This window comes from Rattus norvegicus, chromosome 1, assembly GCF_036323735.1.
Source record: "Rattus norvegicus strain BN/NHsdMcwi chromosome 1, GRCr8, whole genome shotgun sequence".
Taxonomy (NCBI): Eukaryota; Metazoa; Chordata; class Mammalia; order Rodentia; family Muridae; genus Rattus; species Rattus norvegicus.
This window is the reverse complement of record NC_086019.1, coordinates 219,768,892-219,913,070: the sequence shown is the minus strand read 5'-3', so window position 1 is coordinate 219,913,070 and position 144,179 is coordinate 219,768,892. Positions and strand designations below refer to the sequence as shown.

The following is a 144,179-nucleotide window of genomic DNA, read 5'->3' as shown; positions in this document are numbered from 1 at the left end:
AAGGCAAATAAATAAATATATGAATAATAATATTGTAATTATTCTTTTTATTTCACTTTCATTTGTAATCATTCTGAAACATATTTAAGAAATTAACGTAGAAAATCATTTCAGTGTTTATTTGAAATTAATAAAAAAATAATGAGCATTGGTATGGCATTTTCACCTTTGTTCTTGTAGGTTCACTTCCCTTGGGCCATTATTTTATCCCCTTAAACCACTTACTTCTGACACTATTCCCTCATCCAAAAATCCTACTTCCTCAGAAAATAGTTTCCTTCTTTAATACCCACGAAGTTTGCCACTATACTTCAGTGCTTTCGAATAATTTCTGCCAACAAGAGATTGATTTGTGCTTTCAATTACACATGATAACAAGAAATTTCAAAATATCTCCTAAAATGGAAATTTGTAAAGCTAATGAACCTATCCCAGTTGACATCATATACATGTAAATAAGTATGAATATAAAAAGACACAAACACACACACACACACACACACACACACACACACACACACACACACAGGACACTTCTCTTACCACCTTCAGCTGATCTGTGAATCCTGAATAATACAAGTCAGTGTTCGTTACCCCACCCATCTCCCCTGCTTAGTAGATCTTCTGGAACAAGTCAAGATGCTCTGTGCAGCCTGCTAGCCCAGACAGATCCTCATTATTCCTCCACTTCTCTGCCCACCTTCATCAGACCTGCACCTACAGAACTATACAGACTACAGATTCTGAACCACACAGACCTGCAGATCTTGAACCATACAGCCCAAAGGCACCCATAAAGGACCTGCTACATCAGCACCACCAAGGTCAACAACTCTCTCATTACCTACTACAAGAATATCCAGGAATCAAAGCCATCCAGATGGCTAAAGGCCCTCAAAATAACACAATCAACAAAAGCGAATGCAAAACAAAAACTTCAGAGCACAGCTATTCTACTAGAGTGAGCCCTGAATATTCTAACATAGCAGAGAAAATGACCTTACATCCAGTCTTATAAAGAAGACATATGTCTTTTAAAAGATATGAATAGATCTCTTAAGGAGATACAGGAAAATACAATCAAACACATAAAGGTATTTTTTAAAAGAAAAAAATAAATCCCCTAAAGATAAATAGGAAAATATAAGTAAACAGGTGAAATAAATTAATAAAACTGTGCAATTACTGGAAGAAGAACTAGAATAAATAAAGAAAGAAAACAGAAACAAAGAATCCTGAAGATGGAAAACCAAGGGAAGAGAACAGGAACAATAGTAGCAAACATCACTAATAGAATACAGGAGATGGAAGAGAGACTCTCAGGCATAGATGATACCTTAGAAAAAATTGATATTTCAATCAAAGAAAATATTAAAACTAAAAACTTTTTGATGCAAAACATCCAGCAAATCTGGCATGCCATGAAAATACCTAACCTAAAAATAGCAGAAACAGAAAAAGTTGAAGAGTCCCAGTTCCACAGCCCAGACAATATTTTCATCAAAATCATAGAATGCTTTCCCAAACCTAAAGAAAAGCGATACCTATAAACAAAGAAGAAACTTGGAAACAACCAATTATATTGGACCAGGAAAAAATCTTACCACCACAGATTAAATAAAACACAAAATATAGAAAACAACAACAAGAAAGAATATTAAAAGCAGTAAGAAGTAAAGGGAATTTACAAAGGCAGACATATCAATATTATACTTGTTTCTCAAAAAAAGATTTTAAAATCTAGGTCTGGAAATATATGTTTCAAATCTTAAAAATATAGGTGTCAACATAGAGTACTATATCGAGCAAAACTCTCACTCACCATAGATGGAGAAAATAAGATATTTTGAGACAAATCCAAATTCAAGAAATCTCTATCCACAAATGCAGCCCTACAGAAAATGCTAGAGGAAAGCATCAACCCAAGTAGGATAATTATATCCAAGAAAATAGAGGAAATAAGTAACCATACCAGGAAAAATAAGAGAACATACACACACACACACACACACACACACACACACACACACAAACAGAAGGGGGAGTTATACCCCCCAATATCAAAATAACAAGATATTTCAATCACTGGTCATTAATATCTCAACATCATGGATTAATGCTGTACTTCAACAACAGCAAACCAGAAAGTATAAAGAATCATGGAAATTGAATAACTTTCTACTCAATGATCTCTGGTTCAAGGAAGAAATAAAGATATTATATAATTTCTAGAATAAAATGAGTATGCAGGCACAACACATGATCATCTCATTAGATTCTGTGAAAACATTTGACAAAATTGAACACCCCTTCATGATAAAAGTCTTGGAAAGATCAGGAATTCAAGACAACTAAACATAATAAAAGCAATATAGAGCAAACCAGTAGCCAAGATCAAACTAAAAAGAACTTGAAGAAATCCTACTAAAATCAAGGAATAGACAAAGATGTGTACTTTCTCCCTACTTATTCAATAAAGTGCTTGAAGTCCTAGCCAGAGCAAATTATACAACAAAAGGAGGTCATACAGATACAAATTGGAAAGAAAGAGGTCAAAATATCACTATTTGCAGATGCTATATTAGTATATTTAAGCAACACTGAAAATTCCACCAGAGGACTCCTAAACCTCATAAAAAACTTCAACCAGGTGGCTGAATATAAAATTAACTCAAACAAATCAATAGCCTTCCTCTACTACAAGGATAAACAGGCTGACAAAGATATAAGGGGAATGACAACATTCACAATAGTCAAAAATGGCATAAAATACATTGGCGTGACTCTAACCAAGCAAGTGTAAAATCTGTAAGACAGGAACTTCAAATATCTGAAGAAGGAAATCAAGGAAGATCTTAGAAGATAGAAAGATCTGCCATGCTCATGGATTGGCAGGATTAATATAGTATAATTGGCCATCTGTCAAAAAGCAATCTTCAAATTCAATGCAATCTCCATCAAAATTTCAACTTAATTCCTCATAGAGTTAGAAAGAGCAGTGGGCAAATTTACGTGGAATAACAAAAAACCCAGGATAGCAAAAACTAGTCTCAACAATAAAGATCTTCCAGGGGAATCACCATGCCTAACTTCAAGCTGTATTACAGAGCAATACTGATTAAAAAAAACTGTATGATATTGGTACAAATACAGGCTGGGAGATTAATGTAATAGAAGTGAAGACCAGGAAATGAACCCACACACCTATGGTCACTTGATCTTTGACACAGCCAGTGAAAAATGGCAACATTTTCAACAAATGGTGCTGGTTCAACTGGAGTCCATCATGTACAAAAATGCAAATTGATTCATTCTCATCTCCTTATACAATGCTCAAGTCCAAGTGGATCAAGGAACTCCACATAAAACCAGATACACTGAAACTAATAGAAAAGAAAGTAGGAAAAAGGCATGGGAGAAAAGTTCCTGAACAGAACCCCAATGACTTAAGCTCTGAAATCAAGGATCAACAAATGGGACCTCATAAAACTGCAAAGCTTCTGTAAGGCAAATGACACTTTCATTGGGACAAAACAGCAACAAACAGATTGGAAAAAGATCTGTGCCAATTATACATCTGATAGAGGGCTAATATCCAATATATACAAAGAACTCAAGAAGCTAGGCTCCAGAGAATCAAATACCACTATTAAAAATGACATACAGAGTTAAACAAAGAGTTCTCAATTGAGGAATATCAAATGGCTTAGAAACACCTAAAGAAAGTTGCAATATCCTCCTTCATCAGAGAAATGAAAATCAAAGCAACCCTGAGATTCTACCTCATACCAGTAAGAAATTCAGATCAAAATTTCAGGTGACAGCAGATGATGGAGAGGGTGTGGGTAAAGGGTAACACTACTCCATTGTTTGTGGGATTGCAAGCTGGTACAATCACTCTGAAAGTATGCCTTGTGGTTTCTCAGAAAATTGGATATTGTCCTTCCTGAGGATCCAGCTATACCACTCCTGGGCATATACCAATACGATGTTCCAAAATATAAAAAGAATGCATACTCCACTATGTTCCTAGAAGCCTTATTTATAATCGTGGCAAGCTGGAAAGAACACAGATGTCCTTCAAGATAAGAATGGATACCAAAAATTGGTATATTTACACAATGGACTACTACTCAACTATTAAAAACAATGACTTCAAGAACTTCTTAGGTGTTAGGCTTTTATATGCCCATATATCCCTCAGCTTCAAGTGTCTGTACCCATCCTCTCTCCCTCCATGCCTTCTTCAACCATCTGATTCTTCTTTTTATCATCCTTACCTGTCCCTAGTCCAACATAAAATCTATGCTGTTTCTCCATCGTATGGACATCCATGCATACTCCCCAGATTCTTTCTTGTTACATAGCCTCTCTGAGATTGTGGATTTAATCATGGCTATTCTTTACTTACCAGGTCATATGAGTACTTACCATGTTTGTCTTTCTGGGTCTGGTGTATTTCACTAAGAATGTTATTTCTAGTTCCATCCATTTGCCTAAAAATCACATGATATAATTTTTAACAGTTGTATAGTGCCTGCTGTCTAAATGTATCACATTTTCTTTATTCACTCTTCAATTGAGGCGCATCGAGGTTGTTTCTTGTGTCTGATTATTATGAATAAAGCCATTATAAATGCAGTTAAGTAATGCCCTCTCCTGTGATACAACACAGATGCTTTGGTTATATGCCCAAGAGAGGAATATAGTAAATTTTTGAAGAGCTGTCATATGATTTCCACAGTGCCCATACAAGTTTGCAATCCTGCCATCAATTGAGTGTTCCCTCTTCTCCATATCATTGAGAAAATGAATGGCTACTTGTGTTATCAATCTTAGTCATTCAAACATGTGGAAGATGGCATAGCAAAACTGTTTTATTTGCCTTCCTTGAATGTTGAACATTCATGAAAATATTTTTCATCAATTTGAGTGTCAACTATTGAGAATTATCTGTTTACAGCTAAACCCCATTATATTGGATTGTTTGGTCTGTTAAAATTAAGGGTTTTGTTTCTTGTTTTGTTTATTTGTTTGTTTTATTTTGTTTTGTTTGTATGCTTACCTTTATGTATTCACTTTAAATCCCACTAGCTACGCTCCTTCCAGCCACCTGTTCCACCACCCAGCTCCCCATCCCCTTCTCCTTTGAGTTGGTGAGGGTTCCCCTAAGTATCCACCTATGGTGGCACAAATCTTTATAGGGCTAGGTGCAACCTCTCCCACTAAGGCCAGACAAAGAAGTCCATCTAAAATAACATATACCACAGACAGGCAACAGTTTTTGGGATAGTTCCTGTTCCATTTGTTTGGGAACCACATGAACACCAAACTACTCAAAATAATTGCTGTGATTTTATTATCATCTTAGAAATTCTCCCTTGTAATGATTAGATTTTATGAGTAAAGAAATTATTGAAAACACTTCACATATATGATAAATAAACTATTTTCACTGAAATATATGTGAAGGTTAAAGAAAGTAAGAGGTAAGAACTATTTTTTTTTGCTATTTTATTTATTTACATGTCAAATTTTGTCCCCTTTCCTGGATTCCCCTCTGCAAACTCCCCATTCAGCCCCCATTCAATCCCCTTCGTCTTTGCCTCTAAGGGTACACACACACACACACACACACACACACACACACACACACATACACACACACACTCCTGCCTCCTCACTTCTGTAAAGTCCCCAAAACATTGGAGCATTAAGCCTCCATAGGACCACAGGACCAATAGACTCCTATTGATACCAGAAAAGGCAGTCTTCCGTTAAATCTGTAGCTAGAGCCATAGACTCAGATGAGTATACTCACCGGTTGGTGGTTTATTCCCTGAGAGCTCTAGGGGTTCTGGATTAGTTATTATTTTTCTTCTAACTATGGGGTTGCAATAACTTTCACCTTCTTCAGTCTTACCTCTAATTCTTCCATTTGGGGCCCAAGGGATCAGTCTGAAGGTTGGCTGTGAGTATCTGCATCTGTATTCATCAGGTGTTGGGAGCACCTCTAACAGGACAGCTATACCAGATTCCTGTCAGCAATCACCTCATGCTATTAGCAATACTGTCTGGGTTTGATGTCTGCAAATGGGATAGATCTCTATTAGGGTTTTTTGTGGAAGGACTTTGCTTCCACCTCTGCTCCATTTTTGTCACTGTTTCCTTTAGACAGGAAAAAGTCATGGTTAAAAATTTTGAGATGTGTAGTTGGCCCCATCCCTCAACAACTGGGTCTCATGCCGATCTACTGGATCTGTTCTCTACAGGTTATATACCCCTCTTTTGGGAATTTCAGGTAATGCCATCTCCATTGTCTTCTGGGATCTTCTTGCTTCCCTGGAGTCTGGGTCTTGAAGTTTCCCTTGTTCCCCACCCTCCCCTACTACATATTTAAATTCAATTTCCTAACTGTCTGGACTTCTCTCCTGCCTCTTCCCATGAACCTGCTCCCCTTTCCCTCACCCTCCTCTCTCATTCCTAGGTGCCTCCCTCCCTCTAGTTCCTCTGATCATTTTGTTCCTCTTTCTAAGTAGTACTGAAGCATCCACACTTTGGTCTTTCTTGTTCTAAAGCTTTAGATAGTCTGTGAGTTGTATCATGGATGTTCTGAGCTCTTGGACTAATATCCACTTATCAGTCAGTACATACTACGTATGTCCTTTTGAGTCTGGGCTACGAAACTCTGGATGATAATTTCTAGTTCCAACCATTTACCTGCAATTTTCATGAAGTCATTGTTTTAATAGCTAAGTTATGCTACATAGTGTACATGCATCCCATTTCTGTATCCATTTTTTTCCATTTAAAGACATCTGGGTTGTTTCTACCTTCTAGCTATTATAAATAAGGCTTCTATGAATGTTATGTCCTTGTTATACGTTGGAGCATTTTTGGGTTATATGGCCAGTAGGGGTATAGCTGACTCTTCCAGGAGAACTATTACTTTATTTCCAAGGAACTGCAAGACTAATTTCCAAAGTGGTTTTAACAGCATGCAATTTCATCAGCAGTTGAAGAGTGTTTCTCATTCTCCACACCTGGCCAACACCTGATATTATCTGGGATTTTTGTTTGGCTGGTTGGTTGGTTGGTTGGTTTGGCTTGGTTTTGGTTTGGTTTTGCTTGTTTGTTTGTTTTTATCTTTGCCCTTCTGACTGGTGTGAGATGGAATCTCAGGGTCATTTAGATTTGCATTTCCCTGGTGTATCAACATGTTGAACTTTTCTCTTGTTATTAGATATCTTATATATTTACATTTCATATGATATCTCCTTTCCAGGTTTCCACCCATGCAAACATCATATCCCATTCTTTCTCCTTCTGATACCATGACAGTGCTCTACCACCCACCCACCCAATCATACCTCACTGCTCTGGAATTCCTCTATACTGGAAATAAAGCCTTCATAGGACCAAACATCTCTTCTACCATTGATACCAGACAAGGCCATCTCCTGGTACAAATGCATTTGGAGCAATGGGTCATGCATGTGCACTTTTAGGTTGGTGGTTTAGTCCCTCGGAGCTCTGGAGGGTCTGGTTGTTTGATATTATTGTTCTTCCTAGGGGTTGCAAACCCCTTCAGCTCCTTTTGTCCTTTCTCTAACATTTCCATTGGGGTGCCCGTGCTCAGTCCAATGGTTGGTAGAGAACTACTGCATCTTTATTTGTCAGGTTCTGGGAGAGCCTATCAGGAAACAGTTATATCAGGCTCCTGTCAGCTATTATTTCATGACATTTGCAACAGTGTCTGAGTTTGGTGTCTGTATTTGGGATGGATCCCCAGGTGGGGCAATCTCTGGGTGGCCTTTCCTTCAGTCTCTGCTCCATGCTTTGTCACCCTACTTCCTTGAGAAAGGAACAATTCTGCATTAAAATTTGGGGGATGAGTGGGTGTTCCCAATCCCTAATCTTGCCTAAACTCTGGATATGGTCTTTACAGGCTCTCCTTTCCCTTGGTTGGGCATTTCACCTCACCACATCCCCATTGGGTGATAGGAAACTGTTGCTTTCCTGCCATCTGGTACTTGCTGGTACCTCTAGTTTCCTATTGTTACATACCTCTGTTCAAATCCTTGACCCTATGTATATCATCCTTATCTCCTCCAATACCTGATTCTGTCCCTCTTTATCTTCTCCTCCTCATCTCTTCCTCCCAAGACTCTCCCACCCTCTACCTCCTGGAATTATTTCGTTCCCACTCATAAGAAGAACTGAAGCATCCACACTTTGGTCTTCCTTCTTCTTAAACTTCATGTGGTCTGTATATTGTATCTTGGGTATTTCAAGCTTTTGAGCTAATATCCACTTTTTAGTGAGTACATACCGGGTGTGGGTTTTTTTTTCTTGTTTGTTGTTTGCTTGCTATTTTTTTTTGGGGGGGGTGGGCTCCCTCACTCAAGAAGTTATTTTCTAGTTCCATCCATTTGCCTCAGAATTTCATGTAATCTTTGTTTAATAGGTGAGTAGTACTCCTTTGCACAAATGTACCTGTACATTCTGTATCCATTTCTTCTGTTGAAGGACATCTGAGTACTTTCCAGCTTTTGACTATTATAAATAAGGCTTCTAGGAACATAGTGCAATATGTGTCCTTGATATATGTTAGAACATTTTTTGGGTATATGCCCAGCAGTGGTATAGCTGGTTCCTCAGGGAGTACTATGTTCAGTTTTCTGAGGAACAACCAGACTGATTCCAAGAATGGGTGTACCAGCTTGCAATCCCACCAGCAATGGAGGGGGGTTACCTTTTCACCACATCCTCACCATCATCTGCTGTTGCCTGGGTTATTGATCTCAGCCATTATTATTGGTGTAAGGTAGAATCTCAGGGTTTTTGATTTCCATTTCCCTGATGACTAAAGATGTTGAATATTTATTTAAGTGCCTCTCAGGCATTCAGTATTCCTCAATTGAGAATTATTTGTCTCTCTGGAGTCTAACTTATTGAGTTCTTTGTATATATTGGATATTATCCTTTTATCAGATGTAGTTTTGTTAAAAATATTTTCTCAATCTGTTGATTGCTCTTTTTTCCTATTGCCTTGTAGTCATTAGATTCCTAATTTGAGAATTCTTTGCTTAGCTTTGTACACTATTTGTAATAGAGCTATTTGGTACTCTGGAATCTTGAGTTCTTTGTACATAATAAATATTGTCCTATCAGGTGTAAGGTTGGTAAAGATCTTTTACCAATCTGTAAGTTGCCATTTTGTCCTATTAACAGTGTCCTTTGTCTTAAAGATTATTTTCAATATCATGATGTCCCATTCATCAATGCTTGATCATAGAAGCTGAATCATTGTTCTTCTTTTGAGGAAAACTTCCTTTGTGCTGATGAGTTCCAGTCTTTTTCCCACTTTCTTTTCTATTCAATTCAGTTTATCTTTTTTTATGTGGAGGTCATTGATCCACTTGGACTTGAGCTTTGTACAAGGACATAAAAATGGATCAATTTGCATTTGTCTACACGTCAGCAGCCTCTTTAATAAGCACCATTTGTTGAAAATGATATCTTTTTTTTCCCAATGGGAGAATGTGGTTTATTTGCCAAAGATCAGATGACCATAGGTATATGGGATCATTTCTGGGTATTCAATTCTCTTCCATTGATCCACCAGTCTTTCTTTGCACCAATACCATGCTGTTTTGTCACTATTTCTTTGAAGTAGTGCTTGATATCAGGGATAGTGATTCACCCAGAAGTTAATTTATTGTTAGCGATAATTTTCTCTATCCTGGGTTTTTGTTATTCAAGATAAAGTTGAGAATTTCTCTGCTTATGTTTCTGATGAATTGAGTTTGAACTTATCATGGGGATTGCATTGAATTTGTAGATTGCTTTTGATAAAATGGCTACTTTTTCTATGTTATTCCTGCTGATCCATGAGCATGGGAGATTTTTTTCCATCTTCTAAGATCTTCTTTGATTTATTGAACTATTAGCTATTCTGATTCTAATTCTAATTAGGTATGCATTTTTCTGTCTTAGGAAACATCAGATATTAAATATACAAACAAACCACATTTAGAATGTCAGCGTAGACCTAAAATATAATTGAATATATAAGGGATATATAAGAAAAATGAATTATTGCTGAGGATTACAAATAGTGTAGAAATGAAATATTCCTAAATGTTTTTTCTCTTCAAAAGTATATACATTCTTTAGTTTTAAAATATACTCTTATCCTCCTTGTTCCTCAGAATGTACACCACAGTCTTCAGCATGATGAAAAACATAATGTATAACCAGATGCAATCTTGTCTGTGTCAGTTGAATAACTGGAGCTGAGCTGCAAATACAAAGAGATGACAATTCCTAGAAAATAGGTATTGTAGTGAAGTGGGAGGCACAGGTAGAAATAGCCTTGTCATGTCCATCAACTGTGTACATTCTTAGGAGAGTAATAAAACTAAATATGTAAGATATCAACACGGCTATGATATCCAAAGGATATGAAAACTTACTACATATCAAGAATTAGCACATCAATATGCACATCAGAGCAAAAGGGAACCATGACTCCTGGAATATCAAAAAATATATGATGGATCACACTGTGCTCACAGAGAGAGTGAATACAACTCTAGTGTAGGTGGAAGCATTTAAAAGTCCTAAAGCATAGCAGCTTATGAACAGCCATATGCACACCCCTGTTGTCATGATGGTGGCATACATAGCATTTGTGTGCCTTTGAGACTAACAACTAATTTTCTACACTGTCAAAGACAATGAAACAGAAAACCTGAGTAGCACAGCAATTGTAGGACATGACATTGTTTCAAGTAAAAAGCTCAGCAATCACTTTTGGTGTAACATTTGAATATAGTTAAGGTTCAAAAAGAGACAGGTTAGATTAAAATAAAAGTTCATTGGAGGTGTAAAGCTGAGAGTACAGAAAAATCAACAGGATCATCCCTCAGTTTTCCCACCAGGATGATAATGTATATCAGAAGATAGTTATAATGAGGGGAAGGTGTAGGACTGGCACATTGGTGAATCCTATCAGGAATGTTTTACTTCTGTCTTGTTCTCTATCCAGGTTACTGGAGATCATTGGATGTTCTGGGACCATGAGAACAAGAAAAGGTGATTGAAAAGAGTATAGAAACCACTGAGTTAAGATTTGCAATTTGAGCTTACTCAAAGAAAGCCAGGCAGGCAGCATACACTAGCTAAGGCCTCCAACACATTTACAGTAGAAGACGCCCAGGTCTGGATTCAGTCAGAGAAGATGCACCTGACCATCAAGAGACTTGAGGTTCCAGGAAGTTTAGAGGTCATGTGGGGTGGGTGGGGTGAGGACTGCTTATCTTGAGGTTCTATCTCTCCTAGGGGCTCTTGGCTACTCTGCTGGCCTGTAAGCAGCTCAAGCACACTTCCCTGCCATTCTTCCCTGATTTCACTCAGTGTTTTCCTGAGATGTTGACACCACGCCTGTCATTACATCCAAATTCCCAATGCTTCCCTCTACCACACACTCTCTTGAACTCAATTAAGTCACCACATGAAAGAACACAGCACAAGATAACCTCTGTCAAATTGATAGGATATAATTTGTCAGAGCTGACCCAGTCCCACAGCTCTCTGTATTTAAATCCCATAGGGGAGAGAGCTAGACTCTAAAACCTGTGATTCTAAGAGCTCAGTATAGAGCACCACTTCTGCTCACATTCCTCGCCCAAGAGAAACTGACATAGAGCCTCTAGAATCATGAACCTAAGAGTAGTCAGGGACAGGATCTTTCCAGTCTCTGTCTGCACCCAGAGCTGAAAGGCAGTCTCCAGGAGCTCTGATACACCTGTGCGCAGAGGTAAGACAATCACTTGTGTTTTGAGGGACCTGCCTGGAGCCCCCAGGACGCAGGAACCCAAGAGCACTCTGGGGCAAAATCCTTCCAGTTTCTGCCTGTGCTCTGAGCTTACAAGGTGACACAACCCTCTGTACCAAGAACCCACAGGAAGAGAGCTGCTCTCCAGGAGTGCTGACACATAAGCTTACAGGAGGGTCAAGCCACTGTCAGAGACAGCAAGACCAGCTAACACCAGGGAGAATCAGATGGCTAGATGCTAAGGCAAGGACATAAGTAACAGAAGCCAGGGCTAGGCGGCATCATCAGAACCAAGTCCCCCAAACACAGCAAGCCATGGATATCCCAAAACATTGGAAAAGAAAAAAAATTGATTTAAAATCAGATCTCAGGATGATGACAGAAGACTTTAAGAAGGACATGAATAACTTTCGTAAAGAAATACAGTACAACACAGGTCAACAAGTAGAAGCAGTTAAAGAGGAAACACAAAAGTCCCTTAAAGAATTATATGAAAACACCACCAAACAGGTGAAGGAATTGTACAAAACCATCTAGGATCTAAAAGTGGAAATAGAAACAATAAAGAAATCACAAAGGGAGACAACCCTGAAGATAGAAATTCTAGGAAACAGAACAGGCAACATAGACCCATGCATCACCTACAGAATACAAGAGCTAGAGGACACAATATCATGGGCAGAAGATACCATAGAAAAAATTGACACAACTGTCAAAGAAAATGTAAAACACAAAAAGTCCCTCACCCAAAACATCCAGGAAATCCACGACACAATGAGAGGATCAAACCTACGGATAATAGGTATAGAAGAGAACAAAGATTCCCAGCTTTAAAGGCCAGTAAATATCTTCAAAAATTATAGAAGAAAACTTCCCTAATCTAAAGAAAGAGATGCCCATCCTCACAATTCCACTAATAATAAACCTCATAAACAACTTCAGCAAAATAGTTGAGTTTAAAATTAATTCAAACAGATCATTGGCCTTCCTCTCCTCAAAGGATAAACTGTCTGAGAGAAAAATTAGGGAAATGACACCTTTCACAATAGTCACAAATAAAATAAAATACCTCGTTGTGACTAACCATGCAAGTGAAAGATCTGTGTGACAAGAAGTTCAAGTCTCTGAAGAAAGAAATTGAAGATCTCAGAAGATGGAAACACCTCCCCTGCTTATGTGTGGGGAGCTGACTTGCCTGAGACCCCAACATTGAGCTAATTAGGACAGACAAATTACATATGAAAGTTAATCTAAAGCACAAGCTCAGTGGAAAAAGACCCAATGTCCTAGCTAAGCTTACGGAAGTGCTGATACAAATCTGGTGGTCAGTGTTGCTTAGTAACAGGCTTCTCAAGTGGAGGCTTGTGACCTTTTCTTGGGAGCTAGCCTCCTACAGACCTAAGGCTTGTGACTTTTGCAAAGAGCCAGCTTCCTACAGAGCCCTACAGACTTAGAGCTTTTGACTTTTTCTGAGAACCAATTTCCTACAGACCCAGGGCTTGTTACCTTTGCTAGGAGCCAGCTTCTTACCTGACCTAGGCCAACATTCTGTAGGTGTTAGCCACTTACCTTATTGGCTAGTACATCAAGGTCTCCCGACCCCCTGAGGATTTCCTCCTCCCCTAGCCTTGTTATAATATAACCAAAGCTTGCAAGAATTAAAATTGTCACCTTGATCAGACTCTTGTCTTGGCATACTTCTTCATGTCTTTTGTTCCCTATTCTCTTCCAGATACCTTTTAGACCCTCATTGACTATACTGCAGATTGGGACAACTGGCACCCAACATGGGGCTGTTTGGGGGGTCTCCTGGTAGGGAACATTATCCCTCATGTACAGACAGGCCTGTCTTGCTTCTTCCTCAGAGCCTTTGCCCCCACCCCCTCTGGCTTCCATGGGCAGCCCAACCTCGGTTTAGCCACTTGGTGTGTTTCTCTTCAGATAACACAGATCTCACTGGTGAATGACAGGACAAGCATTCTACAGTCACCTTTTGTGACAGGACTCCATTCTCTTCCAGGCACCCTCTGCACTGTCCTGCAGGATGGGACACTCAAGAGTTGGCATGATTAATATAGTAAAAATGGTCTTTTTGCCAAAAGCAATCTACAGATTCAATGCAATCCCCATCAAATTTCCAACTCAATTGTTCATAGAGATAGGAATTCAATTTGTAAATTCATCTGGAATAACAAATATCCTAGAATAGTTGAAACTATCTCAACAATAACAGAACTTCTAGGGGAATGACCATACCTGACCTCAAGCTATATTACAGAGAAATGGTGATAAAAAACTGTATGGTATTGGTACAAAAACAGGAAGGTGGATCAATGGAATATAATTGGAGACCCAGAAATGAACCGACATACCTATGGTCATTTGATCTTTGACAAAGGAACTAAAACCATCCAGTGGAAAAAATATAGCATTTTCAACACATGGTTCTGGTTCAACTGTCAGTTAGCATATAGAAGAATGCAAATCAACCAATTATTATCATCCTAGACAAAGCTTAAGTCCAAGTGAATAAAGGACCTACACATAAAACCAGATACACTCAAAGTAAAAAAAGAAAAAGTAGGGAAGAGCCTCAAACACATGGGCATTGGAGAAAATTGCGTGAACAAAACACCAAGGCTTATTCTCCAAGATCATGAATCAACAAATGGGACCTCATAAAACTGCAAAGCTTCTGTAAGGCAAAGGACATTGATTGTCATTAGGAAAAAAACAGCAACCAAATGATTAGAAAAATATCTTTACCAATCCTGATAGAGGACTTATAGCTAATATGTACAAAGAACTCAAGAAGTTAGACTCCAAGATCCAAATATCCCTATTAAAAATAGGATACAGAGCTACACAAAGAATTCTCAGCTGAGGAATATCAAAAGGGTGAGAAGTACCTAAAGAAATGTTTGGGGTTGGGGATTTAGCTCAGTGGTAGAGCGCTTGCCTAGCAAGCACAAGGCCCTGAGTTCAGTCCCCAGCTCTGGAAAAAAGAAAAGAAAAGAAAAGAAAAAAAAGAAATGTTGAACTCCCTTAGTCATGAGGGAAATGCAAATAAAACAGCCCTGAGATTCCACCTTACATAAATCAGAATGCCTAAGATCAAAATCTCAGGTGACAACAGATGCTGCAGAAGATGTGGAAAAAAAGTAATACTCCTCCATTGTTGGTGGGATTGCAAGTTGGTACAATACTTCTGGAAATCATTCTGGACATTCATCAGAAATTTGGACATTGTACTAACTGAGGACCCAGATATTCCTCTCCTGGGCATATTCCCAAATGAATCTCTGACATACAACAAAGATATGTGCTCCACTATGTTCATAGCAGCCTTATTTATAATAGTCAGATACTGGAAACAACCTAGGTGTCCTTCAACAATGGAATGGATACAGAAAATGTTTTGCATCTGCACAATGGAGTACTACCCAGCTATCAAGAATAATAACTTGATTAAATTTATAGGCAAATGGATAGGACTAGAAAATATCATTCTGAGTGATTTACAGATAAATGAAATTATCTAAATTAGTGAGGAATCATGAGATTTTTTTTACTTTTTATAAATGTTTATAAATTATAATTGTCAAGTTTGCTCCTTGACAATCTTACTGTGTTATGCTATGTCTTTTATGCTCTCATCCCAATCTTAAATGTCTGCATTTTAACTGACCTCCACCCATGATGTTGGGAATTCATAACCAGGACTACATATATAGCCTGAGGTTTTCAACTATTCTGTATTACCTGGTGGACTCAATAGCATGTACACAACTGAAGGATGTGATTGTGTCTCAACCATAGTCTGGCAATGGCTAACAGTTCAAGGATGTGGAGAGCTCGGTGAGCCCCTCCTCTTGGCATAATTGACTTTGACAGGCCTAGTTCAACACAAGCAAGTCCAAAGAAGCAGAAGTTTCTGAAAAATCATAATTTCAATGGCTGTGTCATTCTCCCAGCACTTTTAACAGCCTTAAGTGTCTGTATTCATCACCATTCATACCAAAAAGGAAAGTCTCTGAATAAGGCTAGGAGTAGAATTTTTCTATGGTTAAAGCTGAGGTATAGTGTTTTTCTTCTTATGTAACATAAATATTCAGAAAGTAGTTTGGTACCATGTCAATTTAGATAAAAACATTAGTAGTATGTGTACCTACCCAGCCATATCTCAGGATATAAGATTTCCTCAACCACAATACTTTTTTTTACTGGAAGTACTGGCTTTATCTTCCATCTTGTAGACTAGACCTCAAATCAAGAGGACTGCTGGTTGCTCTCATAATGAGTCCATATTGCCTGTGAGATTAGTATTATAGTTCACAATAAGTTATGTATTTCATATAAGGTTCACAGCTGGATAAGATCATTGAAAACTTTTTTTCTCACAACAGCATTTCTAACACCTTCTGGCACCTTCTGGGACTGCAAAAGTTTAGGTAAGTGATAGGTTCTTTCTACCTTGCAATATATTTTAAGACTACCTTCAGCTATACAAATTATCAACTATTTAAACTGGGTAACAGAAGAATGACAAAAATCTGTATTGTTTTGACTGCCTCCACAGACTCTTACCAACAACTCATAAGACAACATTCCAAAAATCAGTAGTGTGATTTTTGTAACTCAAAACCTTTTAGTATTTTACTATTTAGTATCATAGGATATTTACAGTCTTATGCATCTTACTTTTGCATTATATGCTCTCACTGGCTTATAAAGAAAAAGGTTTTGTTATAAGAACAATTTTTATATTGTTGTTAGGAATTGTGTTAAGTTTAGTAAATTTGAAGTTTTAGGTTCACTTCTAATAGCCATAAATTAATAAGCAGTAAATAGTTATAGATTTTTTTTCAGTACCAGGGTCTGACAGCAGGTACTTTCCATTGGTTTGGCTGGGGAGCTTGGGAATACCTCATCTACATGTGGGAAGTATAGGTCAGGGTCTGATAGTAGGTATTTCCTATTGGCTTCACCTGAGAGCTTGGAAATGCCTTATCTACATGCCAGAGGGCATTGTCCTGCTTCTACATGATTGATGGCCACAAGCCTCTCTACAGGGGTGTGGAGGGCCTGTATCTATGGGAGAGTGTCTGGCCTCTTGGGAGTTTAGGGAAATGACTCCTGTTCTTTTAGTGTCACTGAAGTTTCAATCTTGTCTCAACTCGGAACCAGGATACCTTTCATATCCTGCTATCCCTCACAGTCCTAATAGATACACATACAAAATTTTCCAGCACATAAGTCTCAGAATACATTGCTGAAGAGAATGTGAAATCACTGTAAGAACCAGAGTATCAGGGAGTTTGCTATGACACTCTGGCTCCTAGTAAAATCAGAAAATATACCAATAATTCCGATCAACATGATTGGCCAATGGATATGCCAAAGTGAAGAGAGAAAAACCCATAAGGCCTCAAGGCTAAACAAAGTTCTATAGCAACTGCAAAAAGCTGAAAGAGAAGTAGATTTCCAAAAACACAAAAACAAAAACAAAAAAAACAAAAACAAACAAACAAAAACCAAAAACATAACAATTAGAAACTCTGGTTATATTTCAGAATATATATGCATAAAGATGCACGCGTATACTAGGAATAACAATTAGTGATAAAGAAGGCTATAAATTTGATAGTGAGGAAGGGTATATTTGAGAATTTAGATGGAGGAAAACCGAGGGATAAATGTTGCAATTATTGTATACTATCTAAAAGAAAAACCACAAAAGAATTCTAAAAATAGTATACATTTTCAAGTGACCTTATAAAAAGTATTTTATTTATTTACATTTCTGTAGGGAGCGGCACATATAGATAAAAGATGGCGCTGACATCTGGTGGTCGTTTGTGGTTAACACCCACAAAGCACATGTCCTTGGCATTTCTCTGGCAGCTTCAGGCTGGAGTGATATTCATGCTAATGAGGTATTTCATGCTCCACCAATCCCTAGAGGACAAGTATATAGCCATAGCCTGTCTTGTATATAAGGCTAGTGCCTTTGTTCCTCGGGGTCCCCTGTATCAAGAATGAGGTGTTCCTGCAATAAAGGCTGTTGAGAGGAATCCAGTGGTGTTGCGTCTTCCTTGCTGGATGAGGTGGGCATTGCAACTGGTGGACATGTACGGAGACCTGTGGACATCCCTCATGGATTCAGAATTCTTCAGCTTCAGGATGGCAAGATCGGTAAGTTCCCAGAAGGGGCAATAAAGCTCCTGGATAAGGGACTATAAAGCTCCCGGGTAAAGGGACTATAAAATTCCCTAATAGGGACAATAAGGCTCTCTGGAGTAAGCAGAGACGATGAAAGCCTTGGTTTAGAGGCAAAAAGGTTTGTGGAACACAGCAATGTTGTTTTCCCCAATTGATCCTCTGTGGGTTGGACTAGCACTTTTGCCTTTTACCCTTTTTGTGTGGTGGTGTTGTTACTGTTTGAATTACCACCGTCCAGGACACAAGTGCATTTGCTGGGAAGAGCCCACTAATGATGAGCTACAAGACGGTGTGTAAATAAACATGCCACCTCGCCCTGCTCGTAAATTGATCGTAAATAAGCTCGTAAAGCATGGGAAACTCACACTCCACTCCACTCCTGTCAGCTCTTCAGGAGCTTCTTGGTCAGTGTAAGCTTAAAATCGAAAAGAAAACCCTGTTGAGTTTTCTTGTTGAATGTGATCGTTGTGCTCCATGGTTTATAGTGTCAGGATCTCTTACTTTAAGAGCATGGGACAAGTTAGGAAAAGATCTGGATATGGAAACAACAGAGGGCAAGCTTAAACCAGGGACAAAGCCGCTTTGGTGAATGGTCCGTGCCTGCTTAGAAGATAAATGATGTGAAGAAGCTGTTAGGACAGGTCACAAAATCCTTATAGAGCAACAAGAAACTATGTCAGAGGGAGAGAACGTTTTGAAGGAAAGAAATAAAAGAAAGGGAGAAAAGGGAGTAAAAGAAAAGACAGAAAAAAACAAGGAGAGGATAGAGAAAGACAAGAGTAATAGTCTGGACCTAGAGACAAAGAAAATATATCCCTCTTTAAAGGCATTGACCTTGGGAATGTCTAGTAACTCAGAGCTTAGTGAGAATAATTTGGCAGACCTTGAGGAAGAAACCGCTCATAAATAAAAGTTCCCCAGATAAGGACTCCAGCTATGGAGCAAGTGTAGTGAGTAGGAAATTTAATTTTATGGACCCCGCTCTCATGGCGGTGTGTTGGTTGATAGCCAACATTATTTTTTTGAAGCATAGTGTTTTATCTGTGCTCGTGCTCGCAGCCCACACAGTAGTGGGGAGCGAATCTAGCTGCAGATCCCTGGCAGTGAGCATGGGGACTTCTCAGTCTCACCCAATTTTTCTGGCTCTTCAAGAGCTGTTTGAAAGAAAAAGGCTTAAGATGAAAAGAAGCACTATTGAGAGATTTCTTAGTGAGTGCGATGCCATTGCACCTTGGTTCACTGTCTCTGGGAATCTCACGGTGGACAGCTTGGATAAGCTGGGGAAGGATTTAGATTTTGCTTGGGAGCAAGGAATCTTAAAGGTGGAGTTTCAGCCAGTATGGCACTTAGTGCGTAGCTGCCTAGAAGATCAGAAATGCTGTCAGCAGGCTATAAAAAAGGGACAGGCTGTGTTAGAAATGCTGCAGGAGGAATGATCTGAAAAGACTGAGAGTGAGGCAGGGAAGACTCTAAGGAAAACAAGAACAAGAAAGGAATTTATCCATACCTCAAAGAACAAGATCAGAGCAAAAAAAAAATTCCAGTTGCTGGCTTTAGTGGCCTGACCTTCAACACTTGCTCACACAAGGAGAGTGTTCATTAAGACAAGTTCTTTAAGGGAGCCTGCCTTATCTGCTGGCCTTATTCCAAGAGAGGAGTTGATCTCCAACATTAAGTTACCTTTTCCATTGCTCATCATTAACATGGAGAGTGCCTTTGATTCTATCCCCTCAGCAGCCAGTTCCTGCCTCTATGGTCAAAATGCCCCAGGCTTGGGGACACGGGAGCCCCTGAAGTAGTTTCAGAAAAAGTTTATAACAGACTGTGAGTAACTTTGTTTTGCCAGACAGAACAGGCTTTACTCTAAGATGATAAGAGGAGAAAGTCTTGGCACCAGCTCTTCAGCTTACTCCAATTAGAGGCTGTGACCAAGGTCAAGATTAATGTTTTCTTTTCCATGGCCTTTTAGCCCACTGAGACAGTTTTGATAAAGGGCTGCTACTGAGGTCCTGAAATTCCCAGGTGAACTGGTTACAATGCTTTTGTCAGCCACTTACGAAAAGATCATTTAAAAAACATTAAATGACTTTCAAAAATTACTAGGAAGCATAAATTGGATTTGACCCTATATTAAAATGCCCAATGTAGATTTACAACCACTCTATGAGATCCTGAAAGGGGATTCTCAGCTTACTTCACCCCGTGCTTTAACCAAGGAAGCATGATTATCCTTAAGGAAAGTAGAAGAAAGACTGGAAAAGGCAATGCTAAGAAGGTACAAGGAAAAGGAGGATCTTTTTTTGTGTATACTGAGAACCTTTCGTCAGCCTACAGGAATGCTATGGCAACAAGGACAACTTCTGTGGATTTATCCTCATATTTTTCCTAATAAGAACCTTGAACATTACCCTTCTGCCATTGCACAGCTTGCTATGTTAGGTGTAAAATCTTGCATTCAGCATTTTGGTATTGTACCCAAGAAATTTATTATACCTTACACTACAGCTCAGATGGAAACATTGTGTGCCCTGATAGATGATTGGGCCATATTACGCTATAGTTTTGATGGAGAGTTTGACAATCATTATCCTAAGGATCCTTCGTTACAATTTTTTACTGAACATCCAGTGATTTTTCCTAAGGTCACTGCCTCAGAGCCTTTGTCTGGAGCATTAGATATTTATACAGATGGCTCCAAAAGAGGTGTAGGTGCCTATATGGTTGATTCTCAAGAACCAGTATTAATTCAATGCAGTCCAGGCACCCCCCAAATTACAGAATGTAAAATTGTATTGGAAGTTTTTAAAAGATTTCATGATTCTTTTAATTTAATTTCTGATTCTGCTGATGTAGTTAATGCTGTGCACTCACTTGAAATTGCAGGGCCAATTAGGTCAACTAGTACTGTATGTCAAATTCTTTTAGAATTACAAAAATTGATTTGGGCCAGAAAAAATAAATTTTTCCTACAACATATTCAAGCTCATACTAATTTGCCTGGTCCCATGGCCAGCAATAACGCCCTGGTGGATGCTAGTACTCGTAGAGAGTTTATTTTTCATGCAGCTCCGGTTGATCTCACTAGAGAATTTCATCAAAAGCTTCATGTTCCTGCCTTCACTCTTCAACAAAAATTTAAAATCTCTAGAGCTACAGCTCGTGATGTGGTATTACGTTGCCAGAATTGTGTTCAATTTCACCACCCTCCTGAGGTGGGAATTAACCCTCATGCTCTGATTCCGCTAAAACTTTGGCAGATGAATGTTACACACATATCTCACTTTGGAAATTTAAAATATGCTCATGTTTCTGTTGATACCGGTATTATATACACTACTCTGATGACTGGTGAAAAGGCTCATAATGCCATTAGTCATTGCTTAGAGGCGTGGGCAGCCTCGGAAAAGACTGATACTCTCAAGACAGACAATGGGCCTGACTACACTGCAAAGTGCTTTCAGGCATTTTGCCAAACAATGCAGCTCAAGCATACTACTGGATTACCATACAATCCCCAAGGTCAAGGAATTGTGGAAAGAGCACATCCTACCTTAAAAGAGCTTATACAAAAACAAAAAGAGGGGATTGCCAGTGGCCAAACACCAAAAGAACAACTTTCTTTAGCTTTATTTACTCTAAATTTCTTAATTTTGGATGTGCATGGCCGCTCTGCTGCGGATCACCATGCTGCTACTAAACCTATGACTAATGTAGAAGTAAAGTGGAAGGATGTTTTAACTGGTGAATGGCGTGGCCCAGATCCCATAATTTCGAGATCTAGGGGAGCTGTTTGTGTTTTTTCACAGAATCAAGACAATCCAATTTGGGTGCCTGAACGTTTGACTCGCAAACTACCTCCTGCTACTCCTGACAATGGAACTACACACTCTATTATTGCTGGAATGATAATCAGCAATGAATTAATGAATCAGGTTGATTCACTCAACCTGTGGGCTGTTGCCAGATCCTGGCCAGTACTTATGCCAGTTAATAACAATTCTACTGTCTTGCCAACCTTTTTCTCCACCTCCTGTTTGCGTGATGTTCCTTGTATGGTGCCTAATGGAGAATTGCCCCAACGGTATACTGCCACTAATCTTTCTTTATTACATACATTATGTTTTACTCTTTTTTTTTTATTAACTTGAGTATTTCTTATATACATTTCGAGTGTTATTCCCTTTCCCAGTTTCCAGGCAAACATCCCCCTCCCCCCTCCCCTTTCTTATCGGTGTTCCCTTCCCCACCCTCCCCCCATTGTCCCCCTCCCCCCAACAGTCTAGTTCACTGGGGGTTCAGTCTTAGCAGGACCCAGGGCATCCCCTTCCACTGGTGCTCTTACTAGGATATTCATTGCTACCTATGAGGTCAGAGTCCAGGGTCAGTCCATGTATAGTCTTTAGGTAGTGGCTTAGTCCCTGGAAGCTCTGGTTGCTTGGCATTGTTGTTCATATGGGGACTCGAGCCCCTTCAAGCTCTTCCAGTTCTTTCTCTGATTCCTTCAACGGGGGTTCTATTCGCAGTTCAGTGGTTTGCTGCTGGCATTCGCCTCTATATTTGCTGTATTCTGGCTGTGTCTCTCAGGAGCGATCTACATCCGGCTCCTGTCGGTCTGCACTTCTTTGCTTCATCCATCTTGTCTAATTGGGTGGCTGTATATGTATGGGCCACATGTGGGGCAGGCTCTGAATGGGTGTTCCTTCAGTCTCTGTTTTAATCTTTGCCTCTCCCTTCCCTGCCAAGGGTATTCTTTTTCCTCATTTAAAGAAGGAGTGAAGCATTCACATTTTGATCATCCGTCTTGAGTTTCGTTTGTTCTAGGGATCTAGGGTAATTCAAGCATTTGGGCTAATAGCCACTTATCAATGAGTGCATACCATGTATGTCTTTCTGTGATTGGGTTAGCTCACTAAGGATGATATTTTCCAGTTCCAACCAATTGCCTACGAATTTCATAAACTCGTTGTTTTTGATAGCTGAGTAATATTCCATTGCGTAGATGTACCACATTTTCTGTATCCATTCCTCTGTTGAAGGGCATCTGGGTTCTTTCCATTTTCTGGCTATTATAAATAAGGCTGCGATGAACATAGTGGAGCACGTGTCTCTTTTATATGTTGAGGCATCTTTTGGGGATATGCCCAAGAGAGGTATAGCTGGATCCTCAGGCAGTTCAATGTCCAATTTTCTGAGGAACCTCCAGACTGATTTCCAGAATGGTTTTACCAGTCTGCAATCCCACCAACAATGGAGGAGTGTTCCTCTTTCTCCACATCCTCGCCAGCATCTGCTGTCACCTGAGTTTTTGATCTTAGCCAATCGCACTGGTGTGAGGTGAAATATCAGGGTTGTTTTGATTTGCATTTCCCTTATGACTAAAGATGTTGAACATTTCTTTAGGTGTTTCTCAGCCATTCGGCATTCCTCAGCTGTGAATTCTTTGTTTACCTCTGAACCCCATTTTTTAATAGGGTTATTTGTTTCCCTGCGGTCTAACTTCTTGAGTTCTTTGTATATTTTGGATATAAGGCCTCTATCTGTTGTAGGATTGGTAAAGATCTTTTCCCAATCTGTTGGTTGCCGTTTTGTCCTAACCACAGTTTGCCTTACAGAAGCTTTGCAGTTTTATGAGATCCCATTTGTCGATTCTTGATCTTAGAGCATGAGCCATTGGTGTTTTGTTCAGGAAATTTTTTCCAGTGCCCATGTGTTCCAGATGCTTCCCTAGTTTTTCTTCTATTAGTTTGAGTGTGTCTGGTTTGATGTGGAGGTCCTTGATCCACTTGGACTTAAGCTTTGTACAGGGTGATAAGCATGCATCGATCTGCATTCTTCTACATGTTGCCCTCCAGTTGAACCAGCACCATTTGCTGAAAATGCTATCTTTTTTCCATTGGATGGTTTTGGCTCCTTTGTCAAAAATCAAGTGACCATAGGTGTGTGGGTTCATTTCTGGGTCTTCAATTCTATTCCATTGGTCTATCTGTCTGTCTCTGTACCAATACCATGCAGTTTTTATCACTATTGCTCTGTAATACTGCTTGAGTTCAGGGATAGTGATTCCCCCTGAAGTTCTTTTATTGTTGAGGATAGCTTTAGCTATCCTGGGTTTTTTGTTATTCCAGATGAATTTGCAAATTGTTCTGTCTAACTCTTTGAAGAATTGGATTGGTATTTTGATGGGGATTGCATTGAATCTGTAGATTGCTTTTGGTAAAATGGCCATTTTTACTATATTAATCCTGCCAATCCATGAGCATGGGAGATCTTTCCATCTTCTGAGGTCTTCTTCAATTTCTTTCCTCAGTGTCTTGAAGTTCTTATTGTACAGATCTTTTACTTGCTTGGTTAAAGTCACACCGAGGTACTTTATATTATTTGGGTCTATTATGAAGGGTGTCGTTTCCCTAATTTCTTTCTCGGCTTGTTTCTCTTTTGTATAGAGGAAGGCAACTGATTTATTTGAGTTAATTTTATACCCAGCCACTTTGCTGAAGTTGTTTATCAGCTTTAGTAGTTCTCTGGTGCAACTTTTGGGATCACTTAAATATACTATCATGTCATCTGCAAATAGTGATATTTTGACCTCTTCTTTTCCGATCTGTATCCCTTTGATCTCCTTTTGTTGTCTGATTGCTCTGGCTAGAACTTCAAGAACTATATTGAATAAGTAGGGAGAGAGTGGGCAGCCTTGTCTAGTCCCTGATTTTAGTGGGATTGCTTCAAGTTTCTCTCCATTTAGTTTAATGTTAGCAACTGGTTTGCTGTATATGGCTTTTACTATGTTTAGGTATGGGCCTTGAATTCCTATTCTTTCCAGGACTTTTATCATGAAGGGGTGTTGAATTTTGTCAAATGCTTTCTCAGCATCTAATGAAATGATCATGTGCTTCTGTTCTTTCAGTTTGTTTATATGATGGATCACGTTGATGGTTTTCCGTATATTAAACCATCCCTGCATGCCTGGGATGAAGCCTACTTGATCATGGTGGATGATTGTTTTGATGTGCTCTTGAATTCGGTTTGCCAGAATTTTATTGAGTATTTTGGCGTCGATATTCATAAGGGAAAGTGGTCTGAAGTTCTCTTTCTTTGTTGTGTCTTTGTGTGGTTTAGGTATAAGAGTAATTGTGGCTTCGTAGAAGGAATTCGGTAGGGCTCCATCTGTTTCAATTTTGTGGAATAGTTTGGATAATATTGGTATGAGGTCTTCTATGAAGGTTTGATAGAATTCTGCACTAAACCCGTCTGGACCTGGGCTCTTTTTGGTTGGGAGACCTTTAATGACTGCTTCTATTTCCTTAGGAGTTATGGGGTTGTTTAACTGGTTTATCTGTTCCTGATTTAACCTCGATACCTGGTATCTGTCTAGGAAATTGTCCATTTCCTGAAGATTTTCAAATTTTGTTGAATATAGGTTTTTATAGTAAGATCTGATGATTTTTTGAATTTCCTCCGAATCTGTAGTTATGTCTCCCTTTTCATTTCTGATTTTGTTAATTTGGACACACTCTCTGTGTCCTCTCGTTAGTCTGGCTAAGGGTTTATCTATCTTGTTGATTTTCTCAAAGAACCAACTTTTGGTTCTCTTGATTCTTTCTATGGACCTTTTTGTTTCTACTTGGTTGATTTCAGCTCTGAGTTTGATTATTTCCTGCCTTCTACTCCTCCTGGGTGTATTTGCTTCTTTTTGTTCTAGAGCTTTTAGGTGTGCTGTCAAGCTGCTGACATATGCTCTTTCCTGTTTCTTTCTGCAGGCACTCAGCGCTATGAGTTTTCCTCTTAGCACAGCTTTCATTGTGTCCCATAAGTTTGAGTATGTTGTATCTTCATTTTCATTAAATTCTAAAAAGTTTTTAATTTCTTTCTTTATTTCTTCCTTGACCAGGTTATCATTGAGTAGAGCATTGTTCAATTTCCACGTATATGTGGGCATTCTTCCCTTATTGTTATTGAAGACCAGTTTTAGGCCGTGGTGGTCCGATAGCACGCATGGGATTATTTCTATCTTTCTGTACCTGTTGAGGCCCGTTTTTTGACCAATTATATGGTCAATTTTGGAGAAAGTACCATGAGGAGCTGAGAAGAAGGTATATCCTTTTGCTTTAGGATAGAATGTTCTATAAATATCCGTTAAGTCCATTTGGCTCATGACTTCTCTTAGTCTGTCGACATCACTGTTTAACTTCTGTTTCCATGATCTGTCCATTGATGAGAGTGGGGTGTTGAAATCTCCCACTATTATTGTGTGAGGTGCAATGTGTGTTTTGAGCTTTAGTAAGGTTTCTTTTACGTATGTAGGTGCCCTTGTGTTTGGGGCATAGATATTTAGGATTGAGAGTTCATCTTGGTTGATTTTTCCTTTGATGAATATGAAGTGTCCTTCCTTATATTTTGATGACTTTTAGTTGAAAATTGATTTTATTTGATATTAGAATGGCTACTCCAGCTTGCTTCTTCTGACCATTTGCTTGGAAAGTTGTTTTCCAGCCTTTCACTCTGAGGTAGTGCCTGTCTTTGTCTCTGAGGTGTGTTTCCTGTAGGCAGCAGAATGCAGGGTCCTCGTTGCGTATCCAGTTTGTTAATCTATGTCTTTTTATTGGGGAGTTGAGGCCATTGATATTGAGAGATATTAAGGAATAGTGATTATTGCTTCCTGTTATATTCATATTTGGATGTGAGGTTATGTTTGTGTGCTTTTCTTCTCTTTGTTTTGTTGCCAAGACGATTAGTTTCTTGCTTCTTCTAGGGTATAGCTTGCCTCCTTATGTTGGGCTTTACCCTTTATTATCCTTTGTAGTGCTGGATTTGTAGAAAGATATTGTGTAAATTTGGTTTTGTCATGGAATATCTTGGTTTCTCCATCTATGTTAATTGAGAGTTTTGCAGGATACAGTAACCTGGGCTGGCATTTGTGTTCTCTTAGGGTCTGTATGACATCTGTCCAGGATCTTCTGGCCTTCATAGTTTCTGGCGAGAAGTCTGGTGTGATTCTGATAGGTCTGCCTTTATATGTTACTTGACCTTTTCCCCTTACTGCTTTTCATATTCCTTCTTTATTTTGTGCGTTTGGTGTTTTGACTATCATGTGACGGGAGGTGTTTCTTTTCTGGTCCAATCTGTTTGGAGTTCTGTAGGCTTCTTGTATGCCTATGGGTATCTCTTTTTTTAGGTTAGGGAAGTTTTCTTCTATGATTTTGTTGAAGATATTTACTGGTCCTTTGAGCTGGGAGTCTTCACTCTCTTCTATACCTATTATCCTTAGGTTTGATCTTCTCATTGAGTCCTGGATTTCCTGTATGTTTTGGACCAGTAGCTTTTTCCGCTTTACATTATCTTTGACAGTTGAGTCAATGATTTCTATGGAATCTTCTGCTCCTGAGATTCTCTCTTCCATCTCTTGTATTCTGTTGGTGAAGCTTGTATCTACAGCTCCTTGTCTCTTCTTTTGGTTTTCTATATCCAGGGTTGTTTCCATGTGTTCTTTCTTGATTGCTTCTATTTCCATTTTTAATTCCTTCAACTGTTTGATTGTGTTTTCCTGGAATTCTTTCAGGGATTTTTGCGATTCCTCTCTGTAGGCTTTTACTTGTTTATTAATGTTTTCCTGTGCTTCCCTAAGTGTGTTCATGTCTTTCTTGAAGTCCTCCAGCATCATGATCAAATATGATTTTGAAACTAGATCTTGCTTTTCTGGTGTGTTTGGATATTCCATGTTTGTTTTGGTGGGAGAATTGGGCTCCGATGATGGCATGTAGTCTTGGTTTTTGTTGCTTGGGTTCCTGCGCTTGCCTCTCGCCATCAGATTATCTCTAGTGTTACTTTGTTCTGCTATTTCTGACAGTGGCTAGACTGTCCTATAAGCCTGTGTGTCAGGAGTGCTGTAGACCTGTTTTCCTCTCTTTCAGTCAGTTATGGGGACAGAGTGTTCTGCTTTCGGGCGTGTAGTTTTTCCTCTCTACAGGTCTTCAGCTGTTCCTGTGGGCCTGTGTCTTGAGTTCACCAGGCAGCTTTCTTGCAGCAGAAAATTTGGTCTTACCTGTGGTCCCGAGGCTCAGGTTCGCTCGTGGGGTGCTGCCCAGGGGCTCTCTGCAGCGGCAGCAACCAGGAAGACCTGTGCCGCCCCTTCCGGGAGCTTCAGTGCACCAGGGTTCCAGATGGTCTTTGGCTTTTTCCTCTGGCGTCCGAGATGTGTGTGCAGGGAGCAGTCTCTTCTGGTTTCCCAGGCTTGTCTGCCTCTCTGAAGGTTTAGCTCTCCCTCCCACGGGATTTGGGTGCAGAGAACTGTTTATCCGGTCTGTTTCCTTCAGGGTCCGGTGGTGTCTCTGGCAGGTGTCCTGCTGCTCCTGGGCCCTCCCCCACGGGAGCCCAGAGGCCTTATACAGTTTCCTCTTGTGCCAGGGATGTGGGCAGGGGTGAGCAGTGTTGGTGGTCTCTTCCGCTCTGCAGCCTCAGGAGTGCCCACCTGACCAGGCGGTTGGGCCTCTCTCTCACCGGGTCTGGGAGTAGAGAGCTGCTGCGGGCCGGGATCCTCGGGTGTGGGCATTATGTTTTACTCTTAAAAATTCCTCCCAGCCTTGTATATGGCTGTGAAGGACCACATTGGCTAATTGGTTGGATCCTATGTGTGACAGTGCTATGGGCCCTGGGACCATCCTGGCTGCTTTGAGTCAAATTACCCAAGGAGCCTCTTCAGGCAGTGGAGACACATCAATCAATAATTCTGCTAAGTTGAACATTACAACATTGATTAGGATGCATAATTGTAGTTTTCCATCACCCCTGGGGCAAGACAATCATATACTGGATAACTCTACCTGTCGTAGAGTCCTACCTACTTGCCCCCCATATCAAGCGTTTCCACCTAATTTTACCCCATGTCAGAGTGCATTCCATAGAGCAAAACAATTCCTACTGGGATTTGAATTTCCCCCTCCTCTTGGCAATGTACAATATGATCGGGGGAAAAATAAGACTGGCAAGCGTAATTTTTGGCCTTGGTATCAATGGGTATTACCAAATGAGCAGGGAGCATACACATCTCTAATTCCTTTTGCTCGATTATTAGGTGAAGACTTTACATTGTATAATATTTCAGCCACTAGAACAAATAATAAAACCAGTTTAGTAAATGTAAAGATTAATGGCCTTTTAGGAAATGATACTGCCGTTGGAGCTTCAGTATGTGTTAGACCACCTTTCTTCTTTCTGATAAGCACTAATGTAAGCGATAATGCTTTAAATTGTAATAACTCTGATGTAGTCTGCTATTTAGCTGAATGCTGGGATGGCACCAATGATACCACAGTGATGATCAAGATTCCCTCCTTTGTGCCAATCCCAGTAGAGGCCAACCCAGATAGCTTTCCTATACTTCATTTACTAAGAACCAAAAGGGATTTTGGTATTACGACAGCTATAATTTCGGCCCTTGTACTATCAGCCGCTGCAGCAACAACAGCCTCGATTGCTATGACTAATCAAGTACAGACGGCTGAGACTATCAATCAGATTGTGGAAAGAACCACAGTGACATTAGAGATACAAGAAGAATTCAATGCCCACTTGGGATCTGGCTTTCTATTACCTAATCAACAAATGGATATAGTTCAAGAACAAATTGAAGCACTATATCATATGACACAGCTGTCCTGTGTTTCCTCCCTTAGAAGTTTATGCATTACTCCTTTGCAAGCTAACTTTTCTCAGTATTCTCAACAGAGCAAAGAAATCTCGAATTATCTGAAAGGAAACTGGTCCATGAAAGTGAAGCAATTATCGAGACAATTGCTGATGCATAGTGCTGTCCTTAACAACACTAGATTGGAACCCATCACGGTTGGAGATTTCACCTCATGGATTACCAATGCTTTCTCCTTTTTTAAAGAATGGGCTGGCATGTTTGCCTGGGGGGCCATTGTCCTTTTGGGATGTGGAGTATGTCTATGGCTTTTCTGCCATTTACAACGAGAATATGCCAGACACAAAGCGATTGTTTACCAGGCTATGGTCGCCATTGAAAGTGGTGCTTCTCCCAACATATGGCTGGCCTCTTTAAAAAATTAAGAGTTCTCCCTAGATCGTATTTTGTCACGGTCATGTGAAGCCATGCAACTTTCCTTGGGCTCGGACCAACCTAAGTCATGGGTCCGGTGGGGATAGGGTAACCCTACGACGGGGAAGACCGAGTGCCAGGAGGAACGACCTAAGACAGGAGCAATGGCAATATTGACATGACACCCTGATCTAGACCAGTAAATGACAGAGGTGGCTACACCCCGTTTGAACATACGAGCTAGTCTAATGCTCCTCTACCCAGTTTCTCCCCAAATAAACACACACATATAGCCCAGAACGGTGTGTTACAGCACAAGTTTATTTATTGCCATTGGGGTGCAGTCCTAACTGCAAGAGTGGCTCTCCATAGCTGAGCTGGGCACTCTGTGAGACATGTCTGATCGCTCTCAGACCACTACCTCCATCTAATGGCTTCTTTTTTTATAATACAAAAAGGGAGGAGTTGTAGGGAGCTGCACATATAGATAAAAGATGGCGCTGACATCTGGTGGTCGTTTGTGGTTAACACCCTCAAAGCACATGTCCTTGGCATTTCTCTGGCAGCTTCAGGCTGGAGTGATATTCATGCTAATGAGGTATTTCATGCTCCACCAATCCCTAGAGGACAAGTATATAGCCATAGCCTGTCTTGTATATAAGGCTGGTGCCTTTGTTCCTCGGGGTCCCCTGTATCAAGAATGAGGTGTTCCTGCAATAAAGGCTGTTGAGAAGAATCCAACGGTGTTGCGTCTTCCTTGCTGGACGAGGTGGGCATTGCACATTTCAGCCATCACCCCACCCTGTCCTCACTTCCACAGTTACTCATCCAATTCTTCCTCCCCTTGACCTCCTACAGGATGCTCCCCTGCAGTTCACCACAAAGCTTCCCCCTTTCCTGGGTCCACAAGGATTAGACACATCTTCTCCGACTGAGGACAGACCAGGGTACTCTCTCCTATATACATGCTAGTGGCCATAGATCAGCCCGCATTTGCTGTTTGGTTGGTGGCTCAATCTCTGAGAGCTCCCAGTGATCCAGATTTGTTGAGACTTCTGGTCTTCCGATGGGGATGATTCCATATTTAGCTTCTTCAGACACTCCTCTATTTCAATTATAAAGGTCCAGATTTTCAGTCCAATGATTGGGTGTTAATATCTGCATCTGTCTTAGTCAGCTGCTGGTAGGGCCTCTTAGCATACCCTCTGAGAATGGTAGACAGCCATGCTAGGTTCCTATCTATAAGCACCTCATAGCATCAGTAGCAGTGTCAGGATTCGGTGTGCTTTCTTCTGTCCCAGAAGAAATGGATTCCAAGTTGGGGGAGGGGGTCACTGAACATTTTTGTCACTGCACTTCTTTTAGACAAGAACAATTCTGGGTCAGAAATTTTTACTGTGAGTTGGTAACCATGTTACTCTACTTGATTCCTTGTCTATCTACTGGAGGTAGACTCTTTGAGTTCTCTATTCTGAATGTTGGCCATTTGGCTAAGTTCACCCACATTGTGTTCAGTCCTGAGAGTTTGTCATCTAATAGGTCACTGGTACTTTCTAGAGTGTCCCCATCTGCCTCTGACCCCACAAGCCTCCATATATCCATTCATTCTTCTGGTCCTCTGGGCTTCTCTCCTGGTTAGCTAATACTTCTCTGTTCTATTTTTCCCTATCCCTAATTAAACCTCAATTATCTCTAGTATATTATTGTTGCTATAATAGATTGTATGGATCATTAGTATACGTTATATATGTTTTTTGAGTACTATACTCTTTTTGTTATGCAATCAGGGAAAACATTTATGTTTTCATTGCCTTCCCTATGTATTGTGTGGGCCATGGTTTGTTGCTCTTCTTATTTTCAAACTTATTTCATTTCTTTTGAATTTTTACACAATATTGTAGTTTGGGATGCTCTCTATAAGTATGCAGAGTACTTATATTAATCTATATTTCTGCCATAAATATGCAAGAGTTACCAATATTCATGTCTTTGATAGAGCAGTTTCTGTGTTAAGGTGACAAGCCACTTGTTGGAAAGACCATAACAGTGCCAGGATAATAGATGCATAACACTGTACCTAGACTTCACATAGGTTCTAGGGATCAAACTCATGAACTTATGTTTGTACAGCAAGCCATTTACCCACTAAAACATCTCTGAAGTGTTACAGATTTATTTTTCACAAGAAGTTCTTGAGATTAGAGACAATAAACTCCTTGTTTGAATCACTTTTTTAAATGAAGAGACAAGAAGGGTAGCCAAATGATTTCACTTGAGCTCAAATACCTGATAATGATGAAGGATAAGTATAATTAGTGTATGTCTGGGAGACTGAGAAAATGAGAACATAAGGGAGAAGAAAGTTGGTGATAAATCTCACTCAAACTTATTTCAAGAAGGAGGTAGCTCTTCTTTCCATGACTTTTGGCTCTGTCAAGGTGAGGCTTAATAAGTAAAAGGGTGCTAAGTACTGACATTACTTAAGTAAGTCCACTTCTTTTAAGTATCAATATTAAATACACCCTCATTTTCTAACCATTAAATAAACACAAAATGTTTGCTATCTACATCTGTAAAATGAGCACAATTCACTGAAAATAAACTTAGACAAATGATAAATCTATGGTATAATTTACTGCAAAAATTCTGACATATATTCATATAAGTCTTCACAAGAAAATTATTAGTATATTTTATAACGGGCTTTTCATATACCTGCTTACATAAATTTGTATTGAAAACAAAGAAAAATATTATTCACAAAAGAATTTAATCTGATAATATAGTCAATTGGGTCTTTTTTCACAAGCTGACATAAAATTATTATAATCATTTCATGCATATTTTACTATTCTGGACAATTTCTTATCTTTTTGATAGTTAACACACTATTGTAAAGGTGAAGACATCACTTTAATTTCTTTTATTCAGTGTAGGGTAGGAAAATGCAATTCAGTATAAACTTAAGGTGAAAGGAATGGATTCATGTGTTTTGCATCTTCAAACGGGAAAACAAAAGCTTTAAACATTATTTTGACCTCAATACAATCTTTGTAAAAGCATTATTCACTTCTTTGTTCCTTACACTGCAGACCAGAGAGTTCAACATGGGGATGACCATTGTGTAGAACACAGATGCAATTTTGTCAGTGTCCATAGAGTGATTAGAGGTTGGCTGCAAGTACATGAATATTAGAGTCCCATAGAAAATTTAGACAATTATGAAGTGTGAGGTAGAAATAGAGAGAGCTTTGAGATATCCCGCAGCTCAATGCAACTTTAGTATATTAGTAAAAATGGACATATGGGATATTAAGATGAGTATAAGAGCAAAAAGGATATTGAAGCTGGCTACTGAAATAAGAACAGGTCATTAACATGTCTATCAGAACAAGCTACTATCATAATTGCTGGAATGTGACGGAAAAATGATGGACCTAACTTATAGAAGGAGAGACTTAATGTATTCGCAGTATAGATGGAAGCATTCAGGAAGCCACAGATATAAAGACAATTACCCCCCAATTAACCACCCCAAACACACACACACACACACACACACACACACGTGTTGTCATGGTGGTGGCATAATGTAGAGGCTTACACACTGCTGCATAGCAATTTAGGCCATTGAGACCAAAAGGTAGCTTTCCACATTGGCAAAGGTAGCAAAAAAGAATATCTGAGAGGCACAAGCATTGTAGGACATGATCTTGTCTCGTGTAAGAAATCCAGCCATTACCTTTGGAGTGACTGTTGAAGAGTAACAGAAATCCACTAAGGACAGGTTACTTAGAAAAATGTACATGGGGGTGTGGAGACAAGAGTTGAGGAGAATCAGCAGGATCATCCCCGAGTTCCCCACTAGAGTGATGATGTAGATGAGGAAGAAGGTGATGAAGAGAGGAAGCTGGAGTTGTGGGTCATTGTTGAGTCCCAGCAGGACAAACCATGTCATTTCTGTCACATTCTCCATCAATGATATCAATTAATCAACAGAAGCCCTTAATTTTTTGATAAATAAAAGAATAATTTAAGGAGTTAGAGAGATTTTTTGATGGCAATATACCCTGGCTCTCTATTGCAAATGAACCAGCACCTAGAAGGAAGCTCACAAATGTCTCTAGTTCAGTATCAGAGGATCTGTTAGCCCGCCAAGCATGAAGCATGCATTGTGCAAAGGCATACAAGTAGACAAAGCACATATAAATGGAGAAGTCATTTAAAGCAATCTTTAAGACCAGCAGATAGACAGGGCTCCCAGTAGAGGGATGGAACCACCCACCTAACTTTGAATTTTTTTGACCCAGAATTGTTCCCGTCTAAAAAAAATGTATGCACAAAAATGGAGCAGAGACTAAAGAAATGGGCAACCAGTGACAGGCCTAACTTGGGATCCATCACATGTGCAAGCACCAAATCATGACACTATTACTGATGCCATGTTGTGCTTACAGAAAGGAGGCTAGCATGACTGTCCGCTGAGAAGCTGTACCAGCACCTGACTGAGCCAGATGCAGACACTTGCAGCCAAGCAATGGATTTTGGTCAGGGACTGCTTTGCTTCTATTAACAAACTGGACCTCTAAGAGCTCCCAGAGACTAAGAAAGTAACCACAGAGCATGCATCAGCTATTTTGTGGCCTAATGCACAAATGTAGCAGAGGTCTGCCTTTAGGGGGAAAGAATGTGTCTAATCCTGTAGAGACTTGAAGCCCCAGGGAAGGTGAATTCTGGGGGTGTTACCTGGCTGTGGGTGTGAGGTGTGCACCCTCCCAGAGACAAAGTGAAGGGGGATGTGGTAAAGAACTCTGGGTAGGTAAACAAGAACTTGGGAGGCAACATTTGCGATGTAATAGTTTAATTGAAAATAATTTAATGTTTAAAAAAGGAAAAAAAACAAAGAATAGAATAGTAAAGAATTGGAATCTTTGTAATTTTAACTGACTTTCTACCAAACAATGAAATGGAAATTATATATGCATATATCTGTTAGCTACATATAGAAAATTTAGTAACTGTAAAAAATGTATATTTTAATGTGTCTAAGTACATGCTCACTTTTCCTGGGCTGTGAAAAACTAACACTACTGTACTTACATTCCAAAAGGCAGTATACAGAGAAAATGTTCTATTTTAATAGCATGCCATTTATAAAGTATTACATTCAAGTAAATTGTCAACCACAATAGATATAAATTTTCTGTATGTTTTAATAAAATAATTGCCAGTTTCTCTTCTGGATTCTGGTAAACCTCTCACCAATTGCAAGCTAACATTCCAAAGTAATTATAATTATAAAGAATAATTGTTTTATTTTGTTTAACCACAATGAACTGAGTGGCACATTGTTTGGTAATTTGGACAGTATAATGCTGGTCTTGTTAAAAAATAAATCAAGAAATGCATTCCTACTTTAACTGTGAAATGTTTCTTCTGAATACTAGAAGGTAATGAATAACGTAATGAGCTCTGAACTGTATTTTAACTTTTTTTTTAAAGATTTATTTATTTATTATATATAAGTACACTGTAGCTGTCTTCAGATACACCAGAAGAGGGCATCAGATCTCTTTACAGATGGTTGTGAGCCACCATGTGGTTGCTGGGAATTGAACTCATGACCTCTGAAAGAGCAGTCGGGAGCTCTTAACCGCTGAGCCATCTCTCCAGCCCAACATTTTTTTCCCAAACACATTCTCGTGTTTTCAGATAACAGACATAAGGATATATCCATAAGCATAAAGGTATGATTAGCTCACAGGTGGCTTAAACTTGAATCAGTATTGTTCTACTTTGTAATTACTAGTATTGCTGAACTTACAGGTATGTTGGGAGAATGTTCAACCTCAGAGCTAGTTTAGAGTGAAGACATGTCATTAACTAAAATACAGAGAGTTCAAGTTCTCGGAATAGATATATGCCACATATATCCACTAACTACCTAGAAAGTGTCTAACTACTCTAAACACCATATTGGCACCGGAAAAATAAAGACAGTAAGGGAAGCTATTTTGCAACCTTATTGCAAAAGCAAATAATATATCACAGGCAATGAGGTGCTGGCTTTTAAGCATGACTTAGGGAGTATCACCCATCATGTCATTAATAGTATGTGATAGTAATCTAGAGGCTTTAATTCTGGGTAAGTTTAAGTTCATCCTGGAAATACTCTCTGCAAATTGTCCTTTGTGTATTTGGTATTGCATGTGACTTCTCATGATTTTGGGTTTGTTTTCATTCTAACACTATACGTGCTAGTCATGGAGTCCTACATAGACCAATCTTTTCAAAAATATCATTACTGTAATCATTTTTAGATAAAGCATTCTGTATTTCTTAATTATTTTTACTTTTATTTTTCTCAGGATATTTTCCTACAACAAGAACAGAGATCAAGGTGAAGAAGTTGTAAGGTTTGTTTATTTCAGTCATACATGCTTTTTACAGTCTAATGATAGTTAATTTTTCTTGTATGCCTTGGCATATTTGTAAGGATATCCACACGAAATAATTATTAATTTATCTTATCATTCCTTAAGCCCACTTTAATTATTTGTCTATACGCTCCACTATGTTCATAGCAGCCTTATTTAAAATAGACAATCAATGGACAGGTCATGGAAACAGAAATTAAACAGAGACATAGACTAAGAGAAGTCATGAACCAAATGGACTTAACAGATATTTATAGAACATTCTATCCCAAAGCAAAAGGCTATACATTCTTCTGACCACATCATGGTACTTTCTCCAAAATTGACCATATAATTGGTCATAAAACAGGCCTCAACAGATCCAGAAAAATAAAAATAATCCCATGCGTCCTATCAGACCACCACAGCCTAAAGCTGGTCTTCAATAACAATAAGGGAAGAACGTCCACATATATGTGGAAGTTGAACAATCTTCTACTCAATGATAACCTGGTCAAGGAAGAAATAAAGAAAGAAATTAAGGAAATGACATCCTTCATAATAGTCCCAAATAATATAAAATACCTCGGTGTGACTTTAACCAAGCAAGTAAAAGATCCATAAAATAAAATTTCAAGCCTCTGAAGAAAGAATTTGAAGAAGACCTCAGAAGATGGAAATATCTCCCATGCTCATGGAATGACAGGATTAATATAGTAAAAATGGCCATTTTACCAAAAGCGATCTACAGATTCAATGCAATACCCATCAAAATAGCATTCCAATTGTTCAAAGAGTTAGACAGAACATTTTGCAAATTCATCTGCAATAACAAAAAAACCCAGGATAGCTAAAACTATTCTCAACAATAAAAGGACTTCTGGGGAATCACTATCCATGAACTCAAGCAGTATTACAGAGCAATTGTGATAAAAACTGCATGGTATTGGTACAGAGACAGACAGATAGACCAGTGGAATAGAACTGAAGAATAGAAATGAACCCACACACCTATAGTCAATTGAGTTTTGACAAAGGAGCCAAAACCATGCAATGGAAAAAAGATAGCATTTTCAGGAAATAGTGCTGGTTCAACTGGAGGTCAACATGTAGAAGAATGCAAATTGATCCATGCTTATAACCATGTACAAAGCTTAAGTCCAAGTGGATCAAGGACCTCCACATCACACCAGATACACTCAAACTAATAGAAGAAAACCTGGGGAAGCATCTCGAACACATGGGCACTGGAGAAAATTTCCTGAAGAGAACACCAATGGCTTATGCTCTAAGATAAAGAATCGGCAAATGGGATCTCATAAAACTTCAAAGCTTCTGTAAGGCAAAGGACACTGTGGTTAGGACAAAACAACAACCAACAGATTGGGAAAAGATCTTTTCCAATCCTACAACAGATAGAGGGCTTATATCCAAAATATACAAAGAAATCAAGAAGGTAGCCCACAAGGAGACAAATAACCCTATTAAAAATGGGGTTCAGAGATAAACAAAGAATTTGCAGTTGAGGAATGCCGAATAGCTGAGAAATAACTAAAGAAATGTTCAACATCTTTAATCATAAGGGAAATACAAATCAAAACAACCCTGAGATTTCACCTCACACCAGTGAGAATGGGTAAATCAAAAACTCAGGTGACAGCAAATGCTGTCGAGGATGTGGAGAAAGAGGAATACTCTTCTATTGTTGGTTGGATTGTAGACTGGTACAACCATTCTGTAATTCAGTCTGAAGATTCCTCAGAAAATTGGCCTTTGAACTACCTGAGGACCCATCTATACCTCTCTTGGGCATATACCCAAAAGATGCCCCTACATAGAACAAAGACACGTGTTCTACTATGTTCATAGCTGCCTTATATATAATAGCCAGAAGCTGGAAAGAACCCAGATGCCCTTCAACAGAGGAATGGATTCAGAAATGTGGTACATCTACACAATGGAATATTACTCAGGTATCAAAAACAATGACTTTATGAAATTCTTATGCAAATGGATGGAACTGGAAAATATCATCCTGAGTGACGAAACCCAATCACAGAAAAGCACACATGGTATGCACTCATTGATAAGTGGCTCTTAGCCCAAATCCTCAAATTACCCTAGGTGCACAGAACACATGAAACTCAAGAAGGATGACCAAAATGTGAATGCTTCACCCCTTCTTTATAAGGGGAACAAGAATACCCTAGGGAGGGAACAGGGAGGCAACGTTTAGAACAGAGGCAGATGGAGCACCCATTCAGAGCCTGCCCCACATATGGCCCATACCTATACAACCACACAATTAGATAAGATGGATGAAGAAAACAAGTGCAGGTCAACAGGAACTGGATGTAGATCTCTCCTGAGAGACAGAGCCAGAATACAACAAATACATAGGTAAATGCCAGCAGCAAAACACTGAACTAGAAACGGGACCCCCGTTGAAGAAATCCAAGAAAGAACTGGAAGATCTTGAAGGGGCTCTAGACTCCATATGAACAACAATGTCAACAAACCAGAGCTTCCAGGGACTAAGCCACTACCCAAAGACTATATGTGGACTGACCCTGGGCTCCAACCTCATAGACAGCAATGAATATCCTAGTAAGAGCACCAGTGGAAGGGGAAGCCCTTGGTCCTGCCAAGACTGAACCCCCAGTGAAAGTGATTGTTGGGAGATGGTCGGTAATGTGTGAAGGATGGGGAGGGGAACACCCATAGAGAAGGGGAGTGGGAGGGGTTAGGAGGATGTTGGCCTGGAAAGTGGGAAGGTGAATAACAATCAAAATGTAAATAAGAAATACTCAAGTTAATATAGATGGAAAAAACAGTTAATTAATGGCTGAAGCATTAACCAACAATGTAAACCTCAATAGCTGCACTGTTATCTATACCTTCTTGGAGGAAAAAGTAAGTTTTCTTGAATGGAATGGCACTGGGTATATCAACCATTCCAAATCAGGAGTAGCTGACTTCCCAGTTTTGGGACTATGAAAGCTTGGGACATTGATTGACTGCGTGCATGTTTGCATGCATGCATGCCTGTGTGTGTCTGTGTGTGTGTGTGTGTGTGTGTGTGTGTGTGTGTGTGTGTGTGTGTGTGCGTGCGTGCGCATATTTTTGTTTGGTTGGGTTCTTTTTCCTGTTTTGCTGTAGTTTTATTGTTTTTCCTAGGGATATTTGTTCCATTTTTGGGTTCTTATTGGGTTCGTGTGTGTCCAAATATGTTTGTTGTATATATATATTTCTACGGCTCTTGTTTTGTGTTTGCATATTTTGTCTTATTCTGAACTGTTTGTGTTGTATTTTTGCCCTCATTTATTTATTTATATTCCAAATCCTGCCTCCTTTTGGTTGCACCTCAATTTTGCCTTTGAGAGTGTGCCCCATTGGTATCTCCCACCTTGATGTATCAATTCTTTGTATGATTAGGTGCATCATCTCCCAGTGAAGCCAGGCAAGGCAGTCTTCTGCTACATCCATGCCAGGGGCCTGAGATCAACCCCTGTGTGTTGTTTGGTTGGTAGCTCAGTCTCTAGGAACTCCCAGGGGTCCAGATTAGTTGACACCATTGGTCTTTCGGTGGGGTTGTCACCCCTCTGGGGCTTTTAAGCCTTCCCGTAACCCTTCTACAGGGTCCCCAAACTCAGTCCAATGTTTGACTATGGGTATTAGCATCTGTCTCAGTCAGATGTTGGGCACAGCCTCTCAGAGGACAACTATGCTTGCCTCCTGCCTGTAACCATAAGAGAATATCATTAATAATGTCAGAGCTTGGTGCCTGCCCATGTGATATGCCTCTCAACTTGGGCCAGTCATAGGCTGGCCATACCTTACTCTCTGTTCCATCTTTGTCCTGGCACATTTTTGACACAAATTTTTGGTTGAAAGTTTTATGGATGGTATGATGTTATCCATTGACTGGGGATTCTACCTGGCTATACAAGGTGGTCTCTTCAGATTCCATGTCCTCACTGCTAGGCCTATCACCTAAGGACACCCACAATGACTCCTGGGAGTCCCCCATCCCAGTTCTCTGTGAATTCTTAGACTTCCCTCTCCTGAACCCTCACACCATGGCAACTACCTGTTTTCATTCATTCTCCTGATCCTCTGGGCCCCTCTCTCATCTCTCCCTTTACCTGATCCTGTTTCCCTGTTCTCCTCTCCCTCCTCTCTTTCACCGAAGTATCTGATTACCTCTGCCTCCCATAACTATTTTTGTTCCCCCTTCTAAGTGGGATTCTTTGGGCCTTTCTTCTTATTTTTATTCCTTGAAGACAAAAAAGAGTGTGGATTTGGATGGAAGGGGAGGTGAGAAGAGACTGGGAAAGTTGAGGGAGGGGGATGTATTGTATAAATATTTTAAATAAAAGAAAAATATAAATTCTGTGAATATACTTCTTTGATGTTCAAAGTATAATTAATAATTGAAGACACCCAATAGAGAAAAGTAAAACTTTTCAAATTGAACCATTTTTAACATGATAGATACCAGATAAAAAAACCTGCACTCTAAATGAAAGAATGAGTGAAATTTCTATAATGAACAGATTATTGAAAGCAGTAGTTAGCATAATGTTTGGCATGTGAACTACTATAACACTGATGAGCTGACCATGATGTCCCTGAAACCACAAAGAAATCAGAAAATTTTAAAATGCAGATATATTCATAGCAAATGATTTTTTTTATATTTTCAATGAATAGTAAGCGAAATTGTTTTTATTTCTTCTAAAAATGCTCCCACAGAATTCTGTCTACCTCCAATATTACCATTAGGATTATGTTAGTATATCTCAGAGAACTTAAGACATTCCCATATATAAAATTTTATAGGCACTCTACATCAAGAATATGTTGCTAAATGAACATAGTGAACAAGTTATAGCAACTTTGCTGAACTTACAGGTAGAGCATAATAGAACTGCTTACCAAAGCCAAATCAAGATAAATTTAATAGTTTCTATCTCAATCAATGTTATAGAAATATAATAGTGTGGGACATGTTGACACAGCTCTTTTAAGACAAAGGACAAATAGTTTTCTTATAAAACAAAAAGGTTGATAATACTTATGTGTCCTCGTAGGGTTGTGGAGGTAATATAGTCCTCATTTAGTTTTATTATCTGAGAGCATTTATCAAATGATCTGAAATGTCTAATCCTGAATGGAGGCCAGAACTACAGATGTCTTTATAACAGAATAATCTATAAAGCCTGCATAGCAGCATGTTAGAAAACAGCAAAGAAATATGAATTATTGAATATATGCATACTGACAAAACTAGCTTCAGAAAAGGAAAAATATAGAAATTAAGAGGGTAGCAAAGAGTCATTCAAATTTACATAATTCTATGGATATACAATGTTCATGATAAATTCTTCCAGTACATAGTCCATAGCAATATCTGAGCATAAAGGAAAAAGTAAGATAATTATACAAAATAGACCCTTAAGGCTGATGAAACAAACAACAAACAGCAAACATAGAAGTAACAAAGGCAAAATCCACAGAAGTGTATTCCAATTATACAAAAAAATCAAGTTAGGCTTACAAGGATGATTATCTACACCATGGCACAAGAGAAGGAAAGTTAAAAGAAAATAATTTAATGTATCAATAATTGTAAAGCAATGAAAAAAATCAAAAACAAAACCTCAAACTTTTTCTCATATTATACTTTTAAATATAGTGTTCCTTTATTTCTAGGACAAAATGATATACAGATGCTAGAATAAGAACCCAGATCTTGAGCTAAAATATAATCTACATATACAGAAGATGACATAAGAATTTTAATATTACATCACAAAATAGTTCAAGTTATTATCATAATGATTATTTTTCTTTCAGAACCACTTTCATGAATGCATTCTTGACCTCTTTGTTCCTCAGGCTGTAAACTAAAGGGTTCAGCATGGGAATAACCATGGTGTAGAAGACAGATACCACTTTATCAGTGTCCATTGCATGTCGAGAGCTTGGCTGCAAGTACATGAAGATTATAGTTCCATAGAAAATAAAAACTGCAGTTAAGTGAGAGACACAGGTAGAAAGAGCCTTCTGAAATCCTGCACCTGAGCGCATCTTCAAGATTGTGATAAAAATTATAATGTAGGACACTAATATCATTATGAAAGCAATGAAGATATTGAAGCTGGCTAGATAAATAAGTACTAGCTCATTCACATGTCTATCAGAGCAGGAGAGAGCCATAATTGCTGGCATATCACAGAAAAAATGATGGACCACATTAGACTTACAGAAAGAGAGACTGAATGTATCTCCAAGGTAAACTGAGACATTCAGGAAACTAAAAATATAGCACCCCATGATTATATACGTACACACATTTGGAGTCATGGTGGTGGTATAGTGTAGGGGTTTACACACTGCTGCATAGCGATCATAGGCCATTGAGGCCAAAAGGTAATTTTCCACAGTAGCAAAGGCAGCAAAAAAGAACATCTGAGCAGCACAGTCATTATAAGATATGGTCTTGTCTCCTATTAGCAGCCCAGTTATGACTTTAGGAGTGACAGCTGAAGAGTAGCAAAAGTCCACCAGGGACAAATTACCAAGGAAAAAGTACATGGGGAAATGGAGCCGAGAGTCTAAGAAAATGAGCAGGATCATCCCCAGGTTCCCTACCAGGGTGATGATGTAGATGAGGAGAAAGATGATGAAGAGGGGAAGCTTCAGGCTTGGATCATCAGTGAGTCCCAGCAGAATGAACCATGTCACATCTGTCCAGTTTTTCACCAGTGTCATTTTTATCAAAAATGTGATATCCTGCAACAATGATATAGAAATGTCTTATAATAATGACCCACATATTAAGAGATATAATCAAAAGATATAGACAATCATTGCAATAACAACTTGTTTGGAAAAATTCTCTACAGTAGCATGGATTTTGATGCAAATTTCATGTTTGTTTCATATAGTGTCACATGCTAATAAATTTGACATTTTTTTAGTAAATGATATATGCAATTTAAAAGTGATGCCTATTAGTGTGCAGAGAGTGAGACACTTTGGAGTAGCTTGTCCTAAATGGAATGTATTTCTCTAATGCTATCCTACAATCACCAGAGCACTGTGTGGAAAAGACTGGAAATTTTTCAAAAGAAAGAAAACTGGAGGGAGCTAAGGAGGAGGACAACTGTCTAGGAGAAGCAGCAGTATCAATTAACCTAGACCCCTGAGATCTCTTAAGACACTGAATCACCAGCCAGGCAGAATACACCAGCTGAGATGAGGCCTCCAACACATATACAGCAGAGGACTCCCAGGTCTGGGATCAGTCAGAGAAGATGCACCTAATCTTGAAGAGACTGGAGACCCCAGTAAGTTTAGAGGTCTGGTGTGTGAGGATAACCTTGTGGAGATGGGGTGGGGGGAGTGCAGGAGTGGAAGGTATGGGATTGGAAACCCTCTGGGGTGAAACTAGATGGGACTATAATCTGGAGTGTAAAAATAAATTATATATATATATATATATATATATATATATATAATTTCATATATATATGAAATACAGGTGGAAGACTCTGAGAAAACAGTGTATTCCAGATAAAACAGAGCTGATATAAGTATGAACTTACAGAGAATATGGTAACATGACATTCATCAAGTCATATGTGGCCCCAACACTAAGAGAGGAAATGGACCCAGGCTGTTACCCATAAACAAGAAGCTATCTAATATATATATATATACTCTGAGAAAGGAAAAACACTTTTCTCCAATGTGATCATGCTGGATATATCAAACACACTTTCAGCAGGCCCCATACCCAGGTATAATTGTCCTCCACATCAGCTCCATGGTTTTGGTGTACCTTTTGTTTTGATTTGTTTGTGAATTAGGAGGGTTTTTTTGTCTTACAAGTTTTTTTGTTATTTGTTGTTGTTGTTGGTGGTGGTGGTGCTGGTGGTGTGTGTGTGTGTGTGTGTGTGTGTGTGTGTGTGTGTGTGTTTACAAATGTGCATGCAATCATGCAATGGAGAGGATGAACACATAAATTTCTGTGGTTTTAAATAGTATGAGAAGCATTAGGGGAAGAGAGAAAATATAATAAAATATATTATATGAAATTTTTAAATAAAAAGAAAGCCAAGTTTTTGTTCATGTGCTAACCAAGTCTTGAAGATTTTAAAAACTGGACAATGGTATTTCACAAAAACATATCTGCCATCTTATTTCTAAACTCAGTGAAGTTTGATTTTTTATATCTATCACCTATCTAGAACTAATTTAAACAAATTACATTTAATGCCTTTTCTTAATGTGAGTTTAAAGAAAAGGATAACAAAAATATCAGTATGTTAATTTACTTAGAATAATTTGATAATTTAAAAATAATTACCCTTTCTTTTTGGTAGCATGTTTTATGTTGACTATTTTTTATCTTCTATGATAGATGAACAAGCTTTAAATATATAACATCAACTAATCTGTCTCAGTGTCATTCTGCCTAGTTCTTATTTGTACTTTTTCATATCAAATGAGAACAATCCATGAATTAATGATGGTGAAAATAGCTAAATTTGCAACTCCCACAGAACTTAGATTTTGGAAACTACTAAAAATATTTTCACTTGCCAATATGTCAAGTGGCTATATCTTCACCTCTTTGTGATGAACTACATTTCTTACTGTATAGTCACTCTTATCAGTCGGCTTGAAGCAAATCTGTAAGTCTCTCAAGTCAGTCATTCAGTCTGATATTACAACAGCAATGGAATGTGGCCTAAGTATGATTACAGACACACTCTCTCTCTCAAGTTGTATTCAAATGATTCTAAGATCTGTGTGCAGAGAAAAGAAAAAAATGAACATTGCCATGGAACAGTGTCCAAGTTGACAATAATTTGATTTTTTATAAGTAATGTCATATCTCCCACATATTTTTCAGAGCCCAGAAGTGAAGACTGAATAAGAGACATTACTGAACATCTCAAGAAGTTAACAAATTAAAAATATATCAGTGTAATGTTTATCTTTGAATATTTTCACTCACCGTGTTTTAGGTGCTGTGCTAATCCTCTGATCAGAATGCCTTATGGTTAATTAATATCTTTCAACTACAAACATTGGTGAATGAAGCATGATATAAAGTTTAATTCTTCAAAGCTGGTATTATGAAGTTGTATTTGAGTTTTAGAATCTATTGTGTGCAGATCAGCAGCGAATTATATGGACCTGGAAAGCTCTAGAGACTTCCCCCAACAGTCTCCCTACAGCTTCTTTACTACATTGTATAAAAGAACTGATTAAATGACCCATGGGAAACACATGCACATACCTTTTGAATTATATATTATGAAGTTGTTTTGTAATCTAAAATTAGTATTTATTTTTCCACTGTACTTTTGGTTGTGGCCATTCTAAATATATTTCAAGAAATCATCTTAGCTAATAGTTTTAGTGTGAGTTTTAAATCAATGCATAAAATAATGTGCATCAGTATGGTATTCTCACAACCTTATTTTTGTTGGCCCTCCACATGTAGTCCACCAATTTATCTCCTTACACAACTTCATGCTGGCACCATTGATTCATACAGCAATCCCCCTTCCTCAAAAAATAGTTCTCGCCCGGCCCGCAGCAGCTCTCTGCTCCCAGACCCGGTGAGAGAGAGACCCAACCGCCTGGTCAGGTGGGCACTCCTGAGGCTGCAGAGCAGAAGAGACCACCAACACTGCTCACCCCTGCCCACATCCCTGGCCCAAGAGGAAACTGTATAAGGCCTCTGGGCTCCCGTGGGGGAGGGCCCAGGAGCAGCAGGACACCTGCCTGAGACACCTCCGGTACCTGAAAGAAACAGACCAGATAAACAGTTCTCTGCACCCAAATCCCGTGGGAGGGAGAGCTAAACCTTCAGAGAGGAAGACAAGCCTGGGAAACCAGAAGAGACTGCTCCCTGCACACACATCTCGGACGCCAGAGGAAAAAGCCAAAGACCATCTGGAACCCTGGTGCACTGAAGCTCCCGGAAGGGGCGGCACAGGTCTTCCTGGTTGCTGCCACTGCAGAGAGCCCGTGTGCAGCACCCCACGAGCGAATTTGAGCCTCGGGACCACAGGTAAGACCAAATTTTCTGCTACAAGAAAGCTGCCTGGTGAACTCAAGACACAGGCCCACAGGAACAGCTGAAGACCTGTAGAGAGGAAAAACTACACGCCCGAAAGCAGAACACTCTGTCCCCATAACTGACTGAAAGAGAGGAAAACAGGTCTACAGCACTCCTGACACACAGGCTTATAGGACAGTCTAGCCACTGTCAGAAATAGCAGAACAAAGTAACACTAGAGATAATCTGATGGCGAGAGGCAAGCGCAGGAACCCAAGCAACAGAAACCAAGACTACATGCCACCATCGGAGCCCAATTCTCCCACCAAAACAAACATGGAATATCCAAACACACCAGAAAAGCAAGACCTACTTTCAAAATCATATTTGATCATGATGCTGGAGGACTTCAAGAAAGACATGAAGAACTCCCTTAGAGAACAAGTAGAAGCCTACAGAGAGGAATCGCAAAAATTCCTGAAAGAATTCCAGGAAAACATAAATAAACAAGTAGAAGCCCATAGAGAGGAGACACAAAAATCCCTGAAAGAATTCCAGGAAAACACAATCAAACAGTTGAAGGAATTAAAAATGGAAATAGAAGCAATCAAGAAAGAACACATGGAAACAACCCTGGATATAGAAAACCAAAAGAAGAGACAAGGAGCTGTAGATACAAGCTTCACCAACAGAATACAAGAGATGGAAGAGAGAATCTCAGGAGCAGAAGATTCCATAGAAATCATTGACTCAACTGTCAAAGATAATGTAAAGCGGAAAAAGCTACTGGTCCAAAACATACAGGAAATCCAGGACTCAATGAGAAGATCAAACCTAAGGATAATAGGTATAGAAGAGAGTGAAGACTCCCAGCTCAAAGGACCAGTAAATATCTTCAACAAAATCATAGAAGAAAACTTCCCTAACCTAAAAAAAGAGATACCCATAGGCATACAAGAAGCCTACAGAACTCCAAATAGATTGGACCAGAAAAGAAACACCTCCCGTCACATAATTGTCAAAACACCAAACGCACAAAATAAAGAAAGAATATTAAAAGCAGTAAGGGAAAAAGGTCAAGTAACATATAAAGGGAGACCTATCAGAATCACACCAGACTTCTCGCCAGAAACTATGAAGGCCAGAAGATCCTGGACTGATGTCATACAGACCCTAAGAGAACACAAATGCCAGCCCAGGTTACTGTATCCAGCAAAACTCTCAATTAACATTGATGGAGAAACCAAGATATTCCATGACAAAACCAAATTTACACAATATCTTTCCACAAATCCAGCACTACAAAGGATAATAAATGGTAAAGCCCAACATAAGGAGGCAAGCTATACCCTAGAAGAAGCAAGAAACTAATCGTCTTGGCAACAAAACAAAGAGAATGAAAGCACACAAACATAACCTCACATCCAAATATGAATATAAAGGGAAACAATAATCACTATTCCTTAATATCTCTCAATATCAATGGCCTCAACTCCCCAATAAAAAGACATAGATTAACAAACTGGATACGCAACGAGGACCCTGCATTCTGCTGCCTACAGGAAACACACCTCAGAGACAAAGACAGACACTACCTCAGAGTGAAAGGCTGGAAAACAACTTTCCAAGCAAATGGTCAGAAGAAGCAAGCTGGAGTAGCCATTCTAATATCAAATAAAATCAATTTCCAACTAAAAGTCATCAAAAAAGATAAGGAAGGACACTTCATATTCATCAAAGGAAAAATCCACCAAGATGAACTCTCAATCCTAAATATCTATGCCCCAAATACAAGGGCACCTACATACATAAAAGAAACCTTACTAAAGCTCAAAACACACATTGCACCTCACACAATAATAGTGGGAGATTTCAACACCCCACTCTCATCAATGGACAGATCATGGAAACAGAAATTAAACAGTGATGTCGACAGACTAAGAGAAGTCATGAGCCAAATGGACTTAACGGATATTTATAGAACATTCTATCCTAAAGCAAAAGGATATACCTTCTTCTCAGCTCCTCATGGTACTTTCTCCAAAATTGACCATATAATTGGTCAAAAAACGGGCCTCAACAGGTACAGAAAGATAGAAATAATCCCATGCGTGCTATCGGACCACCACGGCCTAAAACTGGTCTTCAATAACAATAAGGGAAGAATGCCCACATATACGTGGAAATTGAACAATGCTCTACTCAATGATAACCTGGTCAAGGAAGAAATAAAGAAAGAAATTAAAAACTTTTTAGAATTTAATGAAAATGAAGATACAACATACTCAAACTTATGGGACACAATGAAAGCTGTGCTAAGAGGAAAACTCATAGCGCTGAGTGCCTGCAGAAAGAAACAGGAAAGAGCATATGTCAGCAGCTTGACAGCACACCTAAAAGCTCTAGAACAAAAATAAGCAAATACACCCAGGAGGAGTAGAAGGCAGGAAATAATCAAACTCAGAGCTGAAATCAACCAAGTAGAAGCAAAAAGGACCATAGAAAGAATCAACAGAACCAAAAGTTGGTTCTTTGAGAAAATCAACAAGATAGATAAACCCTTAGCCAGACTAACGAGAGGACACAGAGAGTGCGTCCATATTAACAAAATCAGAAATGAAAAGGGAGACATAACTACAGATTCAGAGGAAATACAAAAAATCATCAGATCTTACTATAAAAACCTATATTCAACAAAATTTGAAAATCTTCAGGAAATGGACAATTTCCTAGACAGATACCAGGTATCGAAGTTAAATCAGGAACAGATAAACCAGTTAAACAACCCCATAACTCCTAAGGAAATAGAAGCATTCATTAAAGGTCTCCCAACCAAAAAGAGCCCAGGTCCAGATGGGTTTAGTGCAGAATTCTATCAAACCTTCATAGAAGACCTCATACCAATATTATCCAAACTATTCCACAAAATTGAAACAGATGGAGCCCTACCGAATTCCTTCTATGAAGCCACAATTACTCTTATACCTAAACCACACAAAGACCCAACAAAGAAAGAGAACTTCAGACCAATTTCCCTTATGAATATCGACGCAAAAATACTCAATAAAATTCTGGCAAACCGAATTCAAGAGCACATCAAAACAATCATCCACCATGATCAAGTAGGCTTCATCCCAGGTATGCAGGGATGGTTTAATATACGGAAAACCATCAACGTGATCCATTATATAAACAAACTGAAAGAACAGAACCACATGATCATTTCATTAGATGCTGAGAAAGCATTTGACAAAATTCAACACCCCTTCATGATAAAAGTCCTGGAAAGAATAGGAATTCAAGGCCCATACCTAAACATAGTGAAAGCCATATACAGCAAACCAGTTGCTAACATTAAACTAAATGGAGAGAAACTTGAAGCAATCCCACTAAAATCAGGGACTAGACAAGGCTGCCCACTCTCTCCCTACTTATTCAATATAGTTCTTGAAGTTCTAGCCAGAGCAATCAGACAACAAAAGGAGATCAAGGGGATACAGATCGGAAAAGAAGAGGTCAAAATATCACTATTTGCAGATGACATGATAGTATATTTAAGTGATCCCAAAAGTTCCACCAGAGAACTACTAAAGCTGATAAACAACTTCAGCAAAGTGGCTGGGTATAAAATTAACTCAAATAAATCAGTTGCCTTCCTCTACACAAAAGAGAAACAAGCCGAGAAAGAAATTAGGGAAACAACACCCTTCATAATAGATCCAAATAATATAAAGTACCTCGGTGTGACTTTAACCAAGCAAGTAAAAGATCTGTACAATAAGAACTTCAAGACACTGAGGAAAGAAATTGAAGAAGACCTCAGAAGATGGAAAGATCTCCCATGCTCATGGATGGGCAGGATTAATATAGTAAAAATGTCCATTTTACCAAAAGCAATCTACAGATTCAATGCAATCCCCATCAAAATACCAATCCAATTCTTCAAAGAGTTAGACAGAACAATTTGCAAATTCATCTGGAATAACAAAAAACCCAGGATAGCTAAAGCTATCCTCAACAATAAAAGGACTTCAGAGGGAATCACTATCCCTGAACTCAAGCAGTATTACAGAGCAATAGTGATAAAAACTGCATGGTATTGGTACAGAGACAGACAGATAGACCAATGGAATAGAATTGAAGACCCAGAAATGAACCCACACACCTATGGTCACTTGATTTTTGACAAAGGAGCCAAAACCATCCAATGGAAAAAAGATAGCATTTTCAGCAAATGGTGCTGGTTCAACTGGAGGGCAACATGTAGAAGAATGCAGATCGATCCATGCTTATCACCCTGTACAAAGCTTAAGTCCAAGTGGATCAAGGACCTCCACATCAAACCAGACACACTCAAACTAATAGAAGAAAAACTAGGGAAGCATCTGGAACACATGGGCACTGGAAAAAATTTCCTGAACAAAACACCAATGGCTTATGCTCTAAGATCAAGAATCGACAAATGGGATCTCATAAAACTGCAAAGCTTCTGTAAGGCAAAGGACACTGTGGTTAGGACAAAACGGCAACCAACAGATTGGGAAAAGATCTTTACCAATCCTACAACAGATAGAGGCCTTATATCCAAAATATACAAAGAACTCAAGAAGTTAGACCGCAGGGAAACAAATAGCCCTATTAAAAAATGGGGTTCAGAGCTAAACAAAGAATTCACAGCTGAGGAATGCCGAATGGCTGAGAAACACCTAAAGAAATGTTCAACATCTTTAGTCATAAGGGAAATGCAAATCAAAACAACCCTGAGATTTCACCTCACACCAGTGAGAATGGCTAAGATCAAAAACTCAGGTGACAGCAGATGCTGGCGAGGATGTGGAGAAAGAGGAACACTCCTCCATTGTTGGTGGGATTGCAGACTGGTAAAACCATTCTGGAAATCAGTCTGGAGGTTCCTCAGAAAATTGGACATTGAACTGCCTGAGGATCCAGCTATACCTCTCTTGGGCATATACCCAAAAGATGCCTCAACATATAAAAGAGACACGTGCTCCACTATGTTCATCGCAGCCTTATTTATAATAGCCAGAAGCTGGAAAGAACCCAGATGCCCTTCAACAGAGGAATGGATACAGAAAATGTGGTACATCTACACAATGGAATATTACTCAGCTATCAAAAACAACGAGTTTATGAAATTCGTAGGCAAATGGTTGGAACTGGAAAATATCATCCTTAGTGAGCTAACCCAATCACAGAAAGACATACATGGTATGCACTCATTGATAAGTGGCTATTAGCCCAAATGCTTGAATTACCCTAGATCCCTAGAACAAATGAAACTCAAGACGGATGATCAAAATGTGAATGCTTCACTCCTTCTTTAAATTAGGAAAAAGAATACCCTTGGCAGAGAAGGGAGAGGCAAAGATTAAAACAGAGACTGAAGGAACACCCATTCAGAGCCTGCCCCACATGTGGCCCATACATATACAGCCACCCTATTAGACAAGATGGATGAAGCAAAGAAGTGCAGACCAACAGTAGCCGGATGTAGATCTCTCTTGAGAGACACAGCCAGAATACAGCAAATACAGAGGCGAATGCCAGCAGCAAACCACTGAACTGAGAATAGGTCCCCTATTGAAGGAATCAGAGAAAGAACTGGAAGAGCTTGAAGGGGCTCGAGACCCCAAAAGTACAACAATGCCAAGCAATCAGAGCTTCCAGGGACTAAGCCACTACCTAAAGACTATACATGGACTGACCCTGGACTCTGACCCCATAGGTAGCAATGAATATCCTAGTAAGAGCACCAGTGGAAGGGGAAGCCCTGGGTCCTGCTAAGACTGAACCCCCAGTGAACTAGTCTATGGGGGGAGGGTGGCAATGGGGGGAGGGTTGGGAGGGGAACACCCATAAGGAAGGGGAGGGGGGAGGGGGATGTTTGCCCGGAAACCGGGAAAGGGAATAACACTCGAAATGTATATAAGAAATACTCAAGTTAATAAAAAAAAATAACAACAACAACAAAAAAAAGAATTGGGATGTATATGTGAAAGTTGATTTTATTGGATATTAGAATGGTGATTCCAGCTTTTTTTTTGGGGGGGGGGATCATAAAAAAAAATAGTTCTCTTCTTTAATACCCAAATAATTTACCATTACAATTCAATCCTTGAGGATAAATTTTGCCAACAAGAAATAGATTCATGTTTTCAATTACACATGTTTTTAATGTGTCCCAAAACACAAATTTTTAAATTAATAAATCTCTCCCATTGAAAAGCAAATAGAAGCCAAGAAGGGTATACACAGGCAGAAACACACACACACACACACACACACACACACACACACACACATGTATACACAAACATACTGATAAAACCACTGCAGGTCAAATATAGGCTCAGAGAACCTCAAGAAACACACAGCTTGTTACCAGTATAAGGAAAAGATTCTTAGACAAAATAATGAAATACTCTTCATCAGGAATCATGGGATCCATAAACACTATGAGACTTCAATCTTTAAAAATGTAGAAAGAACAACATGTCAAGTCATTAGGCAACTTTGAAGAAAGAAGAATAAAAAGTGACATGAAGAGATTGATCTTTGAGAGCTAATACAGATAGTAGTTGTCTTTTGTTTGTTTGTTTCTATTAACAGTGGCACAATCAAATACAAGAGGATTTTTCAATCTCCATGATGGTAGGAAATTAATTCCAAATAATTGCTTTGTTCTTTCTGTCAGTCTCAGATATGTCTACACACAGACACACACAAACAGACAGACACATAGACAAACACACACAAAAAAATCATACACAAATACATACACAAATACATACACAGGGCATGAGCTTGGTTCCACAAAATAACTTTCATTCATTTGTATTGAATATTTTAGGTATTTACATTTCAAATGGTATCCCCTCTCCCCCATCTCCAATCCTCCTACCCTTCACCCTGCTTCTATGATGATTTACCCACTCCTACCTACCCACTCCAACCTGAGTGCCCTGACATTCCCAAACATGAGCCTTCACAGTACCAAGGGTGTCTCCCCCTATTGATGCAATACAATGCCATCCTCTGCTACATATGCAACTGGAGTCAAGTGTCCCTCCATGTATACTTTTCAGTTGGTGTTTTAGTCCCTGGTTCAGCTCCTTCAGTCCATGCTCTAACTTCCATTTGGGTCCCTCTGGTAAGTTCAATGGTTAGCTGCATGCATCCTTATCTGTATCAGTAAGGGTCTGGCAGTACCTCTCAAAACACTATCATATCAGGCTCCTGTCAGCAAGCACTCCTTGGCATCAGCAATAAAGACTGGGTTTGGTGGCTGCATGGGGGATGGATCACCAGATAGGGCACTCTCTGCATGACCTTTCCTTTAGTCTCTACTCCACTCTTTATTCCTGTATTTCCTCCACTGAGTATTTTGTTCCCCCTTGTAAGAAAGACTAAATTATCCACACATTTGTCTTCCTTCTTCTTCAGTTTCTATTATCTGTAAATTGTTTCTTGGGTATTCCAAGATTTTGAGATAATATCCAATTTTTAGTGAATGCATAAAATGTGTTTTCTTTTGTGAATGGGATACCTCACTCAGGATGATATTTTCTAGTTCCATTGCTTAAGAATTTCATGGAGTTATTATTTTTAAAAGCTGAGTAGTACTTTTTTAAAAAAATGTACCACATTTTCTATATCTATTCCTCTGTTGAAAAAGTCTGAGTTTTTTCCACCTTCTGCCTATTATAAATAAGGGTGCTATGAACATGGTGGAGCATTTGTCCTTCTAATGTGTTGGAGAAATTTTTGGGTGTATTCTAGGAGATGAATAGCTGAGTCCTCAGGTAATGATATGTACAATTTTCTGAGGAACCTCCAGACTGATTTCTAGAATAGTTGAACCAGACTTCAATCCCACCAAAAATGTAAGAGTGTTCCTCTTTCTCCACATCATGGCCAGGCTCTGTTATCACCTGAGTTTTTGATTGTAGCCATTCTGAGTAGAATCTCACAGTTGCTTTAATTTGCATTTCTCTGATGACTAAATTATTGAACATTTATTTTTTATGTTTCTAAATTTTTTCTTTATTTTTTATTGGATTTTTACTTACATTTTAAATGGTTTCCACTTTCGTGGTTTTCCCTCATGAAACCCCCTATCCCATCCCTCCATCTGCTTCTATGGGAATTCTCCTTCACCCACCTACCCACTCCCTTCCACCTACCCATCCTGACATTCACCTACACTGGGGTATCAAGCCTTCTCAAGACCAAGGACCCCTCCTCCCACTGATGCCTGACAAGGCCATCCTCAGCTACATATGCTGATGTAGTCATAGATCCATCCCTGCAGGGATGTTGGTTTAGTTCCTGGGAGTTCTGGGGTGTCTGGTTCATTGATATTGCTGGTCTTCTTACGGGATTGCAAACCACCTCAGCGACGTCAGTCCTTTCTCTTATCCCTCCATTGGGGTCCCTGTTCTCAGAACAATGATTGATTGTGAGGATCTGCCTCTGTATTTGCCATGCTCCAGCAGAGCCTTTCAGGAGAGAGAAATATCGGACTCCTCTCAGCATTCTTCACATCTGTAACATTTCTTTAGATGCTTCTCTGCCATTCAATATTGCTCAGTTGATAATTTTGTTTAGCTCTGTACCCCATTTTTAATAGGGCTCTTGGTTTCTCTGGAGTCCAACTTCTTGAGTTCTTTATATATATAATATATTATATATTAGCCCACTATTGGATGCAGGATTGGGAAAAAACTTGTCCTATTCTGCTGGTTGCTGTATTATCCTATTGGCAGTGTCCTATGCCTTACAGAAACTATAATTTTATGAGTTCCTTTTTGTAGGTTCTTGATCTTAGAGCATAAGCCATTGTTGTCCTGTTCAGGAAAATTTCCCCTGTGCCCATGTGTTCAGGAACAGTCCCAACTTTTTCTATTATTTTCAGTGTATCTGGTTTTATGTATAGGTACTTGATCCACTTGAATGTGTGATTTGTACAAGGAGATGATAAGTGATTAATTTGTAACCTTCTTCAGTTGAACCAGCACCATTTGTTGAATAGGCTATCTAATTTCCACTGGATAATATTAGCTCCTTTGTCAAAGATCAGGTGAAAATAGGTATGTCAGGTCATTTCTGGGTTATCAATTCTATTCCACTGATCTACCTGCCTGCAACGGTACCAGTACCATATACTTTTTTATCACTGTTGGTCTGTAATACAGCTTGAAGTCAGGAGTGATGATTTGCCCAGAACTTCTTTTATTGTTAAGAATAGTTTTCACAATCCTGTATTTTTTGTTTGTCTATATGAAGGTGGGAATTTTTTTTCACTATTTCAACACAAAATTGTATTTTATTTTTATGGGAATTGCACTGAATCTGCAGATTCCTTTTGGTGAGATGTCCATTTTCACTATGTTAATCTTACCAGTCCAAGAGCAAGGAAAATATATGTCCACTTTCTGAGATAATTTTTGATTTCTTTCTTCAGAGACTTGAGGATCTCCTCATATACATCTTTCACTTGTTGCTTGAGTCTCACCAGGTATTTCATATTATTTGTGACTATTGGGACTGGTGTCATTCCCCTAATTTCTTTCTCTGCCTATTTATTATTTGAGTAGATAAAGGCTACCTATTTGTTTGAGTTAATAGTATATCCATCCACTTTCTGTAAGTTTTCAGGTTTAGCAGTTCTGTGGTGGAATTTTTGGGGGTCACTTAATTATACTATTATATCATCTGCAAATAGTAATATTTTGAATTCTTCCTTTCCAGTTTGTATGCTTTTGCCCCCTTTACATTGTTTAATTGCTCTGGCTAGGACTTCAAGGACTATATTGAACAGATAGCGATAGAGTGGGAAGCCTTGTCTAGTCCCTGATTTCAGTGGGATTGCATCAAGTTTCTCTCCATTTTGTCTGACGTTGGCTACTTGTTTTCTGTATATTGCTAATGCAGACCTATAAGAATTATACCAGACTTCTCAAAAGAGACTAAGAAAGCTAGAAGATTCTGGGTAGATTAGGACCTAAGAGAATATAAATATCATCCCAGTCTACTATATCCAGCAAAACTCTCAATTACCATAAATTGAGAAGCCAAGGTATTCCATGACAAAACCAAATTTTCACAATATTTTTCGACAAATCCAAAATCCTACAAAGGATAATACATGAAAAATTTCAAAACAAGGAGGAAAACTATGCCCTAGAAAAAGCAAAATATTAATCTTCTTTCAAACCAAAAAGAAGATAGCCACACAAACGTAATGCCACCATTAACTACAACAACAAGCTAAAAACAAACAAACAAACAAACAAAAAAACAGGAAACAGCAATCACTATTCCTTAATAACTCTTAACATCACTGTACCCAATTTCTCAATAAAAAGGCATAGACTAATAGACTGGATATGCAAAGAGAACCCAGCATTTTGTTTGATACAGGAAGCACACCTCAGTGACAAAGACAGACACTACCTCAGACTAAAGAGTTGGAAAAAAATTTCCAAGCAATTGTCCCAAGAAACAAGAGGGAATAGCCATTCTAATATCAAATAAAATTGACTTTCACCCAAATGACATAAAAATATCAGGAAGGACACTTCGTATTCAACAAAGGAAAAATCTACAAGATGAATTCCCAATTCTGAACATCCCTGCTTTAAAGGCAAGGCCAACCATACTCATAAAAGAAGCTATACTAAAGCTCAAGTCATATATTGAACCACACACAATAATAATGGGAGAATTCAACACTCCACTCTCCTCAATGGACAAATCATGGAATCAAAAATTAAACAGAAACATAGAGAAACTAACTGAAGTTATGAACCAAATGGATTTAACACATATCTATAGAACATTTCATCCTAAAACAAAAGAATGTATCTTCCTCTCTGCATCTCATGGTACCTTCTCCAAAATTGACCATATATATGATCAGTCATAAAACAGGCCTCAACAGATACAAGATGACTGAATTAATCCCATGCATCCCACTAGATCACCATGAACTAAGGCTGGTCTTCAATAACAACAAAATACACCAGAAAGCCCAAATACATATGGCAGAGGAACAGCACTCTACTTGATGATAACTTGGTCAAGAAAGAAATAAAGAAAGAAATTAAAGACTCTTTAGAACTTAATGAAAATAAAGGTACAACTTATTCAAAAGTGTGGGACACAGTGAAAGCACTGCTAAGAATAAAACTCGTAGTGCTGAGTGCCTCAGAGATGAAAAGGGTATGTACTAACAGCTTGACAGTATTTCTGAAAGGTCTATACCAAAAAGAATCAAATACACACAAGAAGAGTAGATGGAAGGAAATAATCAAACTCAGGGATGAAATCAACCAAGTAGAAACAAAAGGAACTATACAAAGAATCACCAAATCCAGGAGCTGGTTCTTTGAGAAAATCAACAAGATAGATGAACCCTTAGACAGCCTAAGCAAAGGGCACAGAAAGTTTCCAAATTAAGGAAATCAGAAATGAAAAGGGAGCCTTATCAACAGAAAATAAGGAAATTCAAAAAATCATGAGATCCTACTCCAAAAGTCTATACTCAAAAACTGGAAAATCTGTATGAAATGGACAATTTTCTAGACAAATGCAAGGTAATAAAGTTAAATCAGAATCAGATAAACCATCTAAACATTCCCACAATCCCTAAAGTAATAGAAGAAGTCATTAAAAGTTCACTCCGCCCAAAAAAGTCCAGAACCAGATGGGATTAGTGGAAAATTCTGTAAGATGTTCAAAGAAGGGCTGACACCAAAACTCTTCAAACTTTTCCACAAACTAGATACAGAAGGAACACTACCCACTTCATTCTTTGAAGCTACAACTACACTTATACTTAAACTACACAAAGACTCAATAAAGAAATAGAATTTCAGACCAATTTCACTCACAAATACTTATGCAAAATTAATAAATTCTTGCAAACCTAATCCAGGAATATATCAAAACAATCATTCACCATCATCAAATAGGTGTTATTCAATAGATGCAGGAATGGTTCAACTATCAATTTAATCCACTATATTAACAGAGCCAAAGAAAAATTTTATGATTATCTCATCAGATGTAGAGAAAGCATTTGACAAACTTTAACACATCTTCAACTGCACTTTTTTTTTTATACTTCCAGCCACAGATTCTCTCAGAAAGCCCTCTCCATGCAAAGGCTGGTCTTTTGCACCTGATACCTAAGGAAATATATACAAGTCTTTCTCATCCTTTTGAGAGTCCACTATTAAGAATTATCTCTTTACATTGGTACACGATTTTTATAGAACTATTTGGGTTGATAATGTCTATGGTTTTTTTTTGGTTGTTTGTTTGTTTGCTTGTTTTCTAAATTAGGATGCAAGTCTTTTCCTAGGCAATTCATTACTGAGAGGACCATACTAGTGTAAAACAGCACTCTGTACTGCCTTGTAATCTTATCCAACAATCAAAAGTATTATAAACTAAGGAAATAATCATTGACACAGTAGCTAAATAGGATATCATTCTCTCTTTGTTACTTTTAAATTGCTTTGAAAATATAGCATGATCAACACAATTTATGGAAGAAAGCACTTAATGGGACCAATGGATTCTAAGGGTGAGTCCTTTATCACAGTGTCAGGGAACAATACAGCGGGGTGACACAGTGCTAGATCAGTAGCTAAGACCTTACACCTGATCCATAAGCACAACCCATAGAGAATGAGCTCACTGGGAATTACATGGGCTTTTGTTTTTACTTCCTTTTAACTCACATTTCTCCTTGTTTCTTTTTTGTTGGATATTTTTATTTACATTTCAAATACTATCCCTTTCCCCCACACAACACCCCACACCTTCCCACCTCTTTGCCCTAATATTCTGCTTCACTGGGTGTTCCAGTCTTGGTAGGACCAAGGGTTGTTCCCCCCTTTGGTTCCCAACAAGGCATCCTCTGCTACATATGCAACTAGAACCATGGGTCTGTCCGTGTGAACTCTTTGGGTGGTTGTTTAGTTCCTGGGAGCTCTGCTTGGTTGGTATAGTTGTTCTTATGGGGTTGAAAAACCCTTCAGCTCATTCAATCCTTTCTCTAATTCCTCCAAAGAGAACCCTGTTCTCATGTCAATGGTTGGCTGTGAGCATTTGCCTCTGTATTGGTCATGCTCTGGCAGAGCCTTTCAGGAAACAGCTATATCAGGCTCCTGTCAGCATGCACCTCTGGGCATCAGAAATATTGTTTGGGTTTGGTGGTTATATGTATATGGGCTGGATCCCTAGCTGAGAGGCAGGCTCAGAATGGCCATTACTTCAGTCTCTGCTCAAAACTTTGTATCCATATCTTCCCCTATGAATATTTTTGTTACCCCTTCTAAGAAAGACTGAAGCATCCATACTTTGGTCATCTTTCTTGAGCTTCATGTGGTCTGTGGATTGTATCTTGGGTAATCTGAAGTTTGGGACTATTATACACTTATCAGTGAGTGCATACCATGTGTGCTGTTTTGTGATTCAGTTACCTTACTCAACATGATATTTTCTAGTTCCATCCATTTGCCTATGAATTACATAAAGTCATTGTTTTTGATAGCTGAGTTTGATAGCACCATTGTGTAGATGTACAATGTTTTCTGTATCTATTCCTCTGTTGAAGGGCTTCACGGTTATTTTGAGCTTCTGGCTATTATAAATAAGGCTGCTATGAACATAGTGGGGCATGTGTCCTTGTTATATGTTGGAGCATCATTTGGATATATGACCAGAAGTGGTATATCTGGGTCCTCCAGTAGCACTATATCCAATCTGAGGTATCTCCGGAGTGATTTCCAGAGTGTTTGTACCAGCTTGCAATCCCACCAACAATGAAGGATTGTTCCTTTTCCACATCCTCGCCAGCATCTGTTGTCATTTGAGTTTTTGATCTTAGCCGTTCTGACTTGTGTGAGGTAGGATCTCAGGTTGTTTTGATTTTCATGTCCCTGATGACTAAGGATAGTGAATATTTCTTTAGGTGCTTCTCAGCCATTTGAGATTCCTCTGTTGTGAATTATCAGTTTAGTTCTATGCCCCATTTTTTGATTGGATTCTTTGTTTTTTTTTTTGGTGGCTAGCTTCTTGTGTTCTTTATATATTTTGGATATTAGCCCTCTATCAGATGTGGAGTTACTCAAGATTTTTACCAATCTATAGGTTGCCAATTTGTCTTATTGACTATATCTTTGCCTTACAGTAGCTTTTCCGTTTCATGAGGTCCCATTTATCAATTCTTGATCTTCCCTGGGAAGTGCGAGACTCTCAGGACTCAAAGTGGGGGGGAGGGGATCCCTTGATGAAAGGTTGTACAGTGGGGCGTGGGAACATATTGAATACACCTCCAGCATCAAGTGAAAGATGGGTTTGCTATCCCACAGCCAAAGCTCTGACCCACAATTCTTCCTGTCTGAAAGAACATCAGGGATGGAAATGGAGAAGAGCCTGAGGAAAAGATGATCCAGCAACAGGCCCAAAGTGGGATCCAGCTAAAGGGGAGGCCCCAAGACCTGACAATATTACCAAAGTTATGGGGCATTCACAAAAATGAACCTACCATGACTGCTGTCCAAAGACCCAACAAGCAGCTGAAAGAGTCAGATGCAGATATGTGCACCCAACCAATGAACAGAAACTGTGGATCTCTCTGGTTGAATTAGTGAAAAGATGGGAGAAGTTAAGGAGGAGGGCAATCCTGAAGGAGAGCAGCAATCTCAATTAACCTGGACCCCTGAGATCTCTTAGATACTGGACCACCAGCTTGTCTAATTCCTCTAGATAAAAGTTCAAGAATGTTATTAAATAAGTATGGAGATAGTGGACAGTCTTGTTCTGTTCTGCTGCTAGTGTAATTGATAATTTTTTCTCCATTTAATTTCCTTGAGTTTGTTTATACAATGCATTAGATTCATGGATTATTGGAGAGATGGTATATGCCTAGGAGTAGTAGAGCTGGGTCCTCAAGTAGTATTATGTTCAATTTTCTAAGGAAATACCAGATTGATTTCCAGTGTGGTTGTACTAGCTTGCAATCTCACCAAAAATGGAGGAATGTTCCTCTTTCTTCACATTCTTACCAGCATCTGCTGTCACCTGAGTTTTTGAAGTGAGTTATTCTGACTGGTATGAGGTGGAATTTCAGTGTTGTTTTGACTTGCATTTCCCTGATGATTAAGGATGTTGAACATTTCTTTTTTTTTTTTTCCTTCGGAGCTGAGGACTGAACCCAGGGCCTTGCGTTTGCTAGGCAAGCGCGCTACCACTGAGCTAAATCCCCAACCCCAAAGATTTATTTTATTTAAATTAGTACTCTGTCTTCAGACACACCAGATGAGGGCATCAAATCCCATTACAGATGGTTGTGAGCCACCATGTGGTTGCTGAGAATTGAACATTGAACTCAGGACCTCTGGAAGAGCAGTCGGTGCCCTTAACCACTGAGCCATCTCTCCAGCCCTGAACATTTCTTTAGGTGCTTCCCATCAATTTGATATTTCTAGGTTGAGAATTCTTTGTTTAGCCTGTACCCCATTTTTAATAGAGTTATTTGATTCTCTGAAGTCTAAGTTTGTTTTGAGTTCTTTGTATATCCTGGATAACAGCTCTCTGTCAGATATAGGATTGGTAAAGACGTTTTCCCAATAACTTAGTTGCTGTTTTGTCCTATAGGCAGTGTCCTTTGCCTTACAGAAGCTTTGCAATTTTAAGAAGTCCCATTTATTGACTCTTGATTTTAGAGCATCAGCCTTTGGTGTTCTGTTTAGGAAATTATCTCCTATACCCATGCGTTCTCGTCCTCATTTTCTCTTTTATTAGATTCAATGTATCTTGTTTTATGTGACTGTCCTTGATCTATTTGGACTTGATCTTTGTACAAAGATATAAGAATGGATTGATTTGCATTCTTCTACATGAATGGTTCCAGTTGAACCAATACCATTTGTTGAAAACGTTCCCCTTTTTCCACTGGATGGTGTTAGCTCCTTTGTAAAGATCAAGTGACCATAGGTATGTGAATTCATTTCTGGATCTTCAATTCTATCCTTTTGATTTATCTTCCTGTCTCTGTATCAATACAATGCATTTTTAATGATTATTACACTTTAAAATATTCAAAGTATTTATATTTAAAATATTTGTTTGGAAAATTAAATTTTTCATTTTTCTTTTTTATAGAAATTTTTATTGGAAATTTTATGTATTTCCATTTTTTATAGCCCAAATTTTATTTTCCTTCTGGTCTTGTCTCAAACTGTTCTATAACCCATTCCTTCTCCCCCTACAGCTCCCCTGTCCCCATGAGGACATCCCCATTCCACCCCTACCCCCACTAGTCTTCTAAAGTCCCTGAAGATTCCAGTCTCTGGAGAGATATGTGCATATTCTCTCACTAAACACAGACCTGGCACTCCTATGCTGTATACATGTTTGGGGTCTCATGTCAGCTGGTGTATGATGCTAGTGTCTGAGATATTTCAGGGGTCCTAGTTTATTGAGGCTGCTGGTTCTATTATAGGGTCACCCTGCTCCTCAGTTTGCCCAACTTTTTACTAATTCAAACTTAGGGGTTATTGGTTGGATGCAAATATCTGCATCCAATTCTTATGACTTCTCATTGGGTCTTTTGGAGGGCAGTCATGATAGGTCCATTTTTATGAGTGTTCTATAGTCTCAGTAATAGTGTCAGGCCATGAAACTTCCTCTTGTGCTTGAATATACTTTGGGCCTGTCACTTGACCTTCTTTTCCTCAAGCTCTTCTCCATTTCCATCCCTATAGTTCTTTCAGACAGGACCAATTATAGGTCAGAGTTTGACTGTAGTTTAGTAACGCCATCCCACACTTGATTCCCTGACTTTCTGCTGGAGATGGGCTCCACAAATTCCTTCTCCCCACTGTAGGGCATTTCATCTAGGTTCCCTCTATTTGAGTCCTGGGGGGGGGTCTCTCACATTCCAGGTCTCTGACACATTTTGGAGGATTCTCTCAACCTTCTATTTCCCAAGGTTGCCTGTTTCCATCATTTTGCTGGCCCTCAGGGCATCAGTATTTTTTCCCTACCTAATACCAAATCATGTTCCTCTCTCACCAAGTAATATACAACTGTAGAACCATCAGATTTATGCCAGACTTCTCAACAGAGACTACTAAAGTCAGAACAGCCTGGTCAGAAACCATGCAAATTCTAAGAGAACACAACTGCCAGCCCAGGCTATTATACCTTGCAAAATCCTTAATCAACATAGATGGAGAAACCAAAATATTCCAGGACAAAACCAAATTCAAACTGTATCTATTTACCAATCCATCCCTACAGAGGATCCTAGGAGGAAAACTTCAACAAGAGAAAGGTGCATACACCAAAGAAAAGACAAGATATAAAGCATCTCACAACAAAGCCAAAAGAAAAGAACCATAAGCCAGCTACAAAAAAAATATAACAGGAACCATCAGTCATCTGTCTTTAATATGTCTCAATATTGATGGGTTCAACTCACCTATAAAAGACATCAACCTAACAGACTGGATATGCAAACAAGATCCAGCATTTTGCAGCATAAAAGAAACATATCTCAATAACAAAGACAGGGTCCTATCTCATAGTAAATGAATGGAAAAAGGTTTTCCAAGCAAACAGTCCCAACAAACAAGTTGGAGTTAATATCCTAATATCCAATAAAATAGATTTCAACAAAATTTAACAAGCATGATGAGGAAGGACACTTCATATTCATCCAAGAGAAAGTCTCGATTCTGTACATCTATGCCACAAATGCAAGGGCCTCCACATTCATAAAAGAAACTCTACTAAAGCTTAAAACACACATTGAATCCCATTCAATAATAGTGGGAGACTTCAACACCCCACTCTCACCAATGGACAGGTAATTGAAACAGAAATTAAACAGAGACACAGTGAAACTAATAGAGGTTATGAACCAAATGGATTTTTAACAGATATCTATAGAACATTTCACCCTAAAACAAAAGAGTACACTTTCTTCTCAGCACCTCAAAGTACCTTCTCCAAAATCGATCATTTGTGACCAATTGGTCACAAGACAACCCTCAACTGATACAAGAAAAATAAAATAATCCTGTGCACCCTATCTGACTTCCATAACCTAAGGCTGGTCTTCAATAGCAGCAAAAGCAACAGAAAGCCTACATATAGGTGGAAACTGAACAAATACTCCATGATAATTTCGGAAAGGGAAGAAGTAAATAAAGAAATAGAAGACTTCCTGGAATTTACTAACAATCTGGAAACATCATACCCAAACTTATGGGACACAATGAAAGCAGTGCTAAGAGAAAAATTCACAGCACTAAGTATCCTAGGAAGAAGCAGGAGAAATCTTACACAAACAACTTAGCTGTATACCTAGAGTTCTAGTACAAAGAGAAGCAAACTCACCCAAGAGGAGTAGACAGCAATATATGGTCAAACTTAGGGCTAAAACCAACCAAATAGAAATAAAGAGAACAATACAAAGTAACAACAATACCAAAAGCTGGTTGTTTGAGAGAATCAACATTATAGATAAATCCTAACCAAACAAAGTAAAGGGTCCAGAGGAAATATCCAAATTAACACAATCAGAAATGAAAAGGGAGATATAACAACAGAGTCAGAGGAAATTCAAAAAAAATCATCAGGTCCTACTACAAAAGACTATACTCAACTAAACTGGAAAAATCTAGATGAAGTCAACAGTTTTCTAGGAAAATATCACATACCAAAGTAAATCAAGAGCAATTAAACTTTCTGAACAGCCCATATACCATAATAAAATAGAAGAAGTCATTCAAAACCTCCCAACCAATAAAAGTCCATGGCCAAATGGATTTAGTTCAGAATTCTACCAGACCTTAAAAGAACACCTGATAACAATATTCTTCAAACTACTCAATAAAATAGAAATAGAAAGAACACTACCTAGTTCATTCTATGAAACCACTATTACTCTGATATCTAAACCACAGAAGGACCCAATCAAAAAAGAGAAATTCAGAACAATCTTCCCTATGAATATTGATGCAAAAATACTCAATAAAATTCTCCCAAACCAATTCCAAGAACACAGCAAAACCATCATTCCCCACTATCAAGTTGGCTTAATCGAGGGCTGCATAGTTGATTCAATATACAAAAATCCATTAATGTAATCCACTAAATAAACAAACTCAAGGAAAAAATATTACATGATCATCTTCTTAGTTGCAAGAAAAGCATTTGACAACACCCCTTCTTGTTAAAAGTGTTGGAGAGCACTTTGAGCCCTGGCACAGGAAGGTGGAGGTCATTGGGGCTGAGCGCCATGGGAACAGAGAGGCCAAAAGGAAAGGATCATTCTGATGACCACATCCCAGGCTTGTCTCCATCTACTGTGTGATGGGTGACATCCTCAGGTCCACCATCGCTGAGCTGTTGCTTCTGGGCTTGACCTCCAAAAACAGCAGAAAAAGAAATCACATGAGCTCAGTCATCATCCCTCTCTACTATCAATGATCTAAAAGGATACAGTTGCCCTCAGTCTCTCAGCAAGCGAGAAGCTGGGAGAGAGCCCTCTATTCCATGTATTGCAGGGTGACCCTTCATGGAGACCCGAAAGCCTCTGGATCCCAGGATCACTCAATTATCCTGCTGCTGTTCTTGATCTGTGCAAGTCCTGTGCAGGTTCTCTGCCTAGAAGAGGATCATGCAGCTGAGATCAAAGTGACCCTAAACTTCATTGTCTCCTATTTATACAACAAGCTTCCTGTCACAAGGCAGACCTGTTCGGGGAGAAGCTAGAGCGGTTCTTGAAAAAGAAACATGAGGGCCACATACCCTGAGAAGCCATTGAAGGGTTCTGGCTTCTGCTGTTCCACACTGGGAAAGTGGTAGACCCTGTGATCAAGCTGGCTGCCAAGCAGAGTGGCCTAGCAGTGGAAGGTGAGTGTGCTAGCATGCCCAAAGAGCTCAGTGTCTGGACCAACCCTTCCAAGGTATCCTACCTGATTGGTGAGAAAGGAGCTGTGAAGGTCCTGTACTTGGGAGACAGTGAGGAAGGTGGTGCACCAGAGCTGGACAAGGAGATCAAGAGCAGCTTCAATCCTAATGCCTACGTGTTTACCCCATTGACAGTCAGGACAGCTCTCTCTCCAGTTCTCAATCGTCATCCTTTGGCCAGTCACCCAGCCCCTCCTTCATCCCCAGTCTGCCCAGCCCATCATCTTCAGTACTAAAGCATTTGCTGTCACCAAATTTGGTTACAGCAAGATGAAGAAGGGTGGTGGGGCATGAAGAGTGTGAAGGTGGGTGGCAATGAGGCAGTGGCCAGCAGTCACCATCCCAGCATCGTAGCATGGCCCGCTCACCTACAAATATCCTGATGAAGCGCAAGAGCCTCTCTTTGTCTACACATTCACTGAACTTCATCACAGCCAATCCCTCAGTACCAGCTCTACCCCAGTGACAAGGAGTTTGTATACAATAGTGGTGGCTCATTCAGCCTCTTCTTCTATAGGGTGGATGATCTGAGTACCATCACTGAGGCCCCCTTAGACAGCAGTGAATCTAGCTCTTGCAACAACAGCAGCTTTGATGTGTCTCAGGTATTGGAGGTGGTGCAAACAGCCTGTTCTTGGAGAAAACAGCCTTTGTAGAAGGCCTCAGCTACAACCTGAATACCATACAGTATCCCAACCAGCCCTTCCAGACTATCATGCTGGCCAACTGACCATCTTCCTGTCTTCCAGGACAGGAGTACTCAGCCAAGGACCACAAAAAAGAGAAATAAAGGCCAAAACAAAAGAAGAAAAGCAAACTATACAAGACCCCAGTCTTCTCATTCTCCCAACTAGGAAAATGATTCTCCCAGGAGCAGAGTAGGAGGGGCACCTGAAGCATGGCATGCTGAACTCAGCCCCTATTTTCATTTCTGCCTCTGATTTCATTTGGTTGGTTTGGATTTTGCATATTTTTAAATGTAGTTTTCTATATGACATCACTAATTAGTGTTTTCCTGTGCTAAGAGTGGCACAGATGTGAATTGCTGCTCCCTACTCCGTCTTTCATGCTCCATTGGAATTGGTGTGTTTAGGCTCACTTGGAAGGAAGAGCAACAGCTGGAGCTGGAAAGGCTGTGCCCATGTCCATGGCCCCCAGCCCAGCTGTCTTCTCAGGTCCTACCACCCAAATAGTTTTGGCCCTAGCTTCAACTCCCTCTCAGCCTGAGCCAAAGAAAGCTGCTGACTGGGCACTTAACACCCTTCCCCTAAAGCTAATATCTGTGATTATAGGGAGGTTATCACTTTTCGTAGTGGAAATTCTTCTCTGTCTTGTGGCATCATCTCTTACCAGCTCTTGGCCTGGACAAGATATATGCAACCTCTTTCTCCAGTGCAGCCTTTCCCTGAGCCAGAGGTTAGGGGAGAGTTTAGAATTTGGGATAAGTGTATATTTTCGTGTATATATTCATGCCTATGACTGTGTGGGTTGCTGTCGTGTTCTCAAGGAGTCTAAGCCACTTGGATCTTGCGTCTGTAGATGTGATCCTGGGTTGTATCAAGTGCTTATTTATGTACAAGTTTAGGGGGTGGACCCAGGGTGGGTGGATAGTTCATTTGTAAGACAGAATATGTGTGGGATGGCATGAGGCTAAGCCAAAGAATTCCCACGGGAAAGCACTGCATAAGGAACTGATTTTCCAATCTACAGAAGGATCTGCACTTTTGTTTGTTTTTAACCAAAGCTAAACAAAACAAAGCAAAACAAAACCAACTTTGAAAGACGGGAGAAATAGCCAAACCTGATGCCTAAGAGGAGTCACAAGACTTCAAGAACTCTGCTGTGGCCTGAATCCAGGGATGTGACAGGAAGAGAATTTAGTCAGCACCTATGGTGGGCAGTCCTGAGCCTTGAAATGAGACTGCTTTTTGTCTGGAGGTGTAAGTGCAATTGCACCTGTCTGAGTACATCTTGGTTCCTATATCTTACCATACTTTGTCTGCCATCAGTTGGCACTAATTGACCTTGATGCTTTGAGATATCTCCTGAGCAGACAGGAGCAGCCCCTCCACCAGAAACACCAAAGTCTCTGGTACACCATTTTACTCCATTCTCCCCACGGACTCCCAAGTGGGAACTGCTGTGACAGTGAGTTCATCACAGACAGACAGTGCCAGCATCATCTGTCCCCTAGTCTTCTCCTGCTTGCCCATTCTGCACCTCCTGTTCCTTCATCCTTTGCTCTCAAACAGGTAACAGTGCCAGGTAAATAAGCTTTGTGCGACAAGTTGGGTCTTGCCTTGCCCCCCTTTCCAGTCCTTCCTCCCACTGGGACAAAGGGATCAACCTGTTTAAAAGCCAGCTTGCTTTCTCACACATGGGGATACTGGAGACAAGCCCCTTGTGTCTTTTGAAATAGGAAGAAAAATGAGTGTTCAAGAACATGACTCCTGGACTGGGCTCTTGGTACCAACTCAGTATTGCATCACAAATACAGCATTTTTGTTTCTATTTTATTTTTATTAGATATATTTTATTTATATTTCAAATGTTATGCCCTTTTCTGGTTTCCTATCCATAAACCCCATATCCCAACTCCCCTTGCCCTTCTTCTATGACAGTGTTCCCCCACTCAACCATCTATTCCTTCCCTCCTACTTGCCCTCAGATTCCCCTCCACAGGGGGGGTCCAGCCTTGGCAGGACCAAGGTCTTCTCCTCCCATTTGGACCAAACAAATACATCCTCTGATACATATGCAGATGGATCCATGGGTATGTCTATGTGAAATCTTTGGATGTTTGTTTAGTACCTTGGAGCTCAGGTTGGTTGGTATTTTTCTTATGGGGTTGCAAGCCTCTTCAGCTCCTATAATCCTTTCTCTAACTCCTCAATGGGGACCCCTATTATCAGTTCGATGGTTTGCTCCTGGCATGTGTCTATGCATTTGTCATAGTTTGGCAGAGTCTTTCATAGGAAAGCTATATTAGGCTTTTATCAGCATTCACTTTTTGGCATCAGCAATACTGTCTGGGATTGGTGGCTGTATGTATATGGACTGGATGCCCAGGTGAGGCAGGCACTGAAAGGCCATTCCTTCAGTCTCTGTTCCAAACTTTTTCTCCATATCTCCTCCTATGAATATATTTGTTCCCCCTTTTAAGAAGAATTGAAGCATCTGCACTTTGACCGTCCTCCTTCTTGAGCTTCATGTGGTCTGTGGATTGTATCTTGGGTAATCAGATTTTGGGCTAATATTCAGTTATGAGTGACTGCATATCATGTGTGCTCACTTGTGTTTTGGTTACCTCACTCAGGACAGTATCTTCTAGTTCCATTCCTTTGTCTATGAATTTCATGATGTCGTTGCTTTTACTAGCAGAGTAGTACACTACTATGTTAATGTACCACATTTTTGTATCCATTTTTCTATTGAAGACATCCAGGTGCTTTCCAGCTTCTGGCTATTATAAATAAGGCTGCTATGAACATAGTGGAGCAGGCCCTTGAAACCCCCCCATTATTGATGTTATTAGTATGATTAGAGTTAAGTATGACTGGGTTCATGGAAAAACCCCAGTCAGCTGCAGAAGACTAATACAAATCTGGTGGTCAGGATGAATAATGATATGATAAAGTTCTGACCTTGCTGAGAAATACATCTGACATCAGGATACCCAATGTAATGACCTGTAACCATTCTGAAAAACCAACATCCTGCTGACCAATAGATATGACAAACCTGTGACCTTTCTCACATCCTGTCAACATCAGCCGATTCCCTGACCACACGAATACTGTGTCCTTGGCCTGCGTAAATGTTTCATACTTCCCCCCTCCTTCTGTTACCCCTGTTATGGTATAAATTCAGCCTTATGAAAAAATAAAATTGTTGCCTTGATCAGACTCTTGTCTTAGTGTCCTTCTTTGAGTCTCTTGTCCCTGATTCTCTTCCAGGTACCCTCAGCACCCTTGTTGACAAATGGCACCCAGCATGCAGCTGTTTGGAGGTCTTCTGGAGGAGAAGATTGTCCCCTGTGAATAGACAGGCCTGTCTTCCTTGTTTGTTGGAGCCTTTGCTCCCCTCTGGAGCTTTTGCTCCCCCACTTCTGGCAACCATGGACCACCCGACCTTGGTTCAGAGGCTTGGTGTGTGTTTTTCCCTGGATGAAGCAGATCTCAGTGGTGAGTGATGGGGCAAGCATTCTACAGTCACCTTTTGTGACAGGACTCAGGGAGTCTCTCAGGACATGAAGAATAGGGTTAAGAAAAAAGATTTAAAGTAATTCTTATACTTTGTAGGAAACATTTGTCCATAGTTCCCCAGGAGGGAACAATTGATACAAAAGATAATGCAGATTTAGTGATTGTTTAATGGGCCAGCTAATCCTGTTGCTGAAGTCTGTCCTCTGTAATGAATAAAAGTTGTGTGCTTTTTGGGTTGCCTCTCCCTGCGTGGATGAGCAACCCCATGTACATGGATTAAAAACTTTATACCCTCATGCTATTGCAGCAGTCACTTTGTCAATCTGTGCTCTGTGGGTGGCGCTCCTGATGAAAGGCCACTATGGGGTCTTACAACATTTTGGTGCATCAGCTGGGAACTGTGCTTCCTCAAAACCACAAATGGTGAGGAGATCAGAGGTAAGCTTGAGCAAATCTGTGTTTTGTGTTTTGTGTTACTTTCTGTTTTGTCTCTGTGTCATGTTGTCTCATCTTTGTTTCATGTTATCTGTGTTGTCCGTGTCTGCTGTCTGAAGGGTTCAAGTGCCTTTAGAGGGGGGTCTGAGTCCCCCCGGAGAGGGGTTAGAGTCCCCTCAGTTGCTGTGGTTCCTGTGAGGGGCTTACGGCTGTGACAGGCAGATGTGCTAGTTGTCACAGGCCACAGGCCCTAAAGGATGCTCTAGGAGGAGAAAGGAATCTAGAGGACATTCTGGAATCCCTTTGGGAGGTGGGATCAGATGGTCTGCCTCATCCTGGAAGCAGCTAATGGATCTGCAGTTTGGACCAGGTACTGAAGGTATCAGACATCTGTGGAAATCACTTGTAGGATGCCTTGTCTTGGTCTTGTTTGTCTTCTTTGTTTTCTGTGGTATTATCCAGTTTCTTTTTGGCTTTTGTTTTGTTTTTGGACTTGGACTGATGACTGGGTTTGAAATCATGGAACTGTTTGTTTTGTTTGTCAAGCAGTTTTACTTGGTCCTCTTGGTGCTTAACTTGGAAATAATTTGCTTGAGAGAAATCGTTTTCTGCCAGGGAGTTTTGTATTTCTCCCCTGAGCCTCCTTTCCAAGGAGAGATGCCCCTCCCTTTGCTCCCCTTGTCCAGTCTAGCTGCTGTTAACAATTCATCACACATGTGTATGAAGGACTCCAAGTTAGCGAGTGACCCTGCCTGAAGCAGGCATTAACAAGAACCTGAAAGCTTTGCCTTGGATCCTGAAGAAAGGATCTCCCTGTTGCTTAGACATTCACAGCTTCTAAGGAAGGGACAGCACAGAGTGAGAAAGTGTGGGGATGAGGGTGGCAAGTGTGGAGGCCTGCTAGCAAGCAAGCTGCAGGCTGTGCATGGGCAGTGGTATAGTTCAGGCCAAGTTGGCATAAGAGGAGTTTCAAGGCTGATGCTTTGACAGCAAGAAGATAGCATGAAGTTAGTGATTAGTTTAAAGACTATTATGAGACTTCTGGCCCTGAAAAAAATTCCAGTAGCTGCCTTCAGTGGCCAGACCTTCAACACTTGCTCACAGAAGGAGAGTGTTCATTAAGAGAAGTTCTTTGAGGGAGCCTGCCTTATCTGTTGGCCCTATTCCAAGAGAGGAGTAGATCTCTAGCATTGTCACCTTTCCCATTAGCCATCATTGACATAGAGAGTGCCTCTGATCCTATCCCTACAACAGTCAGTTCCTGCCCCTGTGGTCAAAATGCCCCAGGTTGTGGTGCATGGGAACCTCTAAAGTAGTTTCAGAAAGAGTCTGCAGCAGACTTCGAGGAATATTGTTTGGTCAGACAGAATGGGCTTTACTCTAGGATGATAAGAAGAGAAAGTCTTGGTACCGGCTATTCAGCCTACTCCAACTGGAGGCAGTAGACAAGGTCAGGATCAATGTTTTCTTTTCTATGGCCCTCTAACCCAGTGAGACAGCTTGGTGAAGGATTGCTACTGAAGTCCTGGAATTCAGAGGCTTAGGAAGGGCTATACTTCTATTAAAGATCAGTACTCCTGTGTTAGAAATTTCTTTATTGGATGTAAGAGGCAGGAAGCCTGCTCAACTGTGGACTCCTGCCTCAGGAACAGCAGCAGAAAGAGTCCTTATAACCAGTTATCTCTAACTATAGCTTACTTTCTGATACCTGAGGCTTCAATTGGATCACACCCCCCTGGGCAAGCGTCCTTCAATACCCAGATGCTATTTTCTCCTGGTCCCTTGACTCAAGGTTGCTAGCCGTGTATGACAGCCTGGAAGAAACTTCCCCCCTAAAGGTTATGAGCCATACATTTCTTTTGTCAGCTGCTTGGCATCTAGCACCCAGGTCCTAACCAGCTCTCCATCCTTTTGTTATTAGTTCTTACTGGAAACCTAGTGTCCTTCAGAGGCTGGGTCTCTTGAGAGGCAGAGCCACCAAGCTGACACTGAAGGGAGGTACTCATTAAGGGAGAATCTAAGTCCAGAGAGACAGCCGGTAACAGACTCCAGCTGCCCCTCTGCTTGACTTTCTGTTTCACAGGTACAAAGCTTGCACTGGCCTTTTCAATCCAAGAAAGCTGCCTCATTTAGCTGTGTGACTGAATGCTATTTGTCACCTGATCTGGTTGTTCCATCAGCTCTCAACAGGCCACCCCCTAGCTTTCTTGCCTGGCCCCTTTCCTCTCTTCTTCAGAATTTTATCACCTAATGCACTGTGTTGTTTGACTTATAATACCTCCCATCCTGCTAATAATATGCATGTCACAGATGCCCATTGTGAAGGTTCTAATTCTAAAACAAGGGGATGGTACATCCCCCTAAAAATTAAATTTACCTCCATGTGTTGAAACCAGGATTGGACATGTGGATATACTTGGGATCTTAGACTGTTTCAATCAGGTGCTGAGACAGGGTACCAGCTCAGTGTTCCATCACAAATACAGCATTTTTGTTTCTATTTTATTTTTATTGGATATATTTAATTTACATTTCAAATGTTATGCCCCTTTCTGGTTTCCTGTCAATAAACCCCTTATTGTAACCCCCTTGCCCTTCTTCCATGACAGTGTTCCCCCACTCAATCATCTACTCCTTTCCTCCTACTTGCCCTCAGATTCCCCTACACAGGGGGGGGCCCAGCCTTGATAGGACCAAGGTTTCTCCTCCCATTGGCCCCAACAAGGGGTCTTCTGACACATATGCAACTGGAGTAATGGGTCTGTCTATGTGTAGTCTTTGTACTCTTGGAGCTCAGGTTGGTTGGTATTATTGTTTTATGGGGTTGCAAGCCTCTTCAGCTCCTATAATCCTTTCTCTAACTCATCAATGGGGACCACTATTATCAGTTCAAATATTGCCTGCTGGCATTCACCTCTGGGTTTTTCATAGTCTGGTAGAGCTTCTCAGGGGACAGCTATATCAGACTTTTATCAGTATGAACTCTTCAGCATCAACAATATTGTCTGGGATTGGTGATTGTATGTATATGGACTGGATCCCCAGGTGGGGCAGACACTGAAAAGCCATTTCTTCAGTCTTGACTTCAAACTTTGTTTCTATATCTCCTCCTATAAATATTTTTGATTCCCCTATTAAGAAGGACTGAAGCATCTGCACTTTGATCACTCTCCTTGATCTTCATGTGCTCTCTGGATTATATCTTGTGTAATATTAGCTTTTGGGCTAGTATCCATTTATCAGTGACTGCATGCCATGTGTGTTCATTTGTATTTTGGTTACCTCACTCAGGACAATATTTTATAGTTCCATTCATTTGCCTATGAATTTCATTAAGTCATTGCTTTTAATAGCACAGTAATACACTATTATGTAAATGTACCAAATTATCTGTATCCATTCCTCTGTTGAAGGACATCTGGGTGCTTTTCAGCTTCTGGCTATTATAAATAAGGCTGCTATGAACATAATGGAGCATGTGTCCTTGTTTTATATTGAAGCATCATTTGGATATATGCCCAGGAGTGGTATATCTGGGCCCTCAGGTATTATATTGTCCAATTTTCTGAGGAAACTCAAGACTGATTTCCAGAGTGGTTGTATGGGCTTCGAATCCCACCAAAAAAATGGAGGAATGTTCCTCTTTCTCCACATCCTTAACAGTATCTCTTTTCAACTGAGTTTTTGGTCTTAGCCATTCTGATGGCATGAGGTGCAATCTCAGTGATGTTTTGATTTGCATTTCGCTGAAGACTAATGATGTTGAAAATTACATTAGCTATTTGATATTCCTCAGCTGAGAATTCTGTTTCACTTTGTACCCCATTTTTTTATTATTATTAACTTGAGTATTTCTTATTTACATTTCGAGTGTTATTCCCTTTCCCGGTTTCCGGGCAAACATCCCCCTAATCCCTCCCCCTCCCCTTCTTTATGGGTGTTCCCCTCCCCATCCTCCCCCCATTGCCACCCTCCCCCCAACAATCTAGTTCACTGGGGGTTCAGTCTTAGCAGGACCCAGGGTTTCCCCTTCCACTATTGGCTTAGTCCCTGGAAGCTCTGGTTGCTTGGCATTGTTGTACATATGGGGTCTCGAGCCCCTTCAAGCTCTTCCAGTTCTTTCTCTGATTCCTTCAACAGGGGTCCCGTTCTCAGTTCAGTGGTTTGCTGCTGGCATTCGCTTCTGTATTTGCTGTATTCTGGCTGTCTCTCTCAGGAGAGATCAACATCCGGCTCCTGTCGGCCTGCACTTCTTTGCTTCATCAATCTTGTCTAATTGGATGGCTGTATATGTATGGGCCACATATGGGGCAGGCTCTGAATGGGTGTTCCTTCTGTATCTGTTTTAATCTTTGCCTCTCTATTCCCTGCCAAGGGTATTCTTGTTCCCCTTATAAAGAAAGAGTGAAGCATTCACATTTTGATCATCCGTCTTGAGTTTCATGTGTTCTGTGCATCTAGGGTAATTCAAGCATTTGGGATAATAACCACTTATCAATGAGTGCATACCATGTGTGTTTTTCTGTGATTGGGTTACCTCACTCAGGATGATATTTTCCAGTTCCAACCATTTGCCTACGAATTTCATAAAGTCATTGTTTTTGATAGCTGAGTAATATTCCATTGTGTAGATGTACCACATTTTCTGTATCCATTCCTCTGTTGAAGGGCATCTGGGTTCCTTCCAGCTTCTGGCTATTATAAATAAGGCTGCTATGAACATAGTGGAGTATGTGTCTTTTTTATATGTTGGGGCATCTTTTGGGTATATGCCCAAGAGAGGTATAGCTGGATCCTCAGGCAGTTCAATGTCCAATTTTCTGAGGAACCTCCAGACTGGTTTCCAGAATGGTTGTACCAGTCTGCAATTCCACCAACAATGGAGGAGTGTTCCTCTTTCTCCACATCCTCGCCAGCATTTGCTGTCACCTGAGTTTTTGATCTTAGCCATTCTCACTGGTGTGAGGTGAAATCTCAGGGTTGTTTTGATTTGCATTTCCCTTATGACTAAAGATGTTGAACATTTCTTTAGGTGTTTCTCAGCCATTCGGCATTCCTCAGCTGTGAATTCTTTGTTTAGCTCTGAACCCCATTTTTAATAGGGTTATTTGTCTCCCTGCGGTCTAACTTCTTGAGTTCTTTGTATATTTTGGATATAAGGCCTCTATCTGTTGTAGGATTGGTAAAGATCTTTTCCCAATCTGTTGGTTGCCGTTTTGTCCTAACCACAGTGTCCTTTGCCTTACAGAAGCTTTGCAGTTTTATGAGATCCCATTTGTTGATTCTTGATCTTAGAGCATAAGCCACTGGTGTTTTGTTCAGGAAATGTTTCCCAGTGCTCATGTGTTCCAGATGCTGCCCTAGTTTTTCTTCTATTAGTTTGAGTGTATCTGGTTTGATATGTAGGTCCTTGATCCACTTGGACTTAAGCTTTGTAAAGGGTGATAAGCATGGATCGATCTGCATTCTTCTACATGTTGACCTCCAGTTGAACCAGCACCATTCGCTGAATATGCGGTCTTTTTTCCATTTGATGGTTTTGGCTCCTTTGTCAAAAATCAAGTGACCATAGGTGTGTGGGTTCATTTCTGGGTCTTCAATTCTGTTCCATTGGTCTGTCTGTCTGTCTCTGTACCAATACCATGCAGTTTTTATCACTATTGCTCTGTAATACTGCTTGAGTTCAGGAATAGTGATTCCCCCTGAAGTCCTTTTATTGTTGAGGATAGTTTTAGCTATCCTGGGTTTTTTGTTATTCCAGATGAATTTGCAAATTGTTCTGTCTAACTCTTTGAAGAAATGGATTGGTATTTTGATGGGGATTGCATTGAATCTGTAGATCACTTTGGTAAAATGGCCCTTTTTACTATATTAATCCTGCCATCCATGAGCATGGGAGATCTTTCCATCTTCTGAGGTCTTCTTCAATTTCTTTCTTCAGAGTCTTGAAGTTCTTATTGTTGTACCCCATTTTCAATAGGGTTATTTGAGCTCTGTGGAGTTTAACATGAATTCTTTGTAGATTTTAGATATTAGCCCTCTATCAGATGGAGGATTAATAAAGAACTTTTCCCAATTGGTTGTTGTTTTATGCTAATGACACTGTCCTTTGCCTTACAGAAGCTTTGCAGTTTTATGAGGTGCCATTCGTTGATTCTTGACCTTAGAGCATAAACCATTGGTGTAGTGTTCAGAGAATTTTCCCCAGTGCCCACATGTTCAAGACTCTTCCCCACCTTTTCCTTTATAAGTTTCAGTATATCTGGTTCTCTGTGGATATCCTTGATACACTCGGACTTGACCTTTGTACAGGGTGATAAGAATGTGAAATCTGTGCACAGCTTCATCAGTGTATATTCCTGGCACTCTATAGTCTGTAGTACAAGTGGCTATCGCCTTTATACAGAACATACTCTATTAAAGACCAGGAGAAAGACAATCATTGCATACTTCTGGTAAAATGTATAGATTAATAAAAGCAATCTACATAATTATAGAGAGCATTTCATTCCCTGGAACTGAGCAAAATTTTAAAAGAAGTTATATCAGTTTAGAAGGAAGAAAAACAGCAAACCATGGTACTACACAGTGCCTGCCATGATATTCACAATAAACAGGTAATGGAATGAAAACCTTAATGTTCTCAGCTGATTGAAGAAAAGAAAGAACAAAGTACTCAAATAAATTGTATGTAATGTACACTAATGATCTATGGAAATAGCTATTATTTAGAGCAAACTGGATCCACTAGAGATCATGAAGGTTTAGTCAGAGATGGAGAATGATGTAACAGAGGGAGTCTCAGCTAAATGAAGGTTGTATAAAAGAGTAACATGAAAGCCTATGGTTTTTGCATACACTTGCACCTTGACAGCACACCTAAAAGTTCTAGAACAGAAGAAAGAAAATACATTCAAGAGGAGTAGATGGCAGGAAATAATCAAACTGAGGGCTAAAATCAACCAAGTAGAAACAAAAAGGACTATACAAAGAATCAACAAAACCAGGAGCTGGTTCTTTGAGAAAATCAACAAGATAGATAAACTCTTAGTCAGACAAACCAGAGGGCACAGAGACAGTATTCAAATTAACAAATCAGAAGTGAAAAGGGAGATGTAACAGCGGAATGTGAGGAAATTGAAAAAAACAAAACAAAACAAAACATGAGATCCTACTACAAAAGCCTATATTCCACAAAACTAAATATCTGGATGAAATAATTTTCTAGACATATACCAGGCACCAAATTTAAATAAGGATAAGATAATCATCTAAACAGTCCCATAGTTGCTAAAGAAAACACTCCCAACAAAAAAAAAAGCCCAGGACAAGAAGGGTTTAGTACAGAATTCTATCAGACCTTCAAAGAAGACCAAATACCAATTCTCTTCAAACTATTCCACAAAATACAAACTGAAGGAACACTACCAAACTGCTTCTTATGAAGCCACAATTATTCTTATATCTAAACCACACAAACACTCTACAAAGACAATTTGAGATCCATTTCCCTTATGAATACCTATGCAAAAATACTCAATAAAATTCTTGTAAACCATTCCAAGAACACATCGAAATGATCAAGTAGGCTTCTTAGCGTGGATGCAGCAATGGTTCAAGATATAAAAATCCATCAAAGTAAACCACTATGTAAACAAACTCAAAGAAAAAAAACACATGATCATCTCTTTAGATGCTGAGAAAGCATTTGACAAAATTCAACACTACTTCATGTTAAAATTCTGGGAACGATCAGGAATTCAAGGCACATAACTGAACATGGTAGCAGCAACAGATAGTAAACCAGTAGCTAGCATCAAGCTAAATGGAGAGAAACTTGAAGAAATCCCACTAAAACCAGGGACTAGACAAGGCTGCCCATTCTCTCCTTACTTACTCAATATAGGACCCAAAGTTCTAGCCAGAGCAATCAGACAACAAAAGAACATCAAAGGGATAAAAATTAGACAGGAAGATATGGTAGTATATTTAAGTGACCACAAAAGTTCCATCAGAGAAATATTAAGCCTGATAAACAACTTCAGGAAAGTGTCTAGATATAAAATTAAGTCTAAGAAATCAGGAGCCTTCCTCTACTCAAAGGATAAACAGGTTGAGAAAGAAGTTTGGGAAATAACACCCTTCACAATGGTCAAAAATAAGAAAAATACCTCGCTGTGATGCTAACCAAGCTAGTGATAGATTTGTATGACAAGAACTTTAAGTCCCTGAAGAAAGAAATTGAAGAAGATATCAGAATATGGAAAGACCTCCCATGCTCATATATATATATGCAGAATTAATATAATAAAAATGGCCATTTTTTCACAACCAATCTAAAGATTCAAAGCAAAATCCATTAAAATTACAACTCAATTAATCATATAGTTAGAAGGCAATTTGCAAATTCATTTGGTATAACAAAAACCCAGGATAGCAAAACTATCTTAAATAATGAAAAACTTCTGAGAGAATCACCATCCCTGACCTCAGTGATAAAATACTGTGTTGTATTGGTACAGAAACTGGCAGGTAGATTAGTGGAATAGAATTGAAGACCTAGATATGAACCCACATACCTATGGTCACTTGGTCTTTGACAAAGAATCTAAAACCATCCAGTGGAAAAAAAGATAGAATTTTCAACAAGTGGTGCTGGTTCAACTAGAGGTCAGCATGTAGAAGATTATAAATTGGTTCGTTCTTAGGCCCTGTAAAAAACTAAAGTCCCAGTGGATCAAGGTCCTCCACAGAAAACCAGATACACTCACACTAGTAGAAGAAAAAAGTGTGGAAGAGCCTCCAATACATGGGCACTGGGGAAATTTTCCTGAACATAACACCAATGGCTTATGCTCTAAGATCAAGAATCGACAAATGGGACCTCATAAAACTGCAACACTTCTGTAAGGTAAAGGATACTGTCAATAGGACAAAAGAGCAACTGACAGATTGCGAAAAGATCGTTATCAATCCTGCATCAGATAGTGGGCTAATATCCAATATATACAAAGAACTCAAGAAGTTAGACTCTAGAGAGCCAAATAACCCTATTAAGAAATGGAGTACAGAGTTAAACAAAGAATTCTCACCGGGAGATATGAAATGGATGAAAAGTATGGAAAGAAATCCTTAGTAATCAGAGAAATGCAAATCCCAAGAACCCTGATATTCCACCTCGCAACAGTCAGAATGGCTAAAGTGAAAAATATCAGGTGGCAACAGATGCTGCAGAGAATATGGAGAAAGAGAAACACTCTTACATTTTTGGCAGGATTGCAAGCTAGTATAAACACTCTGGAAATCATTCTGGACATTCATCAGAAAATTGGACATAGTACTACCTGAGGACCCAGCTATACCAATCCTGAGCATATATCAAAAAGATGCTCCAACATATAACTAGGACACATGCTTCACTATGTTCATAGCAGCCTTATTTAAAGTATTCAGAAGCTGGAAAGGACCCAGATGTATTTCAAAACAGGAACGACTACAGAAAATGTACATTTACACAATGGAGTACTATTCAGCTATTCATGAAATTCATAGGCAAATAGATGGAACTTGAAAATATCATCCTGAGTGAAGTAAGCTAATCACTAAATAAAACACACATGGTATGCACTCACTAATAAGCCACCAAAGACAGACAATATTGCTGATGCCAGAATGTGCATGCTGGCAGGCACCTGATATAGCTGTCTCCTGAGAGACTCAGCCAGAGGATGATAAATACAGAGGTAAATGTTAGCAGCCAACCATTGAACAGAGAACCAGGTCCCCACTGGAGGAGTTTAGAAAGGATTAAAGGAGCTGAAGGCACTTGCAACCTCATGAGATCAATACCAAAAAACCAGAGCTCCCAGTGACTAAACCACCACCCATAGAGTATACAGGAGTAGTCCTGGCTCCAGCTGCATATGTAGGCAGATGATAACCTTGTTGGGAACCAATGAGAGGAGAAGCCCTTGCTCCTGCCAAGACTGGACCCCCCCCAATGTAGGGCAATGTCAGATTTGGGAGGCAGCAAGGGATTGGTGGTTTTGGGATGAACACCCTCATAGAAGAAGGTGGAGGGGGGATGTGATAGGCTTTTATGGGTGAGACACTGAGAAAAAGGATAGTGACTGAAATGTAAATAAAAATCCAATAAAAATTTATGTTCCAACACAATGCATGCATGTATTCAATAAAATGTTATGAATCAGCTGCTAGGATATGAATTTTGTCACATTTATGATTTCAGAGTAGTATTTGATATGTAAAGTATGTAATTAACAAAAAGTATACTAATCATAAGTTGCTAATCCTTACTCTGCATGTAGGTAAATACAAACACATGCGAGGTTTGCTATTTATATATTTATTAGAGCTATACTGTAATTCCTGCATCTTGGTAGAGTGGCATTGTTATGTGTACAATATGTAAGGTATAAATTAAACAGATGTACTTAAATCAGATCCCTTGACAATGGTCACCATCTTGTCACAAGGAAATAATAATATTTTCCTACACAAAACCAAAGTAAATGATTATGTTTTTACCCCTTGTTCTCAGTATCTTGACCAATGGGGTCCTTTTTAGCATGATCTTCAAAGTCTCTTTCTTTGTGAGAAATGAACACCAATGTAATGGTAGTCTCCTGATTTGTTAGCCCAGCCATAGCTGAATAAATAATAATGATAATAAAAATAAAAATAAAAATGGTGTACAGAACTAAAGAAATAATTTTCAACTGAGGAATATTGATTGGCCAAGAAGCACCTAAATAAATATTCAACATCTGTAGTCATCCAGGAAAAGCAAATCAAAATGACTCTGAGATACTACTTCACACCAGTCATAATGGCTAAGATCAAAAATTCAGGTGACAGTACTTGAAGATGTACTGAAAGATGAATAATCATCCATTTCTGGTAGGATTGAAAGCTGGTACAACCACTCTGGAAATCATTCTGGAGGTTCCTACCTGAGAACCCAGATATAGCACTCCCAAAATGTGTTCCAACATGTAAAAAGGACACATGCTCTACCATGTTCATAGCAGCCTTAATTTTAATAGCCAGAAGCTGGAAGCAACCCAGATGTCCCTCAACACAGGAATTTATACAGAAAATGTGGTACATATATAGTTGGGTACTGCTCAGTTATCAAAAATAATGACTTCAAGAAATTCATAGGCAAATGGATGGAACTAGAAAATATCCTAAGTGAGGTAACCCAATTACACTAAAACACACATGGTATGTACTCACTGATAAGTGGGTATTAACTAAAAAAAAATCTTGGAATACCCACAATAAAACTCACAGACCACATGAAACTCAAGAAGAAAGGAAATCCCACCAAAGTGTGAATGCAACAATAACTACTCAGTAGGGGAAAGAGAATAATCTCTGGGAAGTAGAAGGTGAGATGGATCTGGGAGGGAGAAAGATCAGAAGGAGATCAAATTGGGGAGATGTACAAAGGGTCAGAAAATTGAACAGAAGTTTGTAACCATGGGGGAAGGAAAACTGGAAGTAGTCGCCAGAAAATCCCAGATGCCATAACAGCAAGAGACTCTCAGGACCCAAATTAGATGACATTAGCTAAAATAGCCAACAAGGAGAGCAACTTCATGCAGAGACCATATCCAGAGGTTAGGCACAGCCCTCCATTGAAGAATGGAACCACACATTCACTTCAAAAATTTTAACCCAGAATTGCTCCTGTCTAAAGGAAATGCAGGGACAAAACGTAGAGCGGAGACTGAAGGAATAGTCATCCAATCTGCCCCACCTTATGATCCATCCCATTTGCAGACACCAAATTCAGACACTATTGCTGATGCCAAGAAGTGCTTGCTGACAGGCACATGGTAAGGCTGTTCTTTGAGAGGCTCTGCCAGAGCCTGACCAATGCAGATGAGTATGCTTGGTGCCTACCATGTAACTGGGCACAGGGACCCCAATGGAGCAGTTAGGGGAAGGACTGAAATAGCTAAACCCCATAGGAAGAACAACAATATCAACCAAACAGACACCGCTCCCCCCAGAGCTCCCAGGGACTAAACCACCAGCTAAAGAACACACATTTAGGGATCCATGACTCCAGCCTTATCTGTCATTAGTGGGAGAGGAGGCCCTTCATGCAGGGATGGCTTGATGCCCCAGCTTAGGAGAATGCTAAGGTGGTGAGACAGGAGTGGGTGGGTGGATGGGGTAGTACCCTCATAGAAGCAGGGGGAAAAAGGATATGATAGGAGTTTGCAGAGGGAAACTGGAAAGGGGGATAACATTTGAAATGAAAATAAGTAAACTAAGCAATTAAAAAAACAATTCTTTCCAGCCAGCGCCAAACGATGGGCATCTCTCAGGAAAAGTGGCACAAGCGCCACAAGGCCCTGCCACAAGAAGCAGAATTCTGAGCTGGGGCAGCCAGCTGCCAACACTAAGATTGGTCCTTTCCTCATACACACAGTCGGAGTTCAAGGAGGCAATAAAAAGTGCCTTGGTCTGGAATTGGATGTGCGGAACTTTTCCTGGGGCTCTGAGGGTTGTACTCGCAAAACAAGGATCATTGTTGTCTAAAATGCATCCAATAGTGAGCTTGTCCTCACCAAGTCCCAGGTGAAGAAGTGCATTGTGGTTATTGACAGCACACCATACGGATAGTGGTACAAATCTCACTATGCACTGCCCCTGGGCTGCAAGGAGGGGGCCAAGCTGACTCCTGAGGAGGAAAGGATTTCAAGCAAAAAAACGATCAAAGAAAATTCAAAAGACATATGACAAAAGGAAAAACAATGCCAAATTCAGCAGTCCTCTGGAGAAGCAGTTCCAGCAAGGCAAGCTTCTCGCCTGTGTTGCCGCAAGACCAGTATGGCAGAGCAGATGGCTAGGTGCTTGAAGGCAAGGAGCTGGAGTTCTATATGCAGAAGATCAAAGCCCGGAAAGGCAACGAAACCATCATCATCATAGCTTCTGTAATAAGTTGTTTGCTGTTTTGTTAAAAAAGAGAGAAAGAAAGAAAGAAAGAAAGAAAGAAAGAAAGAAAGAAAGAAAGAAAGAAAGAAAGAGAGAAAAAAGAAAGGAACAAAAAATGAAATTAATAAATAGTATGCAAATTTAAAAACAAAAAGTAATAAATAAATAAATAAATAAATAAATAAATAAATAAATAAATAACAGAACGAAGTTAAAAACGCAAACTATGAAAATACTAGAGGGAAATATATGGAAAACAATTGAAGGCATTGCATGACAAGGGATGTAGAGAATTTTTTCTCCTTGTTTTACAGAAGACCACAAAGAAGACATAAACAAATAGAAACAAAATTAAAAAAATATGATTGTCTCAAAGTAGAAAAAACAGCATTTTAAAATGTATAGTCCATCGAATAAAAAGAAACAATTGCACTATTGGACAAAAACTAACCAAAATTATGTATCTGCAAAGGGGTTCATTTTCAGACTATAAAAGTAATTACAAAACTCAACAATAAATGATTAATAAATGAGGATGGGTGAGATAGCTCAATAGGTAAAGAAGCTTCTGTGGAAGTCTGATGATCTGTAATCAAATCCTAGATCCCACATGAGGGAAGGAGAAAACTGACTTCTGTAAGCTATTCTCAGACTTCTACACACTAACAACATAATCTAGTATATGAAACAAACACATACACATACATATGAAGAAAAATTTAGTAAATGTAACTACTGGTCAGTAGAAATATGTAGATATTTTTGTAAAAATTAACACAGAACATTATGTATTGTTCTAGAATGGACAGCTCATCAAGGACGGTCAATTTAGGTATTTTAGGAAATTACAGTTAGCTAGGAGCAGAAAGTTCAGATGTTTTATTGGACAAGAGTTACTATAGATGTAAATAATGTAGTATAGTTTTAGATAGGCTAGAATAAATTTATAAATTGCTAGAAAGAAGGATTTTTAAGTTTTTACCACAAATACTATTTAGTGATTGTGAAGACAGGTGTATTTGACATAATTTGAACGTTTTCTATATACATTATGTATAGAAACATTGTATAGCACCTCATTAACATGTAAGACTTTTTTGTTTCCATGTATCTGTTAAAAATGAACTTTAACTTCTCTGATGCAAAAGGAAGCTTTGTCTCCATGGCTGGTTAATTGCCCTTTTCCCCTAAGAAGACAGTATAACAATCTTCAGCTATACTCTGGGGGAATCTCCAGAACTCTCTGATTGTCTATAATTCTCCTCACATCTCCATGTACTAACCTCTGAAATTCCAATGTGATAAGTGAGGGGACACAATGCATGTCATTCTCCATTAGAGATTATTTATTTTATTAATGACACTCATTGTTATCACATTCAGGTCTTAGAACTAACATGAATATTAGGTATGAGCCGGCAAAGGTGGGAAAAAACACTCAAAAGTTAAAAGCCACATTGATTGACTTTAATGTGGAAAGTTTGTCATGGGTTTCCTTACAGATTCCTGTTTTTTGTATACAGACATAACCTGAGAACTATGGGAGAGAAGTAATCTTTTCTTATATTCCTGCAATACACTTTTCTGGTAAGGAGGTAAGTGAATCTTCCAAGGGAAGAGGGAAAACATATTGTGAATTCAGTACTTTGTCTGTGTGGAAGTTCTGCCCTCATCTCTTGCTTTAGAAATATTGACTATTTACTAAGAACATCCAGCTGGACGAAGATTCAAGAAATATCACACAGAACAATTTTAAGATTTTAAAGTAACTATTCTGGGTTAAATATTACCCCCACTTTAAACTGCCTATTTACAAATCACTGTGAAGTATAACTTCATAAAATAAATGGGCTGTGTATACTTACTGAAGTTACTTGAAAACAGTTGTTTAAAAATAGTTTTGTTGTCTAAAACAGTTTAAATACTAAAGGTTATTCTTCTAAAACTAGTTTTGAGATGCTAAGTCAAAGTATGTGTCAAAATTGCAGGAACTTTGATTATTCAAAAATTAAAATTTTTTTCTCCGAAAGAGTAGAAAATATAATTTAGTTGATGTAACTTTATGTTGTTAAATGTATACTTCACTCAATTAATGGATAGAATAAGTAACCCAGAGAGATGAAGACCTCAAAAATAAGCTGATCTTTGTGTACATTGATGAAGGCTTAGGCATAAATGAATACTCTCTCAATCACATTTAAAAATTTATGTCCTCAGATCAGGTTCATGATTAGACAGAATCTGTACCTCTTTTACCTGAATGTTTCTCATGGTATTTTCAAAAATTGAGATTTTCATGTAATTTCTTAGAATCTACATTTCCTATGAATGATTGGACATTTAAATGTATTCAAGTTATAATATATAGATAATGTGGACAAAAGTTCAGCAAAATGATGATAGCAAATAATAGTTACTTGGAGTAGATGTCCTTCCAAATATGGTAAGGCAAACAAGAAAGTTGAAGTATTATCAGACTGAAAGAACTACATATATCACAGTACATAACCTAGGACTATTAGTCCTAGGGCTATATTAGTCTCGGTTCCCCTCTGTTGGTTGATATTCTGAGAAAAATACAAAAACAAAAAACAAAAATTAAAGAAAGAAAATGTTTTATCAAAATTGAGGATTATAATAATGAAACTTTTGAAAAGAATGGTCCATACAAAAATATCATGATCAGTATCCTTAGTCCTAGGGTGAAAACAAACCGAGCACCTTGAGAAAGCACAAGCAATGCTAGTGGCCAAAATGAAGAAAGGGAAATTTGGAGAAAGAATTTAAGGACTTAAACTTACCCAGAACAAAAACCTTCTACACTATTATCACATAGCAAATACCCATGTTAATAGCCTCCCTTTATATTGCCTTCTGTATGCTGTCTTATTTTTGCAATAATATCAAAAAGTAGTCCTCATTATTGTGTTCAAATTGCAGACAGCAAAATGGCATTTATAGGAGTATGGTGCTTTTTAGATAGTTTGTGGATGATCGAGTATATATCTCTTCTGAGAACTTGAACTCACTATGTTTTAAATGATATGTCTTCCTTCTAAACTGATTCTGACATTGAGCATTCTTCCAACATAATTGCAAGCTCAACAGAAATAGTAATTACAAGGCTGAACTGATTAAAGTTAAAATTTCTGTGACCTAATAATTCCTTCATGCTTCTGGATATATCCTTATCGATATAACTAGAAAAGCTATATTAAAAGTATGAGAATGTGTATGGAAGAATGTTAAAATGCAATTCAGAGCTTATTAGTTCATTCATACTCTTCTAGTATTCAGGGGAAAAAAAAGCATGTCTTCGTTAGGTTAGGGATTAATTGGTCAATTCATGTTTAATGAGAAAAATTATACAGTGACCAAAAAGAATGTTTGACATAGAATGCCACTCAGTTCATTGTTGTTAAACAAAAGAAAAATTATACATTATAATCAAGTCAAGTTATTTTAGATGCTTACCTTGAAATTTGTTAAAGCTTTACCAGGATGCAGATCAGAAAGTGGTAGTTATGTTATATTAAAATGCAAAAAAATTTTTTATCTTTTGCTTGGGAATTTCCTTGGAGGTAAAAATTTATCAAAATTATTATGCTAATAACAGAAAAGAGGCTGTATCTCTTCTATTGTTTGGCAGGTAAGAACAGAAGCATTACTTTCACACAGTTCAGGAAATATAACAGGTATAAAGGCACACTAAAAGAAAAAAAGTTTTATAGTTACTAAACTGTCTAAATGTGGCTAACAGGTGGCACATATATATATATATTCTATTTTTGGTAGAAAGTCAATTACAATATCAAAGGTTCCAATTCTCTTATTACCCCAATCCTAAAGTTTTAAAAATTAATTCTATGTGTACAGGTGCTTTGACTATATGTATGTCTATAAAGTGTCAGACAGATGATCCCACGGTACAGGGTTATAGAAAGTTGTGTGCTGCTGTGAAGGTGCTGGGTCTTTTGGAACAGAAATCCAGAGCTGAACCACTAAACCACATCTAGAGCCCTTTATTCTACTAACTTTTATTTTAATCATTTAAAGCCTTCTGTTGATTAACTGGTATCACTAATGGAGAACAGAACATGGTTCATCCTGGCAGGACTCACTGATAACCAACGACTGCAGCTTCCCCTCCTCATCACCTTCTTCCTCATCTATACCATCACCTTTGTAGGAAACCTGGGTTTGATCCTGTTGATTCTTTTGGATTCTCGGCTCCACAGCCCCATGTACATTTTTCTAAGTAACCTATCCTTAGTTGACTTCTGTTACTCTTCAACAGTAACTCCAAAGGTCATAGCTGGAATCCTTACAGGAGACAAGATCATGTCCTACAATGCTTGTGCATCTCAGATGTTCTTTTTTGCAAACTTTGCCAACGTTGAAAACTACCTTTTAGTCTCAATGGCCTATGATCGTTATGCAGCAGTGTGTAAGCCCCTACATTATACCACCACCATGACAACACGTGTTTGTGTTTCTCTAGTCATTGGCTGTTATATCTGTGGATTTCTGAATGCTTCCATCTATACTATGGATGCATTAAGTCTTTCCTTCTGTGAATCCAATGTGGTCCATCATTTCTTCTGTGATGTTCTGGCAGTCATGATTATATCTTGCTCTGATAGACATGTTAATGAACTGATTCTTGTTTATGTAGCCAGCTTCAATATATTTTTTGCTCTTATACTCATCTTATTATCCTACATGTTCATTTTTACCAACATACTAAAGATGCATTCAGCTGCAGGATATTGCAAAGCTCTCTCCACTTGTGCTTCACACTTAACAGCTGTCTCCATTTTCTATGGGACAATCATATTTATGTACTTGCAGCCCAGCTCCAGGCACTCCATGGACACTGACAAAATCGCATCTGTGTTCTACACCATGGTCATCCCGATGTTGAACCCTCTGGTTTACAGCCTGAGAAATAAGGATGTGAAGAATGCCTTCACAAAGATTGTCTTAAGGTCAAGATGATGGTTAAAGCTTTGATTTTAGGTTTTAGAATACAAAACACATGGATACGCTTATCTGATCTTAATTTTATAATGAATCACATCTTCTCACCCTACAACAAATTGAAGAACGTGAAGTGACAGCTTAACCCCTGCAACAGCATTTTGGCCTTCAGAATGCAATCATCTTGTTCAGAAGAGTAAGACATGAATACCATTGCTATGATAACTATATGTCAGCTGTGGAAAACTTAATTTACTATGTTATCATATTCAATCTTTTTTTACATAATATTTTTTCTGTCACACCAAAATAAATCTATGCAAATAGGTGCATATAAAGTCTTTAAAGTGAAAGCACACTCATACATTTCTTAAGAAGTCTATTGTAAGTGGATGTCAGAAATTTTCACTAATATGACATGAATTTGTTATGTATTTACACTTTTGTGTTCAGTTAATTTTGCTCATTTCATAGGGATGTCTAGATACATATATTAAAACTTTATTTAATGACTAGAATATGAGGTTGTATTTAAAAGTGATTCTTGAACAAGTAAACTTAGTTAAAATGTTAATCTTATCATCCTCCAACCCGTTTAGGGAATCACCTGGTTAGAACCAAAAGTCAATGGAAAAGAAGCTACATCTTTCTTTATTTCTAACATGTGTCACTAAGTTGAGCACAGTGGCATTTGCCTGTTCTCTAAGCACTTAGGGGGCTGTGGCTAAGTTTCACTTAAGCCGAATGTTTCAAGATCAGCCTGGGCAACACAACAAGATATATCAGCAGCACAGAACTTGAGAGAAACACACCAAAAAATTAGGTATATGAACAGTTAAGTTTTAAATTCTATATTTTTAAGGACAGGTTAATTGCCCTTCAAACTTGACCTTCCTACTTTAAACTGCTGTATATAATTCACTTTATAATGGTGGTAAGGAGTGGAAGGGGAAGCCCTGGGTCCTGCTAAGACTGAACCCCCAGTGAACTAGACTGTGGGGGGGAGGGCGGCAATGGGGGGAGGGTTGGGAGGGGAACACCCATAAGGAAGGGGAGGGGGAGGGGGATGTTTGCCCGGAAACCGGGAAAGGGAATAACACTCGAAATGTATATAAGAAATACTCAAGTTAATAAAAAAAATAATGGTGGTAAGGATCACCAGTCATATTTGTATGATACCTGGTATTTAGTGGGTTCTCAATAAACAATAGCATGCTATAAAAACAAAATGTCAGTTGTTATCATCGTAAAACCCAATGAGGGTTCACTTGGTTAGAATCAAAAGTCGGGAACAAGGAGCGACCAACATTTTTTATTTTATTTACTTATTTGTTTAATTATTTTATTGACTCTGTATACCAATCTCACCTCACATATCTTCTTTCTTCCCAGTTTCACCCATACAAATAACTACCCCATTGCTGTCTCGCCTTCTCAGAGAAGTGGAGCCCCATTGGGTACTACCACACCCTGGGCATCTATTCCCTGCAGGACTAGGCACATCTTCTCCAACTGAAGTCCAACCAGGGAGTCCAAGTAGTGGGAAAGGGGATCAAATGACAGAGAACATAGACTGAGATAGCCCTGGCTCCATTGTCTGGAGACCCACAGGAAGACCAAGCTGCGTATTTGCTATAAATGTGTAGGGGGTCTAGCTACAGCTCCTGGATGCTCCATGGCCCAGACTCTATGAGTCCGCATGGTACAAGATTAGTTGACTCTGTAAGTCTTCTTGTGGTGTCTTTGATTTCTCTGACTTTCTTATTTTAACCCCCACTATTCTACTGCTTAATGTTTGGTTGTGGGTCTCTACATCTGCCTCCACCAAGTATGAGTGAAACCTCTAAGGAGACAGTTATATTAGGTTCCTACCTGCAAGCATAGCAGAGCATCAAATATTAGGGGTTGTATCATTCACATGGATGGGTCTCAAGTTAGGGCAGTCATATGTTGGGTGTTCCCTTCATTTTGCCCATCTGTATTCCTGAACATCTTGTAGGCAAGAAAAATTTGGGTTTGAAGGTTTTGAAGGTGGATTGATATCCTGTTTCCTGTATAATATTTCTTCCTATTACAGTCCTCCAGGTAATCATGACAGATGCCTATCCACACCGATTTTCATTCTTACTCCCAGCCCTCTCTCACAGAGACATACATTTAAATACATGTAAGGTAAAATGAGGAAAACTTTAAGAATATAATATTTAGATGAGCTATAGAATGTTCATTCTGGTAATTTCCAAACACATATCTTTATACATATGGACATCTGATTATTTATAAGCCAGAAATATATATAATAGAAAGCATTTTCAACAAATGATGGTGTAACTGCATGTCAGCATGCAGAAAAATAAACATAGATCCATATATAACACGCTGCATAAAACTCAAATTCAAATATCTCAAGGACCTCAACCTAAAACTGAATAACATGAACCTGATAGAGGAAAAGGTGGAAAATATCCTTGAATGCATTTGGCACAAGAGACAACTTCCTGACCAGAACACCAGTCGTGCAAGCACTAAGATTGACAATTAACAAAGGAAAACTCATGAAACTAAAAAGTTTCTTTAAGGTAAAGAAAACCAGTGGCAGCCTCTAGAATGTAAAGAGATTTTTGCCACCTTTATATCTTGGAGAGAATATCCAAAATATATAAAGAACTGAAGAAACTAGACATCAACAAGACAAATAACTCAATTAAATTTGGGGTACAGAGTTAGCAAAAGGACTGAAGGACATGAGGATGTTTTTAATCCCATAGGATGAACAACAATATCAAACAGCGAGACCCCTTCAGAGTTCCCAGAGGCTAAACTACAGACCAAAGAGTACTCATGGAGGGACCTATGGCCTCAGCCACATATGTAGCAGAGGATGGTCTTATTGCGCATCAATGAGAAGAGAAACCCTTGGCCCTGTGAATGATAAGTGCCCCAGTAGGAGAATGGCAGAGTGTGGAGATAGGGGGAAAGTGGGTGGGTAGGTGGGGAAACAAGCTCATAGAAGCAGGGGGAGGGGCTAAGGGATAGGGAGATTCCAGAGGGGAAATCAGGGAAGGGGTAAGATTTGAAATTAAGTAAAGAATATATCCCATTAAAAAACAAAAAAAAAATAAAAGTGTGGTATAGATCTAAACAGAGAATTCTCTAGAGGACTCTTAAGTTCCCAAGAAACACTTTAGAAAATGTTCAACATTTTTACCTTTCCCAGATGGCAAATATAAACAATTTTGAGATTCCATTTTATACCCGAAAAAAGTGGCTAAGACAAAAAAACAGAAGTGGTTGCTCATGTATGTGAGAATGTGTAGCAAATGGAATACTGATTCATTGTAGATGGGAGTGCAAGTTAGTACAGTCACTTTGGAAATAAATGTGGTCATTTTTCAGAAAACTGAGGATTGATCTACCTCTAACGGAAGCTATGTCAATCTCCTCAATATTTACTATTTAGTTTTCCCCTACGAAAAAAATTGTCTAAGAAGAGTAGTGTCAAAATGAAAATATTTTGGATATTTTAGTCTCTTTTTCTTTGAAAATAACATTACCAATATCACTATATTTGATCATTTTATTTGCACTTTTTATGACATTGTGTTTGTTAAACTTTATTGGTAACCTGACTGAATATAAAGTCATTATGAAAACACACCTTCAGTATATCTGTGAGGCTATTTGTAGAAAGTTTCAGCTGAAAGAGGAAGAGTACCATGACTATAGCACTTATCATCCAATGAGCAGTTATTTTGAGCACCCATGAAAAGTAGAATTTGGGAGGATCCAAGAACTCATCTTTGTTCCTTCTAAAGGCAGAACACATTTATTTTATTTCCTGCTGCTATGTCTTATCAGCCAAAATATAGAATGTGTATCTTATCTTATACCAGTACTCTGGGGGAATACTTTTTATTTAAGTTTCCACATAAAGTAAAATACATATAAAGTTTGCAAGACACAATTGTGCGAATTATGAGTCATGATCTCAAGCTCCAATTATTATAGTAAACTTTTCAAGAGATGTTGATATAATAAATTAATTAAAAATTGATAGGAATATATATATACATATATATAATCAATCTATATATATAATCAATCACCATCATGTACTTCTGAGGCCATGAGAAAACAATGATTTCTGCTTGGGAAAGAGAAATAGTATTCATTGGTGTAAATAGTCCAGTCAACAAAGCCCTCAAACTCAAAGAATATGTTTTTGTTTTGTTTTGTTTTTAATTTTGCTTTCCTTGTATATTTTATGTATTTAAATTTCAAATGGTATCCCCTTTTCTCCTCTTCCATACCCCTTCCCCCTCCACCTGCTTCTATGAGGAGGCTCCCACGTCCACATACACACTCCCACCTCAACACCCTGCTATTCCCTACATTCGAGAAATGAACCTTCACAAGGCCATAGGCTTTTCCTCCTATTGATGCCAGACAATGCCATCTTCTGCTATATAGGTGACTGGAGTCATATGTACTCATTGGTTGGCAGTTTAGTTCCTGGGAGCTCTGGTGGAATCTAGTTGGTTGATACTGTTGTTTTTCCTATGGTATTGCAAACCTATTCACCTCCATCAGTCTTTTCTCTAACTTTTCCACTTGGGTCCTCTGGTTCAGTCCAATGGTTAGCTACAACCATCTTCATCTGTAACAGTAGGGTTCTAGTAGAGCATCTCAGGGGACACACATATCTGGCTCCTGTAAACAAGCACTTCTTGGCATCAGCAGTAGAGACTGGGTTTGGTGGCTACATGTGGGATGGATCCACAGGTGGGGGAATCTCTGGATGACCTTTCCTTCTGACCATGCTTCATTCTTTGTCTGTGTATTTCCTTTAGTGTGTATTTTCTTCTCCCTTCCAAGAAGGAATGAAGCATCAATATTTTGGTCTTCCTTCTTCCTATGGTCTGTGAACTTGGGGTAATATCCATTTATCAGTGAGTGCATACCATGTGTGTTCTTTTGTGACTGGATTTCCTCACTAAGAATGATATTTTCTAGATCCATCATTTGCCTAAAAATTTCATGCAGTCAATTTTTTAAACAGGTGAGCAGTACTCCATTATCCATATATGTAAAACATTTTCTGTATCCATTCTTCTGTTGAAGGACATCTGGGTTCTTTTCAACTTCTGGCTATTATAAATAAGGCTGCTATGAACATAGGGGAGCATGTGTCCTTGTTATGTTTGGGCATTTTTGGGTATATGCTCAGGAGTGGTATAGTTGGGTCTTCAGACAGTACTGTGTCCAATTTTCTGGGAAACCTCCAGACTGATTTCCAGAGTGGTTGTACAAACTTGCAATCCAAGCAACAATGGAGGACTCTTCCTATTTCTCCACATCCTTCCCAGCATCTACTATCAGCTGGATTTTTGATCTTAACCATTCTGACTGGTATAAGGTGATATCTCAGGGTTATTTTGATTTGCATTTCCCTGATGACTAAGGATGTTGAACATTTATTTAGGTGCTTCTCAGCATTTCTGGAAATGACCCCACAGCCTGGTAAGCCACAGTAAACCCTTTAGTGTCACTGGAGAGATTCGAAATCCATCATTATTAGAGCTTTGTGAGGCATATGGGTGTTATCAAAGACATGGTTCTTTTCCTATATTAGTGATTATATCAGTGAGTTTGAAAACTCTATAAAGTTTTGAAGATCCAGTTCTTGTCTCTCAATGGAAATTCAGAAACATAGTGCATTTTCATAAGGTCATACATTTCATAAGGTCAGCTAATATTTCAATTTCTCAAGGATCATAATAGATATTCTAAGCCAAAGTGTTGTCAAGGATTGAAATATACAAGTATAAGAGCCTTTAATGGTCTCACTTTAGGTAAAAAAATTACTATTACAAATATTTATATTTCTGTAAGCTATGATTTTATGCAGAATATCTAGTCATTGAACTAATTCAACAATTTTATCCTGTTTCATTTCCTTATTACTCAGATTTTTGCTTCACAAATACATATTTGCCATTATTGCTCATTCTTCACATTAACATCCACCCTCAGGTAGCTCTTTCAAAATATCTTTTGTTTCCTGTGCCACAGACTGCCTAGGTATCTCTTGGGAGTTGATTTATTTGACTACATCCCTTCAGTTATGCTGCCAAATTCCTCCTAATTACCAATTATATTTAGGATTATAAATTAAATAAGAACATTAATATATAATGCCTTAACGTCTTAAATACAGTTACAATAAAATTATTTTATATTTTTCTTGGTAATAAGACATAGCTTATCTATTTGCATATCATCTTTTTAGTGCTGAACATGAGCCTTTTTTATGATTTTTTACTTATAATTTTTATTATTTAATTTTTAAATTTAAATATATATTGATCATATTCTTCTCCAGCCCCAAAATTTTCAACACACTCTTCACATTCCTTCACTTCTTCCTAAGAGCAAAAACAACTCTCTCAAAACCTGATAGAAGAAAAGAAAAACTAGACACAAAAGAAAAAAATGCCAAGCTCACCCAAATAAATATATACACACTCACAAACATACACACATTAGACTATACATTATATATTGTATTTTACAAATTGTAGTGTATAGTTTATATTGTTATATATATATATATATATACTATGCCATCATCATATATATGTTACATATTTAGATATCATATTGTATTATATGTATTATGTATTATATAATGTATTATATATTATACATTAGATATTGTGTGCTACATTTCATATATAACATACTGTATATTATATGTCACATATTGTATATTATATATCATATATTATATATCATATATCATGTGTTATATGTTATATGCCATACATTATATGCCATATAGCATACATCATATATATATATATATACTCCATATATCATGCATTGTATATTATATATTTTAGGTTATATGTTATATTTTCTCACACTATATTTTTATACATTATATTATATATGTATGAGATTTAATTTAATAATTTTAGTGTATTTTATTTGTCTTTGAATGTTTTTCTTGACTATAGTCAAAAATTATACGAAATCCTAAAGTCACAAACCCTTTGGGTATTAACATGATTATCATCCACATCAGCAAATCATAAAAAAGCATTACATATAGTGAATTCTTTAGAAATAATGTAAGTTGGACTCTTCTGTGGATCAATGGGGACAATCAAGTCTTCAAGGTAATTCTCCACTCCACTTTCCCTTCTATCAGGTTCATGCATTCAGTTTTATGTTTAGGACTCTCATTGACTTGGAGTTGAGGTTTGTGCACTGTTATAGATAAGGATTTAGTTGCATTCTTGTTGGATGAAAGCGTCTCATTAGATCAGAGCGATTTGTTGAAAATGCTTACTTTTTCCCATTTTATATTCTGCCTTTTTATTAAAAATGAGTTGTCTATAGGTGTGTGAATTTAAGTCCATTTTTAATTTTTTGCTTCCATTGATCAAAGTATCTGTTTTTATGCAAAAACCATGGTTTTTTTGCTTTTAATTTTTAATTTACTTCAGCTCTGTAGTACAACTTGATATCTGGGATTTTAAAACTACCAGAAAGTAATTCTACAGGGTATGACTTGGTATACATCATTAACCATGTGAGTGATAATCATTCTGAGTACAAAAATCTCTTCTACTTACCTGAAGATTTGCTGTGTAAGTTTCGCCAGCATCAATGAGAATTCCAACTATAAAGCTTACTTTGTTAGACTTTTCAAGTATCAGTGTATATTGTGTAAAATAATGACATTCAATAAGACATTTTCTATGTGTATATAATGTGTATTGATCATTGATTGACTTTTGAGTTATAGTTTCATTATAAGGTTGCTATCTGCATTTTGCTGTTTAGAGAAATGATATGTGAGATGTATAAAAGAAGAAATTGCATGACACTTATTTTACCAATTAAGAGGAGATAAGTGATTCTTCCGTGGTCAAAAACTTCCAAATTTTTGAAGATCTTATTATAAAGCCCCAAATATAATTTTGGCAATATTAAATAGTGAACATTATGACTTCCATATTGTACAATATTGAATATTCTTTGGTTTCTCTCAAAACTTTTTTTCACATTATAAATGCACTTAAGTGAGAAGTGGCTTAAGTATTTGAATCTGAATCCTTTTCTGTAGGTACTGTATAACTTCTCAAATCCATGTCAAACAGCAATCGTCCTATCAAACACAGAGACAAAGACAGACAGACACACACGCAAAAGCACACACATATGGAGAAGTACAAACACAACACAAACCTATATAAATTTTCTGCATTATTATCTGTACCAAATCTAACACTGGCCATATGTTTTATAATTGGTAATCATGATGCATTCAAGGTCAGGCTATAGTTGAATTTGTCAAAGAAGGAGAAGCCCTTCGTCTTGCCAAGTTTGGACCCCCAGTGTAAGGGAATGTCAAGGGCTGGGCAGGTAGGGGGTGGATGGGGAGGGGAACACTCTATAGAAGAAGGGAGGGGGAAGGTCTGGGGGACTTATTGACAGGAAACCAAGAAAGGGAGTAATATTTGAAATGTAAATTTAAAAATCCAATAAAAAGATCGATAGGAGTAGTTAAATTGGAGTAGATGTTTTACAATGGTATCAGAGAAGAAAGAATATTTTAAATAATACCACTATTATATAAGAGCAAATTGAAGTAAAAAATTTAAAATTATCAAATTTGAGAATAAGCAGATCTGTGCTAAAGTTAGTTTATCATTGATCTATTATTAGCCTACATTACAAAACTGATAAGACAGAGAATTGATTTTAAGAAGGTACAGCTTTCATCAAATTATAATAGAGATATCAAGGAAAATATTAATGGCAGACTATGTCAACAAGTAGTGAGACATTCTTTTTTTAGGGAAAAAATGAAACCCTAGAGAACATAGGAGTGATTATTGACTGGAATGTGGGTGAAAAGATAAAATGGAAAAGAAAGCTTCAATATTTCAAAACTGACATTCAAGTGAAGCATTATACTTTATTATGCACCTTGATCTATCAAATGTAATGACACTTGACTGAGCCTAATACTGTCATGCCTGAAGTTGTCAGGTGTGCTCTGCACACCTGTTATATGTGCTTTACTCACTGATTTCCCACAGTAAAACGTCAAGGAAGGTTTTGTGACTGTGGCTGTCTCTATTCTGTGGATGGAAAAATGATACTCTGAGAAAAGAGGTCGCATTTATCCTTTTTTTTCATCTTTATTAACTTGGGTATTTTTTATTTACATTTTGATTGTTATTCCCTTTCCCGGTTTCCAGGCCCACATCCCCATAACCTCTCCTCTCCTCTTCTCTATGGGTATTCCCCTCCGCATCCTCCCCCCATTATCGCCCTCCGCCCAACAATCCTGTTCACTGGGGGTTCAGTCTTGGCAGGACCAAAGACTTCCTCTTCCACTGGTGCTTTTACTAGGCTATTCATTGCTACCTATGAGGTTGGAGCCTAGGGTCAGTCCATGTATATAGTCTTTGGGTAGTGGTTTAGTACCTGGAAGATCTGGTTGGTTGGCATTGTTGTTCATATGGAGTCTCAAGCCCCTTCAATCTCTTTCAGTCAGATTCCTTCAACAGGGGTCCTGTTCTCAGTTCACTGGCTTAATGATGACATTCGCCTATGTATTTGCTGTATTCTGGATGTGTCTCTCAGGAGAGATCTACATCCGGATCCTGTCAGCCTGCACTTCTTTGCTTCATCCATCTTATCTAGTTTGGTGGCTGTATATGTATGGGTCACATGTGGGGCATTTATTCTTTACTAGTAAACAATTACTCGCATTTGTTTTTTTCCAGGAAGTGGGGTTTTCTCATTTCTGCCAGAACTTATCTGGGAAGCCTGACCCCCATATTTTCTAACCAAGGAATGCCATGTAGTTCTTGGTGAAATTACAGTTTCAACTCCCTTTCTCTTGCTAAAAACCTGCCTGGCAAGCACTTGAAATACCTCACTATGGAAAAATAAGACCTGACCCCCATACCCCAGTATTTAAGTTCCAGCCAGTGCATACTCACCTCAAAATTCCTTCCCACTATCCATGGTACATAAATCCCTTGTTCTCTCCAAATAAAGAAAGCTATCTCTTTCACTGCATAGTCTCTAAAAGAGCTGTTTTATTGAATATTGTCTAAAAGAACAGTAACAATGAAATCCTTGGTGAAAGCTTTTTATCCTCCTGTATTTACAGCTGAACTGAGATCCTGATTACCCACCCATTCCAATCTCTCCTTCACTCTTTTCTGCTCAGTGTATTTTAGTACCTGGTCATCCAGAGTGAAGATGCAAAATGTATAAACAACCCCACCACAAAGAAAATTTTAAAGCAAACAAATAAAAATAAATAAAACAATGCATATGAAAGATCTTTTCGTGAAAGCTATAATATGCCACAGCATATTCTCTTGTCCACACATCTTCACTTGCAAATGTTCAGTGAAATAAGCCATTGGGGTAGTTTGAGTCTTCTCGCTTCTGCTACACAATCAATAATGGATCCTCATTGAAACTGCTCTTGGTTATCCTTCTATAGCACTGTTTAATGGTTATCTTTCAGTTTTCTAACTATAGGACTGGTCTTTCACATGTCCAGCAATTCATAGACTGGGTAGATTTGGGGGATGGACAAACTCAGAGCCCTGCATCTTGATCATAGCTAAACTGTTCAGGCTGTTAACTCTTCTGCAACAGCACCACTAGGGTTGTCACTTTAACAATGCCATTGCTAGGCCATCCAGTGATGCACCCAGCATGGAGTAGGGTCAGCCTCCAACTCTCAGACCCTTGGGGCCAGATTGCTTATATTAATACAAACAGACCTATCTCTACTGTATTTCTCAGGTGAAGGGCAGGGCCTGGTCTCCAGAGTGCTGCAGCTCATAAGGTACATGGACAGCACTCCATTTCTCATGACCCCTCAGTCAGATATCCTGACTGTTGCAGGTTGCTCAAAGTGATTGGGAAGAGCATGACCTCTTCATCTTTGACACCACAATGCAGACAAGTCATGGGGGCCAGCTCTTCCATGCTCCTGCTCTGGGGGACATGCTACCCAAGTCAGTACCTCTGGGGGTCAGCTCTGATGTTCTGCCCAGTCAAGATATGGAGCCTCTCTCCAGAGTGTTGCACACATTGAGGGGCAGAGCCAATTCTTCACAGCCCTTGGGCATGTATGTGGTCCTAGATAACAGCCTAGAACAGGGGCATCCACATGAACTTTAATGGTAATAATATAAGCCATGGACATTGATATAGATCCATGATGCTGCATGGCTATAGGCCCATAAATGTCTCTCAGCAGCAGCAGGAGCTGGGATTAAACTGTAGCCTAAGGTGGGAGGGAAAGTTACTTAGAAGAGTCTGATCCTCTCCACCCTCCTGTCTCCAGTTTTCCCCTCTTCATAATGCTCAAATTGGTTAGGTTCTCTACCTCTACTGTCTGTTCACCACGTACTTGCACATTGTAGCAGAGTCTCACACTGAGGGAAGGTCAGATCACTTGAAGGTCTCTCAGTGTCACCCTCTGCCCATGCCATATGACTTCTGCCATTGCTGAGTGGCATGGCAGCAGATGGGTCTCTGGATGTTCTCAGGCTGTTTGTACCCTGTGCCTTAGCTGTGAGCAGCACATTAATGCAAACCTTGTTTTTGTTAATTCACTTGATTTACTCACTCTGCAAATTCTACTTTCAGGTGAGCTCATTCCAATAACTCCACGTATCCTAAGAGAATACACAAAGAACTGTTATCAATGAATGATATTGAGAAGCCAAGCTATTCATATGAAGAAGTAAACAATATGGCCTAGAACTTGCCAGCTACAAATCTATCATCAAAATAAATAAATAAATAAATAAATAAATAAATAAACAAACAAACAAAGGAAAGATAAGAACAATGGACATTTTCTTGGTTTTTTTTGTTTTTTTGCATTTCTTTTCCTTTTCTTTCCTTTTTTTGGTTGTTTATTTTTTAACATCAAGAATTTGTTGTTTATTTATTTATATTAATCATTTTATTCTTTTACATTTCACATGATATTTCCCTTACCACTTTCTCTTCCACAAACCCCCATCTTGTCTACACATTCCTTTGCGTCTGTGAGGGTGCTTCACCAACTACTCTCCCACTCATGCCTTAGTGCTCTAGCATTCCCCTATGGTGAGGCATCAAGCCTTCACAGGACCAAAGGACTTCCCTCCCATTGATGCCAGATAAGGCCATTCTCTGCTACATATGTAGATGGATCCATGGATCCCTCCATGTATACTCTTTGGTTGGTTGTTTAGTCCGTATGAGCAATTACCTCAGTCCTTCTAGCTTTTCCACTGGGGTCACAGGAGTCAGTCTGATAGTTGGCTGTGAGTATCTGCATCTGTATTAGTCAGGTGCTGGCATAGCCTCTCAGGGGACATCTATACCAGGCACGTGTTAGCAGCACACACCTTGACATCAGCAATAGTGTGAGAGTTTGGTGTCTGCAGTTGGGATAGATCTCATGGTGGGGCAGTCTCTGGGGGTCTTTCCTTCAGTATCTACAACATTTTTGCCCCTGTCTTCCCTTGGACAGGAACAAATCTAGATTAAATTTTTTGAGATGTGTGGGGACCCCTTCCCTCAACCGGGGGCTGTACCTATCTAGTGGAGGTGCTCTTTACTGGTTTTGTCTCCCCTTTGTTGGGTATTTTGGCTAAACACATCCCTGTTTGGTCCTGGGAGCCTCTTGCTTCCCTGGCATCTGGAACTTTCTAGTGGCTACCCTGTCACCTATCGCCCACTGCTACATATTTTATTGAATTTCCTGACCCTCTGTATTTCTTTCCTGTCCCTTCTCATATGTGATCCTGGCTCTCCCTTTTTCCCACCCCCTCCTCTCTCCCTCCCAGGTTCCTTCCTCCTGTTTACTGTGATTATTTTCTTCCCTCTTATTCAAAAAAACTGTATTTTCTTTTGTTTTCTTTGTTCACTTGTTTTGCAGAAAACCACACAGTAAACATAAACAAACAAGCAAAAATCATGATTTCTCTAAAGTTAGAAAAAATGTACATGACAAAAATAGTTTTCAGAAACCAAAGAAAAATTTACATTATAGGAAAAGTAGCCAAAATTTTGGCTCTCATTCTTTCAACCCCCGTTGAAGGAATCAGACAAAGGACTGAAAGAGCTTGAAGGGACTTGAGACCCCATATGAACAACAATGCCAAAAAAACAGAACTTTCAGGGACTAAGCCACTACCCAAAGACTATACGTGGACTGATCCTGGGCTCCAACTGAATAAGTAGCAATGAATAGCCTAGTAAGGGCACCAGTGGAAGGGGAAGCCCTTGGACCTGTAAGACTGAACCACCAGTGAACAGGATTGTCGGGGAGAGGGCAGTAATGAAGGGGGGATGGGGAGGGAAGCACACATATAGAAGGAGAAGGGGCAGTTAGGGGGATGTTTGCCTGGAAACTGAGAAAGGTAATAACAATTGAAAAGTAAATAAGAAATTCCCAATTTAATAAAGATAGAGAAAAAAATGACAACAAATCTGAGATGACTAAGTGGGTAAGAAGAGATTGTTTCCAACCCTTATGATTCATGTTCAAACCTTGGGACCCACATGAGAGAAGGAGAGAATTGACTTCTATAAGTTATTCTCATAAATAAGTAAATGGATAAAAAACTATAAATAAAATAAGTGGAATATTTGTAAAAAGTGACACAAAGCATTCTGTAGAACATCCTGTAAGGAACAGCTCATAAATGGATGATCACAAATCATTAGATATTTTTGTAAGGTACAGTTAACTAGGGAAATAAGGTGAGATAGGCTATTGGTAACCAGAATACAGCAAATACATAGGTGAATGCCATTATTAAACCACTGAACTGAGAATGGGACACCCGTTGAAGGAATCTTAGAAAGGACTAAAAGAGCTTGAAGGGGCTTGAAAACCCATATGAACAACAATGCCAAAAAACCAGAGCTTCCAGGGACTAAGCCACTACCCAAAGACTATACATGGACTGACCCTGGGCTCCAACCTCATAGGTAGCAATGAATAGCCTAATAAGGGCACCAGTGGAAGGGGAAGCCCTTGGCCCTGCCAAGACTGAACCCCCTGTGAAAGTGATTGTTGGGGGAGGGCAGTAATGGGGGGAGGATGTGGAGGGGAACACCCATATATAAGGGGAGAGGGAGGGTTAGAGGATGTTGGCCCGGAAACCGGAAAAGGGAATAGCAATCAAAATGTAAATAAGAAATACCCAAGTTAATAAAGATGAAAAAAAAGAAAAAGAAAGTGTACTACAAAAAATAATGTATTCTGTCTTGGAATGGCATGTAAAAATGAAAAAAGAAAAGGCAAGATGGAAGGATTCTGAACTTATTTATTATAGATAAATATTGATTGAGAAGACAGAAATTCATAAACTAATATGAACATTTTAAAATATACAGAATCACTGCATAGTACTTCATTAATATGCATGACTTTTGTGTTTTCAAATACCCATAAGACCAGATATTTAACCTGCAAGACAGAGAAAGAAGTTTTTCCCTAAGGCAAGTTAATTGTTTTTTCCTAAGAAGACAGTATAGGGATCTTCAGCTATACTCTGGGGGACTCTCAAGAGCACTCTTCAGTGTCTATAATGCTCTCCAGACTTCCATGTATTAGACTCTGACATCGCAGTGAGACACAGAACGGGACACACTATCCAAATACAATGCCATTCTCCTTTACATGCTGCTTATTTTATGAATGACAGTCATTGTTAACACATGTAGGTTTTTGAACTAAAGATTAGCTAGGAATCTTCAACAAAGGTGCAAAAACACTAAAGGATAAAAGTCACATTGATTGACTTTTTTCTGGCAAGCTTTACATGGGAATCCTTACAGACTCCTATTTTTATTTGTTTGTTTGTTGTTTTTTTAATACAAACACAACCTGTGAACTATTGGAGAGAAGTAATCTTGTTTTTTTTTTCCTGTAAAATATATTCCTAATAAGAAGGTAAGTGAATTCTGAGGGAAGAGGAGGGATGTATGGTCAATTCATTACAAGGTCTTTGTAGAATTTCTGTCATTCCTTGCACTAGTTGCTCTAGACAACCGATAAACTTTGACCATTTCCTAAGAGCAAACTGCTGGAAGAGAATTTGTGAAATATCAAATAAGAGATTTTAAAGATTTTAGAGTAACCACTCTGGGTAAAATATTTCCCTACTAAAAACTGGCTACTTACATTTCATGAGCATATTTGTGAAGATAATAATTCATGTAAAATAAATGAGATGTTTTTACCTATTATGAGTTACTTGAAAACAGTTGTTTAAAAATAGTCCTGAGGGCTAAAACAGTTTAAAGACTAAATGTTCTTCTAAAACTAGGATGTTCAGTCCAGGTATAAATGTCAAGTTCAAATAATAAAGCATTCTTCTCAAAAGGAAAATAAGATGTAATTTGGTTGATGTAACTTTATTTGGTTCACTACATATTCGACTTAGCTGGAGATAAGACAATTCAGAAAGGCAAAACGAAAAGGTGAATTTATCTTTCAGTATATTGGTGATGGATTAGAAATAAATGAATAGGGGTTGGGGATTTAGCTCAGTGGTAGAGTGCTTGCCTAGCAAGCACAAGTCCCTGGGTTCGGTCCCCAGCTCAAAAAAAAAAAAAAGAAATGAATATTCTCCCACATTTCAAACATTATGCCATGAGGTCAGGTTCATTATTGGGTGGAGTGTGTAACAAAGACAATTTGAGTGTTTCTTGAATGATTTACAAAGTTGAGATTATCATGTAAATTCTTTGATCCTAAGTTTTTCTACAAATAAAGGAAGAAGTAATATTTCTTATTCTACTTAATATATACAAACACACATACACACACACACATGCATGCATGCTCACACACACACACACACACACACACACACACAACTGCTCACGCAAGTGCATGTGCTCAAACACCCACTTACGCATATCATTTGTAACTGATGTAGCAAATGATGAATATTATCATATAAGTCAAGACTGTCCACTTAAATGTTTTCAAGTTATAGACACATAATTAATATGAGCAAAAGCTCCAGGAAAGGGTGAAAACAAATAGTAATTATTGAGAATGGATATCCTTCCAAATATACCAGGCTAAACAAGAAATTAAGTATTCTTAGACTATAAGAACAATATATATTTGAGATAAACAAACTACAACAACCTGGGAACTTGTTATCCTTAATCTCTATTCTTTCTGGGGGAGAATATGCTGACAAAAATAAAACTAAATATGAAAAAAGAATGTTTTATCTAAAATTATGGATTAGATTAATGAAATATTTTAAAAGATTGGTCTATGTAAGACTGCATTACCAGAATCGATATTCTTAGAGAGAAAACAAACCAAAAATCATGAAAAGGCACATGCAATACCAGTGGAAGAAAGAACAATTTGCAGAGAGAAATTTCAAGACTCCCTTAATCTTACCTAGAACTACATCCCTCTATCCTATTATCTTATAGCAATAAGTACTCACTAAGCCATGCTTAAAAGTCAGCATTTTATTGCCTGTGAAGTATTATTTTAGTTTTGCGATTATATCTCAACGTAAGCCTCATTACTGTCCTAATTTTTCAGACGGCAATATTGTGTTAAGAGGAGTTAGGTAATTTTTAGGTAATTGCAAATTTTACACACACACACACACACACACACACACACACACACTTCATGAACCTGAGATCTCGGTAGTTTAGCTAGTGATGTGTCTTCATTCTAAACCGATCTGAGGTTGAACAGTCTCTCACGATGTCTGTATCTCAATAATGCTAGTAATTTCAGTGTTGAAAAATACTGATTCAAGTAAAAGTCTCCTGTGACCTAATCATGCCAACATGTTTCTGGATATATCCTTATCAATATATGTTGCTATGTTACATTCAAGCATAAGAATTTGTGCGGTAAAGTTAAAATACAATTCAGCACTAATTGTTTCATGCATAATCTTCTAGTGTTAAGAAGAAATTTCATTAGTTGGGTTAAAGATTACCTACTTGCTTGATGTTTAATGAAAAAACTAGAGAGTGACCAAAAGGAAATTACCAAACAGTATGCCACTCAGCTCAATGTGGTAAAACTAAAAAATCATTCATTATAATTAAGCTCAATTACTTTGGACTGTTAGCTCGCAATGACTAAAAATTTTTGCAGGGTCCTAAACAGAAAGTATGTTATTTAAAAAAGCAGAAAATTTATAGTTACAGTCTTAACAATTGCCTTGGAAGAAATAATTTATCAAAGTCATTATCTAATTGAGAGAGAACAAGTTGTATCTGTACCAGCTTATGTCAGGTAAGTGCAGTAGCATTAGCTTTACACAGTCCAGGAAAAGTGAGCACGTATATACATACATTAAAATAGAAAATATTCACAGTTACCAAAGTGTCTAAACGTGTCTAACACACACACACACACACACACACACACACACACACACACACACACACACACACACACAATATGTGATTCATGCCTGAACAGGCCAGAAGAGGGGTCAAAAATTTCCTCAGATACTGGACTAGAATCAGTTGTGACCTGCCATGAAGGTGATGGGTCCTCTGGAAAACCAGAATGTCTAACCACTAAACCATCTCTAGAATACCCGTTTTACTCTTTTTTAAAAAACTTAAAGCCTTCGGTTGATTAACTGATATCATTAATGGAGAACAGGACAGAATTGATATCGTTCATCCTGATGGGACTCAGTGATGATCCAAGTCTGCAGCTTCCCCTCTTCATCACCTTCCTCCTCATCTACATCATCAGGTTGGTTGTAAACCTGGGGATGATACTTTTGATATTCTTGGACTCTTGACTCCAAATCCCTATGTACATTCTCCTAAGTAATCTGTTCTTGGTGAACTTCAGTTACTCTTCAACAATCACTCCAAAGATCATGGCTGGAATTTTTACAGTAGACAAGATCATGTCCCACAATGCTTGTGCCTCTCAGATGTTCTTTTTTGCAAACTTTGCCAATGTGGAAAACTACCTTTTAGTCTCAATCACATATGATTGTTATGAAGCAGTGTGTAAACCCCTACATTATGCCACCACCATGACAACACAAGTGTATGCTTGCCTAGTCATTGGTTGTTACTTCTGTTGTTTCCTGAATACTTCTATCTATACATTGAATGCATTAAGTTTCTCTCTCTGTTGGTTAAATGTGATCCACCATTTTTTCTGTGACATTCCATGATTATATCGTGTACTGATAGACATGATTATATCGTGTACTGATAGACATGATTATATCGTGTACTGATAGACATGTTAATGATCTGGTTCTTAAGTCTGTAGCCAGCTTCAACATCTTTTCTGCTCTTATACTTATGTTAAAATTCTTCATGTTCATTTTTACCAATATATTAAAGATGCACTCAACTTCAGGATGTCACAAAACTCTCACTCCTTGTGCTTCACACTTTATAGCTGTCTTGATTTTCTATGGGATAATCATACTCATGTCCTTGCAGCCCAACTCCAGTCACTCCATGGACACTGGCAAAATTGCATCTGTGTTCTACACCATGGTCATTCCCATGTTGAATCTGCTGGTTTACAGCCTGAGGAACAAGGATGTAAAAAAAGTACATTCACAAAAAATGTATTGAGGTCAAGATAATATTTACAGCTTTGATTTTAAATTTTGGGAAGTCAAATCTACTAGATTCTTTGATTTAATCTTAAATATATATCGAATTATATTTTCCACCCTACAATGAATTCAAGAAATTAAAGTGACATCTTCTCCTCTGCAGTAGTATTTCAGTTATCAAAAGGGAACAACATGATCAGAAGAATAAAGCACACACACATTGTCAAATGACATTGATAACTTTAAATAAGCTTGTGAAAAAACATACAGAATATATTATTATATTCAATATTTTCCTTACAAATATCTTTCAGTCACATCATACAAATCTATGTAATCAGATTAATAAAAAGCCCATTAAATCAAAGACACTCACATTTTTCTTCTGAAGACTCATACAAATGGATATCAGAAAGTTCACATTGAAATATATGATGGATTTTTTTATGTCTATCTTTATGTTCAGTTAATCTTGTTCATTTCATACGGATATCCAGATAAACATAGCAAACATTTAATGCTTATATCATTACTAGACTATGAGGCTGTATTTACAACTAATACTTGAAACAAGGCATATTTAAAAAATGTTAAGCATTATCATCCTCCAACTTTAGTGCTTGCCTGGTTAGAACTAAAACTCGTGGAAAAAAGAGCTACATTCTTCTTTAAATGATTTATTGGGTGACATTTATCACTTACTTCCTTCTCCTTTACCCTCTTATTTTTTCAGTCTCCAAGACGTACAGTAATTACACTTTCACCTCCTCATCATCAGGTATTTGAACTCATGATGAATCATTTCCTTTCCCTTCTTGGCTCCTCATCATAGAGATGATTCAATATAACACTTCTAGCTTTCTTAATCTCAAAAACTTATAATAAAAAATCCAAAAATGAGGACAACCTGGTTTTGCAGGCAAATGAATGGAAATAGAAAATAACATCCTGAGTCAGGTAACTCAGATACAAATGAAATGTATGGTATATATTCACTAATAAGTTGATATTGGCAAAAAATGTACATAATACACAAGATACAGTCCACAGAACTCATAAAGTTCAAAAAATGGAAGGGCTCAAGTGAGGGTGTCTCTGTACCACTTGGGAGAGAGAGGAAAGCATCAGAAGAGGGAAGGAGGGAGAGACGTGGGAGGGAAATCATCTGTTCCAAGAGTTCCCTGCACCCAAATCCCATGGGGGAGAGAGCTGGATCCTCAGAAGTGCAGACAATCCTGAGAAATCAGAGTACTCACCAACTTTCTGCCCTCATTGATAAACTAAGATGAAACTGACTTGTACCCTCTGGGCCATTAGGGCCATCTGGGCCAATGGAACTAGGAACAGACAAGGGCATGACCCTTCAGGTTTCTGCCTGTGCTGAAGTTGAAAGCCAATAGCTGGGAATGCCTACACACCTGAGAGCAGAGGTAAACCAACTCTTCTGCTCAAGGCAACATGCCTGCAGGTTTTAGGAAACACAAACTCAGGAGAAGCTCAATATTCCTAGATCAAGATGAAAGAAAACAAGCCTACAGGAGTCCTGACAGACAGTCCCACAGGAAGGTCAACCACTGTCAGAGAGAGCAAGACAAGCTAACATCAGAGACAAGCGGATGGTGAGAGGCAAGGGCAGGAACCTCAGCATACTTAAGGAACCTAAAAATACTTTGCAACATTAGAGCCCAGTTCTCCTGACAAAGCATATTGAATATCCAAATACATCAGAAAAACAAGATTTGGATTCAAAATCACATTTTATGATGATGATGGAGGATTTTAAAAAGGACATAAATAACTTCCTTAAAGAAATACAGGACAACACAGATAAACAAATAGAAGTCCTTAAAGAGAAAACAGAAAAATCCCTTAAAGAATTACAGCAAAACACAACTAAACAGGGGAAGGAGTTGAACAAAACCAACTAGGATTTAAAAATAGAAATAGAAACAATAAAGGAACCCCATAACTCCTAAGGAAATAGAAGCAGTCATTAAAGGTCTCCCAACCAAAAAGAGCCCAGGTCCAGACGGGTTTAGTGCAGAATTCTGTCAAACCTTCATAGAAGACCTCATACCAATATTATCCAAACTATTCCACAAAATTGAAACAGATGGAGCCCTACCGAATTCCTTCTACGAAGCCACAATTACTCTTATACCTAAACCACACAAAGACACAACAAAGAAAGAGAACTTCAGACCAATTTCCCTTATGAATATCGACGCAAAAATACTCAATAAAATTCTGGCAAACCGAATTCAAGAGCACATCAAAACAATCATCCACCATGATCAAGTAGGCTTCATCCCAGGCATGCAGGGATGGTTTAATATACGGAAAACCATCAACGTGATCCATTATATAAACAAACTGAAAGAACAGAACCACATGATCATTTCATTAGATGCTGAGAAAGCATTTGACAAAATTCAACACCCCTTCATGATAAAAGTCCTGGAAAGAATAGGAATTCAAGGCCCATACCTAAACATAGTAAAAGCCATATACAGCAAACCAGTTGCTAACATTAAACTAAATGGAGAGAAACTTGAAGCAATCCCACTAAAATCAGGGACTAGACAAGGCTGCCCACTCTCTCCCTACTTATTCAATATAGTTCTTGAAGTTCTAGCCAGAGCAATCAGACAACAAAAGGAGATCAAAGGGATACAGATCGGAAAAGAAGAGGTCAAAATATCACTATTTGCAGATGACATGATAGTATATTTAAGTGATCCCAAAAGTTCCACCAGAGAACTACTAAAGCTGATAAACAACTTCAGCAAAGTGGCTGGGTATAAAATTAACTCAAATAAATCAGTTGCCTTCCTCTATACAAAAGAGAAACAAGCCGAGAAAGAAATTAGGGAAATGACACCCTTCATAATAGACCCAAATAATATAAAGTACCTCGGTGTGACTTTAACCAAGCAAGTAAAAGATCTGTACAATAAGAACTTCAAGACACTGAGGAAAGAAATTGAAGAAGACCTCAGAAGATGGAAAGATCTCCCATGCTCATGGATTGGCAGGATTAATATAGTAAAAATGGCCATTTTACCAAAAGCAATCTACAGATTCAATGCAATCCCCATCAAAATACCAATCCAATTCTTCAAAGAGTTAGACAGAACAATTTGCAAATTCATCTGGAATAACAAAAAACCCAGGATAGCTAAAGCTATCCTCAACAATAAAAGGACTTCAGGGGGAATCACTATCCCTGAACTCAAGCAGTATTACAGAGCAATAGTGATAAAAACTACATGGTATTGGTACAGAGACAGACAGATAGACCAATGGAATAGAATTGAAGACCCAGAAATGAACCCACACACCTATGGTCACTTGATTTTTGACAAAGGAGCCAAAACCATCCAATGGAAAAAAGATAGCATTTTCAGCAAATGGTGCTGGTTCAACTGGAGGGCAACATGTAGAAGAATGCAGATCGATCCATGCTTATCACCCTGTACAAAGCTTAAGTCCAAGTGGATCAAGGACCTCCACATCAAACCAGACACACTCAAACCAATAGAAGAAAAACTAGGGAAGCATCTGGAACACATGGGCACTGGAAAAAATTTCCTGAACAAAACACCAATGGCTTATGCTCTAAGATCAAGAATCGACAAATGGGATCTCATAAAACTGCAAAGCTTCTGTAAGGCAAAGGACACTGTGGTTAGGACAAAACGGCAACCAACAGATTGGGAAAAGATCTTTACCAATCCTACAACAGATAGAGGCCTTATATCCAAAATATACAGAGAACTCAAGAAGTTAGACCGCAGGGAAACAAATAACCCTATTAAAAATGGGGTTCAGAGCTAAACAAAGAATTCACAGCTGAGGAATGCCGAATGGCTGAGAAACACCTAAAGAAATGTTCAACATCTTTAGTCATAAGGGAAATGCAAATCAAAACAACCCTGAGATTTCACCTCACACCAGTGCGATTGGCTAAGATCAAAAACTCAGGTGACAGCAGATGCTGGCGAGGATGTGGAGAAAGAGGAACACTCCTCCATTGTTGGTGGGATTGCAGACTGGTAAAACCATTCTGGAAATCAGTCTGGAGGTTCCTCAGAAAATTGGACATTGAACTGCCTGAGGATCCAACTATACCTCTCTTGGGCATATACCCAAAAGATGCCGCAACATATAAAAGAGACACGTGCTCCACTATGTTCATCGCAGCCTTATTTATAATAGCCAGAAAATGGAAAGAACCCAGATGCCCTTCAACAGAGGAATGGATACAGAAAATGTGGTACATCTACACAATGGAATATTACTCAGCTATCAAAAACAACGAGTTTATGAAATTCGTAGGCAAATGGTTGGAACTGGAAAATATCATCCTGAGTGAGCTAACCCAATCACAGAAAGACATACATGGTATGCACTCATTGATAAGTGGCTATTAGCCCAAATGCTTGAATTACCCTAGATCCCTAGAACAAACGAAACTCAAGACGGATGATCAAAATGTGAATGCTTCACTCCTTCTTTAAATGAGGAAAAAGAATACCCTTGGCAGGGAAGGGAGAGGCAAAGATTAAAACAGAGACTGAAGGAACACCCATTCAGAGCCTGCCCCACATGTGGCCCATACATATACAGCCACCCAATTAGACAAGATGGATGAAGCAAAGAAGTGCAGACCGACAGGAGCCGGATGTAGATCGCTCCTGAGAGACACAGCCAGAATACAGCAAATATAGAGGCGAATGCCAGCAGCAAACCACTGAACTGAGAATAGGTCCCCTATTGAAGGAATCAGAGAAAGAACTGGAAGAGCTTGAAGGGGCTCGAGACCCCAAAAGTACAACAATGCCAAGCAACCAGAGCTTCCAGGGACTAAGCCACTACCTAAAGACTATACATGGACTGACCCTGGACTCTGACCCCATAGGTAGCAATGAATACCCTAGTAAGAGCACCAGTGGAAGGGGAAGCCCTGGGTCCTGCTAAGACTGAACCCCCAGTGAACTAGTCTATGGGGGGAGGGCGGCAATGGGGGGAGGGTTGGGAGGGGAACACCCATAAGGAAGGGGAGGGGGGAGGGGGATGTTTGCCCGGAAACCGGGAAAGGGAATAACACTCGAAATGTATATAAGAAATACTCAAGTTAATAAAAAAAAAGAAAGCACAAAGGGAGACAAAACTTGAGATAGAAAATTTAGGGGAGAGATCAGGAGTCATAGGTACAAGCATCACGAACAGAAAACAAGAGATAGAAGAAAGATTATCAGTGGCAGAAGATACCATAGAAAACATCAACACAACCATCAAAGATAAAGTAAAACTCATGAAGTTAAAAAGGTCCTAGCCCAAAACATTCAAGAAATCCAGGACACAATGAGATCAAACCTAAGGATAATAGGTATAGAAGAGAGTAAAGACTCCCAACTTAAAAGGCCAATAAATATCTTCAACAAACTTATTGACGAAAACTTCCCTATCCTAAAGAAAGAGATGCCCATAAACATACAAAAAACCTATAGACCTTCAAATAGATTGGACAATAAAAATTCCTCTCATTACAAAATAGTAAAAACACCACATGCACGAAACAAAGAAAGAATAGTAAAAGCAGTAAGGGAAAATGGTCAATTAACATACAAAGGCAGACCTATCAGAATTATGTCAGACTTCTCTCCAGAGACTATGAAAGCCAGGAGTTCCTGGGCAGATATCATACAGACTCTAAGAGAACACAAAGGCCAGCCCAGCCTACTATATTCAGCAAAACCCTCAATTAACATAGATGGACAAAACAAGAAATTCCATGACAAAAACAAATTTACACAATATCTTCTACAAATCCAGCCCTACAGAGAATAATAGATGGAAAACTCCAACAAAAGGAGGGAACCTACACCTAGAACAAGCAAAAAAGTAGTCTTCTTGGATGAAACCAAAAGAAGAGGAGAGACACCCAAACATAATTCCCCCTTTATCAAAAAATAATAACAGGAAATAACGATTACTATTCCTTAATATCTCTTAACATCAACGGACACAGTTGACACATAAAAAGACACACATTGCACCTCAAAAAATAATAGTAGGACATTTCACCACCCCACTCTCATTAAGGGACGGATCATAGAAACAGAAATTAAACAGAGATTTATAGAAACGAATAGAAACTAATAGATGTTATTTGCTTTGGTTGGAGAACTGGTTTCTGTGATGTCAAGTAATCTTTGTTTCTGCGGCTTAGCTTTCTGGACGTGCCTCTCGCAATCAGGTTATCTCTGGTGTTAGCTTGTCTTGCTCTCTTTTACAGTAACTTGACCCTCCTGTAGATCTGTTTGTTAGTACTCCTGTACCTTTGTTTTCTTTCATCTGGATCTGGGAATGGAGAACTTCTCTGACAGCGCATGTGCCACCACAGTACCAAGAACTGGGAGTAGGCCTGAGAGGTGTAACCAAAAACCACATACTCAGGTCATTCATATATGAGAATGCCAAAGCTTTACTGAGGTTCATAGAATATATACCCCAAGTTCACCTGTTGGAGAATTCCAGGAAGCAAAATGAAAAAAAAAAAAAGAGATTTATGCCCTCCAGAGAAAAACAGGAACAAAGAGCAGGAACTGACTTAACAGTGTTACTGTCCAGGTGTACTGCCCAGGCCAAACAGAAAGGTGAGGATCTTCCTAGTAAAGGGGTCCACATGCATCAGCAAGGATCAGCAGGGGTCAAACAGTGACAGGGCCAGGAAGGACCATCACTTCTTCAGGGTTTGTGTGACCTCAAGCCTCCAGGCATTTTGCCTTGTGCAGAAGAGTTGATGTTACCTCTGCTCTTGTGTAGGTGCTCTTGGCAACTGGCTTTCAGCTCTAAGTGCAGGAAGAAATTGGAAGTGTCCCACTCAAGCTGATCCTAGGTTCCCATGCCCAGAGGGCACAGAGGGCCCTAGCAAATTTTCTCTTGGATCAGGAATGTATGAGAAAGTAGTTTTCTCCTCTGATTTCTCAGGACTATCCACAGTTTTGAGGGTCCAGCTCTCTCCTCCATGGTATTTGGGTGCAGGGTGCTGTCTGACCAGTTCAGTTAAGTTCTCTACGCAGGCAGAAACCAACAGGTCCTTGCTACAGACTGCTTCTATATTCCTGTATCCAGAGGCCTCTATATAGGTTCCTGTTGGACCAGGAATGTGAGCAGAAGTGGGCAGAAGTGGCAATCTCCCCTGAGGACTCAGGATTGTCTGCACTCTTGGGAGATCAGGTCTCTCCCCCACAGGATTTGGGTTCAGGGTGCTGTCTGACCAGTTCAGTTTAGTTCTCTACACAGGCAGAAACCAGCAGGTTCTTGCTACAGACTGCTTCTATATTCCTGTATCCAGAGGCCTCTATACAGGTTCCTGTTGGACCAGGAATGTGAGCAGAAGTGGGCAGAAGTGGCAATCTCCCCTGAGGACTCAGGATTGTCTGCACTCTTGGGAGATCAGGTCTCTCCCCCACAGGATTTGGGTTCAGGGAGCTGTGGGATCAGTTCAGTTCAGTTCTGGGTATAGCCAGAAACTGGAAGTATCCTGTCCCTTTGTGTGTTTTGAGGCCACCAGGCAGGTCACTTGGACCAGAGGAGTTGGTCTTACCTCTGCTCTCAGTTGTTCATGAGCTCCTGGAGACAGGCTTTTAGTTCTTGGCTCAGGCAGAAACCCGAAGGGTTTAATCCCTGACTACTGGTAGGTCCCTATGCCCAGAGGACCCAAAGAACACTAGATGGTTTCCTCTTAGGTCAGGAATCGGGCAGAAAGTAGTTGTCTCCTCAGTTTTCAGAATTTTCCACACTTCTGAGTGTACAGCTCTCCTACCCACAGGATTTGGGTGCAGGATGCTCTGGGACCAGTTCAGTTCAGTTCTGGGCACAGGCAGAAACCAGCAGGTTCCTGCAGCTGACTGCTCCTTTATTCCACCATCCAAAGGTCACTAAGCATGTTCCCCTTGGGCCAGGAATGTGAGCAGGAGTGGGCAGAAGCGGCAGTCTCCCATGAGATCTCAAGATTGTCTGCACCCTTGGGAATTAAACTTTCTGGAATATAAATGATAGGAAGAAACTTCAGATTATAGATATCCTATGTTGCTAAATAGTGTGTATCCAAAAAGTGGTTAAGGTGCATAAACCCCAGTACTGATTATGAGACATTGCCTTATGAACTGATAATCAGGGCATCTGTGAGGACCATTTAAAGCTATATAAATTCTCATCATTCCTCTGGATTATAGTATAGAGAGTAGACAAGATTTATAGCAAAAAGTTCCATTGAAATTTTGTTGCAATACATAAAAAAATTACCCTGGAACTGAGCTTTCATTGATCCAGAATGTGACAGAAGGTGCTATACAGTTTGTTGTGAGAGAAAAAATAGTTTTCAATTGTTTTACCCAGCTGTGAACACTGTGAACTAAAATGATAACCTATCTAGTAATAAAAATCCATTAGGTCAAGAGTACATTCAAATTTATAAGGGCAACTAAGAATTCTCCTGACCTAAATGAAGCATAGTCTAATAGAGGGAATTTAAAGCTAGTACTACTAGTAAAAAAAAAACAAACAACAACAACAAAAAAAAAACTAACAAATGACAAAGAATGACTGAGGAATTTTATGTCCTGGGACAGGGGTAGAGGCACACCTACCACTTTTGTATAGCTGAATTATTATGGTTCAAAACTATTTTCTAGATATTTAGGTTTATATCAATAGAAAAACACTATACTTCAGCTTTAACCATAGAAAAATGCTACTCTCTAAAAAAGAAGAAAGGAAATAAAGGTAGAAAGAAAGAAAGAAAGAAAGAAAGAAAGAAAGAAAGAAAGAAAGGAAGGAAGGAAGAAAGGAAGGGAGAGAGAGAGAAGAAAGAAAGGAAGAAAGAAAGAAAACATGTTATTCCCAGCTATACTCAGAGCAGTTTCTTACTTCCTATAAACTTCCTCACTAACCTATCAGGTAACACAGATTCATTAAGTGAAATAGGATATTGGCAGTTATGTGGGCAGCTAACAATCCTCTTGATTGGAGATCTAGTCTATAAGAGAAAATTTAAGTCTGTTATCACTAGTCAAAAGGAAAAAAAACATATCTGGCACACCTAATACTGCTGTTTACCTAAATGGACATGGTATGGAACTACTTTCTATTTATTTATGTTTACATCACGAAAAAATAAACAAAAAGCAAAAACAAAAATAAAAACAGGGCAACTGAGACTTGATCATAGGAAAATGTTACTTTCAGTATTATTCAAAACAGTTTCTTACTTCCTGTAAATAGTGATGAGTAAAGACACATATATTTTGGGCAGCTCAAGGTGCTGAGACAAAGTGACATTGATTTTTTTAACTCCAGAGGCAATTTATGCTACCTACTCAATAGCTGAAAGATCACAGATGAGGAAACATAAAGTGCATGAGTGCCAGAAAGTATGGAGTGCTTCAAAATGGTGTCATCAGAGTATGACACAGCCATCACAATTATGACCTCACAACAGCTTATGCTTCCTGGACTTGATTGTACTGAATTAGGCCAGTTAAAGTCACTTATAGATAGAAGTAGGGCTCATGGGCCTCTAAACACCCTTGAATTGCTGACCAATACTCAAATGTGGGTGAGAAACAACCAGATTCTTCAATTCTGCATGTGACAGTTAATATCACAGCATTAAGAGGTAGTTGCAAAACTTAAGCCACACACATAGTCCTGGTTAAACATCATGAGTTCCCCAAGTCAGGAGTAAAAGTCAGGAGGAAGGGAGAGAAGGTAGAATGAAAACATAATGTGCCAATTTTCAAGGATCAAACTGAGTAAAATTATAAAAAAACAAAACAAAACAGGAAAAGCATTATTATCACTAATTTGCATAATTTCAGATATCAGTAAAACACTTTAATTTTATAAAATGTAATAATGCTTTAGGTCCCTGCAGGCAAGAGAATTCCTTGTTCCGTAGTAAAATTGGATGGCAACTCATCAAGTGTTCTCCTGGAGGAACCTCCAGAGCTTGCCCAGTCTGTATAATTACACTGGCCTCTAAATCCCAATTTGATTGTGTTCACAGTTTTGTTGAACAACATCCTTCAGGGCATGGCTCAGTGAACACCATTAACCATGTGAGTGATAATTATTGTAAGTATAAAAATCCTCTATTACCTGAGGATTTGCTGTGAACAATTAGCCAGCATCAAAGAGCTTTCCACATAGAAGACATATAAGATGCACTTGTCTACTATCAGTGTATATTAATTGTACAGAAGAGTGTATTTCATTAAAATGTTTTCTACATATACATAACGTATGATGTTCAAAGTTATGCTAATTGATTGACTTTCAATTATTGCTTCTTTATAAGCTAGCTAACTGCACTTCATTTTTTACAGAAATGTTGGATGAGTTGTATAAGAAAGGATTATGGCACATTTATGTTACCTATGAAGAGAAGGTAAGTGATTTTCCCAGAAAAAAAGAATTCCATAGACTTCATGTTCATTGGTAATTTGATCCATTTGTGTGTTCTTTCTGCGAGGTTTTTTTATACAGCCCCTATAATACAATTGTGGCAATATTCTATAGTGGATTTTATGACTTCAATATTTTTCAACATTGCATGTTCTTTGAATTCCCTCAAAATGCTTTGCTTCTACATAGTATATATCCACTGAATTGAGAAAAGAAAGTCATACAAAGCATAGATGTCCTCTATCTGATATCAATTATATGTAAAACAAATGAGATATTCAAAAGTATTTTTATGAACACCAAGATGAGAGTGGTCCATGAATGCTACAATATTTACCATGGAGACTTGATTAGTTTACCTTATAAATCATGGTCCTAGGTCCCACTAAATACAGACAAATAGAAGCAGACTGTTTTTTGTCTTGTGCTAAATATGTCTTTTCTTCACAGGGGTGTTGAAACAGATAAAAGTGCAAATTTCTGAATTTGAAAAGAGAAAATGGAAAGCGGTCATACTGAATTATAAATTAAGTCCAAAGTTAATTTCAAAGCATCTTAGTATCATGCTTCACTTCAGGAAGTGGCTTAAATGTTTAAATCTGTATCTTTTCCTATCAGACAGACAGACAGAAAGACACACACACAAACACACACACACACACACACACTCACACACACACACAACATACCCACAAAGTGAGACAGAGAGACACTTATACAAAACTCCTTAATAATTGAGTAAAATTCTGAAACTGGCCATGTGTATTAAAACTGGTAACCTGATATATTCAAAAGCAGAGAGCACTTGAACTTGCTAAAGATTGACAGGAGAAAGGATAATCATAAGCGCTTAACTACAGAAGGGAGGTCTTGCAAAGTTTTTCAGAAAAGAAAGTATTTCTGATATGGTATTATTGCTGTACAAGGCCTGATTCAAATAAAATTTAAAAATTATGAAACTTTAAAAGATCTATAGTGATGACAGGTGGCCACTAATTTGTCAGTAGCCTATATCACATTATTAATAAGACAAAGAATGGATTTTAAGAAGGCAGTGCTCCTTTTTATTTTTTTAGTTATTCGAACATTGCATTATAAAACTGAACTCAGGAAGTATCTACATAATTAGCTTTTTATTTTTTTTCTTTAAATAGGAATATAATAAGGTATGGAAAACACAAAACCATTCAGGTCTGACAAATTTTAAGAAAGGAAGAATACTTTAATTTTGAAAAAGTATGGAATAATGCCTCCACTATATATTGATGGGTAATTTCCTGACTACTTCACCCAAAACCCCGTGATTCCTATTTTTTTACTGGATGTTTTATTTATTTAAAATTCTAAATGTTATCTCCTTTTCTGTTATCCCCTCTGCAGACCCTAAGCCCCATACCCCCTTACCCTGATTCTATGAGGGTGCTACCCTAACCACCCTCGCACTACAGGCTCATACCCCTAGCATTCCTCTAGACTGGGGGATCAAGCTTTAACAGAACCAAGGGCCTCCCCTCTAATTGGTGCCAGGTAAGGCCCCTTTAGCTCCTTTAGTCCTTCCCTTAACTCTTCCATCCAGGTCCATGTGCTCAGTCCTATGGTTGAATGTTACATCAGCATCTCTATTAGTTAATAACAGGCATAGCCTCTCAGGAGACAGGTGTTTCAGGCTCCTGTCAGACAGTACTTCTTGGCATCAGCAATAGAGTCTAGATTTGGAGTCTGCTTGTGGGATGGATCCCCAGGTGGGGCAGACTCGAGATGGCCTTTCTTTCAGTCTCTGCTCGACTCTTGGTCCCTGTATTTACTTTAAACAGGAACATTTCTGGGTTAAAATTTTGTAGATGGGTGGGTGGCCCCATCCCTCAAACAGGAGGCCATGGGTAGCAGGCTTGCCTACCTTCTGGATATGGTCTCTCCTTCCCCTTTGTTGGCCATTTCAGCTAATATCCCTGTGGGTTCCTAGGAGGCTCTTGTTTTCCTGGCACTTGGGACTTTCAGGTGGCTGCACCCAGTTACCTAACCCCATCGCTATACACCTCTTTTCAATTTACTGACCCCTATATACATCTCCTTCCATACCTGATTCTGCCCCCCTTTCCGTTACCTGTCCTCTCTTCCTCCGAATTCATTCCCACCCCCTACTTTGCTTGGTTATTTTGTTCCTCCTTCTAAATAGGACTGAAGCATCCACTCTTTGGTATTACTTCCTCTTCAGCTTCATAAGGCCCGTGAGTTGTAGCATGGGTATTCCAACCTCTTTGCCTAATATTCACTTTACTTATACCCCTAACTGCTCCTCCTCCCAGTCACTCCCTCCCACAAGTGTGCCCTCATTCACTCTCTCCTTCTCTTGAATACTTATATTAGAGATATCCTTTTCTAGACCCTTGTTTTCCAGGACAAAGATTAAGCAAGAAATGTATGCTTAGGAATAGAAACAGAAATCTAGAATTCTATCAATGCTGAATTCCTGCCAAGATACAGAAGTTTTTCTTTTAATCTTATCTTCAGATTATCAAGATTTCTATTTGGAATCTCATAATTGGGAATCAGAATGAGTTGAATACAAAGAAGGGCCCAAAGCAAAGATTGGCATTTTATATTTCAAATATGAATAAATTACTGAATCTTTGTCCTCCATAACTAAAGTGAAAATAATTACCAAATTCTGTTTTAATTAAGAAGATACATGGAATGGACATCTAAAGCGCTACACTAGAACAGTCCTTGGGAACAAAAGAACAGAGAATGTGATTTTTTTACTGAGCTCAGAGGTAAATTGTAAAACACTGACACATCACTTTTATCACATAAGAAATCTAAATTTTTGTTCATGAACTGCAAAAACTTAAAGTTATGTAGGAAAACCACTAATAATCATTAAATTTTGGCACATGTAACCTTCTATATAATGGATACATCAAGTTTGATTTGGGGAAAACTCTATTCTCTGCACAATTTCAAAGTACCCGTTAATGCTGTATCAAGTCATATGTCCACATGTAAACATTTCTATTGTAGTTCAAGTTTTTTATCACCATATTTCTCTTTTCCCATAGTTGTGAACATACTAATCATTTAATGGTGACACAAATGGAGAATAATACAAAAGTGACAGAGTTTCTCCTGCTGGGACTCACCATTGATCCAGGATTACAGCTTCCCCTCTTCATGTTATTTCTCCTCATCTATACCATCACCCTGGTAGGAAATGTGGGCATGATCCTGATGATTTTCCTAGACTCTTGTCTCCACACTCCCATGTACTTTTTCCTAGGTAATCTATCTTTAGTTGATTTTTGTTACTCTTCAGCTGTCACCCCCACAGTCATGACTGGACTCCTAATAGGAAACAATGTCATTTCCTATAATGACTGTGCTGCCCAGATGTTCTTTTTTGTAGCCTTTGCTACTGTGGAAAATTACCTGTTGGCCTCAATGGCCTATGATCGCTATGCAGCAGTGTGTAAGCCCTTGCACTATGCTACCACCATGACAACAAGTGTGTGTGCCTGTCTTTCTATAGGTTCCTATGCATGTGGGTTCCTGAATGCCTCCATAAACACTTGGAACACTTTCCGCCTTTCCTTCTGTAGGTCTAATATGGTTCATCATTTCTTCTGTGAGATTCCAGCAGTTATGGTTCTCTCTTGCTCTGACAGGCGTGTGAGTGAGCTGGTTCTTGTTTATTTAGGCAGCTTCAGTATACTTTTTGCTCTCTTGGTTATTTCTATATCCTACATATTAATTTTTATCACAATCTTTAAAATGCACTCAAGTGCTGGATATGGAAAGGCTGTATCCACTTGTGCCTCACACTTCACTGCAGTGTCAATTTTCTATGGGACAGTCATATTCATATACTTGCTGCCTAGCTCCAGTCATGCCATGGACACTGACTCAATCGCATCTGTGTTCTACACCATGATCATCCCTATGCTGAACCCTCTGGTCTACAGTCTGCGGAACAAAGAAGTCAAGAGTGCGTTCACTAAAGTTTTTCAGTGGCAAAGTAGCCTCCAGTGATTTATTTTTAATGTTGTAGGATGAATAATACTTAAGTTTTCTTCCACATGCAATTAAATCCCACAATAGATTCTCGTATTTCTGTAACTATAAGGTATAGAGATATAGAAGAAAGAAAAATATTGAATTGGGAGCTTATAAGGATTTTTTTGTCATCGACAATATTCCTATGATATATATTTATGTACTCCTTTAATTCATAACCCTTTAAGGATAATCTTACTATCAGTAAAATGTAGATAATGTTTCAAAGTCAGTCATAATGTATCTATATATTTCATGATAATTGACAGATAATAAAAAAAATCTCCACATAAGTTTTTTTATGCTGACACATTTTGGACTCTTGTCTGGTGTATTAATTACATCTTTTCACTTTTGCCTTGATTAGTCAATAAAGGATTGAGGATTTTTTTTCTAACATAGGACAAGCAACAGTCACTTATTACTTTTGTAGTAAGAGTTACCTGCATGGGCATAAAGAAGTCATATAATTACATGATTTCTTTGAATGAATGTTTAGATTTTCAATGTGCCTCTTATGCACTGAAGCTAAGCACTTCTAAATAAATTCTTATTGTATATACAGAATGTGATTACCAGAAAGTGACAGGCAGTTCTAAAGCTTGCCCTAAAAGTCTGTTACAGATATTGGTATTTAATAATGTTACTATTAAATTGCTTTTTTAAAATTCATTTTTCAGAAGTTCTGTTAAATATTTTCTCTAGACATTATCTGAACTAGAGTTCAAAGCTACATATTGTGATTCAAAGAAGGGCCTACAATTTCTGAGAGGAAACTTATCACTCCTTTTTGGAGGCCATTCTTTGTGGTTACCATTTGTGGACTATAAACTAAGAAAATAATTGTGCAACATTCTCATTTCTTACATTCATGCACACACAAGTATGGTAATTGGATTATATTTTATTTCCTATGATTATATCTATTAAAATAGAAAGTTTATTGTTTATCCTTTGGCTTTAAAATCCATCTAAAATTTCAGATGAATAATCCCTCAATAAATCAGGGTAAATGATGTGCTAGGAATGGTATGAGATATGGATACAAAAACCTATGTATAGTCTGACATTTTAAACATAAATTTCTTATATTAAATTATAAAATGAATTCTTGATATTACAATTATATAATTCTCCTTTCCTTTCTCACTTCAAATGTTTTCAGGAATATCTCATTTCTCTTTCAAATTTTAAGTTTCTTCTCTCATATTCTCTCCATCTAACAACCTTTTCCTATTTCCTATTCACATATTTTTACAAAGAGAAAGCTTTGAATTAAATGACTTGTTAGCTTTGCATTTTCTAATAATACATATTGATTGTTTAGATTATAATTATTATGCTTATAACATTATATCAGCTTGTATTTCTACATATTAGAATGCAAGGTCTATACAGAAATTTGTGAAATTTGTTTGTATCTCATGGGAATGTCTTTTACAGACAAAGATGTTTGCCTATAATATTTTTTTATTTACTATATTTCTATAGTGTAGACTAATCCTAAGTATAGACTTAATTAAGTTTTATGTATGTATGCTTGTGGTTTGATGTGATTTTATTCTACTTCATAGTATATACTATATCTAGGGAAATCAGAATCAAAAGTTTTCAATATCTTGGGCATTGATACTCTAGAGTTGAGCTCTGGATTGTCTCCTTAAAGAGAACAGTTAATAAGTTTACTTGGTAGAATTATATGTGGATCAGGTTGTTGGGGTTTTTTTAAATTTATTATTTTATTGGGTATTTTATATTTATATTTTAAATATTATTCTATTTCCCAGTTTACCATCCATAAGCCTGATATCTACTGCCCATTCCTCTACTTCTATAAGGGTGTTCCTTCGCCCCAAACACACCCAGTTCCCACCTACCTGCCCTAACCATCCCCTACCTGGGGGTCCATCCTTGGCATGATCAAGGGCTTGTCCTTCCATTAGTGCTCAGCCAGGCCATCCTCTCCTACATATGCAGCTGCAGCCATGGGTCTGTCCATGTGTACTCTTTGTGTAGTGGTTTAATCCCTGGGAACTCTAGTTGGTTGGTATTGTTGATCTTGTAGGGATGAAGCCCTTCATCTCCTTTAAAGCCTTTTCTAACTCCTCCAGTTAGAACCCCATTCTCAGTTTAATGGTTTGCTGCTAGCATTCACCTCTGTGTTTGTCATGCTCTGGCTGAGACTCTCAAGAGACAGCTATATCAGGCTCCTGTCAGCATGTTCTTCTTTGGGATATATATATATATATATATATATATATATATATATATATATATACACACACATATATATGTATATGTATATACGTATGTATATATATGTATATGTATATACGTATGTATATATATGTATACACACACACACACACACACACACACACACATATATATATATATATATATATATATATATATATATATATATATATGCTGGATCCCCAGGTAGGCAGGCTCTGAATGGCCGTTTTTTCAGTCCCTGCTGCAAAGTCTTCATATCCCCTTCCATGAATATTTTTATTCCCCCTTTTAAGACAAACTCAAGCATCAGAACTTTGTTCAAACTTCATGAGATTCACATGGTCTTTGGAGTATATTTTGGGTATTTTGAGCTTTTGGGCTAATATCCACTTATCATTGAATGCATACCATGTGTGGTTTTTGTGATTGTGTTACCCCATTCAGAAAAATATTTTCTGGTTCCATTCATTTGTCTATGAATCTTATGAATTCATTGGTTTTGATAGCTGAGTAGTACTACATTGTGCAGATGTACAACATTTTCTGTATCCATTCCTATATTTAAGGGCATCTGGCAGAATTCTTCCCAGATTCTACAATTATGAATAAGACAGCTATGAATATAGTGGAGCATGTGTCTTTGATGTGTGTTGCAGAATCATTTGGGTATATGCCCAGCAGGTGTATGGCTGAGTCCTCAGGTAGTAAAACCTCCAATTTTCTGAGGAACCTCCAGACTGATTCCAGAGTGATTGTACCACCTTGATCCTACCAAAATTGAAGGAATGTTCCTCTTTCTCCACATACTTGCCAGGATCTATTGTCACCCGAGTTTTGATCTTATCCATTCTGAGTGGTGTGAGGCTCAGAGTTGTTTAGATTTGCATTTCCCTGATGACTAAGGATGTTGAATATTTCTTTAGGTATTTCTCAGCCATTTGCTATTCCTCAGTTGAGAATTTTTGTTCAGCTTCGTACCCCATATTTAATAGGGTTATTTGGCTCTATGGAGTCAAACTTCTTGATTTCATTGTATATGTTGGATATTAGCTTTATATAAAACTGGTAAAGATCTTTTCCCAATCTGGTGCCTGCCATTTGGTCCTAATGACAGTATCCTTTGCCTTACAAAAGCATTTCAGTTTAATGAAGTCCAATTTGTTGATTCTTGAGCTTATAGCATAAGCCATGGATGTTTTATTTGGAAATTTTTTCCCACTGCACATGTGTTCAAAGCTCTTCCCCATTTTTTTCTTCTATTATTTTGAGTATATTTTGTTTTGTGTGGAGATCCTTGATCCACTTGGCCTGAATCTTTGTACAGGGTAATAAAAATGGAATGATTTGCATTCTTCTACATGCTGATCTCCAGTTGAACCAGCAACATTTGTTGAAACTGCTATCTTTTTTTCCCACTGGAGTTTTATATTCTTTGTCAAATATGAAGTGACCTTAGGTGTGTGGGTTCATTTCTGGGTTTCCAATTCTACTCCATTGATCTACCTGCCTGCCTCTGTATCAATACCATACAAATTTTATTACTATTATTCTGTAATACAGCTGAGTTCGTGGATGGTGATTCCCTCAGAATCTCTTTTATTGTTGTAGAAAGTTTTCCCTATCATGGGATTTTGTTATTCCAAATGAATTTGTAAATTGCTCTTTCTAACTCTATGAAAAATTGGGTTAGAATTTTGATTGGTATTTTATTGAATCTGTAGATTGCTTTTTTAGCAAATGGCCATTTTTACTACATTGATTCTGCCAATCCATGACCATGGGAGATCTTTCTATATTCTGAGATCTTCAATTTCTCTCTTCAGAGACTTGAAATTCACGTCGTATAGATCTTTCACTTGCTTGCTTAGAGTCATGCTGAGGTACTTTATGTTATTTATGACTATTGAGAAGGGTGTCATTTCCCTCATTTCTTTCTCAGCCTGTTCATTCTTTGAGAAAATAAAGGGTAATGATCTGTTTGAGTAATGTTTTACCCAGGCACTTTGCTGAAGTTCTTTACCAGGCTTAGAAGTTCTGTTGTAGAACTTTTGGGGTCACTTAATTATACTATCATAGCATCTGCAAATAGTGATATTTTGACTTCTTCCCTTCCAATTTTTTACCCATTTGGCCTCCTTTTGTTGTCTGGTTGCTCTGGCTAGGACTTACAATACTATATTTAATAAGTAAGAATAGAGTGGGCAGCTTTTTGTATTCCCTGATTTTAGGGGGATTTATTCAAGTTTCTCTCCATTAAGTTTGATATTGGCTAATGGTTTATGGTATATTGCTCTTACTATTTTTATGGGCCTTGAATTTGTGATCTTTCCAAGACTTTTAACATGAAGGGATGTTGGATTTTTTCAAATGCTTTCTCAGCATCTAATAAGATGATCATGTGTTTTTTCCATTTAAGTTTGTTTATATATTCGATTACATTGACAGATTTCTGTGTATTGAACAATCTCTGCATCCCAAGGATTAACCCAACTTGATCATGATAGGTGATTGGTTTGATGTGTTCTTGGGTTTTATTGAGCATTTTTGCACTGATACCCAGAAGAAGGATTGGTCTGAATTTCTCTTTCTTTGTAGTGTCTTAGTGTAGTTTAGGTATAAGTGCAATTGTAGGTTCTAGAAGGAATTGAGTATTTTTCCTTCTGATTCTATGTTGTAGAATAATTTGGACAGCATTGGTATTACATATTTAAGGAAGGTCTAATAGAGTTCTCCACTAAACACAAATCGTCCTGGGTCCTCTCAATTTGGAGATTTTAATAACTGTTTCTATTTCTTTACAAGTTATGAATCTGTTTAGATGGTTTATCTGATCCTGATTTAACTTTGATATCTGGTATCTAGTTAGAAAATTATCCATTTCATCCAGATTTTTTGTTTTATTTTTAATAAAGGCTTTTGTATTAGGATGTGAGGATTTTTGGAATTTCCTTAGATTCTGTTGTTATGTCTTCCTTTTCATTTCTGATTTTATTATTTTGTATAGTTTTTTGTCCTCTTGTTAGTATGGCTAAGGGATTTTCTCTCTTTTTATTTTATTAAAGAACCAGCTACTGGTATTGTTGATTCTTTGTGTAGTTGTCTTTGTTAGTACTTCATTGGTTTCATCCCTGAGTGATTATTTCCTGCCTTCTACTCCTCTTGATTGTATTTGTTTCTTTTCACTCTAGAGCTTTTAGGTGTGCTGTCAAGCCACTAATGTGTACTCTCTCCAGTTTCTTTTGGAGACATTCAGAGCTATGAGTTTTTCTCTTAGCACACTTCCATTGTGTCCCATAAGTTTGGGTATGTTGTGACTTCATTTTCATTAAATTCTAAAACGTCTTTGATTTCTTTATTTATTCCTTGAAAAAGTTATCCTTCAGTAGAGCATTGTTCAACTTCCATGTGTATGTGAGCATTCTGTCATTTTTATTGTTACTGAAGACCAGTCTTAGTCCATGATTATCTGATAGACTGCATGGGATTATTTCAATCTTCTTGTATCTGTTGAGGCCTGTTTTATGACTGATTATATGGCCAATTTTAGAGAAGGAATCATGACCTGCTGAGAAGAAGGTATATTCTTTTCTTTTAGGATAAAATGTTCTATGGATATCTGTTAAATCCATTTGGTTCATAACTTCTGTCAGTTTCTCTATGTTGCCCTTTAATTAATGTTTCCATGATCTGTTCATTGATAAGGCTGGGTTGTTGAAATCTCAATAGTTATTGTGTGAAGTACAATGTGTGCTTTCAGCTTTACTAAGGTTTCTTTTATGAATGTAGTTACCCATGCATTTGGAGCTTAGATATGCAGCATTGAGAGATCATCTTGGTGGATTTTTACTTTGATGAAAATGAAGTGTCCTTCCAAATCTTTTTTGATAACTTTTAGTTGAATGTCAATTTTATTCAACATTAGAATAGCTACTCCAGATTGTTTATTTGGACCATTAGCTTGGACAATTGTTTTTTTCAGGCTTTTACTCTGGGGTAGTATTTGTCTTTGTCACTGAGGTGTGTTGTCTATATACAGCAAAATGCTTGGTTCCCTTTACATGTCCACTTTGTTAGTCTATATTTTTTATTAGGCAATTGAGTCCACAGATTGTAAGAGATAGCAAAGAATAATTACTGTTATTTTACTGTATTTTTATTGGCAGATATGGAATTATGGGCTTTTGGCTTTCTTCTTTTGAGTTCCATGCAAGGTTTCTTTCTTGATTTTTCTAAGGTATAGTTTTACTCCTTTTGTTGGAGTTTTCCATCTACCATTTTATGTAGGGCTGTATTTGTGGAAAGATACTGTGTAAATTTGGTTTTGTCATGTAATATCTTGGTTTCTCCATCTGTGTTAATTGAGAGTTTTGTTGGATAGAGTAGCCTGGACTTGTATTTGTGCTCTCTTATAGTCTGTATGACATCTACCCAGGATCTTCTAGCTTTCATAGTCTCTGGTGAGAAGTCTGGTATAATTCTTATAGGTCTGCCTTCATATGCTACTTGACCATTTCCCATTACAGATTTTAATATTCTTTCTTGTACATTTGGTGTTTTGACTATTATGTGATGGGAGAAATTTCTTCTAGTCCAATTTACTTGGAGTTCTGTTGACTTCTTGTATGTTTATAGGCATCTCTTTCTTTAGGATAGGGAAGTTTTCTTTGATAATGTTGATGAAAATATTTACTGGCCCTTTAATTTGGGAGTCTGTACTCTTTTACACATATTATTCTTAGGATTTATCTTCCTATTGTGACCTGGATTTCCTGGATATTTTGGGTTAGGAGCATTTTGCATTTTATAATATCTTTGATGTTTGTGTTAATATTTTCTTTGGCATCTTCTTTACTGAGTTCTTTCTTCTGTCTTGTATTCTGTTGGTGATGCCTTCTACTATGGTTCCTGATCTCTTTCCTAGGATTTCCATCTCCAATGTTATCTCACTTCATAATTTCATTATTGCTTCTATTTTCATTTTAAATCCTGGATGGTTTTGATCAATTTCTTTACCTGTTTGGTTGTATTTTCCAGTAGCTCTTTAAGGGACTTTTCTTTTTCATCTTTAAGGTCTTCTAACTGTTTACGTGTTTTATCCTATATTTCTTTAAGGGGGTTATTTTTGTCTTTCTTAATGTCCTCTATCATCATTATGAGATATGATTTTGAATCCATATCTTGCTTTTCCAGTGCACTTGTATAGGCAGTATTTGCTTTGTTGGGAGAAATGGGTGATGACGATGCCATGTAGTCCTGCTTTTTATTCCTTAGTTTCCTGTGCTTGCCTCTCACCATCTGGTTGTCTCTGGTGTTAGTTTCTCTTGATGTCTCTAATAGTGGCTTGGCCCTCCTGCAAGCCTATATGTTAACACTCCTGTAGACCTCTTTTCTTTCAGCTGGATCTGAGTACACAGCAGGGTCAGCTCCAGGCATAGGCAGAAACCAGAAGTGTCCTGTTCTTGACTGCTCTTAGGTTTGTGTGACCATAGGCCTCCAGGCTGGTCACTTGGAGCAGAAGAGTTGCTGCTCTCAGGTGTGACAGCTTTCCTGGTGCCTGACTTTCAACCCTTGGTGCAGGTAGGAACCAGAAGATTCCTGACCCCGATTGCTCCTATATTCCTGTTCCCAGAGGGCACAGAGTGCACTAAGCATGTTTCTCTTGGGCCAGGTATGTGAGCAGAATTGTCTCCTCTGAGCTCTCAGGATTGTCTGTGCTTCTGAGAAACCAGCTCTCTACCCCATGGGATTCTGTACAGAAAGTTGTGGGACTGGTCATATATGTCACTCAGAAATTTATGATATGAAGTCTCTTGTGTGAGTCCCTGCTTATTTTATGTCCTTATCACCAGAAATACAGAGATTTTATATGACAGAAATGAATGGATGTTGAAGTGGCTAAGTGGAGGCACTAAGCAGATGTAAGATAGAAAGCACAAAAGAATATATGGAATGACTAAATGGAAATCTCATATGCTATTGAATTGTTCAGGTTTTCATAAAACAAATAATTGAACAATATAAAGGAATAAGAACAATTTAACCTCTGTAGTCTGATCACATAGAGCATACCATTCATTATTTATTGTCATTGTTTTGAAAAGCTGTTATAAGACAAGTGAATATTGTAGAAAGATATTTTCTTGGATGTAAGTGAAAGAAGGTCTTGTGTTTCTGAAATCATTTAAAACATTTATAAGTAAATCTTCACACAGCTTCCAAGTCAGAAAGTACATACATGGTATGTACTCACTGATAAGTAGATGTTAGCCAAGAAGTTCACAATACGCATGATACAACTCACAGACAATATGAAGCTTAAAAAGTAAGAAGGCCCAAGTGTGCATACTTCAGTCCCATTTAGAATGAGAAACAAAATAACCATTGAAGGCAGAGTGATGGAAGAAAATGGGTGTGAGTGGAGCGTGAAGAAAAAAGGGCACATGACCAGGTATAGGGTAAATCAGAAGCCAAGCCCAGAGTATCATGAGAATGAATAGAAATATGCAATAGTGGGGAGTGGGAGCAGGAGGAAAATCCTATAAGTCAAATACATCAAGGATATGAGATGGTTTCAGGACTCAATGAAAATGTTCAGCCTCAAAGTGATAGAATCTAAAGAGAGTGACCATGTCCAATGGAAAATCATGCCCACAATTTGAGACTTTCAAAATTTTTGACCCAGAACTGCTCTTGTCTAAAGAAATGCAGAAACAAAAATGGGGCATAGACTGAAGAAAAGGCCACCAAGAGACCAGCAGAACTTGGTATCCATCCCATATGCAAACACCAAGCACCAACCCTATTACAGTTAATTCAGATTTATGTATGAATGTCTGTGAGGGTGGTGTGATTTTATTCTATTCAATAGTATGTATTATATCTAAGGAAATCAGAAGCAAATATCTGCAGTATCCTGGGCATTGATGCTCTGTAATGAGTTTTTGTGAACTGGATTGTCTCTTAAAAGAGAATAATTAGTAAGTTTCATTGGTGGAATTAGATATAGTACATGTTTTTGATAATAAGTTATACAACCGAAAACCTCATTAGTTGATTTCCACTGAGTTGCTTTCATTTCTCAAAAACAAACTCTACTTCTCTGAATTCATGTAATCTCTTTTAATTACTTAATTGTATTCTAATGCAGTTAAATAAATACAAGTTTTAATTGCATTCTAGTTTCAGAGTTATGATTGAAAAGTCCTATATGTCACTCACAAAATTATGATGTGAAGTCTCTCATGTTAATGCCTGCTCAATTTATGTTCTTATCATCAATAATACAAAAAGGGTACATGACAGAAACAAGTAGGTGGATGTTGAAATGGCTAAGTGGAAGCACAAAGTAGATATAAGATAGAAAGAACAAAGGAATATGTGGAATGATTAACTATCACACACACTCCTGAATTTTCAGGTTTTCATAAAACAAATAATTAAGCAATACAAAGGAATAAAAACCATTAACCCTTGTAGTTTGATCAGATAGAACATATCGTTGTTTATGGTCATTGTTTTGAAAGCTGTTATAACACAAATGAATATTGTAGAAAGACAAGATTCACTGGGATGTAAGTGAAAGAAGTTCTAGCATTTCTAAAATAATTTAACACCATATTAATAAGTAAATTTTCACACAGTTTCCAAGTGAGGAAGAAAATGCATTGTCTGTACTGACTGATAACTGAATATTAGCCGAAAAGTTCACAATATGCATGATAGACCTCACAAACCATATGAAGCTTAAAAATAAGTAAAGTTGAAATGTGGATACTTCAGTCCCACTGAGAATTAGAAACGAAATAATCATGGGAAGCAGAGAGAGAAAGAATCTGTGTTGCAGAGAGAAGGGGAGGAGAAGAGGGGAGAGTCAGGTATAGGGGTAGAAAGGATGGAAGCCCAGAGTACCATGAGAATGAATAGAAATATGCAGCAGTGGGAGTGGGGGCAAGAGGAACATTTAGAAGGTCGCATACACCAGAGAAGTGAGATGAACCTAGGACCCAATGGAAATGCCCAACAGCAAGGAGATAAATGCTATGGAGAGTGACCACCTCCAATAGACAGACATAACTACAATTTGAGGCCTTCAAAATTTTTGACCCAGAATTGTTCCTGTTTAAGGATTTGCAGATACAAAAATGGAGCAAAGACTGAAGAAAAGGCCACTTAGAGACCAGCACAACTTAGTATCCATTCCATATACAGGCACAAAACACCTATACTATTACTGATCCTGTGATGAGACTGCAGACAGGAGCCTATCACGGCAGTCCTCTGAGAGGCTCTATCAGGAGCTGACTGAGACAGATGCAGACAATTAAAGCCAACCATGAGACTGTGGTAAGGGGTCCATATGAAAGAGTTAGTGGAAGAGTTAAAGGAGCAGAATGTGAATTGAAACCCCATACTAAGACAAGATTATCAATGAGCCTTGAGCCCTTAAAACTCTCAGAGACTAAGCCATCAACCAAAGAGCATCATGGGCTAATTCTTGGCCCATACAACACATGTAGCAGAGGATGGAATTATCTGGCCTCAGTGGGAAAGGATACGTTCAATCTTATAGAAATTTGATGTCCCATGCAAGGGGCATGCCAGAAGAGTAAGGTGGAATTGGGTGGCTACGTGGAGGACCTCCCTCTCAGAAGGAGGAGGAATGTATGAATAACTCATAGAGGGGAGACCAGGAAGGGTTCATGTACATTTCAAAACATTTGGAATGTAAATAAATAAAAAATTAAGAAAGAAAGAAGACATAAATATATAAATAAATAAATATTTTTAAATTGTTGCACAATATAAAGAAATTGGTTAGGATGGGAGCTTTTATAGTTCCAGAAGGTGGCACAAGTGCAGTAAGAGAAAAAAGTTTTCGATTGTCTTCTCCATCTATGAACCATGTGAACTAAAATACTAACCTCTAAAGTAATACAGAATCATCAGTGCACAAGGAGATTGACTGTTATGTGTGTAGGTAATAATCCTCTTGATTGGTGGTCTAGTATTTAAGAGGGAATTTAAGTCTGTTTTTAGTAAAAGGAATAAAACATAAGTGGACACACCTACTACTGCTATTCATCTAAATGGACATGGTACTTCTAATTATTTATGTTTACATCATCAAAAATAAATAAATAAAACAAAAGGCAGTAACTAAAACAAACATTAAAAACACAGGACACTTCAGCCTTGACCATAGAAAAATACTACTTTCAGCCATATTCAGAGCAGTTTCTACCTCCCTGTGAATAGTGATGCCTACAGACACCCATCTCGTGACTGTTCAAGGTGCTGAGATTAAGTGATATTAATGTTTCTGCTCCAGAGGCAATTTTGGCTACCCACTCAATAGTTGAGAGACGATCACAGAGGATTAAATATAAAATGAATGAGTGCCAGAAAATATTAAGAAGGGCTACAAAATGATGCCTTCACAGTATGAAACAACCATCACAATTATTACCTTACAATAGCTTATGATTCCTCGACTTCCTTATACTGAACTAGGTCAAAGTCACTTACAGGTAGAGATAGGGCTCATGGAGCTCTAAATATCCCTGAGCTGTTTCCACTACTGTAATGTAAGTGAGAAACAATCAGATTTTTCAATTCTGTATGTGATAGTATCACTGTATTAAGAGGTAGTTGCAAAACTCAAGCCATATGCATAGTCCTCTTTAAATACCATGAGTCCCCAAAGTCAAGAGTGAAAGTGAGAAGGAGGGGAAACAAGCTAGAATGGAGGAGTTAGATTAATAAAGGCATAATGTGCCAATTTTCAAGGATTAAATTTAATAAAATTATAAAAAACTGAAAAAACATTATTTATCACCAATTTGCATGATTTCAGGTATCAGTAAAACACTTTAATTTTATAAAATGTAATAATGCTTTAGGTCCCTGCAGGTAAATGAATTGCTTCTTCCCTACGAAAACTGGATGGCAAGTCTTCAAGTATTCTCATGATGAAAAACTCCAGAGCTTTCCCAGTCTGTATAATTCTCCAGATATCCTTACACTGGCCTCTAAATCCCTATTTGACTCTGTTAACATGGTTTTGAACAACATACTTCAGGGCATGGCTCAGTGAATATCATTAACCGTGTGAGTGATTTCCACTGTAAGTACAAAAATTCTCTACTCACCTGAATATTTGCTGTGAATCAAAGAGAATTCCACATAGAAGACACACAGGATGCCCTTGTCTATTATCAGTGTATATTAATTGTTCCAAAGAGTGAGATTCATTAAAATGTTTTAAAAAATGTTTTCAACATTTGCATAATGTATGATGCTCGACATCACTACAAATTGATTTTTATTATTGCTTCTTTATAATATAGCTAAGTACGCTCTGTTTTTTACAAAAATGGCATGTAAGTTGCATAAGAAAGGATTACAGCACATTTACTTTACCTATGAAGAGGAATTAAGTTATTCTTCTCAGCACAAAGAATTCCACAGACTTCATGTTCATTAGAAATTTGCCCCACTCATGTGTTCTTTCTGCCAAGTTTCTTTGCATTAAAGAACTTCTATAGGTGAATTTTGGCAATATTGTATAGTGGATTTTATGACTTCAATATTTTTCAACATTGAATGTTCTTTGAATTCCCTAAAAATGATTTGCTTCTACTTGATGTATGCACTGAATTGAAAAAAGAAACTCATACAAAGACATAGATTCCCTGTATCTGATATGAATTACATGTAAACCAAATGTGACATTCAAAATTGTTTTTTATAAACACTGATGTGAGAGTGGTCTATGAATACTATATTAATCATGGAGACTTCAGTAGTTTCTTTTATAAATCATGGTCCTGGTTCTTACTAAATACAAAAAAAAAATATAAGCAAACTTATTTGTTATGTCTTTATGTTAGACATATCTTTTCTTTGCAGGGAAATTAAAATAGATAAAAATGAAAAATGTGGAATGAAACCGTATGAAGTTGAAAGAGATGAATTGAGTTATGAATTAATAAACTCCAAAGTACATTTTAAAGCTAGTTTAATCCCATGCTTAGTGTTAGGGACTAGATGAAGCTTTTAAATCTGGATCCTTTGCAAAGTTTCTAAGGTTTAAGAATTATATTTTTGATTTACATTAAAGAATAGTACTACTCAACACACTGACACACAGACACACAGACACACAGACACACAGAAAGACAGAGACAGAGAATGAGACAAATGGGAGAGATTTATACACAAATTCTTCATTGTTAGTTGGATCCAATGCTAAAATTTGTTATGTGTGTTAAAATTGGCATCCTGATATTTTCACAAGCAAGAAGCAGTGGAGCTTGCTAAAGATTGGTAGCAGGAATGGTAATCAGATATCATAAAGACCCTAAGAGAACACAAATGCCAGGCCAGGTTACAGTATCCAGCAAAACTCTCAATTAACATAGATGGTGAAACCAAGATATTTCATGACAAAACCAAACTTACACAATACTTTCTACAAATCCAGCCCTACAAAGGATAATAAATGGTAAAGCCCAACATAAGGAGGCAATCTACACCCTAGAAAAAACAAGAAACTAATTGTCCTGTAACAAAACAAAGACAAGAAAGGCACACAAACATAATCTCACATCGAAATATGAATATAAAAGGAGGCAACAATCACTATTCCTTAATATCTCTCAAAATCAATGGACTCAATTCCCCAATAAGAAGACACAGATTAACAAACTGGATATGAAATGAGGACACTGCATTCTGCTGCCTAAAGGAAACACACCACAGAGACAAAGACAGACACTACCTCAGAGTGAAAGGCTGGAAAACAACTTTCCAAGCAAATGATCTGAAGAAGCAAGCTGGAATAGCCATTCTAATATCCAATAAAATCGATTTTCAACCAAAAGTCATCAAAAAAGATAAGGAAGGACACTTCATATTCATCAAAGGAAAATTCCACCTAGATGAACTCTCAATCCTAAATATCTATGCTCCAAAAACAAAGACACCTACATACATAAAAGAAACCTTACTCATGCTCAAAGCACACATTGTACTTCACACAATAATAGTAGACACTAAATAGACACAAAATAGGGACACAGTGAAAATAAAGGAAATTGTGAACCAAATGGATCTATCAGATATCTATAAACATTTCATCCTAAAACAAAACAATATATCTCCTTCTTAGTACCTCATGGTGCCTTCTCCAAAACTGACCATTAATTGTTCACAAAACAGCCCTCAACAGATACAAGAACACTGAAATATTCTATGCATTCTATCAGGTCACCATGGACTAAGGCTGTTCTTTAAGAGCAACAAAAACAGAAAGCACACATATAAATGGAAACTGAACAATGATCTCCTCCAAGGTAACTTGGTTAAGAAAGAAATAAGACAGAAATTAAAGACTTTTTAGAATTTAGTGAAAATGAAGGCACAGCATATACAAACCTATGAGATATGATGAAAGCAGAGCTAAGAGGAAAATCCATAGCTCTGAGTGCCTCCAAAAACAAAACAAAACAAAATGAAACAAACAAAATGTAGGGAAAGCAAACACTAGCAGCTTGATACGACACCTGAAAACTCTAAAAGAAAAAGAAGCAAATACAACCTCGAAGAGCAAACATCAGAAAATAATCAAGTCCAGGGCGAAAATCAATCAAGTAGAAACAAAATGTATACAAAGAATCAAAAAAAAAAAAAAACGAGGAACTGGTTCTTTGAGAAATCAACAAGAATGAAAAGTCTTAGCCAGACTAAATAGAGGGCACAGTAACGGTTTCCAAAATAAAATGCTCAGAAATGAAACAGGAGACAGAACAACAGAAACTGAGGAAATTCAAAATATTATCAGTTCCTACTACAGTAGGCTACATTCAACAAAACTGGAAAATCTGGAGGAAATGGACAATTTTCTACACACATTCCTATCACCAAATAAAATCTGTATCAGGTAAATCATCTACACAGTCCCATAACCCCAAAGAAATAAATAAATGCAATCATTAAAAGTCCCCCAAGAAAAAAAAGAAAGGAAAAGGAAAAGAAAGAAGAAAAAAAAGCCCAGGACCAGATTGGACTGCTGCAGAATGCTACCATACCTTCAATGAAGACCTAATACAAATACTCTTCAAACTATTCCACAAAATCGAAAGAGAAAAAAAAAACTGCCCAATTCATTCTATGAAGCCACAATTATGCTTATACCTAAATCACACAAAAATGCAACAAATAACTTCAGAACAATTACCCATGTAAATATCAAGTCCAAAATACTCAATAAATTCTTGCAAATCAAATTCAAGAACACTTCAAAATGATCATCAATTATGATTAAGTATACTTCATTTCGGTCATGCAGGGATGGTTCAGTGTGCAGAAACCCATCAACCTAATCAACTATATAAATACACTCAAAGACAAAAAAATCACATGATCATCTCAGTGCATCCTGAGATGCATTTGACAAAATACATACCACTTCATGGTAAACGTCTTGCAAAAATCAGATATTCAAGTACCATACCTAAACATAGTAAAAACAATATATAGCAAACCAGTAGCCAATTTCAAACTAAATGGAAAGAAACTTGAAGCAATCCCACTGAAATCAGAAACTAGTCAAAACTGCTCACTCTCTCACCACATATTCAGTACTGTACTCTAAGTCCTATCTAGAGCAATTAGACAACAAAAATAGGTACACAGGAAAGAAATCAAAATGGAAGAAGTCAAAATATCACTGTTTGTAGATGATATTGTAGTATATTTAAGTAACCCCTAAAATTCCTCCAGAAAACTCCTAAACCTGATAAAAAAAACTTCTACAAAATTCTAATTTTATGTTGGACATAAAATTAACTGAAACAAATAGGTAGCCTTCCACTACTCAAAGGATAAACAGGCTGAGAAAGAAATTAGGGAAATGATACCTTTCACAATAGTCACAAATAATATAAAATACCTTGGACTTACTCTAACCAAGCAATTGAAAAATCTGTATGACAAGATCTTCAAGTCTCTGTGGAAATATATCAGAGAAGGTCTCAGAAAACGGAAAGATCTGTCATGCTCAAGGATTGGAAGTATTAATACAATAAAAATGGCTGTCTTGCCAAAGCAATCTCAAGATTCAATGCAATTCCCATCAAAATTCCAACTCAATTCTTCATATAATTAGAAAGAGCAATATACAAATTCATTTGGAATAAAAAAAAATAGAATAGGAAAACTATTCTTGAAAGTAAAAGAACTGTTTAGGAAATCATCATCCCTAACCTCAAGCTACAGAGCAATAGTGACACAAACTGTATGGTATTGGTACAGAGAGGCAGGTAGATCAATGTAAAAGAATTGAAGACCCAGAAATGAACCTCCACATCTGTGGTCACTAGATCTTTGACAAAGGAGCTAAAACCGTTCAGTGGATAAAAGACGGCTTCTTCGAAAAATGGTGCTGATTCAACTGGTGATACACATGTTGAGGAGTGAAAATTGATCCATAGACTTTCCCACCTGGGGATCCATCCCACATAAAGTCGCCACACCTAGACATTATTGTAGATGCCAAGAAGTGCATTCTGACAGAAGTCTGATATAACTGTCAACTGAGTGGCTCTGCTAGAGCCCGACAAATACAGAGGCAGTTGCTAGCAGCCAATCATTGGACTGATCATGGGGCTCCCAATGGAGGCGTTAGAGCAAGGACTGAAGTAGCTGAATAGGTTTTCGACCACATAGGAAGAACAACAAAATTAACCAACCAGATACCCAAGAGCTCCTAGGGACTAAACCACCAAGAAACGAATATACATGAAGTGACACAAGGCTCCAGCCTCATATATACCATAGGATGACTTTCTGGATCATCAATAGGAGGAGAGGCCCTTGGACCTGTGAAGGTGCGATGCCACAGTGTAGAGAAACACCAAGTTGTGGTGGATGGATGGAGTAGGTGGGTGAGTGGGAGAGGATCCTCATGGAAGCAGGAAGAGGGGGTTGGATTTGGGGTTTGCCTGAGGGGAGACTAGTACAGGAAATAACATTTGAACTGTAAATAAAGAAAATATTCAATAAAAGAAAAAAACTTAACTGCAAATATTGGTTACACCAATTTTAAGATGCAAATATTTTTAGATATATGCACATGGTATATTACCCAAATTTGAGGAGAAAACTGAGGTTTCTATGTATTATTTAGCACCTTGTTATAAAAAGTAAATAATAGAAATTCCATTCACAAAACTCATTATATCTCATAAATTTAGAAAGTCATCAAGTTAAAATAATGAACACAAACTCAACTGAGTTTTATTAACAAATTATAATCACATAAAAATAGGAAAATAGTGTTAAAATAATAATGTTTTGAATAAACTTAAATCAGGAAGTGAGTCATATGAAGAATTTAAATTACAAACATGGCTGATGTTGTTCTTCCTATGAAGTTGCAAATCCATTCAGATCCTTCAGTCTTTCCCTTTGTTCCACCACAAGTGTCTCCATGCTCAGTCTAATTGTTGGCTACAAGCATCAGCATCTGTACTGATAAGGCTCCCACAAATCCTCTCAGTAGACAGCTATTCCAGGCTTCTGTCAACAATCACTCCTTGACATCAGCAATAGTGTCTGGTTTTGGTGTCTGCAGATGAGATGGATCCCTAGGTGGGACAATCATTGCATGCCCTTTCCTTCAGTCTCTGCTCTACTCTTTATCCATTCACTTATTTTAGACAAGAGCAATTCTGGGTTAAAATTTTTGAGATGGGTTGGAACCATCACTAAACCAGTGGCCATGACTAATCTCTGGATATGTTCTCTATAGGTTCTCTCCTCTTTCTTGGGTATTTTAACTAATGTCATCCCCTTTGTGTCTTGGGAGCCTCTTGCTTTCCTAGCATCTGAGACTTCCTAGTGGCTACTTCCATTTCCCCATCCCCCACTGCTACACACATCGCTTCAATTCCCTAGCCCTCTGTATATTTCACATTTCTCCTCCCATATCTGATCCTGCCCACAATTTCCCTCCCCTTCTTCTCTCCCTCTGAGATTCCTCCCTAGCTCTACATCCCATGATTATTTTTCCCCTTCTATGTAGGACTGAAGCATCCACATTTTGGTATTTTTTTTCTTCTTTAGTTCTATATGGTTGGTGGGTTTTATCACATGAATTCTAAGATATTTGTCTAAAAGCCACTTATCAGTGAGTGCATATCATGTGTCTTCTTTTATGACTTGATTGCCTCACTCATGATGATATTTTGCAACTCCATGGGAAGAAGAGCAATATAAACCACAGAGCAGTCATGAACTAAACCACCGACAAAGAATTATACATAGAGGGACCCAGGGCTCCAGCTGTATATGTAGCAGAGGATTGCATTATCTGACACCAATGGGAGGGGAGGTCCTTGGTCCTGTGAAGACTCGATGGCCCAGTATCTGGGAATGCTAGGGCAGTGAGGTAGGAGTGATGGGTGAGAGGGTTCAGGCTCACCTTCACAGAAGCAGTGTGGAGAGGAATGGGGCGAAGATTTTGTTAAGGGGATATAGGGAAGGGAAATAACATTCGAAATGTAAATAAATTAATTTAAAAAAACAAGTAAATAAATAAAATTATACATTTTATAGGTAAAAAACTTAAACATAGCCAAACTGAGAAAGAAAAACACAGGAAAGTTGTATTATCTCAAGGGACTCAATCATATCAAGAATTATGATACAACTAGAAGATTGTGACAAACTCTTTGCAGACATGCTATATGAAATATAAAGAATCTGGAGCGTTTATTGCTCTATTATAAATCTTATTACAGTAAGGTAAAGCTGAATTATTGATTACTAGTGAGCTAAAATATTTCAGTTTCTATTATTACATTAAATAAAATTTACAAATGGAAATTGCAGATGAGAGAAGAGTAAACTTTCTCATGAGAAAAGCCACCAAATAGATTATCTAATCTCAAAATGTCAGGCTTATACATACATAAATAGAGGGGATACAACTGGACACAATAGTTCATATACACATATGTGTGTGTGTATTATGTACATAATATACATATATGAGTAGAAGTTGTGGAATTGTTGCATGGAAGAAACTGAATATGTTAGGGTGTGTGATATAAAGACAGTACTTATGCATGAATTTTTCAAAGAAATAAGTTAAAAATAAAATGTACTGATATTTGAAAAAAATTATTAGCCATTTCAAAAAAACTCAAGACATGGAACAGAATCAGGTATACTACTTTGCTTTCTCTCTCCCTTTCTCTTCTACTCCACTGTCCCTAGTACAGCAGCTGATTGCCATGGCATGTCTCCTTTGTTCAATCTGTTGGCACTCTTTTGAAACCTACATAATAAACTTGCTTACAGTGAAGCTATAGCCACGTGTGTCCTTCTATTTTTTCTCCTTTCTTTTTCCACTTCACTTGCTTAACCATATTCATCCTACAATCCTTGGGCTGCTCCTATATTTGAGGTGTAGTCTGAGGAGTCTTCTTGATCACAGAAAGAATATCCAAATACATGCCTAGCCTTAGTTTCTTATCTGTATGCCTATATGACTTGTAAGTCTCTGTAACCTCACCTACTCATGCCATCCCAGCCTCCAGACAACACAGCAACACAGCCGCAGATCAGACAGAGCCAAAAAGACAAGTCAACAGGTTTAGATCTCCTAACAGTCCCGCCTCTCCCTCCCTCCCTCTCTCTCTCTCTCTCTCTCTCTCTCTCTCTCTCTCTCTCTCTCTCTCTCTCACACACACACACACACACACACACACTTATATAATATGAAAGGCCAAAATTGTACATTTCCCCTGAAATACAACATCCTAAAAATTGCCTAGATGCCTAGAAAATGATCTGGGTGAACCCAGGTGAACACAGAACTTGAAATAATCATCATTAACTTTATCAAAAGATTAAATATGTTTGCATGAAACAATATCAAGTAGCTCAGAAAACTTCAGTTGTATAGCAGTGAGTACCTGAGTGATGAACAAGAAAACACAAATATATGGTTGAGTAAAATGAAAAAAAGTGAACATGGAATTTGAAAACTGTTTCTATATAGAGATGGACCTTTTGAAGGTAAGTGAAATGAAGATAAAGGTTTGACTTAAAAACTCAATAACAGAACTAGAAACCTCAGATAGTGTTGCGCATATACTCTTGCCACTATTAATAAAGATATTACCATTTTATAGCTGATGGAAGAAAGTGAAGCTTTTTTGTTTCTTTATTGTTTAGTAGTTTAATGTTGTTGCTGTTGTTGTTCTTGTTGTTCTTTTCTAACACTGTAGCTACTATTAGGTTGCCCATACTACTATAGGAGGCTACACATCAAAGCTTATTTAGGGATCATAAATTTGATCTTAGTCAGATAAAAAATTGCATAAAATAGATGGGTATAAATGAAGGGAAGGTTAATTGACAAGGGTGAATATGGCAAAAACATTGTACAGAACATTCAAGGAACCAATACAACTTGTAAAAACGAGTCTATAAATCTGGTATCTATTGATCTATTTATCTACCTAGTCATGGTTTGCTATAAAAGTACCTGTTTTGTGACTGAGATGTAAAGATATGTCCAGTCAATCTAGAGAATTTGCCAATGGCATACAGATTAGATAATTCTGTGAAAGTCTATCTTGCTGAAACAATGAGTTTAGTCATATTTATACTTAACATGAATACCAGTAAGGAGTTTCCTGCAGGAAAATGAATGTATCTAATAGAGATACATTGTTAGAAAGTCCAACCATAATGGGTGACCATTCAGGAAAAATATGAATTGCTATATCTCATTAAGCAACTTTCAGGAAGTTTGGTTTGAAATTCTTCTATCTCTAGCATTACTGTATTGTTATGGTTCTATAGATGAGCCTTAATGATTCATTAATTTATAAGCTCAGAAACCTGGTAAGTTTCATTGACATCCTGAAACTTAAATTTTGTGACACATCTGAGCTTTGTAATATTATTTACTTCCTGAGTCTTATAATCTCCCTAATCTCTCAAGTACTCAGTGTTTCAATTCAGAGGAAATAATTGCACAGCAGCAGTTATCCCATGAAAAGTGGTACAGTGTTGACTATTCTAACACCTAGAATTACAATCTAAATTTTTAAATTAAAGAAACTAATTTTATAATAATATCAAAAACTAATTGTATATTGTTAGAATCCAAAAGGGATGAACAGAAAATACTTATAAACAATATACCCTGAACTTCAAGATACTTAACAACTAATTGACTAATCCCAGTGAAGACAAAGCTTTTCTAGCAACCTTCTTGAATGCATTCTTGACTTCTTTATTTCTCAGACTGTATACAATAGGGTTCAGCATGGGGATGACCATAGTGTAGAACACAGATGCCATTTTGTCAGTGTCCATGGAGTGACTGGAGCTGGGCTGTAAGTACATGAAGATAATTGTGCCATAGAAAATGGAAACTGTGGTAAGGTGGGAAGAACAGGTGGAAATGGCCTTCTTCCGGCTCTCAGCAGAGTTCATTCTCAGAATTG

The 144,179-nt window shown here is 38.2% G+C and overlaps 4 protein-coding genes and 5 pseudogenes across 6 annotated transcripts in view; 5 read left to right on the top strand and 4 right to left on the bottom strand.

Annotated features, from left to right (window-relative positions):
- On the bottom strand, window positions 10,195–11,068 carry Or5ay1-ps1 (olfactory receptor family 5 subfamily AY member 1, pseudogene 1; annotated as a pseudogene).
- Window positions 33,148–34,095, bottom strand: Or5b3l-ps1 (olfactory receptor family 5 subfamily B member 3 like, pseudogene 1; annotated as a pseudogene).
- An 8,284-nt stretch (window positions 34,096–42,379) lies between these two features.
- On the bottom strand, window positions 42,380–43,312 carry Or5b107 (olfactory receptor family 5 subfamily B member 107). The gene has a single exon (NM_001000556.1). It carries the CDS (start codon window positions 43,310–43,312, stop codon window positions 42,380–42,382), a length of 933 nt encoding a protein of 310 aa, NP_001000556.1.
- A 22,909-nt stretch (window positions 43,313–66,221) lies between these two features.
- On the top strand, window positions 66,222–67,368 carry Tob2-ps1 (transducer of ERBB2, 2, pseudogene 1; annotated as a pseudogene).
- Window positions 67,369–83,625: 16,257 nt separating this feature from the next.
- On the top strand, window positions 83,626–84,276 carry Rps8-ps11 (ribosomal protein S8, pseudogene 11; annotated as a pseudogene).
- Window positions 84,277–85,607: 1,331 nt separating this feature from the next.
- Window positions 85,608–89,248, top strand: Or5b106 (olfactory receptor family 5 subfamily B member 106). Of its 2 annotated transcripts, XM_017589524.2 has the most exons (3): window positions 85,608–85,619; window positions 87,609–87,620; window positions 88,340–89,248. In XM_017589524.2, exons 1-3 carry the CDS (start codon window positions 85,608–85,610, stop codon window positions 89,246–89,248), a joined length of 933 nt encoding a protein of 310 aa, XP_017445013.1. The 2 variants fall into 2 exon arrangements, with proteins under 2 accessions (XP_017445013.1, NP_001000755.1); NM_001000755.1 differs by lacking the exons at window positions 85,608–85,619; window positions 87,609–87,620 and having other exon boundaries at window positions 88,334–89,248.
- Window positions 106,948–107,905, top strand: Or5b127-ps1 (olfactory receptor family 5 subfamily B member 127, pseudogene 1; annotated as a pseudogene).
- Or5b104b (olfactory receptor family 5 subfamily B member 104B) lies at window positions 117,438–122,391 on the top strand. 2 transcript variants are annotated; one of them, XM_063270099.1, is made up of 3 exons: window positions 117,438–117,577; window positions 118,287–118,348; window positions 121,425–122,391. In XM_063270099.1, exons 2-3 carry the CDS (start codon window positions 118,296–118,298, stop codon window positions 122,389–122,391), a joined length of 1,020 nt encoding a protein of 339 aa, XP_063126169.1. In that variant the 5' UTR covers window positions 117,438–117,577; window positions 118,287–118,295. The 2 variants fall into 2 exon arrangements, with proteins under 2 accessions (XP_063126169.1, NP_001000756.1); NM_001000756.1 differs by lacking the exons at window positions 117,438–117,577; window positions 118,287–118,348 and having other exon boundaries at window positions 121,459–122,391.
- A 21,507-nt stretch (window positions 122,392–143,898) lies between these two features.
- Or5b123b (olfactory receptor family 5 subfamily B member 123B) overlaps window positions 143,899–144,179 on the bottom strand; it is a 948-nt gene continuing 667 nt past the window's right edge. Inside the window, exon 1 of the mRNA NM_001000257.1 lies at window positions 143,899–144,179. This exon is cut by the window's right edge and continues 667 nt beyond it. Coding sequence (NP_001000257.1) covers window positions 143,899–144,179 — 281 coding nt within the window.

What these genes read in the sequence shown, in the direction of transcription:
- Or5b107 (NM_001000556.1), bottom strand. Translation starts at nt 43,312, where the DNA reads ATGACACTGGTGAAAAACTGGACAGATGTGACATGGTTCATTCTGCTG.
- Or5b104b (XM_063270099.1), top strand. Translation starts at nt 118,296, where the DNA reads ATGAGTTGTATAAGAAAGGATTATGGCACATTTATGTTACCTATGAAG. An exon ending in ATGTTACCTATGAAGAGAAG is followed by an intron (nt 118,349 to 121,424) that starts GTAAGTGATTTT and finishes CTTTTCCCATAG; the next exon opens with TTGTGAACATACTAATCATT.